Source organism: Setaria viridis, chromosome 4, assembly GCF_005286985.2.
Source record: "Setaria viridis chromosome 4, Setaria_viridis_v4.0, whole genome shotgun sequence".
Classification (NCBI taxonomy): domain Eukaryota; kingdom Viridiplantae; phylum Streptophyta; class Magnoliopsida; order Poales; family Poaceae; genus Setaria; species Setaria viridis.
The window spans coordinates 39071044-39192048 of NC_048266.2; the positions used below are offsets into that span (position 1 = coordinate 39071044).

The following is a 121005-nucleotide window of genomic DNA, read 5'->3' on the forward strand; positions in this document are numbered from 1 at the left end:
TTCAGCTCCACCAGAGAAACCATTTCATCAGAGGATCTAGTGTCGGAGCTGTTTTCAAAGGATCCGAAACCTTGCCAAACGAGCTGTGAAGGATCCGAGAAGAGAAACGGGAGCACATCAATCAGACGCGTCTCCTAAAATTAGGAAGGCGGTAATGACCCAATTAAGAAGCCAGCTTAGCGCATCTAACCACTCCCGGTACTGAAAAGGGGAAGTTTCTCGCTGTAGTATGTAATGAGGCCGAGGGGGCCGGTACAAGTGGACAAGGGAGGCGCCACCTGCCCCGCCGGCCGGCCACCCGCCGTGTTTCTCTGGGAGGTGGAGGAGCTCCTGCTCCAGGCCTCCGGCTCCCCCCCCCCCCCCCCCCCCCCCCCCCCCCTAGCCAAACCGAACCACCCCCACCAGCGCAGCACGGCCACCGAGGACGGGGTCGCCGGCCCACCCGCCCCGCGCCACGTCGCCGCGCTGGGCCCGCCTGTCAGCCACCGCGCGCATTTAGTTTCGCTCCCGCTGACGTCACGCGCGCCGGCTCCCGCGCGCGGCTGCCGTGTGGGGGTGGGTCGATGCCATGCGGGCCCGTGGGGACCACGGATCAGAAAGGCGTTTTTTTTCCGGGTGAGAAAGAAAAAAGGTAAAGGGATTTCGTCGTACGCGCAGAGAAGAGAAGCGAGGGGGAGAGAGATCTCGCTTTCTCTCTCTCTCTCCGGCTGTTTTTACACCCCGCCCCCCGGGGAGTGGGAGAATTCACGGTCGCCTCCCTGGGGTGAGACCCTTTCTCAGTTTCTCTCTCCTCCCAGCTGTGCTGTAACCGAGGGGGAGGAGAGAGAAATAACGAACGCCACCTCCCTTTCTCTCTCCTCTGTCTCGTCCTCCCTCCGCTTCTTCCCCCCTCTTCTTCCATTCCCAACGAGGCAGCGACCCGCCCGCCCGCCCACCCCGCCTCCTCCCGCAATCGCGGCCGCGCGGAGGCCCGAGCCCAAACCCTAACCCTAGCGGCCCGGGCTCCCCGCCTCCCCGGCCGGCCGCCCGCGATGGGGCAGTGCTACGGGAAGGCGGGCGCGTCGTCGCGGGCCGACCACGACGACATCGCCGGGGCGGTCGCGCCGCCGTCCCCGCTGCCGGCCAACGGCGCACCGCAGACGCCGCCGCAGCAGGCGCAGGCCACCGCGCCCGGCACGCCGAGGCGCCGCAAGTCCGGATCGACCACGCCGGTGCACCAGACGCCCGGGGTCGCCTGGCCGAGCCCGTACCCCGCGGGAGGGGCAAGCCCGCTCCCCGCGGGGGTGTCGCCGTCGCCGGCGAGGTCGACGCCCAGGAGGTTCTTCAAGCGGCCCTTCCCGCCGCCATCGCCGGCCAAGCACATAAAGGCCACCCTCGCCAAGCGACTCGGCGGGGGGAAGCCCAAGGAGGGGACCATACCGGAGGAGGGCGGCGTCGGGCCCGGTGGCGGCGGAGGAGGAGGCGGAGGTGCGGATGGGGCCGAGGCGGAGAGGCCATTGGACAAGACGTTTGGCTTCGGGAAGAACTTCGGGGCCAAGTACGAGCTGGGGAAGGAGGTGGGGAGGGGGCACTTCGGCCACACCTGCTCGGCCGTCGTCAAGAAGGGCGAGTACAAGGGGCACACCGTCGCCGTCAAGATCATCTCCAAAGCTAAGGTGAGGGCACGCTCCGGGATCATGCTTGTGCTATGCTGATGCCGAATTTCACTTTTGGAAATTTTGAAATTTCAAATATTAGCAGCTGCTGCTGAGGTAACCGCTATGTGTTCGCGCCAATTCCGCGGTAGTAACCGAAACTTAGGTGGTTAAATGGTCCAAATTTTACTTCAGGGATTTTCTTTTTCAAATTTGGAATTTTGCTCTTTAGGTTGTTTGGCATTGTCGCAGGAAGTAAGATAAGGGAATTTGAGGATTTGGCGATGGTAGCTGACTAGTTGTAATTTAGCGATGTGTTCGCTAGTGCAATATCTTGCCACCTTTTTTATTGTTCCAGTATTTTGACTTTGAGACGGCAAGATTTTACCATGAAAGAAATTTTACTGTTCCATTGTTCAATCTTGTTAAATTGTCAGCAGTTCTATACTCAGCTAGGTAGTTGGACTGGGCTGAGAATAAATTATCCCATTTTCTTGATCATGGTACTGATCACAACTTTTGACAGTTCCAGGCAGGTTTAGTTGATGCTGGAAATCATGCTAATCTTATGTTTTTTGTTTAATGGGAAGGGAATGTATGTAGAAACTTTAGGATGTTGAATAGTACAGTGACTGAAATTCTTGACGACGTACTCAATTCTTGTTAGTTAGACATAAACGACTGGACCTATGCTTCATCCCCACCTTTTGTTTTGTGAATTAAGGCCTGTGCATTTTGTAGTTGGATTCAGTGGCAACTTTAGGGAAACTTAATCTATTGTGCTGGTCCTGATAATCAGTTATTTGGCAGAGCTTATATCTGATACCCCCTTGATTATTAAGCTCCGATCGCAACTATGGAGGCATCATCTTTTGCAATATGTGTGTAACAACTTGAAACGGAGATAGATTCATTCAAGGATGCTACGTAGCCTAGATTTGATTTAGGAGGGCAAGCTCCAGAGGATAGCATTGCTTAAATGGGGCCATAAGAATGTCTTGCATGTCATTATTATTATTAGCAGACATTTCTTCATGGGGGAGGGATTGGTTGGCTAGATAAATTTAACAGCTCAGAATTTCAGTGATATAACTAATGTAGTTGCAGAAATTGGTTCTGAGACTTTTTTGTTTACCTATTTTTGTGAGGGTATGAAGTTCCCAGGATGCCACCATTAAATTCAATAGTCTCATTCAGATCTGCTTGGAAAAAGGAAATTGTTCATTCTTGGCAACAGTTGCTCTGACATTAGCCATTTACTAAGTAAATATCTGTTGCCTGGATCCTTATTTGGATATGCTTTGTGATGCTTTCTTCTCATTAAGTTCTGACCATGTAAATGTATATCACCTATATTTGCTTCTTTGTATGAATGGCGTAAACAACATTGCCTCTACTTCTGGTTGAAATGAAATATCATCTTCTGTTTTTGGTAGATGACGACGGCCATTTCCATCGAAGATGTTCGTAGGGAAGTCAAGATTTTGAAAGCTCTATCGGGGCACAATAATCTTGTCAAATTCTATGATGCATGTGAGGACGCCCTCAATGTCTACATTGTCATGGAGTATGTTTTTTTTTGTGACCTTTTATATGTGATTTTATCAACTTATATTCAGAAATACTATATTAGCTTTCTCTAGATACAACATTTGATCTCAGGAAGCTTCTTGCATGCTTTAAAAACAGCTCCGCCATACTTGCGCATGTCCTTAGATCTCCCTGCTAATCATATCATTTAATGTGTGTGCAGTATAGTAGTATCTAACATACTGCATAAATGCTCTTCACCTCAACTAATGTAATACCCATCAGGTGGTAATTTTCTCATATTGTATCTTTTGAACAGATTATGTGAAGGTGGGGAGTTGCTAGATAGAATTTTGGCCAGGTACTTTCTACAATTTATCCATCTCTAGTAGCCAAGTAGCAGTACCTCTTGTTAATGCTTACCAAGGGTGAAACTTGAACTATTGAAGAGGCGGGAGATACACAGAAGAAGATGCCAAAGCGATCGTTGTACAAATTTTGAGCGTGGTGGCCTTCTGTCATCTTCAGGGAGTAGTGCATCGCGATTTGAAGCCAGAGGTATGCTTGATCCACTTTGTGCATAGTTTGTATATACATGCAGTCCCGTAGGTGTTTGACTGGGTTACTTCTACCATTTTATTTACCTGCACTTGCTGTTATTTCTATTAAGTGACGGCAATAATGTTTGTTGAACACTAGGCTGTACTTTGTGACACATCTGCTATGTTTCATTTGCACAGAATTTTCTTTTCACAACGAGAGATGAAAGCGCTCCGATGAAGTTGATTGACTTTGGTCTTTCCGATTTCATTAGACCAGGTAATGCACGAATTGATTGATATTTATCTCTGTATGTGGCCTACGAGTTTCATTTATTTTTGCTCTTGTAATTAAATTGCAAAAATAGGCATTACCTTGTTCGAAGGTTCATTCTAATTTTCTAATATGCACTTAGATAAACAACATAGATTTCTCAGTAAGAACCTTAAATAAGAAAATTTGAAAAGGTGACAGAAATATTGATTGTTACTGTAACATAATTTTAACTGTTTAAGCAAACTTCTTACAATAGAAATCGGCTACAATGCTAGTTTCAGAATTTGTATCGTTTGCTCAGGGTCAAGGATTTCATCACGCAAGTTTGGACTGAATGTATATTATGTTACTGTTTTGTTTTTCCGTACCTTTCCTCATAGTGTAAGCCAGTTAGCTCGCTGAATAAATTTTGTCCTATGCTGCTTTTCTAAGAATGGCAAGCGCAAAGTAATTTGAAAAAAAGCTTAAAATATCTGAACAAAAGGAACAGTTTAATTGCATGGTGTTTTATTTATGCAGAAACAATTGTTTGTAGTCTTGTATAAATTGCTAGCTTGCGCTTACATGCTAGGATCATGCTGTGTCTATATTCTAGATAAACAGTGCCTACGTTCATATCTGACTGTTTATTTTTGCATGTTTCTTGACGTTGGAAGTTAGGATAAACTTTACGCTATCAATATTTACAGTTATTTTTTTCCGCACTCACTTCATTAACTCATCGGATACTTGGTTCTATGTTCTGTGCTACGTAATGCAGATGAAAGGCTCAATGATATTGTTGGAAGTGCATATTACGTCGCCCCAGAGGTTCTACACAGATCATACAGTATGGAAGCAGACATTTGGAGTATAGGTGTCATAACATACATTCTGCTCTGTGGCAGTCGGCCATTTTGGGCAAGGACAGAATCTGGGATCTTCCGATCTGTGTTGAGGGCTGATCCCAACTTTGACGATTCACCATGGCCTTCAGTATCGGCTGAAGCTAAGGATTTTGTGAAGAGATTTCTGAACAAAGATTACCGCAAAAGAATGACTGCTGTCCAGGCACTGAGTAAGTTACCACTTATGTGTATTTAGTGTTGCTCCATGATTGTGATATCACAGTACCACACTTTGATTTTTTATCATTTAAGCAGAGTTTATTACCATCTATTTTAGGTACTGCTAGTTAAAATAAAACCACAAATATGAAGATACTTTTCTTTACATATTTGCAGCTCACCCTTGGTTACGAGATGAACAAAGGCAAATTCCATTGGACATACTCATCTTCAGATTAGTTAAGCAATATCTTCGTGCCACACCTCTTAAACGCTTGGCATTAAAGGTACAGTGCAGACTTCCATGGCCTTTTGTATATCTGCAAGTGTTCTTTATTTTCTTCATCTATCTTTGTGGATATAGCAATATGCAATTGATAAATGTACATGTGCTGGATGTGTTAAAAAGGCCATGTAACTCCTCCCAACTTTAAAAGTATAGAAAATGGGTGCATGAGCATGTCTTTTCGTAGTCGTGATAGACTAACAGTACATACTTTTGCTAAGCTTTTTTTTAGGTATTTTTGTTTTATTTTACTTTGTGATCCTGTATCTTTTCAATTTGTTATGAGGGGCTGATGTTGGATGTTACTTTTATTGGTCATATAATGTCGCTCCAAAATTGTGGTTTTCCCATGAAGTCATTGGTACGAATTTGTTCAAAGTGACAGGTTGTGTACTTTGACAACCAGCAAAGTTTCACCCATTAAGGTACTATAGTAACAGTTATTTTTTTTACTTTCTTTGACACAGGCACTATCTAAGGCTTTAAGGGAGGATGAACTTTTGTATCTTAGATTGCAGTTTAAGCTGCTTGAACCTAGAGATGGATTTGTATCACTTGACAACTTTCGAACGGTAAGTTATGAAGACATGTCCACATTATGTTGCATGTTCTAACATGTAAACTCCCATGGTGTACCCAGGCTCTGACAAGATATTTAACTGATGCTATGAGGGAATCAAGGGTTCTTGAGTTTTTGCATGCGGTAAGGATTTATTACTATGCAAATGATTATACAGTGATGCTTATCATGTCTGTCTGTAGTGAGATCACTGGAAATTTTCCATCTGATTATCTTTAACTGTAATTTTGAGCTGTGGTCTTGATGCTTTAAACGTGTTGCTCTAATCCTTTCTTTTAGAACCCCTTTTGCATTTTTTGGCAGATTTTTTATCTGCTGATATTTATTATATTGATGGTTGAAGTTAACGATCTTTTTATTCAAAAAGAAAAAATGTTACTGATCTTGCTCATGTTTCTATCACAGTTGGAACCACTTGCGTACAGAAGGATGGACTTTGAAGAATTCTGTGCTGCAGCAATCAGCCCTTACCAGCTTGAGGCTTTGGAAAGGTGGGAAGAAATTGCAGGAACAGCTTTTCAGCACTTTGAACAAGAGGGCAACCGAGTTATATCGGTCGAGGAGTTGGCACAGGTATTTAGCAGATGTTCTTATCCTTTGGGTCAATATTTTCAGCATGTGCATTTCAGATCCATGTGATGATGACCACCTTATTTTCTTCATCCTATATCGTGAGTGTGTGGGTTGGGGGGGGGGGGGGGGGGTAATCGAGTACCCTGACATCTTCCTGTGTGTGTAGGAACTAAATCTCGCACCGACTCATTATTCTATCGTGCAAGACTGGATCAGAAAGTCAGACGGCAAGCTAAACTTTCTTGGGTTTACCAAATTTTTGCATGGTGTCACGATACGGGGCTCAAATACAAGACGACACTAAATGGATGCAAATTGTATTCGCTTCTAATTTAAAGCCTCTCATTATATGGCCCTGATTGTTGTGACCCCTGCCTGCTTGCCCTGCCCCTTCTTCTGGTCAATGATCATTCTTCATGTTTGCATTGTCGCTGGTTGTTGTCATCATAGCTTTTGTAGAGTACATGTAAAGATACTTGTAATGAAGGCGAAATCATATGGTTTGCTCAAGAATTAGTGTCATGTGTTCTTTTTTGCTCACCAGTTTTGAACCATTATCTGCGGACAGATTTGGATATCATTGCGGCACTGAAGTTGGTATCGCTGCTCAGCTTAATAACATTTCAAGCTCAATGTAACTCCCCACTGTACTGGACCGCTAAGAATGTCGGCTTGAGACTGTTCCTTAAGCTCAGACATTGTTGGTGTAAGTTTGTTGGTACAATATCAGCTTATGAACTGCGTTACAGAGGAATTTCAAATAATTCTGCTCCGTGTTGCTACATGTCACAGCAGGTGGTAACTTGTTGGATCCTTTTTTTCCTTTTTATAACGGAATTTTCTTTTTTATCAAGGCTCGTGACAACTGGCATCAGAGCTCGGTTGACCTTGTCCTCGCTGGAGATCGACCCTGCTGCCTCCTCTAAACACATATCTACCTAATTCGCCACCCTAATTCGCCACCAAATCAACGTACGAAGCACCAAGCTGATAAGAAAAGACAAGAATGTCAATTCGCCACCAAATCAACGTATGAAGCACCAAGCTGATAAGAAAAGACAAGAATGTCAGTTTGAAGTAGGAGATTGGGTTTACATCAAGTTGCAACCTTATGCATAGATGTCAGTAGCCAAAAGATCAAGTCAAAAGCTCAGTTACAAGTTCTTTAGGCCATATCTCATCACTCAACGCATTGGTGCAGTGGCATACAAACTTCAGTTACCAGAATCTAGCCATATATACCCAGTCCTCCATGTGTCTCAATTGAGCCTTGCCTCCAAACTCCACGGTGAGCTCAGATGATCACTTAAAACTGCATTTCCAAAACAACCTGTCATCCTGTGCAGGTCCTTCAATGTCGGCTCAAGAAAATAGGCAACAAGACAACACCATATGGACTTGTTCAGTGGCAGGAACTGTCGTAAGAATGGGCAACCTTGGAAAATCTCCAAGCTATCTAGATGAGTTTTCCATCCTTCAATTCCACTGTTAAAAGTGTGACATTCTGCTAATCTGATCAACTTGAGAACAAGTTGCTGCTTAAGGAGAGGGAAATGTCACACGCTACTATAATATGGGCCTGAGGCCATGTAATAGTGAGTAGTGGCCTGCGTACCAGAACGGGCCTTCAACCTTGTATCATTGCCGGCCCATGAGCCAAGCGTTATGCACTCCGACTCTGGAAGCGAAGAGGACAATGAATAAGAAACCTAAACTACTTTCCCTTTCCTTCCTCTTAAACCTGTTTGAGGCGGCGCCGCCGACCTCGCCGTCGCGCGTGACGCCAGTCACCACCTTCCCTTTATCAAGGCTTGTGACATGGTGATGCGAGATATGCGGCGCCAATCGGTGGTGGCGCGCCGGCGTGTTTCCATCGGCTGCCGTGTCGATTTTGTAGAGAGCCTCCTAATTTGGATCGGGAGTTTTATGAAAACATATTTTTCATAAAACCCCCTAATTTGTATCACGATCCAAACTGGGGGTTTTGTGAAAATTAATTTTCAAAATGCCCCCTGATTTGGACCCATATTTTGCTAACAAGCTCGGCGCCATGAGATCGCTGCTCCTCCCCTCCTCCGACCAACCGCGCCGGCGTCGACGGCCGCCGCACCTCCCGTCCGGTGCAAGCGCAAGGTCCGTACAACCATCCGGCTTCCCTCCTCAAACCCCAGCATCAGTTTTTGGCTCTTCTGGTCCGGTGCATATTAAGGAGATTCGCCGGCTCCGATGTACGGCTCCGTCGCCAACCCGCTCTCCCGGCGGGATGAGATGGAATTGCGTCGAGCTGGTGCCAAGGCAATTGGATGGCAAGCAGAAGAATGGAGACGGCCACGACATTTGCACCTGATAGGCGCCGCTGCCGTCGACGGTGCTCGAAGATCGTCAGCAATGGCCGGTGGGGGCTCTCCGGGTCTTTGTTAGAAATTTCACGGTTCAGTAGCTCCAAAGAAGAGGCAATAGCTCTGATCAAAAGAAGCAGCAGCAGCAGCATGTTCATAAAGAAGAAGAAGAAGAAGAAGAAGATCGCTAGAAATCTTGCTACTCCTGTATCCTGTCTAGTTAGAATTTAGAAGAGTTCACAATCTGAATTTCTGTAATACAAACTGTATTGCATCGGTGGTCATAGTCTCATAGAAGGGGAACCATCGAGATCGATCCATATGCATTGCCAAAGTTATGCGTGTGATTGAACTCAGACTTCAGAGTTGAGAATACTAGGGATTTTTCAGTGACATGACATTCTTGTGCTTCAGTTTCTACACTTCTACGCAGCACAAGGACAAAAGGATAAGGGTTACCAACGCATTGTCCAGGGCAAGAAAATATGAAATGATAACAGAGAGCGAGAGAGGCATAATTGCATGACATGAGCACCAAGCTCTTACACCTGCTGGTTGTGGCTGACAACTATCCAGTCTTACACAAGCAAGATGTGCCAAACAGTAATCTGATCTTTCTATATCAAAAGCATAGCTAAAGATACAGTAGCCGTGCCTTGCAATGAATCAGATGAACTCAGGATGGTCACTTCTGCCTCTTAGATTTCTTGGGGGGGTTCTTGACTAGTGCTTCACCCTCGTCATCAGATTCGCCTTCAGTGGACTCGTCAGGGACATCGTTTGGAGCATTGTGCTTGGTGATGTATTCCTTGAGAATCACCATGCTCTTCTCCTTCATCGTGGACAGCTGCTCAGATAGGATACCGGACTCAGAGCTGATGGCAAACGATTCTGCTCCAAGAACCAGGTTAGCCTTCACGCTTGGACCAAGACCCTGCACCGCGTCTTGGCCTTCCATCACTGCGGTTCTGCATGCAAAAATTGGACAGGAAAGAGGTAAAAAACAATTATAGCTATGGTGGATCAAAGGCGATGAACGATACATGACACGAGTGATCAGATCAAGCAGGAACAAAGCATAAAAAAAATATCATACTGCATGAAGTAGATGTCTTAACGAGTTAACAAGAACTATACACTAGGAGGTGAAATGGAATCACCGAGGCTGAATAGTGGTGCTTGGAGACTTCTCCTGGTGCAACGCGTAGATGTAACTGAACAACTATATATGCTTCCCTAATTGATAACTGAACACCGCTGATGCAAAAATAAAAATAAAAATGAGTAGCTTAAAACGTGGCCAATCTCTCATCTTTTGCAGCTAAAGCTGAATCTCCTCACTATCCGTTTAAAACTGTACTGAATCGTGAACCGCAGCACAATTCCAGCTATAAGTTTGATGCCATATTCATCGAAATTATGATACCGAATTCCCAGAATCCCCATCACCGTCCAGCAGACGGAGGATGGATACTAACTTACAAGGCAACTAGTCCTAACAGGTAAAGCTTTAGCACAGGCATCTTCCGGAGCTTCTGTATCCATCTACCCAAAATCCTAGCGAAAATCACACCATCCTAATCCGTTACTCGTGCAGAATCTCAACTAGCAGTCCTGCACGCTACTGCACGAAGGACCACTGTTCGGAGCAGGAGTTACAAACCGTGGGCGCCGCTGGGCGTTGCAGGAGGGCGATCAACGCAGGGTCAAGCCTCAGCCACAGGTGGGTCCACGACGGAGGCACGGGCCTAGCAGGCAGCGTGGGCAGGCGTCTCGGCGGGGGGAGCCGGGTGTTACTGGCGGCCGGCGGTGGGGAGGAGTCGAGCAGAGCAGGCAGGCAGCTGCGAGCGTGGTGGGGAGCAGGGTGGTTGGATGGGCCTTCCAATTATTTGGGCCGAGTGCTGTTAACAGGCCCACAGATACTGAATGGGTTGGCTCTTGGAGACGGTTGGGCCAAATCCAAATGCCATGTCGAGGCCTTGACAGGATCAACAGCCTCTCACACCCTCTCAACCCGACCGAGCGTAGCTCGGGTGGCTGCTTCGCCCAGACCGTCCGGGTTCGATCCTTGAGGTCGGACGAAGTGTTTCATCGGGATTTTTCCCCAGTTGTACTCAGATTAGTTCTGAATTCGCTAGGTACATACACATGCATATAAGTGATAGTACATGTCCCCGTACATTGGAAATCTAGGCCTCCCAGTATCTTCCATAAACGTATGTATGGACGCGCACGCGTGTATGTGTGTGTGGCGTGAGTGTGAAGTGCGTTGATTGTGTGCGTCCTTGTTGACCCTTAGAAAAATCAACTCGACCACACAACTGATGAGATAGGGAGGCTTTGTCCAAGTGCTCCCTAGACGGCCTACCGGTTTCAGACGCCATTCTCTTCTCACCTTCAATCGGAACAGGTTTTCAGTTTCGCCCTCGCTGTCAGAGTCAGACGGTCAGACCTGCTCGCCGCTGCAGTTTTCTAGGTTCCTGGGATGGAGCACAAAAACCAGCAGGTCCCCCGCCGGCGTCCTTATCACGGCGACATTCCCGCCCCCCAAGAAAAAGAAACCACTAGCCAGGCAGCCATTGTCATGGGTTCCAGAAATCGACCGGAACTCCATCGCCGTACCATTGATCAATCAATCCCGTCCTCCAGCTGGACGCCGTCGTCCTCTGAAACCCTTCGTCTCTTTCAGCTCGTCGATCAGGCCGAGTGCCCTGCGCGCCCAGCACCAGCAACAGACCGGGCGGCGGAGCCGGGAGCTCCACCCCCGCCGTTGCCGGCGAACCACGAGATCGACGACGTCGCTGTCGATCAGTGCCCGAGAATGGCAAGGGCATTGACGGGCGCACGCACAGCCGTGTGATGCTAGTAAATTAAAACAAATTCCCTCCCGTTAATGGCGGCTTGCTTGGTGGGTTCGCTTCAGTCCCCCGTTTCGCTTTCGGCGAAAAGGATATGGCATTTCGGATCGTGCTTTTCGGCCTGCGAGAGGAGACACGCACATGCAAGCTGCTCTCCTCTCTCTTGGGGCGTTTGGTTGGGCAGCCATTGCTGTCATCTCCTGGTCGCCGCATGACTTCTTCTGCTCCACCGTCGTCCCGGGCCTGCAACAGCCGTCAGCATATACATTTTAATTTGACCAAATTTTTTTTGTCAAAAATTATATTCATGTTAGCGAAGATGGTTGCAATTTATATGCGGTGGTAAAAAGTGCATTTGAGAAGAAAAAAGATAAGTAATGTTTTGTTTTTTCTAACAAATGTCAAAGTCTGAATGACCTCAGACACACATCGTATACAACACATTATTTGCATTTCTGCACCAATAAGGTGATCGATATGCATGTGGATAATGCCATGTTGTAGCTAGTAGAACGTATGCATCTGGGTGATACGGATATGCGAGTGCTAGCTGTCTCTGTTGTTATCTTGGCAGCCATCATGGAAGCAAGATTGAATCCAGGCGATGGGCCATCTGCATGTGAGCAGAGCTGGTCCTGGACAAGTACAGCACGGGACAGAGAGTACGTGCACCGCAAACATAATCTCTTTCCAAATGTACACAAGCAAAACGCCGTCCCAGAGACGCATTTCCGGCCAGGAATGTTTGAGGAGCAGAAGCGAGTGAGGCACACACGATTGCCAAGGAATATGTTCCTGAACTGAAATTCTGAAACGGGTTTGTTTTCATGGACAGAAAAACCAACACGAGAGTACGTGTTCAGATAAGCCAGCTAGCTGCTTCTTCCTCACCACTTGGACGGGAGGAATCGAATATTTCGTGGTCTTTTTCGGAGAGCGAGCGCCAAAGTCAGCACCAGAACAAGCATGCGACGGATCTGAAAAATGTCAAATTTGAAAGCGAAAATTGCCGGTTTCTTCGTCAGTTTCATTCTCAATTGTTCTCGAGATCAATTGAAGAATCATGTAGCAACTTGCGAGAGCTAGACTGAAGGCGCCAGTGTGTTGCGTGGTGTGAGCTCTTGGACCATTGTGCACAAGTCTTGGGCATGCATACGCTATGCACGATGCCAAACGGCGACCCTAGCTAGCAAGTTGCCTCCTAGCTCATCCAAGCGTCTGAAACTCTGAATATGTGTAACCTGATCCTACATATTGAGCGTAGATGTGGTCATACTTTTGTCCATGAAGAGGACACATGTGTTGCAAGTAGGCGGCGACCGTTGAAAGTCGACGATGCACGCGTGGCGGCAACCGGAATCCAACTTCAACTCTGCATCTGCTGAACTCTATCTTATGGAAACCCCTGTTCCATCAGCAGCTTTGCCTGCCGACATGAGCTTCTTCATGCCTGAGTGTGGTGTGGCTGCAAGAGATAGATAGCATCGTCAGTTTTGTAACTACTGCATCTGCAATCACTTTTTATTGGTATATTTACAGTACACAATATTAGACTATACTAGTATTGGAAAAGGAAAAGGACTATTATAAAAAACATCCAACGGTCATCCGACGGTCAAGATTAATTGTAAATCATTTGTCATTGAACTGCATATCCTCTAGAGAAGTATATATAGAAAAAAAATAGCACATACGAAAGGCTAAAACGGCTAGCTTTAATTTACATGTAGTACAATCCGTGCAGCTGGATTGTCCTTGAAGTGACCCCTGAGGTGTGTAAAAGAAAATCCATTCAGTCTTACGGTTGATAGACTCTGACTGACGGATGCATAAGAGACATAAATAAAGTTGCGTATAAGAAAAGAGCCTGATGTGGATCGAGTGAACCCAATCGTTGGACGAGAAGGAACGCAACCGATGACAGGATCATGCAAATCAAAGGCCATCCAGTCCTAATCACGCCCGCGTGGCAACGATGACAGGTGGTAGGCCTGTTGGGTATCCATAATTCATACTCAAATCCAGACCCACCTTAAATGGGGAGGGTATGGGTAGAAAATTATATACCCATTAAAAATGAGGAGGGTACAGTTTATCCATTGGATATACATAGTATCTGGTACAAAATTAATTATTCATCGGATATGGGTGAGAATGGAGAGGGCGATGATTAGATAATATATATTTAGATTTGGGTATGTACAAAAGTGGGTTTGTCGATACCCTTCGCAGTGGCGGGCCTAAGGGGGATTAGTTCGTCGTCGGTCAGTTTCAATTCTTTCCCTGTCCTCCTCCTACCGGCTGCTGACGGATGGATGCTCATAATGCCATCATGTGACAATTGACATCCCATTCATTCCCCAAGTTTATAAACATATAGCATGTTACTTTGCGCAACCGACTGACAGCGCCCTCACGCTTGCCATCCATCAGCCTGCTGTTTCCTCCATGCGTTTCTGATGAACATGATGAAAGGCTGAGAGATATTGCCATTGCCTGCTGGGTTCATGTCAGCATCTAGAAGGGAGAGGACAGAGGAGGAAGAAGATGATGCCATTGTCATGGCATGATGCCAAGGGCAGCTAGAGATAGAGAGAGAGAGAGAGGGAATAGAAGAGTCCAGAGTAGAGCCGCCCGTAGGTGTTAGCTGAGGAAAGAAACGAGAGTCACACATGTATACGTGAGATTGTCGTGCCTTTGTCTTGTTGCCCGGCCGGTGGAACGTTTGTAGCTACAGTGGATCCATCACCCATCGCAAAAGAAGAAGGAAAAAAAGATGTGGTCTCGGCCATGTCCATCTGCACGATATGATCTGCCCGTACGGAAAAGGACGCGATCCGTATGCCTGCAGCTCCCTTTCTCGATATGCATGCCGGGTGACGATTAGAGCCTAGCAAATGCTACCTATTCCTCAGCCCTTTCAGGCTTTCATCATCTAAAAAAATTCAGATTATTCACCATGTTCATCATGTGTGTTTTGGTTCGGTGCCTTTTTCGCAGAGACCGGATTCTTTTTTTTTCCAAAAAAAAAATGTGTGTTTTGGAACTAAAGTTAATCAAGGACACATTTTTGGTTGCTTTATATGAGTATTCTCAGGAGCTTAAAACAAAATGTGTGCTGCCTACTGCTTTAGCAGTTGATGAGCTAGCTCAAGCGCCACGTAGCGGCTTGAAGAATCTCACGTGTCTGCCCAACAACCCCTCTCCCTCTGTTCAGCTTCTGCCACATTGCGTATGCTTCATATGCTTTTCAAAGAGAACATTAATTGTTGCATATATGCTTTCATATATATGAACATGGGAAACCTGCAAGACTCTTACACGTCAAGAACACCTACCTGATATTTTGGATTCTATCATCAGTTCATCACACATGGATGAACTTTCATGGCCAAGGGTGATGATGGGAAGAAGTCATCATCTGCAGGGATCAATCAGTATACAGTGCACAATCAGAAAGAATTAACCACTGTGCTAGAAGGTTCATTGTTCTTGTTTCGAAAACAAAAGAAGGTTCTTTCTTCTAATATTGGATTTGCAAGTGTAAATTAAAATAGAGTACGTGCTACATGTCGAGCTCAAACATGTGTTTTCTATTCTCACCACACGTGAAACTTTTTACACTATTAGTATTATATAGCTTGGGGATGTAGAGGTGAAGAGGATGATTCACTTTTGTCATGTTCCACAGGGAGGCAGCATCGTTTTCATCCACTCGGAAGGTTATAACAAGAGCGATTCACCATGACAACCACTCCACTGATGAGTTGTGCTTAAGGACAAGAAGACACACACCTATTTAGTCTTACCGAGGAGATTAAAACTAACCCTATCTGATAACCTACATGCCAGATGCCCATTGCGTTCTTCTCCATTTGTCCGGCGAAACCAGTCTCTGTCTCGACCTTTTCTACAGCGGCGCCGCCCTATACACCTGACCAACCTGCACCAGATTCCTCCTCTCTCTAGTCTCTCTGACCTGAGCCAGGTCTCTCTAGCACTAGAACCATCTCTCTCTCTCTCTCTCTCTCTCTCTCTCTCTCTCTCTCTCTCTCTCTCTCTCTCTCTCTCTCATTCTTCTGACCTTCTGAAACAGTTGCAGTACCAGGTCTCGCTTCCCCATGCACACACATGTTCCTCGACTGAAGACGAATGTGAGCATGCATATGACGCCATTATTTTTCACAAGAACATTGTCGCCTTGCACTCTTTGCATATATGCCACTAGCTGGCTGTTGGACGGCAAGTATACAAATGCTAGCTACTACTCATTGATTAGCACTAGCTGTTCTCCTATGTTATCTACCAGCGAGTTCAAAAGAGAATCGTGATCAGCGGCGCTAATGCATCACTAAACACATGCTTGATTGGGAGAATAGAGGAGATGTGACAAAAGAAGGGAACACACGCTCAAAAAGAGCTTTTGCTATGCCCCCCCCTCTTTCTTTGTCAAGGGGCTCCTTTTCATGTAATCAGATGAGCCCAGTTAAGAACGAGCGCTGCAGGAATTAAATTGTTTCATACGAAATTTAACTCCTTGTAAATTTCTGATTTTTTTCGATATAGGAAAACTTTATTAAATTTTAAGAGCATTACATCGAGTAAATTTCTGATGATCGATCAATTTTATCCGCCTTCAAGTTCTAAATTTTGATGAGGATTGAAGGGCTATTTCTTTTCTTTCTGAAAGAGAATACTACCAACCGGAATCTGAGAAATTACACCGGAAAGATATACATGACAATATGCCAACAACTGGTAGTAGATAGCATTCACAAAAGAGAAAGAACGAGAGGAAAGGGAAAGGAAGATAGCATAAAGTCCAAGCACTGAAACCTGCACGATTCTTTGATTTCCTTTTCATCATCATCATCAGAAACCTAGAGAAAAACTCTAACGACGACCCATCGATCCATATGTCCAAACCTGCAGATCCACGATTACGCTAGCTCAAGCAACCAACCATGATCCTTCGATCATCCGCGGCCTGCATCTCTAAGTCCTAATAATCAAGAAAATTAAAAACCCTAAATAAAATAGGTGCTATTATTGTTCTTCGATCCATCCGCTCGAGATGGACGAGAACCACCTGCAGGCTGGAGCTGGCAGTCTGGCACGGCTGCAAGATCCATCCATCCATGGCCATGCACGGATCTCCCTTTCCCGCATCGATCAGGCGCGGAAGCACCCCGCGATGTGGAAGTGGTGGTGGTTGTTGTTGTGGTGGCCATGGTGTCCGCCGCCGGAGACGTGGTGCTTCTGGTGGTGGATGATGCCCTGGACGCGGCGGAAGTGGTCGACGCCGCAGGGGATGGTGATGGCGCCCTTCTGCTCGAAGCCGTACTCCTCCTCCGCCGCCTTGAGGAGCGCCACGAACAGCGGGTGCTTCAGGTACCCCACCGGCACCACGAACCTCTCCTCCTCCTCCCCGCCCTCGCCGCCGCCGCCGCCGGGCCCCACCACGCGCACCGCCATGCACCCCTTGGGCGGCATCGGCGGCGACGACGAACCCCCGCCGCTCGAGCCCCCCAGCGACGCCGACGAGTGCTGCTTCTTCAGCAGGTGAACCCCCATCGATCGATCTGCTCCGGAGTCCGGACGACGTGCTGCTTCTTCGACTTCAACAGGAGACGACCGACGACGAGACGACGACGACGGGCGGCGACGCACGTCAGTCAGAGCGACGACGACGGGCGGCGACGCACGTCAGTCAGAGCGACGACGCGGCCGGGGACGCGCTGCGGCACGGCGGCTGCTGCATGGCGGCGGCGCGGTTGCTTGGGGTGTTAGGGGAGGGCGAGGTGTGCTTGGCCCGGCGCGACACGGCCGGCTGGATTCTTTCTTCTTGGCTTTTGTTTGGGTTGAGGCGTGCGTGCGTCTCTGTGGGGAGGGAGGAGGCGAGTTTGCCCGTGTATAAGAGGCGTCTCCGAGTACGGGAACGAGGAACGGAGGGCTGCACCTGCGTTTGTTTGGGCCTGCGATTTCCTTCCCCAATTTTCTTGTCTATATCTAAATCGAATAAATGTCATTAGGGGGGAGAAGATTACGTCATAAATTTCGGTCATGAGGATCATTTCTTACTTTTTTTATTTTGCTTTCGAAACTTATTATATTAATCAAGGAGTACGTGTCTTTTGAGTGTGCGGAGAGGACGGACATCTAAAATCCACCCAGACTGGTACGTCGCGTGTCAAATGGCCATATAACCCTTTTGTGTGTGGATGGGTTTTTCTCGTCCGTCATCCACGATTTTGTGTTTCTCGTATGTTATAAAGTCTGATGAATAAAGAAAGTCATCTACGAACCATGTAGGATGGTAGGTGGGATCTAATTTATGATGCCTCACGTGTTGTGCCTAGGAGGACTCGGGTACGTGACGTTGTTGCTATATATCATTATATTAAACAAGAATGTTACCTCCGTCGAGAGGCAATACAAAATAACACACGGCATGAAGACTAGAGTGATTTCACTTCCCCTTTCGCATGCAATGGTAAGTCGTGAGGCATTCTAGAAAGGATCCAGCTAGGATGTACTCCCTCCTTCATTTTGTTTATTATGTAGGGTGCGTTAGGATTTAAAAAGATCGGCAACTATTGAAATTATATGCACGTTTAATAGCTAGAAATTCTACAAATATATTCATATTTCTTACTGTCTTAAATGTGAGCTGATTTTTTAACATATAATTAATCTATTCCAAGAGAAATGGTCAAAATTTGTTTCCCATGACCTTTTCAAATTGCTAAGAAAAAGAAGAGGGAGTAGGACGCCACCACTACCATCGTCTTATGTTCCCTCGCATTCAATACAATACAGTCGTTGGATACGGAATACGTACATAAAGCTAATCTCGCAGTAGCTAGTGATCATCAATATATGGACATATGGAATCTCGATTGTATAGGAAAAGAATACATGGATCGGAATCTATTCCAAGAGAAATGGTCAAAAATTGTTTCCGGTGACTTTTTCAAATTGCTAAGAAAAGAGAGTACAACCACACCACTACCATCGTCTTTTGTTCTCACGCAGTCAATACAATATGTTGTAGGGTATATACGAAATACGTACATAGAGCCTCATCTACTAGGTAGTGAATGATGCAAGGAAATATGGAATCTCGTATAGGAAAAGAATGCATGCATGGAATCTCTCATACGAAGAACAAGAAAGGATATGCATGCATTCATTGTATATACTATTTGGTGCCTTTTGTGTGTTGCGCTTGCTTGCGCCAAGAGTCAATATACGAAATGAATGTAGTCGAGAGGACTCAAGAATCCACGTAGATTCCCATCGCGCCTATGTGTCTTATTGTGCCATGGATCGGAGGAGGAAGCTTCTGCTGCAGTGTCCTGCTGCAAACGGAGGACGATGTTGTGGGATGACGCTTGTTTGTCTGTGTTCCTCCTCACAGTCAGCAACATGCCAACGAAGTTTTCGTTAAAATGCTAGAATGCTTCAGCCTTAAGAGATTACGTCTTGCCGATTAAGGGGGTATTTGGTTCTTTAGGAGATCCTAAAATTCCTGTCACATCGAATATTTAGATACTAATCAGGAGTATTAAATATAGACTAATTACAAAATCAATTGCACAGATGGAGACTAATTTGCAAGACGAATCTATAAAGTCTAATTAGTCCATGATTTGACAATGTGATGCTACAGTAACCATTTGCTAATGATTGATTAACTAAGCTTAATAGATTCGTCTCGTAAATTAGCCTCTATCTGTGTAATTAGTTTTATAATTAACTCATGTTTAGTCCTTATAATTAGCATTCGAATATTCGATGTGACACAAACTAGACTTTAGTCCATGGAACCAAACACCCCCTAAGAGGATGGAGATGGATCAACAACCTGCTGCGGCGGCGCAATATGTGTAGGTATGTCATTGGGGTCGCACATCAGATGCCTGACATAATTACCCACATTGGAGTTTGATTATTTTCTTTAATATGATTCTTATGTGCCGCACACCTAATATTTGGCACCATTCTCAGCAACAACTTGCTCGGGCATGCTTCATGTGGGAGAAACAAAGCGTTGCTTATTTTCTGGAGGTCACCTCAAGTGTTGATAGGAGCGGAATAAATTCCAGAACACCACTTCATGCTGGTGCTTCCAGAGACCCCAACATTTTACTAGCTGTTCTTTTGATTTGTCCACGTAGAGGGCACCGCTAGATTTTGCCTGCTAGCTAAACTGATTTGGCAGCAGTGTGGGTATTCAACTTCATTATACAAAACAATTTAATTCAAGCAAGGTTCTGTTGAACTCACTTGGCCCATCCTTTTATTTTCTTTGTCTATCTAGGTTCTACAGAGGTTGGATGGAAGAAAAAAATGTAGAATCTTTATCGTCTGGGTGCTCTTCCAGATTTGGTTTACTATAAACATGCATATTTAAAAATTATTTTCCTAATTAATGTACGTTATTTGGGATGATGGTGATTAGGGGGTGAGATTTGGGAGGTTTGTCGAGTAATACTACACCTTACTCGGGGGTTCATATGCTTGGGTGAAATCTCCTGACAAGGTTGATTTATGAGTGCTGGTCATTTGTTGGCGCCAAGGTTGGCTCATTTGTTGATAGGCAAGGAGACCATGTTGAGATGGGTATGCATGTGTTGTTTGGGTGTTACAGCAATCTGATCCACCTCACGAAGAAGGTACATGCCTCTGTTCCTTCAGCTCGCTGGACACATACCTCTGTTCCTTGAAAACAGTTTAATTTTATTTTGGGAATTCTCCATTCTTGATTTCACTAACCTATCTTGGTGCTTCTCCCACTATGATTATGAGATGTTGCGATCAAATAAGTGGAGGTTGTTAAATTCCAAGTCTTACATCAGTAGTCAAACACAACTAAATATGTCATTGCTATGTTGATATTGTGTAGACAAAAACCCTGTAATTGATTACTTCGCCAGTTTTAGACCCTGGCTCTGAACATTTTCTTCTCAATGCCTGAGTGAACATATGCCTGGTATCCATTACAGCCATGCCATGAGTAGCCAGCTTGATTTTCCTACTCAAGTCTTTTGGCAGCTGTCTGTTTCTCTGCAAAATAGATTGCGTTTGTGTTGAGTGTCATGACCATGATAGTTCCAGGGATATCAATGCTCAAGTCTTTCTTGCATTTTCGTACCTCTAATAATGTCTATTACGTCCATTGTGCGTTCATCTGTATTTCATGATTGATCTATTGTGAACTCTAATGGCTATTACGTTGTAGTGCTTGCAGATTTTCAGGGACACCAAGGGGCTGCCCTTCGCTATCGATTTTTATGAGCAGCTGTTGATCTACATCCCCTTCATCCAGGTGGTAAACTGCATTCCGCTCTATTAAAAGGCCCTAAGGAAGAGGGTGAGGTTTGCAACTACCTACTAGATTTCTGTGCATTGAAGCTAGATTTGTGCCCAATTGATAGTTTATGTTCAAAGTAGGTAAGATGCAGTAGTGATAGCACCCTTGCTACAAAGCTCAGTTATTGCAGTTCATATCTGTTGAATTATGTTTCTCTGTATTTTCAAGAGGCTTGCCTGATTTTTGTTCTGCAAAATCAGATATGTCAACATCATGTCTTTGAACCATGGGAACTAAACTAACAAGCTCATTATCCAAACTATAATGCACAACAAGAAAGATAGCATGCTTACAAGCCATAGGCACAAAGATAGCAATCACTCACTATTTCTTAATTCTTTTTGTAGAAAGTTGCACAATTCCTCCTGATATGTGATATATATTATATAAAACGGTAAGTTCAAGGTTTTGTACTGTCTGTCTTGTTAAGACTTTTATGATTGTGAATGGCTACAACTCTGCCCGTTTCCTGGTTCCTTGAGAGCCATATGTGCAATACTTCTCCTACTTATGACTGTATAAATGCTTTGATGTAGGTATGCATAATCACACCTGACATAGTATGGTCATTGAGTTTCGCTTGTTGATACCGTGTTATTTCTGCTGCTTTGTTTAGAGAAAACAAATATGCTTAGTGTTCTATGACTATGCCAACACTGTGTTTCTTACATTTTGTTTCATGGTACATTGGCATGCTGTACACCCAAATTGTAGGGGAGGGGCAGGGCTGGTGATTGGTGGCTCCATTGATATTTCTGATGAAGAAAGTAGAGGAAGATTATGTGTTCCTTGAGTTTGCTGTCTACGTGAAATCATGTGATGTGGTCATTAGCATGTTGTACATCCAAATTGTCGGTTGGAGTAATCGCCTTTTTTCGCAATAATCTGATAATGTTATATTTTTGTCTATTACACGTGCAATTACACATGAATTTTAATTTTGTTTCATTCTATGCTTGGTATGCCCAATGGCAATTTCGTGTCATGTGATGGGATTCTACATTTGTTTTTGTTTTGCACGTAGGGATAATTTGAATACAAAAACTCGTCAGTGATCCGTTCTTTAGTGGGGCCGGCCGGAAAGATAAAAAGCTAAATAAGGATTTTGGAAGCAATGGAAGAAGCTCTGGGCTTTGATTATTGGCACGAGGAAGAAAGGACAAGAAAGGTTCGTTTGCAGTACGTGTCCCGACAATGCGCGAGACAGATTTTTTTTGGTTTTTCTTTACTTGGTCCGCGCACCACCAACCCATACGTCTCCATGACTTGTGAACCACCTGCGTGCGTGCCTAAACATTTCTTCCATAGCTTTAGACCGTTGCATTTGGTGGTGGTAGAGAGAGGTAGAAAGAGGAGGCACTGCTTTTTTATAATGAAGTTGATGCAATTATATTCACTTTTGGCAATCAATACAACTTGTCGCAGTAGAATGTTCTGCTGTACTAAACACATTAACCAACCACTCTGGACTGGATGGATGAACATGAACCAAAACTAGTGCCAAGATTACACATGCAGGGAGGGTCAACGTTAAACTGAAAAGGGAGGGTCTGCTGCACACAAGAAAATCGAAGTAATTCATACCCGACAGTAACATGTCTCCATCACAAATCAGAAAAAAAAAAGTTGTGGAGGACAACATCAAAAGAATTTCGAAATTTTGCACGAAATGATTTTTAATCGACTTAAGAAAGGGAACTGCAGGAGTGTACCATGAAGGACGATGTCCACAACCACCCGGTGCTCAAAAAAGGAGAAATTCCAATGATTCCTAGGCTCACTCCACTGCCGGGCAAAGTGTGTGGGGGTGGGTTCACGCGCAATCCATCCATTCCCTTTGCTTTGCTTCCAATAATTCTGCCAAAGTGATGATATGTCGAAAGGGTTTCTTTGGTTGGTGTGGGTGGCGGTCAAACGTCGAACCCCTAGCCCTAGCTCCTCCTCCATTATTGTAAAGCTCCGGCTCCACAGCACAAGTTATTCCCCCATGGATGGGGACTTTGGAGCTGTAGCATGTGCGGCCATGGCCTTTGCGAGGGAAAGTGCAGCTAGCGACTGAATGCGTCGATGTGGATCCATCGATCTCGATCGATCGAGAGCTTGCTTTCACGTTCCTTTTTTCGATCATCCGTTCGATTATTTCATCTTGGCCGGGGTGAGACCGTTGCACTGGTGGTGGGCTACTAAAAGCGAATGATTGGAGCACTTTGGGCGATCATAGGTTTAGCAGGACCTGTCTGCACTGCACTGCACTGTACAGGTACTAAGCAAGTGTCAACTGTCAAGTCAGACAGTACACGTGTTTTCAGTGTGCAATTCAGCTAGGTTTCGCAGGACAAGTCTGCACCGTACAGGCACTAAGCAAGTGTCAACTGTCAAGTCAGACAGTACACATGTGTTTTCAGTGTGCAATTCAGCTGGTTCAGAAACCTGTAACCTGAACCCAGCAAAAGGATCGCAGATGAGAGGCTCCGGCTGTGCCGGGCAGCGTGAGGCCGGGGGAGGGGTTATCGGAGACGAGTGATCGCCATTATTGGGTTCTTTCGGGGCGTGAGATCTTTGGTGCAGTGCAGTAAAGCCGAATGATTCGAGCACTTCAGAAGAGTGATCGGGGGATTCTTGCCGAGGAACTGAACATTATATTGGAAGGAGCTATGAGTCCGATGATTCTGTTTCGAGCCAAGGACCGAGTCCGGCGACAGGCATGGAGCTATAGCTCGGCGGCCGGGGGAATGGCGGCGAGGAGGTATCCGCTGCCGACTGCGCCGTCCGATCGTGGCCGTGGGCAGGGCACGTCGTCTCCGCTTGACGCTGACGGGTGGACCCTCTGAGAGCAACGACGCTACATGGCAGTGTCCTGGTCGGTCGTTTGTTTGTTTGTAGGCCCAATTTGTGCGGCCCATGTAGAGCAGAGGACTTCGAGCTGCTGCAAACTGGCTTGTTGGGCCAAAAGTTTACAGTTGGCTGCTTTGTCATCAAGCAGCGACAACAGACAATGCTCCATTTTTTCAGTGTTTCTTTAAGCATTTTTTTCAGTGTTATATTCGTTAGTTTCTGAACCAACGATGCCTTGAATTTCTTTCAGCCATGCCCACATGTCACCACGGCTGCTCGCGCGATCGCATTCCGTCTGCTATCCAGTGCCGTGCGAAAACATGCAGCATTGGAAGCAGAAGCTGCAAGCACTTTGTTTTGCGCTCGTAAGTTTTTTTTTAAGAAAAAAACTTTGTTTTGCGCTGGGATTCCTTCTATGCCTGCCCGTACCGTACGTTTAGTCGATTCATCAGCATGCAGGAAAAAAAAACGATGAAAACACAAAGGCAGAAGCGTAGGCGACTGTACTGTTCTCTTCTTCTGTGACGTGAAAGCAGAATCGAATTCGTATCGGCATGGCTGGAGATATGGAAGAAGCTGCTGCTACCTCCCTGGCAGGAGTGGCGTTCCTGCATCTGTGTCGTCTCTGCATGAGCCCTCACGTCAAGAGACGAGAGAGAAGCTGCCAGGACAGGAAAGATGCTGACCGGACTGCTACCCGTGTGGTCACTGCTCATGGGCCCGGCCTCATGCACAGGCATGTCTCAGGTATAGTACACGGATACGTACGTGATGCGTGTAGAAAGGTCTCAGTATGTCCGTGGGCTGACGTAAACATATGAAATGCAGCGTAGGAGCACAGTGCTATACGCTTCCAAGGGCGTGATTGGTAGCAGGAGGAGACCATACTAGGGACCATCCGGCGTTTCGTGCACTTGGATTCCCCTATCTGCACCACCATAAACCTGCACCGCCTCGTTCACTTGCCCCTTCCAGCTGGGATGGCTTGGTGCACACACACACGGTTTATGGATTCATGTGTAATATGTTAGTTAGCTAGAACTTCACGACACTTCCATGCATCCAAACAAAAGCTCATCTCATACAGAATCAACAGCAAAAACAACCAATAATCATGACTACCTGCACGAACGCATCCTAGCTGCTTTGAGCCTGCACCGTCCCGCCATCCTGCCTCGAGGCGCGCACTACAACCAATCACGCCCCAAGTGCACAGCAAGCTTCAGTCTGTGTTGCAAGCGTGTACCCAGCAGCAGCTGCCTGTGTCATCGTACGTGTACTTTGACAGTGTCACTGGTTAATTGTATATGGATGTGGAATGTGGAATATAATGTGGAGGTACATCGTCCATGATCATGTGGAATATAATGGCAGTTTGGTTTAGTTATGTGAAAGAGAAATTACTGAATGATGATTGTGATGTCTCATGCTTTCTGCGTTCTTGTTTCAGTTGCAGCTAGTAGTGCTACTATTGTGCGTTGATTAGTCGCTAGTAGGAAGTTCCTGTTTATTCTAATGTATTTTTGGCATACATATATTTTACCATATATGGCACACATAATTGACACATGCAGTAGATGTTGACTGACCATTTATTCTAGACTATAGGGCATGCACGCCATTTTTAAATTCAAACTTCATAAACTGACAGTTAAGTTTTTTAGATAATGAAAAAAATCCAGCTTCCGCAAAGATTACAACGGTAGAGCTACGCCATCGTCAGGAGGTCGAGCACATGTCCCAGGGAACATGTAGCCCACCATATTGCACCAACTCATCATCGCCGATGACCCGATGTACAAAGGAAATACTAATAAGAACATAAAGAGAAGAGAGAAAATTAAAAAAAATAATATCCAAATACTAGCTTGAGTTGTCATCCTTGGAGGCTTTATATGATACAATTTAGTGCCACATTGATTTATAGTCATGAGCTATATCACATAATAGATACCGATGTCCAAAATGTAATATTGTAGGCTGCACCGAATTAAACCACACATTATTTCACTCTGAAATGGAAGGAGTACGAGAAAGCATCCTTTGAAAAAAATGATATTATGGAGACAAAAAACTTCAAGGTCTGACAAGCAAGTGACCATGTCATGCTCATGCAGCGAAGACATCCATTTTCTGAAGAAGCGGATCGGAGCAAAACTACAAAAAGAGATGGAATCCTAACAAGACAATGTGTTCGACATAGCAAGAGAATATTTAGGGATTTGGATGCATTGGAAACACCATGCCGCTAGCTCTAGCAAGCATTAACATATAGCTAACTCTCCAAAGGTGTAAGCATCTCGACACAAAAAATAATAGGCAAGGTACAACATGAATATGGGGAATGAAGCTAACTTGCTAGAGTTCATCAAAGGCTTCAAACAGGAAGCAGGTCAGAGCTAGCTAATTGAATAGCAACAAGATTACACAAACATCAATGCATCGATGTCAATGACTGAACAATATAACTTATATATCCCACTCTTGACTCTTTAGGGTTCTGACATACAAATATTAAAAGATCTCAAAGAAATCAGCCTGCTTAAAGTACTAGATTATACTATACAACACTTCATGTTTCCAAGGAGTGGACAAGATCTGCAAGCATCTCTGACTATTACGTTCTGGAGGAGTAACATCTCCATAATTAGCTATTATTGTTTCGTAAAAATACAAGGTAGGAAATTATACATGCATGACGATGTTCATTTGTTTCCTAGTGGTTCGATGCATGGTTATTTGGTACTAAAAGTTCCATTGCTCTACAGATAGAACACAATAGAGAAATGGTTCCAAATAATTAAACTACAAGGACACAAAATAAAACCTATTGATATGTTCTTATTCATTTAAGCTAAAGCCACATACATAAACTAGAAAAACATGGTAATGTATATATAGAGCAGAAGGAAGTTCTAGAGTATACTGGAAGTAAACAATTAAAGTTCTAAATAAAAAGAAAAGAAATGAAACAGTTGGGTAAACATTTCAGAATATATGTATGAATAAAAAGAGAGATGAGAACTGAAGAAAAGAATTTAAACCTGAATACACGCCTCCAACCATCAGATTTAGAGGAAGGATTTGCATGCATGGGATGGGAGGGATCGATTTATTAGGGAAGAAGATGTATATATGGCCATTAATCAGCAAGTGATGATGGCAACTTTTCCCTCACCTCCTCTCTCCCAGCAGTCATCACCGGCTAATTATTGGCAGGGAAAGAGAGGGAGAGAAGATCCCCCACATGAGCTAGCCATGGGTATGTGTGCAACAGGCCACTGGTCAGTCATGCAGTCATGCCCACCCATCATTACACCAATCTGCATCTCATGCAGCCTTTCACCATGCCTCACCCAGCCACAAGATCCAAATTTCTTTCTACCCATACGCCCAAGAGAACTGCAGAGAGGGGAAAAACAAGTGCAATATATTTTCAGCAGATTAGCTAGCTTACTCGGTTCAGATTTGCCCAAGAAAACTTGGGACACGAGCTCTGAAGGAGGCAGAGAGCATGGGGAGCCCTTCCTTTTGGGGGGAATGAAGCCTGGTCCGAGATCTACACCCATCTCCTCTCACTCCTGCCCATCGATCGACCTCCAGGAGAGAGGAAGAGCGAGATGGATCGGAGGAGAAAGGAGCAGGTCAGAGAAAGAGCGGCGCCCCCGAGCCAGACAACATTCCCCTCAAAGACGAAAAGGCTCCCTGATCTCTCTCTCTAGGTAGCCCACTTTTCCTTGATCTTAATCTCTCACGGCTTCTTGATCCTACCTGTACTCTCTCTCTCACACACTCTCACATCTCCTCTCACTACTACTCCCTTTTCTCTCATCTTTTCTGGCCTTTTTGGGTATGAGCAAGATGAAGGGAGAAGAGAAGGAAAGGGAGGGTATGCATATATGGAGGAGAGTGATTCCAACGGGGAGCTGTCCCGGCAGTAGTACTGCGCTGTGCTGGACTGCGGGGGAGAGGGAGAGAGAGAAGACGAAGAGGTCTTGATTTGGGACTGAGAGTTATGGTGGACCTCTGCCCACAAGAATTGCTACCTTCACCTACCCACCCCGGCCTACTCTCCCAGCTTTTCTTCATCTGCAGTGTGACAACCTAGATGTGCCAAACTTATTGTACTAGCAACACCACTCCAATTTTGCTTTGGTTCTAGTAGTTTAAGACCTGGATATTTATATATAAAAATGCTGTTCATCTCCATTTGTAAATGTATACATCTTTAAAAAAATATAGAACAGGCAAAAGGTCTACCGTACAACATTCGATATATTGATAGAGAAGGGGAGATTTCTAGAGATAGCATTGGCAACCATAGTAAACTATGATGATATTTATGTAATTTTATCATGCTTTGCAAAAAAGAGAGAGAAGATTTGCATGTGTACCAATTAATAATATCATCCAGTATTTTTCTCTCCCTCAAAAACTCTTGTAACGAGAATTTGGAATAGATGCAATAGTGAACATGTTCAGTTCATTATATATCACTCTGATATCTTCTCCATTGCATAAAAGGACCTTTAATCTGGAGGTTAGAGCACCTAAGTAGCACCCAGTAGACCTGGGTTTGACTCCTCATGGGAGCGAATTAAACAGATCTGAAAAAAAATATAAAAAAAATAGATAGGGGCTTCCCCCGCTGACTTCGGTCAAAAAAATATTTTCTCCATTGCTAATCTACAAATGTGTGTTTGTCTTTTTATATTTTTTTAAACAATGGTCCTAAGGAGCACAAAACAAAAAATTTGAGAGAGCAACAAATCTGAGTAAATGGAGTAATTATTTAGCACAAAGTCGCTAGCATTGTTTTCCTTTACTTATCAATCAGATTTATGTCCGTTGAATTCTTTAGATTCCTTTTTTTTAGTCGAAAGGAGCACAATTATATAATAGACTCTTTAAGTCATATACTCCTTAGTTTGAGGTTTTTTTGTTTCCTCAAAGGACTCAGTGCAACTATTCAATCCTTTTAAATTCCATTCATTTTGAAACTAAAGTTACACCCACATCTTGCCCTAAATCCAAGTCATTGTCTAGGCGATCAAATAGACTTACACCGCCATAGCTAGTCAAGATTCAAAAAGCCATTCTTTTTATAAAATAAGATGAGATTCAAAAAGTGCACCTATGTGCACCTTTTCTCAGCCTAGAAAAAGGCCTCCGGTTGCTACTACTGCATGCATTTTTTTTTCCTCAACACCCATGTTGCATGCCCCACATGTCAGGCTCAAAGCGAGAAATTGTAAAGCAGGGGAAGAACGAACATGCACCCACGACACCCGAAACGCCTTTCCCCTTCCTCCTTTTCACCATCCTCTTCCTGTTGAGACACAAGTTTAAATGCAGAGTTTATGATGAAGGGCATGATTGAGATCGAGAGAGAGACAGACGACAGAGAGAGAATGGCCGGATGGTCAGTCGCGTGGGGGCCTGGCCGGCGCCCTGCTGGTCCTCTGCCTGGTTGGCAAGAAGACAGTAAAAGACATGACGGATCAGAGATTCAGAGCAGGATGGTGGACGCCATACGCTCCTCTCTCTAGCTCCTCGCTAGTCGCTCCTTGGTGTGTGTGGAATGATTGATGGATCGAGAGCTGGAGAAGACACGTAAAGTGGAATCCACGGAGCTTGAACTGCTCCAGTGTTCCCTCATTTTCGCAGTCAGATGCAGAGCGCGCGGCGCCATGAATAAACAGCATCCGGCTCAGGCTCAGTCCTCTGGGCGACCGATGTGACCACGACGTAGTCCTCGTCCATGCCCTGGCTCCGGGCAGTCTTCTTCTTCCTACGCAAGCCCGCACGCATACGCCTCCACTGACGCGCGTATCCCTCACCTATGTTAGAATGGCGTGGAATATTACGTGCTAATTGGTTACGTTTGAACTTAAAGTTGTATTAGCGGTAGGGTGTAGAATATATGTCGAACTCTTGTAACTCGAGCTCCTTATAAATACGAGAGAGGACCGCTATTGTAACTATGACAACATAGTGACAGGCTCCCAAGGGGAGGCAGCGTGTTGCCAGGACCCCGGAGCGACCCGTGCTGCGGTTGGGGAGGAGCGTACGTAGTCATGCCCCGAGATGTAGACTTCAGCTGAACCTCGTCAACAAATATCGTGCCTCCGATGTCGTCTGTGATCTCGCATACATTCTCTCGATAGATCAATCGTTGCTTCCACGCGCTATTATTCTAACAAGTGGTATCAGATCTATGGTTAGATTGGATCTAAAGATGGTATGGAGATCACCGTGGAGACGCGAGGATCATGCTCAACAAGCGTTGCGGAAGTGCTCGATGCGGCGCAAGGTGGAGCATGGCAGCGATCGGCGATTTAATCGGTGGTGTCGAACACTTCAAGCAAGAGGCTTGGACCATTCGATGGGATGCAGTTGGTGAGGATCGACTAGGCGTGGTGATTGGACCAACACAGTGGCCGTTGAAGATGACGTGAAAAGGGCGGCGACTTCGGCTCGGGATCAGACCGGTGACCAGACGCAGGTGATGGCCGGATAGATTGGAGCGTGGGAGCATCACGATAACGGTGATGTAACCATTGTATAAAGGCGGTATTGTGGCATGACGAGCAGATTGTGTCGACGATAGGGTGGTACGGCATGTTCATGCACAGGTGGTGCATGAGGGCGTGGCTGCAACAGCTAGGTCTGCATACAGAGAGCGCAAGGCGGAGCTCACGGCAGAGCGTATACGATGATGTTGGCGGACGTATAGTGTCATGGGTGACAAGTACACAGGAAGAGGTCATGGTGAAACCGTGGAAGACCTGGACTGTCGCGACTTGCAAGGCGAGCTGTAGTGAGATGGAGTTTGGAACGTGCCCAGGTGCCTCGAGTAAAGGACTTGGGGTCTTATTTTTCTTGTTTGTTTGCGCATAATGCAGGGTACGTGCATGTTGGAGACAATATGGGACCCTGGTTGTGTTGTTACAAGGATTTAATTGGAAGGCTTAGTATCGACCGTGACTATTTAGTTTCTAGAGGCAGTTCAACAAGGATTTCAAGGCAGATTTCTTTTTTCAGTTTTGTCGGGAGGGCCTGCTGGAACGAGAATATTGCTCGGATGGTACGTGACATAGGCGGTTCCGGTTTGGAAAGGAGTGCAGGGCTAGGAATCGAACTGCTGTGTTGCAAGTAGAGTCGGATCGGGTTGGGTCACGCGTGGATATAAAACCTGAGGACGCGGTGTTGCTTGGCAGAAAGTCAAGCAAGGCGAGCAGAAAGGTGCAAGGCAACGTAGAAATCGCAAAGAGATTCTCTACAATTTGCGCAGGAGTTGTTTGGAGGTGCTTGATTGTGGGCCAAGGAGTCTCATGTGCAGCTATTCGCAAGTGAAGCTTCTCATCGGTAGCAAGTCTGATGGGGTCAGATAGCGGAGAGGTAGTACCAGACGTTATTGAACCAACCGACAAGTTAGACGGATTGGGCAGTATTACCGGCAACAAAGGATCGATCAAACCGCATGTCAGCAGGATGTTGACAGTAGGCAGATTTGAGGTGGTGAAGTTTGATGGCTCTGGCAACTTTGGATTATGGCAGATAAGGGTCAAGGATCAGTTGACGCAACAGGGGAACTTGACGGGCCTGAAGGAGAAGAAGCCAGAGAAGATGGAGGAGGATGACTGGGAGGAGAAGCAGACGCTAGCGGCAGGGCAAGGTCGGAGTAGTAGGCAAATACAATTTCTTTTGTTGCATGCGGACCCGCTTGCGAGACTGAAGAAATTGAAGCTAAATGACTCGTTATCAGTGGGATCCGGGATACTTTCCGCAATAAATATATCGCTTCTTGCTCTAAGCAGAAAGCGGCTACAACCATACGGCTATGTCTGTCATACCAAGTCATGCACCATGTTATAGGACTAAAGATATCTGGGACAAGCTGGAAACTCAATTCATGTCAAAAACAGTGATGATCAAGCTGTATCTAAAGCAGAAGTTGTACAAGCTGAAGATGCTGGAAGGGTTGGATCTTGCAGGGCACATCAATGTTTTCAGTTAGATGGTCACGAACCTAGAGCAACTGGGTGTGATGGTTGATAATGAAGACAAGGCAATTATTCTTCTGTCTTCACTTCCGTCATGTTATGAGCACGTGATCGCGACTTTGATGTACGGCAAGGAAATCATCAAAGTTGAGGATATTACTACAACGTTATTGGCTCGGGAACAAAGGAGAAAGAACAATGCAGTGGATGGACCTCTTGGTGATGCGTTGCTGGTCAAAGGTGAGCGTAGCTAGGAGAAGGTGAAGGAAAAGAAGAAGAAGAAAGTGTGGTGCTTTGATTGCGATGAGTTAGGACATGTGAGGAGGGATTGTCCAGAATTGAATACGAAGGCAAGTGCTAATGTTGCAATTTCTAAGAGTGACTCGAACAGCGATGGTGATGTTCTCTCGGTATCAGATAGCGTGCAGTCAACTGAAGCGTGGGTGTTAGATTCAGCTAGCTCTTTTCATGCAACACACAAGAAGGAGTGGTTCACTTTTTACAAGTCTAGTGATTTTAGCTTAGCCTATTTGGATGATGACACGGTTTACCGTGCTATTGGAGTAGACGACATCAAGATCAAGACCCAAGATGGAGTTGAGCAGGTGCATCGGGGTGTTAGGCATGTGCTGGGGCTACGTAGGAATCTAATTTTGCTTGGAGCTCTACATGATGATGGTATGTTATTCCGAGCTGAGCTGGATGGGAAGACCATGAAGATCATGAAGGGAGACAAGGCTGTGATTATAGGAGAGAGAACGGCGTTGCATCTGTACAAGGGTGCACAGTTGCAAGTGGAGTCATGTAAGATGGAGTTGCAGGGATAGCGGTGTCTTCTGAAGGTGTCGGGTCTGAGGCTAGGTCAGACTCGTCGGGTGGCTCCTCTTGAGCTACAAAGTCAACAACCCAAGTTCGGTGTACACGGAGGTTCACGCATGACGGCTTCAAGATGGTGAATATTTGGCAAGGTGGAGTTTGTTAGAATTGTGTCGAATATTGTGTACTAGTTGGTTATGTTTGGACTTGGAATTGTATTAGCGGTAGGGTGTAGAATATGTGTCGAACTCTTGTAACCTGGGCTCCTCATCAATATGAGAGAGGACCGCTGTTGTAACCATGATGACATAGTGACAAGCTCGTAGGGGGAGGCGGCGTATTGTTGAGACGCCGAAGCGACCGGTGTTGCAGTTTGGGGAGGAGCGCACGTAGTCATGCCCCAGGTGTAGGCTTCGGCGGAACCTCGTCAACAAATATCGTGCCTCCAGTGTCATCTATGATCTCGTATACATTATCTTAGTAGATTAATCGTTGCTTCCGCGGGCTATTATTCTAACAAACTCCCCGTCGCCGGCTCACCCTGAAGCTCTGACGCGCCACGCGCTAGGGCTGTCTGCTCTTAGACTGATGGGGCATGGACGAATGCTTTGTTTGAGTTCGCCAAATATTGATGGCGAGCTGATAGCCTGAGCGTGCATGCTACGTGACCCTGCCGGCCTGCAGCTGCAGGTCATCAACATCATAGCACTGCTTGTGGTTGTGGCTGCCGATGAGTTTTTTTTTTTTTTTGATAATGGCTGCCGATGAGTTGACGAGTCCTTCCGGTTACCTTGTTGACGACAGCCAATGTTTCTGACTCCGGAAAAAACAGAAAAAGCAGAGGATGCAAAAGCAACAAGCAACATTAATTCAGCAAAGGACCCACCCAATTCATGAACATTTGTTGCAGTTAATATGATGTGTGCATGTAGCTTAAGAAAGTTAAAGCTTGTAGGTTAATTGTACGAGACAATGAAACTGACATGATCAGGATACAGCACATATATTCAGGATATAATGAGAGCTGCTGTGATAATATAGACATGCTTTAATAGAATATCTGCACATGCTGTTAGTGTTTGGCTTCAGAAGATAGGCTAGCTAGAAGACTTGGCAGCATAGGCCCATACCGGAGGAGGACTAATTGTCATGTGGCCGCATCAAGATCTGTCTTGTCTAACGTCAGTACGTCGCTCACGAGCCTGACAACCAAAGGTGTTCCAAATTACGGCATTTCAATTTTCGTAAAGAGTTCAAACAATTTTATATTTGATCAAAATTATAAAGAGGATCATAAAGATTTATGGCACCGAATAAATATACTATGAAAATATATTTCATGAAGAAACTAATGATACTTATTTAATATCATAAATGTTAACACTTTATTGTATAAATTTGATTTAACTTGAGATGCTTTGACTTTTAAAAAAAGTTGAAATAACTTATAATTTAGAACGAAGGAACTACGTAGCACCCAGCCTAATGGTTTCTTTCGGTGCTTAGTGTTGTTGCACATGCATGTTATCAAAACTACGTCCTTTTGAGAGCGTCGTGGGGTCATGCTGTCGCATTGCTGCCCATTTGTATATCCTCTCTCACTTTTTTTTGGAGAAGTTCAATTCGATTTCTCAATGTGTATATCCAATGATGACCATTGTTTTCCTCTCAATAAGTTAGGCTGCGTTTTTGTTCCTTCTGTCCAACAAGTGCATAGTTGAGCATCTACCACCTAGTTCAACGACCAAGAAGGTATCACGTGATAAAAATAAATATTTGCATAAAGCCCCATATGTATTAATCTGATTCGAGTTCCCCTATAAGTGATTTTATTGTAAAAGCCAACATGCTATTTCGATGCGCTTTGGTTTTCACCTTTTTTGTTCTTGTCATATACTTAACGAGATGTCTCACTTCTACATGACATGCTGGTTGCATTGGATGATTAACCATTAATAATAAATATTAATAATTACTTCCAGGTAGGTCCAAGCTATGATTGATTATGAGTTTAAAGATGCAGATCAAGAATGCAAGACAATGCTGATAACATAACGTGAATATAAAGAATGTCTGTCTGTCTGTTTGACTCTCCACCTTAGTTGGTATTCTAAATGAGCTTATACATAAAGTACAAACCATACCATGTAAGTGAAAACCAAGTTGATGTTCGTTTTAAAAAAAACAAGTTGATGTGGTATGGTTTGGTTTTCTATCCTTCGACTTGTGATGAGTTTGTTTTTTTTCCTTCTCTCTCTCTTATTAGTTACATGGCATAATCCGCACGAGCAAATCCTGTAGGCGACACGGTGAAATTAAACCAAACAGATAGAGGCAAAAAAAACATTTTGTTAGGAAACCGCATACAGAGGCAAAAATAAATATCTAGTGGGGTAGGTCGATCTTTATTTGCAATAAAACCTCATGTAAGAAGAGAAATCAACTTGGTCAGTGCAATTTCTTGGGGATTTTTTGCAATTTTTATGTGAGAACGTCAATAAACGCACCTAATAATGAAGCAATTAGTGGGACTCACTCAAACCGTGTGCTAGTTGACCACGATACACGGATTTCATACTGTTTGCTATAGCCATGGCCAGTTGGCAACTTGGACCTAGCTACATGTTTCTATCCATGAGAAGACAGACATGGATTTCCATATCACCATGTGTGTTCTTTTTTTTTTAACGAACCGAGCTGCGGATTGTATTAATAAAGAAGATGAAGTTCAGACTGGATGGAAAAAAAAGAAAAAATGATGCAAACACCGACAGGTTGGATTGGATCCTCAACGCATGTCGCACCATGCCCTCACACGCAACTCAACTCTACAACACATCGGCCAGTTGGATTGGGACATCAACCGTTGCCGAACTCCACTCCTCTCAACACCTCGGCGATATAACCGAAGCCTGACCGCAGCCCGTACCACCAAACACACGGTCAAGAAGTCACTGAAACCTCCCAGCGTAACCTAGTGTCGATGTTGAACAGAGAAGCAAACTGCACCGCACCGATAAGACCACCGCCACGAAGGACCTTCCGTCGTAATGCCGCTGCAACATCACTCTCCACCTGACAGGGTGATAGCACCGGATCCGGACCTCTCGCAAAGCTGCCTCGTAGTCGCCGCCATGATAACACAACGCGCGGGGGCCTCGCCACGCCCACCGTAGTACTCCATATCGCAGTTCTGTTTCTTTTGTTGCTGTCAGAGTGTTGAGCGATATTGCCCCGCTCCCCAAGATCTCCATTGATCAGCCAAGCTACCGTAGTGTGTCGACCTCGTCTCGTTGCTTCACCCACATACATAGCCTTCTCCGCCGTGTCAGCAAGCTAGAGAAGTCGCTTGCGCCCTCTTCCGAAGATATACTGCACCGGATAGCCCAGCAAAGTTGAGCAACCCGCCACGGTCCGCTGCAAGCCTAGTCGTCCCACGCTGCCGATGCCGCAAGCGCCGTCCTCCAACGCAATCCCACATCGCATTGACTGCTGCCAAGCAACATCAGCCGCCGCGGTCCGCTGCAAGCAGTCAAAACCGACAACCATGCAACAACCCCTGGTCGCCACCATAACTTCGATCGCCTGCACATGGGCTCGGCAACACCCATTCAGCTCACCGCGCGACAGAGTTGCCACCCTCGGCTATGGCCTCCCATGACAATGGTTTAGCAATGCCACGAACCAAGTTGGGTTTCTAGAGACGATGTCTCCAAGGAGGGCACGACGCCAATGGCGCCACCATCGCTTGTCCAGGATCTGGACAGGGTTTTCACCCAGAGAATCCCATGCAGCAGGGTCGTAATTCCAACATAACGCCTCCAACGGGGAAGACAACATCCTAGGACGCCGCCATCATGCCCACTAGCATGAAGGCCGGTGAGGGCTTTCGCCCAGAGCAATACAATCCCTCGTTGCACGTACATGGCTCGGCACTTTTGGACCACTGCCACGGCAAACCATCCGAGGCAACGCTGCCGCCGTGCCTCCACTTGCCATGCCACCTTACCTCCACCTCCGTTTGTGTCGCCACCCTCCATCGTTGCCCACGCGCAGCGCCCTCCACTGCCTGCACCTCCCTGCCGACGCCGTGCGCTTCTTCCAGCTGCCGCACTCCTCCTCGCAACCGTGCGCTCCTCTTGGCCGCGTGCTCTGCCCGGCCGCACTCCTCCCAGCGGCGGCGCGCCTCCCGGTGTCTCACGACTTGCCGCCGAGCATCGCTTGCAGCAGCTTCTCGCTCCCCGTCACCTCCGTGACGTCTGCGCTAGAAGGATGGCCCAGCACATCACGCATCACCACCATGGTGCCATGAGCGTACCCTGCACCCTCCGGCCCCACCACCACGGCAGTATCACAACATTGTAGACCTACGTCGCCGACGAGGAGAAAAGAAAGGTAGCGCCGAGGTGGTGTCAGGCACTCCGGCCAGCTTGCCTCCGCTCCCACCACCAGCTGTCCCGGCGCCGACCCGCACGCAGCCACGCCTCCCGTCCGCCGTGTGCTCCTCCCAGCATTGCTCCTCCTGGCCGCGGCGCGCCTCCCGGTGCACGTCTCCCGGCCACCGCGCGCTCCATCTAGCCGCTCTCTCCTCCCGGTCGCCGCGCGCTCCACCCGGCCGCCACGCTCCTCCCGGCCTACATCCACGTTGGTGCCGTAACCGCGTCGCTCTCATTCACGGGTCGCCGTCGGCCGCGCTACGCTGCAGCTCGGCGCCGCCCCGCAACCGCAGCCCGGCGCCACACCGCATCTCCATCCCGACACCATCCTCATCTACTCGCCTAGGACCGCCGCCATCCCGGCTCCGCACGGGTCTGCCGTCGCCGGATCCGGCCTCCCGAGCTGCCGCCGTCGCCCTGGTCGGCGCGCTACACCACATCTCCATCTCGACGCCATCCTCGTCTGCTCGCCCGGGACTGCCGCCGTCACTGCTCCGCGCGGGTTCGCCATCGTCGGATCCAGCCTCCACAACGCCGGATCCGGCTTCCTGAGCCGCCGCCGTCACCCTGGTCGGCGATTCCGCCACGGCCGCCATTTTCTCGCCCGTGGCTGGACCGAGGCAGTAAGGCCCCGCCGCCGCCGTCTTGGAGGTGGCTTCTGGCCGACCCCTCCGGTGGCGGCGAGGGGAGGGATGGGTGGCGGCGGTGGGGTGGACGGTCGCCGCCTGAGCGGCCGTTAGTGTAACTAGATTTCCATACCATGTGTGTTCTGGCATGAACTTGAAAATTTTGACCTTCTTTCAGAGCCTATTCCATTATCTGCCACGTGCTCCATGTATCGAAGGCCAGCAAGTTGGGCCAAGCGATAGGAACAGGAGCTTCTCTTACTTCTGTTCAGAAAGTGGCTTTGCATTGCATTTGTCTTGCACGCCTCCTTTTCCCCCACGCACACTGCTTGTTGCTGACAGAGATTGGACTCCTGGAGATAGAACGATGGAATGATGGGCACAGCAGCAACGCTGAAAAAAGGGTGCAGCTTGCATCATCTGCCAGCAGCCAATGCAAATAAAGCTGCTTCGTGTGTCTACATGCAGTAGTCAAACTAGCTAGGTGTGTTTCAGGTAACGACGTTACCAACACTTTTGATCGTGTACCTTTTTTTTTGACACGAAAGCAGTGGGGTCAAGGCATTCGTCCACCGATCAACTCTGGCACGACATTTTCGCGACTGCGTGCTGCCGACACACCGTACACCAAAACATCGTCTCTGACTGGAGGGGAAACTGGTGTGTGTCCAATTAGAGAGTTGGTGTACGTGAAGCACCAAGAGATTCATCACCGGCCGTAGAAAGATCACGCGACCGGCTTTCTTCTGGGAATTGAGTGTGGAAATAGTGTCAGCTCGATCGACATGGACCATGAAAAGGGAATATGATCTTACAGACCCTGTTATATTGGAAGCACCGAGAAGCTCCGTGTCTTGCTACTGACAGTGCCACGAAGCTTTTGATGCCTCGGATCGCCAAAAGGTTGTGAAAGAGTTTCAGAAATCATGCTACTACGAGATGCGAATTCTTGGCTGATGTAATATCCCTCAAAATTAAGTGATATTAATTGTGTTAGTCTTCACGAAAATTTAAAATTTTTTGGTTGAATTGTGTGTGCTCTTTTAAAAATGGATGTCAAATTCTACTCTTTCCTAGAAATTCCCTAATAAATAATCTCCAAATTTGATTTCAAGCTTGCGTGCTAGTTTGAGTTGATTCTTATTGGATTTTATTTGACTTTCAAAGTTGAGTGTGTTTGAATTTTAAATTCAATTCAAAATTCAAACTAAATACAAAAGGAACTGAACCACTGGCCAGCCAAACCGCCACAGCCCTCTCCCTCTCTTTCCCTCACCGCCAGGTGGGACCCGCACGTCAGCCGCACTGTGCCCCGTCTTCTTCCTTCGGCCGTACATATCACGCGCGTGCGCGCCCGATGGGATGGGCTCGCCAGCCTCGTCCGCGCTACGCGCACTACTGTGGGCACGTGCGCCTGTGACCCAGCTCCCGCGCCCCTCGCTTTTGCGCTGGAGGCTGCGGATAGCCACCATGCCACCCTGCCGAGCCGCCGCATCCTGGCTGCCCGCTCGCCGGCGCTACACCCTTGGAAACCCTAGCCCTAGCCGCCTCGCCGCGCCTAGCCTCCCCCATCCATCTGGGGTTACCCTAAGCCGCCACCACCTGTTCGAGGGATGAGTAGGGAAGTGGAGGAAGGAAGAGAAGAGGAGAAGAGAAGGAGAAGGGAGGGGAAGGAGGAGGCCGCCTGGAGCCGCCCATCGCTGGAGCGCCGCGGAGGAGCCAGAGCTGTAGCCGCCGCCGTGCGCGCCAGGGAGAACCGTGAGCGCCACCATCTTCGTCGAGCCAGCCACGCCTTCACCGTCGACCCGCCGTGAGCACCGCTGTTTACCCTCTCCCTCTTTTGGCACCCTGTCCGACCATCGTGCCGCCGCTCTTAGACGTTGCCCGGCTGTCGAGCCGCCGTCACCTGAAGCCTTCACCGCTGGCCGTCGCTGTTGTGTGACCAGCCTTCGAGCTGCAACTCTTCTGCGGGAGCACTGCCGCCGCTACCGCTTGCCACAGCCGCCTGTTGCCGTGGACTAGGACGTCGGTGTCCGCGTGCTGCAGCGGCCGTGTCACGGCCGGGGACTTCCTCGTGACCACACACACGCCACCATGCCACATCGAGTTGCGCGCACCCTCTAGCGCTAGGCCAAGGCCCGACCTTTGGATAGTCTACTGCCGCCGTAGCCTCTCCGCCAGCCCCACACCGTAGCCTTGCTCGCTGCGTTGCCGCTCTCGCCACGCTGCGGCGTCGCGCCGTGCCGCGACATCATGGCACGGTCACTGTGACGTCGCACATGCGGCCGCTTCGCCCGTAGCCAACCAACGCGCGCTGCACGCTCGGCCACACGAGCGTGGCGCACCGGATCCCGAAATAACCCTGTGCGGCCACGTGTGTGCCACGTGGCAATGACACGTAGGTAGGTTGGCCATGTGGCGCTGATGTGTCAAAAGGCCGGACCCACTAACTGACTAATGGGGCCCACTAACTGGCTAATGGGGCCTGCTGAGCAGTGGGGCCCACCGGCTGAGCGGTGGGGCTCAGTTGACCGGTTAACGTTGACCAAGTCAACGTTGACCGTTGATCGGGTTAACGCTAACGTCAGCCAACACGTGCCACCCTCCCGTGCTGCCACGTAGCGCGTCCAGAAGCTGACATGTGTCACCCTAATTAATAAATTTCTGAAATTAATTAAATAAATCATTAATCTTTAAAAATTCATAACTAATTCATTTGAACTCAGAAAAATACGAAACTAGTTGCATTAAATTCATAAAATCGAGCCCATGCTCTTTGTAGCTAGTTTGTAGTTGTTTAGATCTCTAAATTTAGCTTTCTTGGAGCTTTTTCTTAGATGAGTTGCCGATAAATTTATATTGCATTGTATCTCATTCTGTTCAGACCCGAGCTACGACCCAGAGGACTCTCAAGACCCTGACTATACCGAGGAGCTCCTTTGTGCTGCCACTCTCGGCGGCTGCTCGCTCCCCACGCCCGGCGGTCGCTTATCCTCGATCTGGAGGTCTGGCAGCCACTCGTTGGTCGTCGCCTGCGCCCAGGCTCGACGACCCTCCCTCGTCCCTTTCCGTTGTTCGTCCTCCGCTTGGTTCAGCAGATTTCATCCTTCTCCACTGCCTGCCCGCTTCCGTGGTGCCCCTCGTCCGCCATGGAGGTCCGCTGTCGGAGGCGGGACACTCAAGATCGCGTGGAGGGAGCTCGCATGACCGAGTCTCAAACTCTTGGTTCGGCCCGTGTGGTGTTGTGCTTGCGCAGGGGAGGAGGCAAGGAGGGGAAGAAGAAAGCCTTGGCATGTGGAGCCCACCACCACATGACATGTGGGGTTCAAGCCACGTCGCGCAGAATCACTCTCAAAACAGTCTGAAAACAAACGGGTTTTAAAGTTGAGGGATGATTGGTAACCGATTTTGCACATGAGGGATGAAACTGAGATTATGACAATACACAAGGGAGGACTTTTTCCTTCTCTCCGCCATATTATTTTTTTTGCGAGGGGCTGAATGTTAATCTCCTCTGTTATTAAGGGGGAAAAAATCTTTGATTTGGGATTCGTTTCGCTCCCAGAAGAATACGATAATAACCTCGTTCAAATTCACAGACGGTTCGTGGTGTGCGCTTTGTACCAACTCTACTAGAAGAAATAATGCTAGCAGTATTTTCTCCCCAGAAAAATCTGTCCAAATCAGGTACAAACATAAAACAGAGTATTCAGAATCCGCTCAACACGAAATCAGCGACAGAAACAATCCTAGTCAAACCTCTCCAATCTCCCGTGAGTGAGAGTCACAGGCCCCCAATCTCTAATGCTCCTCCGCCTGGCCTCTCTCAGCAACGGCCAGAAGCATCCACCATCCAAAAAGGCCGGGGAACCCAACCCAACCCAAACCCCTCCTCCAAGCACAAGCAGCAATCGCGTCGCGCCGCCCCCTTCCCTAATCCATCCATCCAGCCAGCCAGCCAGCGCCTCTCCCCCCACGCTTTCCCCTCCGCGAATCGATCCCCCACCCTCTCAGCCTCGCGAATCCTTCCTTCCCGCCGCAAGCCGATTGGGTTCCTCGGCCGCCGCCCGGCGAGCAGCGGGGCGATGAAGTCGTCGGAGTCGTCGTCGCGGTTCGTGCAGGAGCTCGTGCTCTACGCGGCCAGCGCCGCCTTCAGCTGCCTCGTCCTCTTCGCCGGCCTCCGCCACCTCGACCCCAACCGCGCCGCCTCCCAGAAGGCCGCGCAGCAGAAGAAGGAGATCGCCAGGCGCCTCGGCCGGCCGCTCGTCTCCACCACGCCCTACGAGGTTCGTTCCCCTTGCCTTTTCTTTTTGCTACCTCCGATCCGAACCCGCTCCGTCCTCTAGGGTTACCTCGCTCGCTGCTCCAACCCAATCTGACGGAGCCGCCCCCCGAATCGAGCGCAGGATGTGATTGCGTGCGACGTCATCAACCCCGACAGCATCGACGTCGAGTTCGACTCCATCGGCGGCCTCGACCACGTCAAGCAGGCGCTCTACGAGCTCGTCATACTGCCCCTGCGCCGCCCGGAGCTCTTCACCTTCGGCAAGCTCCTCAGCCCCCAGAAGGGCGTGCTCCTATATGGCCCACCCGGCACCGGGAAGACCATGCTCGCCAAGGCCATCGCCAGGGAGTCCGGAGCCGTCTTCATCAATGTCAGGATCTCCAATCTCATGAGCAAGTGGTTTGGGGATGCGCAGAAGCTTGGTATGGCGACGGTTTTTATGTTAACTAACCCCAATTGTTGTTTGTTTTAACTGTCCACTGGAAACTTACTACTAGCTTAGAACCAATGCTAATTTTAGTGTGTTTTATTTTTTGGTGGGTATGTGATGTGCTGACTTCGGTGGTATTTTATTGCTGTGGCAGTGGCGGCTGTGTTTAGTCTTGCCCACAAGCTCCAGCCTGCTATTATCTTCATCGACGAGGTTGATAGTTTCTTGGGGCAGCGACGGACAACAGACCATGAAGCCATGACTAATATGAAGACGGAGTTCATGTCCCTCTGGGACGGCTTCACCACTGATCGTGAGTGCTCTTATTCACTGCCTTGCTCCCATGAAAGCATTGCATAGAATAAATGTGCCTACAGCATTACATTAAATCTAGGGGCAGACTTAAATTATGTTGAGCGGGGGCAAATGCCCCCATCTTTTAAGTTTTAGAATAACTGTGCTTGTAAGATTACATGCGCTGCCACCTAATGTCGTCCTGATTGGTCGACGTCAAAGATGAAGATGAGCTGTGGTGTATGTCAGGATCTAAGGAGTTGAGCAGCATATGTCCTTAGTCAATTTCCTCATGGTGCTCGGGGCCTATGTCTTGAACATGAGTTCTGGTTTTGTTTCAGTGTTAGTAGGCCTTTGTACTATATACTGAAAAACTTTGTCCAAATCCGCTCTCAATGATGGAACCAGTAGCGGGATTGGCAGGGCCGCAGGGGCCATGCCCCCCCCCCCTCCCCCCTCAAGATGCTAGTTTTTTTTTCTATTGAAGCTCTTAAGAATTTCAATGCATGATATAGTGTTTGATCTTTGAATTAGCTTAGCTGGCTGCTGCACCCTCCCCTATTCATCATTACCTAGCTCCGTCACTGTCCGCCCTTCATTGAATCCAGTACGTTTGAAAACAAATAGCAGCAATGTTTCAAAAAAGGATAGGCGGTCAGGCTCCGCCTAGCGTCTAGGCATCCCCAGGTGATTTTATTTTTTTTTCTTGATGCCTCTAGTAGTGTCATGATGAATAGTGGAATTTGGCATGTTAAAACAAAGGATTTGACATTATAAGCCATCCATGAGTTCTGTTACCATAATTCATCATCCTCCATCTTTAATTCTCCCCCTTTAACATATATAAATCAAGCCTTAAAATGCTCTAGGTGGAAAAAAAAAGCCTAGGTTCTAGGCAAAGCATTGGTGCTATGCCTAGCAGCGGTGCCGCCTAGGTGGAGTTAGGTATCACCTTTTTAAATAGAAGTTTAGCAGCCAATAGCAATGACTCACAATGGCACACCGGTTACTGTGTAAATATGTTCTTATGCAAGTTTGGCTTATTCTGTTCTGTTTATCTGAATGAAACTCTTTTAGCTTTTGACTTTCATCATATAATATATCTTGTTAAAATTATATATACCAAAAGAGGCTTTGTGGTTTTTTTGGAAATCAACGATAGAAGTTGCATAACCATGGGATGACTTTGCGAAGAATTAAGGAGAATGTAGTGCGATAGTAATATAGATTTGTAAGAGCTGATTCCAGGGAAAATGGTAGCCTATGTCATCTTTTTTATTATTTTGGCATTTCGTTTCCTGTAACAAGCTATGATGTTCGATTGCAAGTTTATTCCTGCTTAAGCAACATGGTTTACTTAATGTATGTGATACCTATGCGGCTATGACCTTGCTCTAGGACTCATGTTGATGGTCATTGTGGCTGGTCATATGGGATGCTTTCAATTTACAGGGAGCAACTAACTTATCATCAATGAGCTAGCTTACATGAGAACATGCACATAATTTGCTCCCTTTTCACTCATGAATATTTAGGAACTCTATTGGTGAAATTAGTATTATTATTGATATTGTGATTTCCTTATGTCACACATGCATGTGATACTAATCATAAGTCATAACCAATGCCGGTGTCATAGTAAGTGTGTTTTCAAAAGTTCAATGCTAAAAGGATGTTAGTACTTTCAGTAACATGATAGCCTTTGCCATACTTTCTATGTTTTACTTCTACATGAACTTATGGCATGCCTGAGGGAGACATCAGAACACTTTACAGCTACACTTATTTGCCATGATGTAATTTTCCTTGCAAGCTGATGCTATTTTGGAGAAGGATTGTTACTGCATATGGATACTGAAACATTTACTGTAAAAATTTACTTCCATAGATATTACTGATCAATATTTAATTATAAATATATGCTTTTGCAGAGAATGCTCGTGTGATGGTCCTTGCTGCTACGAACAGGCCTTCTGAGTTAGATGAGGCCATCCTCAGGCGCTTTACTCAGATATTTGAAATTGGAATTCCTGTTCAGAGTGAAAGGAGCAAGATACTTCAGGTTGTATTGAAGGGTGAAAATGTTGAACCTAATATTGATTATGATCGCATTGCAAGATTGTGTGAGGGCTTTACTGGGTCAGATATCCTAGAACTGTGCAAGCAGGCAGCATTCTACCCTATCAGGGAGCTTTTGGATAATGAGAAAAATGGGAGGACATTAGATGTGAGTATTTCTTCTATTTTCATTCAGCATACAAGATTTCATGCTGTTGCTATTAATTCATTTCCACTTTTGATAATTCAATAAGTTAGCAACCTTAGTGCTAAAACATATCACACATTGACTTCTGATAAGTCAATAGTATTTGCTACAATCAGTTTAGCATATCTTCTTTAGCATTTTTCTTGAGCTCTTACTACTAACATTACCTGAAAAAGGTTGTTGATTGTTACGTTTTGCGACTTCAAAATATGTTGATGGAGTATGTTGAATTCATAGATAAAATTCAGATAGTATGGCTATTTGGACTTATCATTTTCTGCTTCGGTAATTAGAACCTTGCTGTTTATTTCTCTGAATACTGGTGAAGTTGATTTAGAGTTAACTAGTACGGCTTCAACCATCTCGCATTGGTTTTGATTCTTGACTTCTACTTCTGTTTCAGAAACCTAGACCCTTGAGGCAATCAGACCTGGAGAGAGCCCTATCAACATCTAGAAAGGGCAAGAAGGCTGCTAGCTCAGGGCTGCAGTCACCCTTGTGGGTTCGGCCATCGGATTCAGAAGATGATCAGGTACAGAGCGCGATCTTTGAGATATCTAAGCTGATGTCTCGAATAGTTCAGAACAGTCAGTCAGAACCGCAAGAGCCTTCTTCACCTTAATCATTACCTTTTGCTAGATCTCGTGAAAATCTGCAGTGGAGTAGACGCAAGCATTACCCTCGATTTCGTTAGGTTTTCTTGTGCAGCTTGCGAAGGTTCAGCACATGTATTAGAGTTCCATTTTGCGTGGCGAGGCTGCACCTGTTTTTGAAGCTAATTGCAGCTGGCAAAATGGCAAGCTTGCACTGATGTTTAAGTTGATTCGAAGTTCTCTGTGTCGCCAAAAGTTACCAGCACTCCATGGTTGTCTGGCTGAATTACTGTTTCGCTTGCCTTGTACTTTTAAACGATTTTAGGGTAGACAATATACATAATGAAGAAGGGGCTGTTCCATTCCAGGTTGACAGATGTACTTCAATTTTTTTTTCTGGCTGCTAACGAACTTCCATTCGGAGCACAAACTGTTGACACATGAAACCAGTCAGTACTCGGTACCATGACGAAGCACGCCTGCGTTGTGTGTTCACTCGAGAAATCGTTGGATCTTCTGATCTGATGATCCATTCTATCGCACAAGCAGATTGCTTACGAGCACGAGCAGCTGCTTGTCCTCCTCAAGGCGCTCGTCTCCATGATGGACCTCTCTTCAGCCAGCGACAGCCTAGCGCCCTTGAGCATCAGCACGCCGGCGTCGCCATGCCCACGGCCGTTGATGACGCCGGCCTCCTCGTACGCCGCCGCCGCCTCCAGCGCGGGCCTCCTGGACACGTTGGCGTGGATCTCCTCGAGCAGCCTGAGGAAGGCGCGCTCGACGTTCTCCCCGCTGAGCGCGGAGGCCTCGGAGAAGAAGAGCCCCTGCTCCTCGGCGAAGGCGGCGGCCTCGTCCGCCGCCACCGCGCGGCCGGCGGCGAGGTCGGCCTTGTTGCCGACGAGCATGACGACGATGGACTTGTCGGCGTGGGCGCGGAGCTCGTCGACCCAGCGCGCGGCGTGGTCGAAGGTGCGGCGCCTGGTGACGTCGTAGACGAGCACGGCGCCGAGCGCGCCACGGTAGTAGGCGGTGGTGACCGCCCTGTACCTCTCCTGGCCGGCGGTGTCCCAAATCTGGGCCTTGACGCGGCGGCGGGCGATGTCGACGGTGCGCGTCTGGAACTCGATGCCGATGGTGGACTTGGAGTCGAGGAAGAACTCGTCGCGCGTGAAGCGCCCCAGCAGCTGCGTCTTCCCCACCGCCGAGTCGCCGATCACCACGATCTTGAACACGTAGTCCTCCTCCATTGCTAAACCTCAAGCTCTCCAGACAGAACTGCAGCCTGCAGCAATGGCTAGCTTCTCCAAAGCTGTGTGTCTCTTGTTAAGTACAAGCTCACGTACGTGTCTCATACGACATTGTGTGTGCATAAATATTTGTGCTGGTGACATAAGGAGCTAGCAGAGTGGTTGAGAGGGCGATGAGGAGAGGTTGCTGCTCTCGCGCTCCTGCTATTGGAGGTGCTCATCAGCATCTTTCATAATGGGGGACTGATGCTAGCTGACAGAGATTAAAGGGGCTCTTGGTGCTGTTAACCTGTTGCTAATTACTGCTTCCACTGTGCTGCTGTGTCCGTTTGCACTAGTCGTACAGCGAGTTTGGTATGGTACCTATGGCACTTTTCTCTTTCGGCATTCATTCATCGTAGTAGCTACAAATTGTAGCCAGCCTAGGGTAAAATGGGCACGTGCTTCTTTTCCAAGATCTTTTTGGCTAGTCCCAGTGCAAGGTTTCATTGCACTGTTTCCAAGGATGCCACATCATCTCATAAGGTGTATTCTTATGAATGAAACAGGGAGTCCCAGTGCACAGTTTCATTTCACGATTTCATAGGATGCCTATGACATTTAATTGTGAGGCATGTGATTGGATATGGTTAGATGAAATGAAACTCTATAGCCCCCAATGCAAGTTTCAATAGGTTTCATAGTCTTGGAAACAGTGTATACACAGTTTCATCCTGATGAAACCCCTTCCCTCTCTCACTTCATAACTACTATGCCATATCAGCACATATGCTGATGTGTCACCGTATTTAATGTGCATGAAACCTCTATGAAACTCCCACTGGGATTAGCCTTATTTCTGATGCATTATTCCAATGTTAACAGCGTTCATTAAGTTTATTGGGAAAAAAAAAACCCTCATGCTGTCCATCGAAATATAATACAAAATTCAATTTTAACGTCGTGTGAACCACTCACTCACTCACTCACCCTATCTCCATACAATTCAATTTTCCAGAGATATAAATGACGGAGGAAGATAATACAAATGAAATTCTAAAAAAAAGAAGATAATACAAATCAATAGAGATAGAACGGAAGGATATTTCTCTAGTCATATACAAACGCAAGAATCCGACGAGAACCAGGGATTGTTATCCTAATCGCTAGTGTGACGCTAGCCTAGCGCCCGGTACGTGGTTAGGTTTGCAACAAGTGGACCAGAAGGATAAAGCTGATTTGTCGAGAGAAGGATTAAGTGCGCATTAGTAACGTCGATAGAGATGAGCAATCCTCAACTGCTACTTTCAAGACATTATAGTACCAGGCTGATGACTTTCAAGTATTGTATTCAGCTTCTGTGTCACTATGCATAATGTGGCTAGCTTATCACAGGCATCAGTATCTCTTTGTTGGTTGCAGGCAATTGATCTCACCTCATTTAGAAACTCCGGGCCGGGGTATGATTCGACTGCTTTCTTCTTTTCAGAGCTTCAGCAGCCAAGGCAACCAACCTAGCTTCAGTGTTTGCTACTAATGCTACTGCTGATGAACAATTTGATGTTCAGATGTGTCGATGCTCGTAGCAGTTTTGCAGGTGATCCATCTTGTGGCGCCATTAATAGAAATGCTACAATATATTGTTCTAGGAAGCAAGAATTTCCATACAATAATCAATATCAATTATACAAAACCGTAGCGTGAACTCTGAAGAACACGCGTGCTGTTCATATTGTACAAATGTTGAGTCGACGAGATACTACAGCAGTAGCCAGTAGAGTAGGTGCAGACACGAGTGGACTAACTAGTAGGCGTGGCGTGGTTGCGCCGGCGGCGGCCGCGGCAGCAGGTGGTCGCAGATGGCGGCGAACTCGGCCAGGACCTCGGGCACCATCCCGGCCTTTCCCTTGCCGACGAGCATCCTCACCAGCGCCACCACCCGCGCGTCCAGCTCCTCCTCCTCCTCGGACCGGCGCCGGCGAACGAGGAGCGCGCGCGCGTGGCGTGCGGCCCGGCGCAGCGTGCCGGCGCGGGCGCACGCGTCGGCCAGCGCGGCCGCGTACCCGGTGGCGGCGCGGCTGGAGCTGCCGGAGGACCGGGGGGCCGCGGCGGGGTGGGCGAGGGCGGGGGGCGACGCGGAGCGCGCGGGCGACCGGGGCCGGGCGGCGAGGGTCAGGAGCGGCGCGGGGGGCGCCTTGGGTGCCGCAGCGGCGGAGGAGAAGGGGTGGCGCCTGAGCGGGAGCGCGCAGGGGTGGTGGTGGGGCGGCGGGAGGGTGGCGGGGAGCGGGAGCGCCCCCGGCGCCCCGTGGTGGTGGTGCAGGGAAAGCGAGACGGCCGCGTCCATTGCTGCGCCGAGGAGGTGACGAGAGGAACGAGTGGGTGGCCACACTTATTTTGTTTGGTATTTTATTTCGGTTGCCGCTCGCCGCTCGTGCTCCCCGGGAGGATAGGGGCGGTGCGGTGGACGAGGCGGACACGCACACGGCGCCCCCGCCCCGCGAACGGCCATGGCGCGGTGTGGTGGACTGGACGGGACGTGGACGACGGCTGGGGCGCCTCATCAGCGGTGGGCCGCATCTGAGAGAGCCGTGCGTGTTTGAAACCGCAATGCGGTGGGCTGGTTTTCATGGGCCTTCGAGAGAGGTTGGAAAGCGCGCGCGCGCCCTCGGGGAGAGGATAGCCCACCGGAACTCTCTCTCTCTCTGCCGACCCCGGTTGATCCCTCCCTGATCCTGATCAAGCTCAGGACTGAGGAGATGCCTCTGGCAGGTCAATTACAAGCTGTGCCCATGCCGCCGACTTCCTTCCCTGCCGCTATTATTGTACCATAAAAAAAGCTGCAGGGCCCAGAACGGCAGCAGCAGATCCAGTCAGGCACGGCTCACCCGTTTTGCTGTGCCACTATGCTACCGTTTAACCTCTGCATGTTCATGGAAAGTTTCCAAAGACAAGCAGCTAGAGCCTACTAGAGCTTTAGCTGCAAATGGCTGGGGGCAAGCCATGGCCAGACTGACACAGAGACAGTATACTAACAACGAAATTGTTCTATCAAGCTCATCAATTGTTATTCGCCTGACTCATCTCTTGATGCTTCCCAAAGGATGGATCGTTTGATTGATTACGAATAATCCGGGTATTTTATTTTCTGTCAGGCATTATCGATCAACTTGCCTCTTAGATTAATCCCCCCATGCACACGCCGCCAACAGGTTCCGTGACACAGCCCATGCTCCCCTACCCCTACCACCCATGGTTTTGCGACACGGACCTCCCCGTCCTACTCAAACCAGCATGGCAGACCAGCAGGGGGCGCGCGTGCAGACAAGCCGGGCACGTCGCACACGTATAAAACCTCCTCCAGGGGCAGCTCCGTCTACCAAACCAACAAGAGGTGCCTCTGCTCACATCACATCGGGAAGAGCAGCACGCTTCTGGGCATGGTGGAGAGGGCAGTGTAACGACGAGCAAGTCATCACATCAAGATTCAAGGCCACGGTCGCCACGACGGCGGCGGTGATGCCGGTGCCGGAGACGATGGAGGAGGAGCGGTACGTGCAGGTCGCGTCGAGGTTCTTCCGGGTGAAGCCGGGCGGCGGCGGTGGCGACGGCTGCACGGCCAGTCTCCACTACCTCGGGTCGTGCTTCCTCTGCAAGGAGAGCATCGCCTGCAACCGCGACGTCTTCATGTACAAGTACGCGCATGCATAGCAATAGCATCATCTTGCCCAACATCTCCCTTCCATTCCATCAACACAACCATGGTGTTGACGGTTGACCTGCATGCGTGCGCATGGCACGGTGGTCCTGCTGCAGGGGGGACGCCGCGTTCTGCAGCGACGACTGCAGGCAGGAGCAGATGGCCATGGACGAGGCGCTGGACGCGGTGGCGCGGCGCCACCGCCTCCTGCGCGCGCCGCCGCCGCCGTCGTCCTCGCCGGCAGGTGAGGCGCCGTCATCGTCAAGGCCGCTGGTGATGCGCCGCCGCCCGACCATCGCCAACCTCGCGGCGCGCAACCACCCCGTGGCCGCCAGCTAGGTAGCTGCTACTGCTAGTGTCAGTCAGCAATTGATGGCCGTACGTGCAGCCCAGCCGCCGCACGCATCGATCAGGCCGTGGTGTTCGTCGCAGGATCAGTAGGTGATTGTTGTTTTCTGCGGCGGATCGTCGATGAGTTGCAGTCAACAAGCAGGATTAGTACAGGTTGATGATTAGCCTTGTAGGCATGTGTAATTGTTCTTCTCTGGGGATCCTGCAACACTGAGTTCATACATGGATGAGTGACTTCCTCTGTATGATATCTTGTGTAGAGGAGAGAATCTAATGAGCAGTTCAACACAGTAGGTAGAGATCCACGAGAGCAGGAGGGAATAACCAAGCTATGGACATCACTCTTCGTGATGACCTATCTACATGTACTGATGTACAAATTAAAATATTGATACTAGAACAAGATTGCTGCCGTGTGCACACAATGTTCATTCTTCTTCTTCTTCGTTCTTGAGCTTCCTCACTTCATTTCCTCGTTGTCGTTCCTGCACTTTTTTTTTTCCGTGAGATGTGACTTCAGAAATGGACAGGTGAGAAAAATTCAGAACAGGATTGAGGTGCCACGGCATGCACACTTGTCCTTCAATTAGTAGTCTGCAGGGAAATCCTAACCTTTATCCTAAATCACTTGTACTACTTTTTCCAGGGCTTAGGCTGCAAGATTTCAGACAACGCCTGACCTTTTCAGCCTTCACTTATGTCTTCTGATGGTGCTCTGTGTATCTTTATTTTCAGATGACTGACTCATCGTAGAAGCCGTTTGTTTCTGTGATCAAGAGCCTCAAACAATTCCCCTTTTGCCTGCTCAAGTGGCTGCAATACAAAAGCTGTGTATATGCTCATCATGTTCCTTTGGTTTGCAGCAATGACAGGCGCACGAAAGATTCTAGCCAGTCATTTTTGTCCTTGGATAAGAAAAGCAACAGTTCACAGGGACAATCAAGGACCTTGGGAGAACAAGTGTAAATGTTTCACCAGTTGCACAATTTTTCTTTCCTCTCTCCAGTGAACATTAGAGTTGCCAAAGTTTCAGATGTTACAGTCTACGAATGAAGTTAATGAACTAATGCACTTTTGACCAGGATGATCCACATGTTGAATATCGTGAGCAAATGAGCAGACATACATGAGCAAGTGGGAGTAGCTATCATAGACGACACCCAAAGCACACCCATTGGCAAAACTTTTCCGGGGCCTAAATTTACAAATAAGTCGCAGGAAATCCAAAATTCAGTCACTATACCCCAAAGATATACTCTAGTGACTCATTAGTGGAGCCAATGAATAATCAACACAAGTACAGAGAAAAACCAAAACAATAACTACAATAGGCCTTCAATTCAAGTGGATGCAACGTACGAGAATCCGTCGTGTTCGATCATGGATGCTTCAGGCCTAGACTAGGAATTCAATGTGACGTTAACAACTTAATATGCAAATAATGCGATTATATGATGCCACTGGAGATATTCAAGAGCTGCTGGACCGTGACAGAAAGAAAAGGGTGAGTCATGGGGCCTTTTTGCTTCCTGACATTGCTCACCACCATGAGAACGACAAGAGGGCCTATCAAGCTTGGGACAAGTGCTTACAAATTAAGGGGAGGAGTGAAGAGTGCACATCACGAGATGGAGAGGAAGACAGATGGAAAAGGCTAGGGATTCTCTACATGATAGCAATCTGCCCTTTTTCTAACCTTCTGCAATAAACATGTGTTAACTTTTGGTTGGTTTTGCTCCATTACCACCTCAAGAGAGGGACATACTTTTAAGAGAGAGCTCTCAGATCTGGTACCAGTCCCATTCTGAAATTCTACTGGTGCTCTATGGAGGAACTGCAGGTTTTATATACTACTCATTATCCCTTCTCTACAGCAGAAAATTCATTGAGGAACTGTAGAAAATTATAGTTTCTCAAACCTCTAGCTACATGGCTCATAAGTCATAACTCTTCGCAGAGTACTCGACAAAAGAAGCACGAGGGGATACTCACATTATCTGCAAGATTTTCCAAGTTATGAGTTACTAATTAATATGTTGAAAACGATCGAACAAAAACATATATTCATAACAGAGGAAGGAAAGAAGATCCAGAAAAAGAACAGATGAATTTGGAGCAGTTTGATAATATCAATTGTAATGGTACATGCAACTCTACACCCAAGTAGGATCAGGATAGAACATGCCAGAAACAAAAGGATAAAAGTAAGAAAAAAAGGAAGACAGATCGCTATACTCCGTAGCAATCTGATCCTATTCTGACCAAATTTTTAGTCCTGTCCAACCCTAAAGTGAAAGATGGCAAATGAGCACAGAGTGGTAGCTTTCAGGCAAGTCAAAGTTGTCTGATTTTGTTCAAAAGGGCATCTGATCAATTACTGAATTATCCAAGAAACACAAAGCAGGCTGGGCTTCTCTAGTCAGGATAACTCAAAATGGCCCCCTTTTCATTGAAATGTTGATACGAGTCACTATTAAAGCACCTCCATGATAGCACTCATATTTTTCTTCCTATTTCTAGCACATTATATATGTATATGCAAATACTTTAATTGGGAGACATAATTTTGCAAGGACTAGGCTTATATTCCCAGAAAGTTAATCAGGAATTGTCGTTTTCCTGATGGGCCTGGGAGATTTCATTGGAGAACAGCAAAAATAAACTAAAAAACCCATCCATGTTTAAGCACGCAAGCACAAGGCAACTCATCATAAAAGATGCCAAAAGACGAATAAGCATCAAAACAAAACTTCCAAGCTCAGCCAGGTGACATTCCTGGAGCCACGACCCAAATAAGCAAGGTGAGCTAACATTGGAACTCTAGTTGAGAATATTGAGCAGCCTCTAACAAGATATAACAAATGTATATATGACCAATTATACGGATGAAAATGAGATTGAGATGTATGAAGCGGAGTCACTGAGGTATTAGTAGTGATAGAGATGCCGAGGAGGATGGTTGGGGAAGGTGAAACGGCTTGGTGAAATTTAAGGAGGTTGGTGGAAAATAAACAGGTGAGTATCGAGAGGTAGCCACCAGGAGCATCAATGCATGCTTTAATTTCGGTTCCTTGATGGGCAAATAAAAGACTCCCGGCACTCCATCCAACCCACAAACAGGAGATGGATGAGAAATTCCCTGCCAAATCCAGTCTAGTACAAAAAAATTTAAAAAAAAAATCAGTGAGGAATTGTCCTTCCTAGATATGTATGCCACCGTATTTATAATGCGACACTTAGGCGATCATGACATCTCCTGCTAGAGAACAGGCCACGCATTACTACCTTCTGATGATAGTAGGCACACCATAACAAACAGGAGATGCACCAATCAGATGTGGAAGCCTGCGAGCACTCCTGGGTTTACTTAGATTTGAAGCTAACTCGCCTCTGCCTGCAGCTGCACCGCTTGGTATCAACATCTCTCCTGTCATTTCCCTCAACCCCAATATTTATGGATTCAGACTCTTGTGTCAGTTGGGAACATTGCGAGCAATTGCTGTCATCTGCAGAATCTTCTCGCAGCCATGAATGGAGCAAAGCTTTACTAAACCGATCAATATCCTTATCTGAAACATCCCAGAGATTTGCAACTACAGCAGGTGAACCACCGGATAAATAGGACAGCGGGGCCCCATGAGGTGCATAGCTCCCTTTGCAATGCAGTTCTCCACTGCTGCACCCCATAAGAACAGCAGATGCACAGTCATTTAGCTTGTCAATTTCCTTCAAGTTCACGTGCTTAGTTCCTGCATCGTTTTTCCAAACTAGTTAGATTCATTCAACCAAGGAACCAACGACTGTTGTTCTTAGCACTCATATAACAGGTACCGAACAATAGCCATGGAAAAAGAAAGAGAGGATATGAACAATAGTCAACACATGCTAGTTCACAATTGTTAACAGTAATATCATCAACTGATTGTCGATGACATTAGGCACTTCAAAACTTTCTGGTTCCAGTACCACAAGCCAATTAGTCCCCACTGATGTCTACTATGCCACTGTGCTAATACGTCTGAGAAGTCATATTGCCTAAATTCACACCATTTAGTGTAGTTCACAATAACAAAAGATTTAGATAAAAAGCAAGCTGATTGTATTTAAAAAGAACTACACCGGTTGGTATGCCAATACTACATTTTTTTAAAAAAAAATTATAGTATATATTAAAGCACTACAAGGGCACCTTCTGTGGAAGGAAATTAGCATGCACAATTGACCAAGACGGAACACCGAAACCTTCAGTCAAAACACAGGCATCAAGACAGAGCTAGGCCAGCACTGGTGAGAGTCTTCTCCACAACTGGAATGCCGGTTGGGAGTCATTGACTTCTAACAATAGTGATTCTTCACTGGATTACTAAAAAACGTCAGGTTGAGCTCATCCTTTGACCCCGACAAACAGCCAAAGCTCCACCCTTGACATGCATGCAAAACAGCAAGTGCCCCTGCTTTGGAGCGACATCAGGAACAGACTGGCTGGTGAGTGGAGTGCAGCAAGGAGAAAAGGCCTTCCTTGCTTCATTGGAACCGGAGGTTGAGTTGGGAGAGGAAGCCATGGCGGAGCTTGGTCTGCAATGCCCATCGCCCATCGCCGACAGTGAGGTCGCAAGAGACAGGAGGAGGAGGGCCGATCTCGATATGCTCAGGAGCTGGATACGGGCGCTGGGGGAGAAGCGTTCTGCCAGTCTGACAGGTTTCTCCTTCCTTGTATAGGACCTACCTATCAGAAGTAGAGCACTGTACTGCCAGCTCTTCTCTACTATAAAAAGAGACGTATACGGTATACGGTATACAGTAATTTAGCTTGGGTTACCACACAGTTAAAAGGAACTTAGCTGCCACGCATCAGGCTCACAGTAGGGATGGGTTTCTTAATTATAAACTAATTAGTATGAACCATCAGATACGACTACAGTAGGCTAAAGGAACAGAACTTCAAATAATTGCGACACTGATAAAAACATTCAACAAAAATGGACCGGGAAAAACATTAAACTTTTGGGCGTACCACTTCCAAGCCCAAAGTACAGGAAAAGATCATAATTTTCCAAAGCCATGACCAGCTCTTCACTGGTTGGATTATGCCCAGCCTTTCCCTGCACATCATAATTGATTGCACTATTCAGTTTCATTATGATGCAACATGAATACTTTTGACATTCCAATGTTGGATTGCAAGCTAGACAATCATAGTGGTCCTTCACTCAATTACCTATGACAAGAGGCTAAGGCTTTTTATAGTAGTTGCAACATCTACATGCAATATGTTCTTCCAATCTTTATGCATTTTCATAGCACACCATGCGCACAGACCAAGGAAATACAAGTTTCAAAGAAAAAATCAATGTGACCATGAATACCCTATTTATAATGTAATAATACAACTTACAACCACTTCCCTTCTATCGAAGCATTCAATTAGGGGTAGGGAGTGGAAAAACTACAATAACTACATTCTTGAATCTTGATATCCTCAGTGGAAAGGTATTATAGAACGTTTTCTCTCGAGGCCATGGACAAGTATTGCGGAATGGAGGGGGGAGTACCTTCCAACACCATAGAGAAAACTCTATATATGCCATTGAATATCTTTATTTCTGTATTAATTAAGTGCTTATTATTACTCTCATGATATTAATTTGCAAAAATTATGACCCATATGCCAATTGACATCCCTTCAGCCCACCATCTACTCCAAGCCATCAAGTTCAGCTAACATGACAGTTTTTTGAAAAGAATGTCTGGAAAGCACATAACCTCAGAAGGAGGGGGTGAACCATGACCTTTCACTAAGTCAATGATGGCATGGAAGGAAAAAAGCAAGATCGTGCAAACCAAAGTTGTTCAGTGGCATATAATATATTTTTCCCAAACATTAATTCCATTCAGAAGCGGTGACAAATTGACAAGAAGACTGATCTGGAACTGATGACTAAAGCTGCCAGTGAAATGAACCACATTTTCAGTAAAACATTATTTCTAGAATGTAACAAAAAGATAAAACAAACCACTTATGTATGCCATGCACATATGTACTTGTGCAATCCATGCACTACATTTTAATGTTCCATTAGAATATTCAGTGAACCAATTTTGATCAGTGAGAAAAATGATGTTCAAACAAGGAGCTGATTTCTTATATCTACAAGGTCTGAAAACTCATTTACCTTCCACTTGTAGTTTCTGAAAAACTGTTCAAATTCTTTTTGTGTGCTGGTCAGGTCACCACTAGGATTCAATAGATAGAATGTGTTGAAAGGGTCAATAGCAGGGAAACGAGGGGCCATAACATTGCCTTCTTTGTAATGATTATTGTATCGAGTCAATGCTAAAAAGAAGTTTCCCATTGAAGGCATGCGATAAATTTCTTGATTCCTTAGTAGTACGGGTAAGTTCTTCCAAGGAAGCTTCTGCGGTTTATAATTAAGGCTAAGAAGTCATTAAAGATATATGAGGTATGCTTTGCATTGCTAGACACAACAACAATGACATAGCCTTTCAGTCCCAAGTAAGTTGGGGTAGGATAGAGTTGAAACCCAACAAGAGCCACAAATCAGGGTTCGAGCACATGAATAGCTGTTTTCCAAGCACTGAAGGCTCGGCAGCAAGGAAAAAGGTGCACCGACTCATTGCATTCAAAAGCAGGGTGAGATACTTCCTGCTGACGTTTTCAGGCAGAATCCTGCACAGAAACATAAACTCCTCGTAAGGCATAAGCCTGGCCTGCCCAGTATTTTGTTTACGGAATTCCGAAAGCAAAGTTGGCAATCAATCTCACGGAAGCCATGGCTGGAGCTGCTCGACAAGGCTGAGAACCCGCTCGTAAGGGGCGGCTTCCTTCACCTTGCGCTTGCTGGCACAATTAGCGAGGCAGACGGTGAGCTCCACCGCGAGTGTTGCGACATCAGGGTCCGTGCCAGCCTCCCCAGCGACGCCAGCAGGGTCCGGAAGAAGGATAATGGAGGCAGCACTTGCAGCGCCGCCGCCGCCGCGTCGTGATAGTGACTTGTTGCTCGCTGCGGGTGGAGAGAGCGCGGAGCGGAGGGCGTCGAGGGCGGCGACCGCCTCCTCCTCGGCGCGCCCGAGGCGGCCGCGCGACTCGAGGCAGCAGACGAAGCGGCCGCGCTGGAGCAGCACGGAGTAGGGCTTCCCCGCGAGGCAGGGCGAAATGGCCGCGAGGCAGTCCAGGAGGAGAGCGTAGATCTCGAAGAGCTCTTCGGCGCACCGGACGGCGCCGCCCGAGCTCGCGCGGACGAGAGGCGGGAGGAGCTGGAGCGCGCGGCTGAGGAACGGGAGGAAGCGCTTGGCGAGGGGGCGGAGGCAGGCGATCGCGCCGGGAGGAGGCGGGTTGAGGCTAGGGTTTGAGGCGGGAAGATGGGCGGTGAAGGGCCGGAGGCGGTAGGCGGCGAAGCGGCAGTGGATGCCGGCGTGGGAGGACGGGGACGAGAGGGCGGCGAGGAGGTCGGCGGCGGCGGCCTCCATGGCCGTTTGCGCATCAGCGGAGGAGACGAAGGACCTGTCTGTCCGTTAGCACGATTTGATTTTTGAATCTTACTGGGGATACTACCAGTGGGCTGACCACTTAAAATGGGCTACGAGGAGCACGAGTCGGCCCACATGTAGCGCTCCAAGCTGAAACTGAAAATTTGGATTCAGCCAGCAGCCATCAGGGATTTCTCTGCTTGGGCTTTGCTTCGTGAGGACGAGGATTAGACAGGACGTCAGAACATATTGTAGCAAATCAGTTTACAAATCCCAAGTTATGGATATTTCATTTTTTTTTCTTTCGATAAGCGAAATTTCATATATGTGAAATAAAATGCATGGTCTCTGCAACTGCAAACAGACATCATGATCGATCTCTCTTATTTTGAACAGACACCAGTACTAGTTTGCTATTAGTTGCTTGCTTTAATTCTGCACATGATCTGCTATTGTTGGTGCTGCCCACCGTATGACGATAGCTTGGTAAAGCATTTTCACTAATCACCAGTATACTCGGCCCACTTGTAGCAGCGCTCCATACCAATATCGTGCTCCAAGCTCAAAACTGAAAATTTGGATTCAGCCATTCAGGGATTTCTCTATAGGCAGGCAGATCGTAAAGCGATACACACACCTTAATTCCGTCTATGGATTCATTAATCCGTTGGTGCACTACCTAGATGTCTTGAAGAACGATAAAGCTGCGAAGTAGACCACAAGCCCCTGACGCCTCCCCTCTCCACCACCCTTGCCGGCCAACCAGGACTCCAGGAGCCATCCCCCGGCCATCTCTCTCCCCCTCCCTCCCTCTCTCTGTGGAATTTGTTTGAGTGAGAATTGAGAAAAGGAAGGGTATGTAGTAGGAGTATGGAAGAGAGAATGACAAGCCTTTTATATACGGGGTAAGAGCTCGGCCGTCCATCGACAGGGGCGAGGTGGCCACCTGCACAGGGCCCCCACGTGCAGTTAATTACTTTAGCTCATACTGTAGTTTTGTGCACGGGATTAGGAATAGTCACCCTTTTTAATTTGCAGCACTTACTGATCTCAAAATCACGATTCAGTTAGTCACATCTTTATAGTTTTGATGATGGGTATGACTCTCGGGTTCTAAATTATAGAATCTAGGAAAAAGTGTATTTTTCATCCCCTAAGGATCACAGAAGTGTAAGTTTCATCCCTCATATTTTATTTGGTGCAAATCAATCACTTAACTAATTAAACCGGTGCATTAATCATCCCCACCTCGGTTTAACAACGGTTTATACCATGTAATCATATAACTAAGCACCGCTAAGCCACATATGTTTACTAATCCTTGATGCCACACGGTGGTTAACCCTAGCGCGAGTGCTCGTGAAGACGTCGACAGTGGCAGCAAGCATCTACAGATGCAAAATTGCGTATCATGGTGAGTATATGAGATATGTAACATGTCACAATCATCGTGTTTTCCTTGAACTTGATAACATAAGGGCATAAATTTGCATCAAGGCCAATAGGCCACATGGCAGCTATGGCAAAGTCTGAATTCTTGAAGCCATGAGCTCCACCAATCCACAAACTAAAAACACTCCCATGGAACTCCGGTAAATGAATTGCTGCTACTCACATGTGACATCCTAAAAACACTAGAAAGTTGGGGCTAACACACGAATCACATGGAGCTACGGATTGCCTGTTGGTGAAGACCGAGCAAGCAGCCAAGGTAGAAGCTCCTGACACATAGCAGCAGCATGCACCACGCCTCGATGCAGCGGCAATGGAGCTTGATTCGGCGCTCGGCAGGGCTCGACGCGGCGGCCGGCGGGGCTCGATGCGGCAGCGGTGAAGCTCGATCCGGTGGGGATCAATTCGGCGGCCAGCGAGGCTCGACGCGGCAGCAGTGAAGCTCGATCCGAACGCAGCGGGGCTCGAGCCTGATTTCGTGGTGCTGGAGCTCGATCCAGCTGCAGTGGATGTCGATTTGCCGATGCAGAGCTCGATCTGATAGGCGCATGATTAATGGATGGCTTGCTGGTGTTGTTGGTCTGCTGGAGGCTGGAGTTATCTGTTTGGATGTATTGGTGGAGGACGTGTCCGATTAATAATTTGGACGGTGAAATATCATGTAATAGAAGCTAACGTGTCTAAGTATCTACGTGGCATAAACCAGTGTCAGATGCCACTAAACCGTTGTTGTTAAATCAGGGTGGGATGATTAGTGTACCAGTTTAGATAGTTGAGAGGTTGATTTGCACCAAATAAAACATAAGTGATGAAACTCACACTTTTGCAATACTTAGAGGATGAAAAATACACTTTTTCCTAGAATCTACATTCTGCAACTTGTATCTTTTAAAAGAGGGTTCTGTGATTGCAATCTTATACAAAGGCATCTACAAACTAAATGAAACATCCGAACTAAATGATCCATCAACAAAATACAAGCACGTTAACATACCAAATATTACAACAATAAACTACATTCATTGCACATATTACACAAAGCAACCTACACATACCATATATAGTACAGAATACATCACCAACTACACAAATCGATGCATGCAACTAGTTCTACACATCAAGCAGAAATTCAACTGTGTATGAACTAAGCATCCATTACTACATTACAAACTTGTAGTTCATCAAATTTTCAAAAACAAAAATTCTAAACCTAGGTCACCTAAACATTCTCCGATCTACCAAATGCAAAATTAAAAGATGGGGAAAAAGTAGAAAAATACATTCCAAGAACGCGGGGATTGATTCCCCCCATGATTTTGGGGGGTTTTGGGGAGTAGCGGGAGGCTGCTTGGTGTCGGGTCAGGATGGGAGAGGACAAAGAGACTAGGGAGAGAGGGGAAAGGGCTGGCGCAGCTGTCTAGGGAAGACATTGTCGCAGCCTTGTCGTGCCGGGCGGCCTAGCACAATGACTCGCCCAGTCAGTGCCTCGCTAGTCCGGCGCTGAAGTGCCACATGCACCGGCGCAACAGCGGCTACATGTTGTGCCATGGTGCACGGCACAACCAAAAGAGTCACGCTGTGCAAATATAATTGGAGAGGGGTTTTAAAAATAAATTTAAAAAAGGTTTAAAAATAAAAATTTCCCAGCGGCTGTCCTCGTATTTCATCCCTTTCGTAGAACTGGCTGTATTCTTCTCCTCGGCTTTTCCCTGTCTCGCAGGGTGCAAAACGCAGCAGGTCCTTCAATCACTGGTATAGCATCCTTCGGCCCTTACAAATGGCCAACTGGCTGTCTATTAGTTGACTATAGATGCTTAGATAATGAAGACTGCAGATCATACACGAGGGGGGGGAAAATAAGGGTAATTGGCTTTACAAATATCAGTTGCTCTTTTGGTGTTGCTCAATGGTGAACTCAATATTTGTGCTTCCTTCATCAGTTACACATACTGTCAATTTTTTCCTCTTTACTAAGTGCGATGTGGGAACCATTTATTGTTCCTACTTGAATTTGTAGCAAACATATTACTCTTATATTTTTTTAGAGTCACAGGATGATCTCCCCTATCCATATGCTATTATTGCAACTGGAGCAACCGGATCCACATTGTCTTTTACAGCATCCAAGTTCATCAGCAAGAAGCATCGCTCTATTTCAAAAGCATACACGTCCAGAACATATAAGCCATCTGCTACTACTACTAGATAGCACAAGGACTTCTTCCTCACACCAAACTCAAGGAACACACGCACATTCTAAACATCTCACTATACAGTCTATACTACAATCTCCCCAAAACAGGAAGTAAGAAATAAATGTGCTCAGCTTGATCATATCATGGACGTTAAATCCTACATGCAGGGTAGGATCAGGTGGCACCGTGGCACTGCTTAAGTTGCAGTAGTAGTCCATTCACTACTGCACCAGATCCACTGTCCTGCACCAACTCTTGTTGGTGGATTAGCTAATTAAGATCAATGTTGGTTGTACCTTATTTCTTAGGCTAATCCCAGTGGGGGTTTCATAGAGGTTTCATGCACATTAAATACGGTGACACATTAGCATATGTGATGACATGGCATGGTAGTTATGAAGTGAGAGAGGGAAGGAGTTTCATCAGGATGAAACTGTGTATACACTGTTTCCAAGACTACGAAACCTATTGAAACTTGCATTGTGGGCTATAGAGTTTCATTTCATCTAACCATATCCAATCACATGCCTCACAATTAAATGTTATGGGCATCCTATGAAATCGTGAAATGAAATTGTGCACTGGGACTCCCCGTTTCTTTCATGAGAATACACCTCATGGGATGATGTGGCATCTTTGGAAACAGTGCAATGAAACCTTGCACTGGGACTAGCCTTACTGATTAGGAAGGAGGGGGAGTGATGGTGTTACTAGTTGTCTGCCAAAATATTACAGCAACTTAAGATAGTGAGAGTTTTATTCATGATGACCAGGTGCCTACCTAACTCAGAAACATGGTGCCTACCTAGCTATAATTAGTTTGAGCTATAACTGAATGTGGGCTTTAAAAAAAGTATGCAAATTTCATCTCTCTCAGCCTTTCTCCTTTTATCTCAGGTTTTTTAATATATTCTACGGCTAATCTGCATGTCCAACTATAAGATCTACAAGCTGGATAATACCAAGATTCTTTTCGCTGTCACTACGCATGTTTATATTTTTTTTAGGGAATTGTGCATGTTTATATTGGTCCTTTGTGCATAGATGTATGACCAAATGTTAAGTTATTTTTTGTGGTACTAATATGCAATTAAACACATTCACTCTTCTACATTGTTTCTCCATTCAAATTCTAAAGCTTGTTAACCCCACAAAAATCCATCACTGTCAAGCTCAAACATGGAGCGGTGTTGCTGCGCCCAAGGTTTATTAACGAAATGAAATGATGTGGGTCTTCCCATCTTGCTTGCATACAGTTTTCTTGTAATATTCGTACATACATATGTCTACATCCACACACATTGTGTGTGTGTGTGTGGGGGGGGGGGGGGGGGGGGGGGGTAATGAGCCACACCCAACAGCAAGGCATCAATACCAATATCCCCCTAACCAAAAGACATTTTAACTCGTTTGTCGTTCTAAATAAGTAGATGTTCAAGCTGAATACAGTGATACACATTTTGGAGGGTGACAAAAACATCTCCAGGACTGGTTATTGCATCTAGCTTAGACAATCCAGATCCACCGAAACAAACTGACCACATTTAGAGGGCGAAAAATTAGCATACCGTACTATGGCTTGGAATTAGCATCGGGTTCAGAGGAAGCGGTTGTGGTGGACTTGCGGAGGTCGTCTATGATGCCACCAAGCTCACGCCGCGCGGACTCCCTTCCAAACATGAAGCCATACCTGCAGCACAAGAGGATCCACCATGCTCTGAGGTCTGAGCGAGAATTCGCAGGGGACACTGGATTACATCAGGGCAGGCTGTGTTACCAGCACGAGACGGCAGAGAAGACTCCCGCGGCAGCCACCGTCTGCAGCAGCGTCAGCTTCTTCGCCTGCATCGCCCGCCGGGATTTGGGGAGCCTGGCCAGCAGCTAATTGCGGTTCAGAAATCCCCAGAGCTCAACCCAGTGAAGTTGCATAGGAGATCCGAGATCAAACCAGACAAGGATGAGCGATCTCACCGCCGTTTGCTGTGCGAGGAGGGCCACAAGCGTCCACAGTGAGCTCTCCACGCACCACGCTGCCAACCCGACGCGCACGTGAAGCTCCGCCGCGAGCGCGAGGCGACCGGAGGCGGCGATGCTCGGAAAGTCTTCTTCGCCGGCACGGCAGATTTGGGGTAGCGGCCGCCGCCGACGAGGAGGGCTTTCTTGCGGTTCTAGCCAAGCCCACGGCCCATGGGATGGTAGATGCGACCAAGACGAATGGTTAGGGGCCTTTGGGCTTTTAACAGGCCTTTTTATGTGAGGAGTTGAGAACGATTTTTTTTTCTTTTTGCAACTTTCGAATTTCTGTCCACTGGATTTGAATCCAAGAAGAAAATGCGACACTCCAGTCTAGCAAAGGAGGATGGAAAAAAAAAAGGATGCAACACAACACTCGAGTCTAGCAGAACTTTTGCTGAATTTTGCATTTGCATGTTGAAATCATCAACCTTCACTTCACATATGTATAGCCTTTGTAATATAGAATTCGTCTGTGTTTAAACCTGAACTTGTTCTATTTTGTTGCGTTTATGGCCTCTCTATATACACACGAACTTGGAATACGCCCTCAGATGACATCGTCACCTCTTGGCCGATGGCGGCGTCCTGCCGTCCCCTCCCTTCTTGTCGGCGGGCGGCGGCGGGGGCTCCATCTGCAGCACCCGTTCGAGCTCCTCGACGACGTCCCTCATCGCCGGCCGCTCCTTGGGGTTCTTGCCGAGGCAGCGGTCGGCGAGCCTGGCCACGTCGCGCGCGGCGGCCAGCGGGTACCGGCCGCCCAGCCGCGGGTCCATGATGGCCCGGAAGCCGGCGCTGTCCGGCGGGTGGCGCCGCACCCAGGCCAGCAGCTTCTGCTCCTCCGCGGGGCGGCTCCGCTCCAGCGACCGCCGCCCCGTCAGGATCTCGTACAGCACCACCCCGAAGCTCCACACGTCGCTCTTCGCCGTCAGGTGCCCCGTCTCGATGTAGTCCGGCGCCGCGTACCCGTGCGTCCCAACCACCTGGGCCAATTGCCAGTCACAGTTCACATCATCAGATGCAAATGCAAGACACGTCATGGCACTGGCACGCAAGCTGCGAAATGCCGGCAAGATTCATGCCAGGGAATTTGACCACTCGCGTACTCACCGCGGTGGAGACGTGCGTTTTCCCTTCGGTTGGCCCCTCCCTTGCCAGGCCAAAATCCGACAGTTTTGGCTTGAATTCGGCGTCGAGAAGAATGTTGGATGCTTTAAAATCCCTGTAGATCACCTGTCACACCAAAAGGCCGTGGATCAGATACTGATCAATTACTAGTCTATGTGTTCTTAAAAATTTGAGCAGACAAATTCAGCAAGAAAAGCTGTGTGTGTTATTGCAGTGTTGAACATGGTTCGGTTCAGAGTTTCGGAGAATGTATTTATCCTGCAGACTACAGTTTAATTGGTTCAGTTCAGACATTCAGATAATGCATTTTTGGTTTTATACAGAAAGAACATTGCTTTCGGGGAAACCTGAACTTCCGGCACTCCTTCATGGAGATAATCCAGGCCCCATGCGGCACCTATCATGATCTGCAGCCTCAATCTCCACGAAAGGGGAGGATGAGATCGGTTGAACAGATGGTCATCCAAGCTCTTGTTGGGCATGAACTCGTAGACCAGCAGCCTGTGCTTGCCTGCTTCTGAATCCACTGCGCAGTAGCCGATCAGCTTTACGAGATTCGGGTGCTCTAGAACACCCAGGAATTGGACTTCAGCCAGCCACTGCTTGTGCCCCTGAAATCAGCATAAAAAGGCTTTTAAACTGCTATTCCTTTTTTTTTAAAAAAAAGGATAAATCCAATTGTTCAGGCACACAGTTCAACACTTGAAAATTTTCATGAAATTCATTTATGTACTACTAGGATCTAATTATTGTCAGGATCAGACTTGGGCGGTGTTTAAAGCGTGATGCTGATCTATATGATTTAATAGGTTGACTTGTGATGCCATCTTGACTAATTTTCACGTGGTTTGTTCTATGATTCCTACTGAAGTTGACATCACTGGATGTCCTTGTCCGGTTGGTTGGACCAATATTCTCTTTGAAGCTGTCCAGGCCAATATTTATGTGTTTAAGATTGTCACTAAGCTCAAATTATCTAATGGATTCACTGCAAACCAACAATCTTCCGAGTTTAGTTTAGGCCTTGATCCAAAGGAGGGCACCTAAAGTCTCCATGATGCTGTTACTTCTCGGCAGTTTGTGGACGCCAAAAAAATGATTTAATAAATTCTATGATGCCCATACACCAGAAATGACAAATCCACGGAGACGGCATCTCGTGGACTACAGGTCTTGAGAAATTTCAACCAGTCTACAGCTCTTGAAGAGTGAAAAGTCTGATGGCACGTGCACATCCTTTTTTTACAAGATATGAGGTGCAAATAACTGTAAATTTGTAGTGTAGGGACTCCATAAAAATGCTACACTGCTATTCTGCCTAAGTGTGATCAAATACTATGATTAATCGTCACAGAATTCAAGCTTTCTGATGAACAAACTCGATATGGCAATGACAAATCTAGGCCCAAAATGCAGCATGGCATGGATAATCTTGCAAAGGGGGAGGAGGTAAAAAAAAAACAGAGAGAAGAGAGGAGACGCGAGGAAGCAAGCAGACCTGCAGGCTGCGCTGGTTGAGGCGCTTGACGGCGAGGACGACGCGGCCGCCGCCGGCGGAGCGGAAGAAGGCGCGGTAGACGGAGCCGAAGCCGCCCTCGCCGACCTTGAGCGCGCGGCTGAAGCCGTTGGTGGCGCTGCCGAGCTCGTCGAGGTCGAACACTCGCAGCCGCTGCGCGCCCCGCTCCTCGGACAGCTCCTGGATGCTCCTGGTGGGCGTGGACGCCGACGCGGACGAGGCCTTGCTCCTCTTCCCGCCGCCGCCGCCTGAGGAGTCGGACGCCGGGGGCGACTTGGCCGGCGGCGGCGTCTTGGCTCCGGCGGCCGGCTGGCTCCTGGACCTGCCCTTGCCGCTCTTGAAGGCGAAGCACCCCATCTGGTGACAGATGAAGCCGGAGAAGAGAGCTTAGAATGGGTGGATCTTTGCAAATTTCATCAAGAGGAAGGAATCGCTGTACCAATGAGAAATAGTTGAAAAAAGGGGGGATAATCGCCTAGTTTTCAACAGACAGACCGTGAAGAGGAAAGATGAACAGCTGTGGAAAAAGAGAGGATTTTGGGAAGGAAGGGACAAATGTTATGGCTGCCCATGGGAGAGGACCAAGAACGTGGTGATTGAAGCCGACAGGGAGAGGGAGCTCTGTGGATTGAAGCTCATAGCAGAGGCAGAGGATGCTAGGAGAGACAAAGATGGAAAAGGAGGGACAGAATCAGGAGGTGGATGAGCTGCCTGAATACTTGAACAGGTGAAGGGGATTAGGGAAGGAAGCGGCGGCCCGGAGGATTGAACGGGACGAAACCAGCTTTGACGAAGGCAGCAGCCGGCAGGTGCAAGGAAATGAGCTCGCGCACACCACACCACAGTCCACACGTGGTGGTCGCCCCCAAGTCCCCCGCCGTAAAATATAGGGTGACGGAGACTCGAGTGGCGCGGATGGATCATGCGAGGACGGAATCATGCGGTTGGAACCTCCATGAACTACTAGTACCTTTTTACTTGCTGCTGCTCCTCGTTGAGAGGAGAGAGACGCGCGTGGATTTTCACGGGAATCAGAATCATACCTCGTTCGTGGATTGGGGATGGGGAGTACGGTGTGGGACGCGTTCCTCTTCCTCCTCCACGCTGGCGTGCGCCACGGCTAAGATATAAGCACGCACACCGCCACACGGCTGACGGTGACCCACTTGACCCGCTCCTGATCAGCAGCCTCGGCCCTCGCCTTCTGGCTGCTGCTGTGGCCGGATGTCCAAGGAAGAAGACTAGAAGAGGGTGGAGACGTGGAAAGGGCTGTGATTTCGTTTCTCTTCATGCAATTTCACACCTAGAGGCCGAAACTAGAGCAGTTTTGTTTTCCAATCTCAACTAAACAAATTGACCGCACTTCATGCGAAAGCTTTTTTTTTTTGGCTGCCAAAGACAAAGAAGGAAAAAATCTGTCTTCAGTGGGGGTGTGCGGTGTGGCAAGTATGTTTATCCCTGCTCCCTTCTTTATAAGGGGAAAAAAAAGTATCTTGTTTCACAAATTCAAAAGTTTGGCTGTTTGTGGATACTAGCACATCATTCTTCTGCTTCCCTTTTCCGCGGTGAATTGGAGCGGTCAAACCAAGTTGCTGCTGCTTCAAAAAGCAAAAGTGACCCATGGCAATGGCATGCCACCACCAGCAAATCGAATTTTCCCCAGAGAGATCGAATTTCGACAGATAGTACGTAAGAAAGTCAGCGTTCATGAGAATCTACAGTTCGAGTGTCGGTAAGAAAGCAAATCCTCTCAACAGTGCGGGACCGAAACCGGCGAACGCACGGCGCCCACAGCCGATGCCATGAGAGGAGAGTATGAGACCAAGGTCAACCGGCGTCACAACGGCCAGCGCCCAACCTCATCGCATTGCAGTTGCAGCTCACGTGTTGAAACGTGGCGCCTGTTCCATGCCGCCGTCCGAGTCCGAGATGCCTGCTGACCTGCTGTAGCTCGCCTCGTTCGGTGCCCCTTGCAGAGTTTCTTTTTTTAATCCTCAAGTGTTGCTGAATTCATCTGGGACACACAGTGCATCTACCTTCGTTCTTGGGCACAAACAACGCTTGCAACCTCGTCATCTTTGATGTCATGGTCATCGAGAGTAGTCGTGCCACGGGATTTCCAGTTTCCACGCTCGGAACCCTGCAAGTTATTGCTGCCAAGGTCCATGCCGTGGCGCCCCCAGTCTCCGGTGGCGAATTGATCGGTTCGACTTGGGGAGCCGAATCCAGTCATCCAGACACCCAATCACTTGATGAGGAGGTGACTTGGAGAAAGAACAAGACACGAGTCACATTCAGATGCTTTCCCCATCCTCACAGGCTCACAGCCAGGGTTACCATTTCGTTTCTTCATCAGACAGGTCACTGTCCACCCAAGACGACCTGCTCTTTTCCTTCCTGGTAAACAAATTCAGAGAAAGCGGTGGACCTGCTAGTTCGTTCATACCGGAAGGAGCAAGAGAACACATCATCTTTTCCCACTAAGTGCGTGAGAGGAGACTTGTTTAGTGGGAAGATTAGTGCTGGTGATGTGCGATTAGGAGTAGAAAAGTGGTCAAAGACGAAGAGGAGGAGGGCCCTGCCTTGTTTCAGAATGGCTATTGATTGCAGCAGACAGATGAGCCGACATGTTGACCTGACGCTGGAATCAAGTGAAGTGGGGCCACCAATTGAACAAGAAAGGGTTTGCAATGGAGTTTTGGAGATCGCGTGCAGCCGTGCACGGTGGATTCCAACGAGGACGACGACTGAGTGAGCTGAAGCTCCCCTTCACATGTTGGCACCTTCCTCCACGTCCTTCGCCTCGTTTCTCTCTTCCCTCTCCGGATGAACTGTGCAAATGATAGTTGTAGGCAAGTTCATCGATCATGCAGTATAGCTCCAGGTAGCTTCTAAAATACAGCTTACACAAGCAGGTACTGAAAGTCCAAAACTCTGCGTGAGCAAGAATTTTACCAGCTGCTGCCAACCAAATTTTGGGATCAGGCCACAACCCTAAAAGATTTTACATGCCTAGAAGCCTTTGACACGAGTGATTTAGAATGCTTTGAACATGGAAGGGCCACATGGTGGAAGAAGAGGGGCATGGAAAAAGGCACCTTAATGTGATCTCAAATTTAGGTAATGACACGTTCTAACCACCACCAAATTTATGACCCATCAACTCACATAGACGAATGCTCAACAAAACATAGCAGCATGAGACTACATTACAAGGATGTCACCAGTTGTTAACTTCATGAACATTCTAAGGGCTATGAACATGATATTCCACGTCAGGGTATTCCTTCATAATCCCGCACATCTTCTTCTGTCCATCTTCACTTGGTGAATCGGAAATTCTCATGGTCAATCTCCTAAGCACTGGTGCGGATCGGAGTATAAGTTCTAGGAAATCAACTTCATCGTCTTGTCCTTGCAAGCCATGAATTTCTACAACCTCAAGATTAGGCATAGAGATGTTTTCAATTCTTCAGTTGCTAGACTGTTCACAGGGGCAATTTACTGGGCACGGCACTCCTCCCTGAAAGGAAGTTGGGGTAAGATCAGTAGCCGCTCTTTCAAATTCAGCGCCCAATCACAAAACAAAACAAAATAGAACAGAACAGAACAAAAGGAATTTGTTGCGAACGTCAACACCATGACTAAATGATTACCTTGCCTCTTGCTAGGACTAACTTAAAGCTTTGGATAACTGGTTGAATACGAAGCATATGCAGCACTAGTGGTCCAAATGCATGTCCCCCTGTTTTGAGATCCAGCTCCATAACCGAAAAAACCGACACAGGAAGTTGAGCAATCATTTGCGCAAAGCTCCATGCTTCTTCCAACATATCAGGCTCATCCTGCATGTCGACAAATCAAATGTTCGAGTGTTATCAAAATAGGCAAATATCATCACACTAAAAAACCATTTTTCTGCATGTAAGAAAATGATTAGTAAATAAGTTTGGAGGACAAGCATAGCAGAGAGCATAGTAGCGGACGCACCAGAATATGTATGTCCAGTGATAAGCCATGCTGCTTGCACTCACGTATTTTGTAGAGTTTCCATAGCCCATTGAGCCCAACATCTAGGAAATCACATACACATACCCACTTGAGTATCGTCACCATTGGAGAAGGACAAACTGAAGTCTTTGTCAAGACAGACCTTCAATGTCAACTCCTTCAGCACCGGAGCCACAATGTAAATTCGGGTGAAGTCAGTATTTTTGGTTCCCAAGTTAAGCTCCTCAAGCGATGCTGAGTGAACCATCATTGTGCCAACCTCTACGAGGTGATACATGTTCAGGACCCGCAAGGATGGGCAGAGGGGGAGCAGGGCTCTGATGTCGATGCCACGGCAATCGCTCAGGGAAAGGCTCTTGAGTGCAGTGAACTCTCCAGACAGTGGAGGCAAAAGATGGAAACCCATCACTTCAAGAGCAAGGGAGGATGTGTGGTTGAAGCAAGGCAGCTCAATGGGATCGTCTTCCAAAGTGAGGTGGTTCCACACCAGAACATGAGTTTCTCCGGCACCAGCCGTGTGGCAGCACGGAGAAGCAATCAGACCTGGGCACCCCGTTTAACCTTCCACAGTGATGTTGAGGAGGTCAAGCCTGGGACGGGTGACCTTGGCAAGCACAGCTTCCAACATGCGGGGCTTGACAAACCCAAAAGTTAACTCAGGAAGCTCAGTCCAGAGGCCATGCCAGCTATGACAGACCGCTCCGACGCACGCAGCTCTTTCAGCATGCTTGAGACGGACGAGCACTTGGAGGAGCAGGTCCTTAGGGAGGCTGTTGATCCTGTCATCTGAGCCACGCAGGCGCTGGCGGTGATGGTGACCTCCCTGTGGCACCGTCAGTGGGGAGACTAAGTGACGGCCGGATCGAAGCCGCATGTCTCACTTCAGAAGCCTAGCTGCGAAGCAAACGAAGATGTGGAGGATGAGCTAATTGCAAAACAATTAGTAGAGGAAACACCGAAATGCATGCATTCAGAGAATAGGAAAAGGGTATTGTTTCTCAGTGGCAATTGGCAAATATGCGAGATTGTGGCTGCTAATAACAAAAGTTACATGCTATATCCTCTTACCAATATATATAACTTTCAGGAAAATGCGCCAGCTTCCAATGAGTGCAGCAGCCCACTCTCCTGCAATCGCCTTGAAGGAGATGCAGCACCACAATTAAAATGTTTGTTTGAGACAGGCAGATAGAAATAACAATGCTTACAAGAAGGATATTGGATTTAAATTAATATCATAATGTGTTGATCATAGTTACTTGAATCGATGAAACTAGAAAAGTTTCAGCAGCAAGACACATACCTATCAAGGCATGTGAACTGTCTCTCCCCTCCCTCCCTCCCTACCTATCAACCAGCTACCTTAATCAAACAACACAACACAAATTGGCCATAATCCCCAAATAAAAAAGCTAACAGTCCACAAATCAAACCCAGCAAGTAGACCACAAATCACAGGCAACAAGACCAACACGCCTAAAATTGAACCAAAGCAGACAATAAATCGAACCAATACGACCACATGCCATTCAATGTAGTAGGTATTTCCACTAAAAGCAGCAGCTAAAATACGTTCAGAACTTCACATTCTAATATGCCTACCATATGGCAACAAACTCAAATGCTCAGCATAAATATGCAACAAAAAAAAGAAGAGGAATTAACGGTCAGGTTATGGACATAAGAACAAAACACAAGCTGCTACAAGACATCATCTTATTTTCCCAGACTAACAGCCTCCTAAGGTTGCTTGCGCGTCCGAAATAATTCAATGCCATTGTATGGTGCCAGAGTGGAACTCCATGCTAACACATCCAGCACTTCAAGTTAAAGTAATAAAATATCCATTCTACTGACAGTTGATGTCGGCCCAGGCACTTAGCCTAAGAGAAGGTACAGGAGTTGAACCGAAACATGAATCAACCAGAGCATATCAAGAAGATCAACATATTGACTAGCACAGCTCTACAAAGTTCAATCCTGATAGGTCCCTGATGTTACAAAGCTACAATTGTATTATCAACACCAGCCCTAGCCCCTGACCTGTAGTGATTGGACCGGTGACTACATATTTGTTTTATACAGTAGAGGAAACATTAAACTATACAACTAACCAGTGACTGCATATTTCTTTTACAAATATTGAATTACTGAATGCATGCCAATATAATTGCTACCTAGACTTTTTTTCTATTCTATAGCTCTTACTAGCTACAAACTAGTTAGTAATTGGCAATTTTTGCTTACAGAGGAATTTATTGTACATTTCGATCCTATCATATATTTTATTAAAAATGAATGAACAATGTCCTTATCACTCTGTATGCCCCTTCTCTCGACTTTTGAAGCTTGAGCTGGAGGAATGTACTAATCTTGAAGCCTGATGCACTGAAATGTATGCCATGCCTTCAGTATGTGAAATAATTACTATTGTAATGCTATAATGCTTGGATACATTATATAAGCTGGATGTGTCGTCAATAAATGAATTTATTAGTACCAAACTGAAAAGAAGTGCCATTTTGTTTATCTGACTACTTCATAGATAGCTACAGGGGCATTTCTTGCTTGCCCTGAGCTCCCAACTACATTACAGGATCATCCCCACTATACAAGCTGGATGTGTCATCAGTATATTGACAATACTGGTATTGACTAAGCTCAAGGCAGCCAAAGGACAAAGGACTGAACTGACGCCTAACTTTCTTCTCCCCATGTACTACATATATGCATCAAAGTTTGCATATCTAACGAGAGTGACTAATCCACTTAGGCAATATGAAATTATACATGATTTCTGATGTGTTCTTCCGTTTAACCACATGATCATGAGCTTCACCCTATACCGCTGAAACCGGCAAGCAGTAGTACGGTCTCTCACACCAAATCAAGCTCCCCGAAACGGAGCCAGAGCTGAACCAAACAAAAGGAAAGCTAGCTGCAAACCAACACGTTTTTCCCCCGCGGTCTTTCATCGAACATATTGCGTGCACGGACTCGGAGGAGCTCACCTGAGCCTGGACGGGAGAGCCTGAGGAGGTCCGCTCGACGTCGGGGCACGCTGGCAGGCATCGGAGCTGAGGCAGTTGTCAAGAGTGCGCGGCGTCGAGAGGACGCGACGGAGGGAGCAGCCGGCGGTCCCCGCGGCGGGGGAGGCGCAGCGACGGGGCGGCGTCCGGAGCTGCGTGGTCCGGCGCGGCGGTGCGCGGCGGGCGGCTTCGGGGCCGGCGTGGATACGCGTCGGCGGGCGGACCCGCGGCGAAATGGGCGGGGAGGCACGTCGGCGAGTTAGGGTGGCGCGGCAGACGGCGGGCGAGTCTGGGCGGCACGGTGGGCGGGCGGGGCCCGAAAAAATTAGGAAAAAGTTGAAATTACTTTAAGTATAGCTGAACTATATATCTTGGTTCAACTTATCCTAAACTATGCTACTCGGTTCAATTTATCCCATAATTCAATTTGTTCTTTTTTTCCTCCGTACGTAAGTTGAATTTTAATTTGAAATTGCAGGGGACATCATAATCTATATTAAAAAATATTTTATGAATTTTTCATCATTATTTTTTATATAATTGTATGTCGAGGAAAAAATTATCACTAAATATCCTACCCTGTCAAATAACGATAAAAAAAATCATTATATATTTTTTTAACATGTCCTATGATGTCTGCTATCATTTTGCAAAATTTGAACTTAAGATTCCACTTGTGCATGGAGAAAAAAAGACAAATTATGTTAAGGGGTAAATTGAACCAAATAGCATAGTTTATGGGGTAAACTGAATCAAAAAATATTTAGAGGTTTATTCAAATTTTAGTTATACTTGAGGGGAGTAATTTGAATTTTTTCAAAAAATTTAAGAGAGATTTCAATATTCGGTGATGGAGGCCCTTATCGATGAGGCTATCAGAAGATAGATAGGAGAGATACCTATAAGCCCATTAGACCCATCTTTTTCCTCCTTTCTTCTTCCCCATCAGTTCACCACTCCCGCCACCTCCTCCACCAGCCCCGCCCAGCAGCTGTCGCGTCGCCCGCCTGCCGGCCACCACCACCACCCTCCACGCTGCCCTTCCTAGCCCGACACCGCTCATGACCCCCGCCGCCAACCACCACGCACCGGATATCTAGCCTCGCTCGGCCGGCAACGCTCTTAAGCCGCCTTGTCCCAGCCACCAGCCAAATCACCACCGCCACCGGACCTGCCGCCTCCGTCGCCCTCCTCCTCCTTCCTTAAGGCCGATGACCATTAGAGACCCCAAAATCCGGACCCCTAACACTAACCCTAAGTACCGCCGGCCTCGACCACCGCCCGCGGCCCGCCGACGAGCCGCCCCGCCCCTCCAGCGAGCTACCTCCTTCCCCAACCTTCTCTGGTAGCAGCGCGACGAGCGACGAGAGAGAGATGAGAGGAGGTGAAGGAAGGACAAAGATTCACGAATCTTAAAGATTGGAAGATTATACCTCTTCCTATCTTTTACCTTTCGGAAGATGGATAGGTTTTCCGCTCGTCGACGCCTCTCTCGGTGGATTGGGCCAGGCCTAAGAGGCCAGGTTGGGCTAGGGAGAGAGGTGGGCCAGATTGAGGCCTGCTAATAGAGACCAATAATTGGTCAAACCATGGTGTCTTTAGACACGTATCCATGCTGTGGCGAACTGATCAGTTTGACTTGGGAGAGTCTGTTCAACCTAGCCCAATCCAGTCATCTAGGCACCCAATCACTTATTTCGATAAAGAACAAGACACGAGTCGTCCTGACCTGACAGCCAAGATTTTTTTTTCCGAGAACATGTCTTGGCACACGTATTTCACTAGATGAAAGCAATTATTACATCGTCGTCTCACTGAGCAGCGCTGGCAGGCACAAAGCATGGTAAAGGGAAAATTACATAATAACTGCTTGGCGACCAACATTAGGGCAAGTATATTGCTACACGTCAGCGGTCTCATAGGTCGTCTCATGCAGTGCTACGTAGGATTTTTGATGATGTGAAGGAGAGAGAGCGAGGAGAGAGAAAGAGGTCGACGCTCATGAGCTAAATTGTAGGACTACGAGACAACTTAACAACCATTGTACGAGTTATTGTTGCCATGCAACTCATAATATTTTATTTTTCTTATGCACAAATTAAGGAATTATATACCACTACCGACAACTTATAGGACAACCCATTGTACAGGTTGCCTGTTAAATCGTCTCAAGATTACGTGTCAATGTATGAGACTGCCTATTAGACGACACCAATGTACTTACCCTTAGTTGTCTGTAGCAGGTCTGATATGTGCGCAGTGCAGTTTGAACTGAAGTAGAATTCAAATGATGAAAAACGCGTGCATTTCTTTCCTTCCAAACCGCCCATGAGATAAGGACAAGGAGTGTGTGGTCTTGGCAGCACTAGCAGTGATGTACTCCCTGCTAATCAAACGCTGTGGTGGGTGATTAGACGGGGAATCAAATGAAGTGGGCAGGAAGGGTGTGCCATGGAGATCGCGTGCACGGTGGGTTCCAACGAGGACAACGACTGAGCCCCTTCACATGTTGGCACCTTTCTCCACGTCCTTTCCCTTGTTTCTTTCTTCCCCCTCTGGATGAACTGTGCAAATGATAGTTGTAGGCAAAGTCCATCTGGACTTCGGATCATGCGGTGTAGCTCTAGGTAGCTTCTAACATACAGCTTACACAGTTACACAGGCAGGTCCTGAAAGTCCAACACTCTGTGTGAGCAAGAATTGCTAGCTGCTGCCAGCCAACCAAATTTTGAGGTCAGGCTACAATCCTAAAAGATTACATGTCTAAAGCCAAATTTGTATGTCAGGCCACGATCCTAAAAGATTGCATGTCTACTATTTGACAGGAAACTGATTTACAATGCTTTTCACATGGAAGGGCCAGCATGGAGGCGAAGAAGAGCATGGACGAGGTACCTTAGCTCTTGTTTAGTTCACCCCCAACTCCCAACTTTGACACTATAAAAAAGAAGATTCCTCATCACATCAAACTTACGGTACATGCATGAAGTACTAAATGTAGACAAAGTTAAAAACTAATTGCACAGTTTTATTGTACTTTGCGAGACGAATCTTTTGAGCCTAATTAGTTAATGTTTGGACAATAATTCACAAATACAAACGAAACACTACAGTGTGTTACAGTACTGTAACAGTAATTTGACACCTCCAAACTTTGGCAACTAAACAAGGCCTTAGTGTGATCTTTAGACTCTAGTGCAAGATCAAGCCATCATGATTCTTAGGCAACTCTTAAGCTCAAGCACATCACTAAATTACCCGGATATCACATCACAAGATAGTGTGTATACGTCAAGTAGGTAGGTATGCAACGTTTGCGTATGCGTAATCCATATGATCTCGGTCTTATAAGACTGGTAACTTGTGTACAGATGTGAAGGTTTACAGGGAACATGGTTCGGAGCTTGGTTCTTGCAAAACAGAAAGGCCAGCCAGAAGAATAAGAACATACACACATACTGTACCTGCCAGATTTGTATCCCATGAGATAGAATTACAACACTATGCCACATGACTGAAGCGGCGCCTCACAGACTGTAGATACAATGGACCTCCCAAGGAGCCTCATCAATTTTTACACAAGTATGGAATTATCACTTGTCTTCTATCTCAACAGCCTCCTGCTTACAGGTGGTGCAAGTCCTGGGATGTTGGGAATGTCCTTGTTGTGTGGGTTTACAATCTGCCAATGGAACAGTATGAACATCATTCAGCAACAGTCACTATAACCAAATTAGCCTGAAAATCATGTATGTATGTTTTGTTGTCATATCTGATGTTCTGTATTGGCTATTTGACTTATTTCTTAGCCGTTACATGGCGATACAATTCCTGTCAGACCCTGCTCCAAATCTCTTCATGGTCTCTAACATTCATTTTTCCTGTTTTGGGGGGATGGGTATCTAAGGTTTCTTAATTAGTCTACATGTGTATTATTTATTCACATAGAAGTAAGAAAGGTACTGGATGCAGTTTACACAATGAACAGGTAGTTTGGCGCACAGATGGTTGGATGGTCTGGTATTCTAGCTTTGTTATCTCCATATTTCTTAACTAGTGTGTTAGTATTCCAATCCCAGCAGAGCGATGACAATTATGACCTCTACTTGACCCACTTCCTTTCCCACAGGAACAAAGGGACCTTTGAGGACGAATTCATTTTCCACTGACTTCTGTAAACTTCACATCAAACCAAAAAGGCAAAAAGGATAATGTGATAAAATCATGTAAAAGAGGGCTCTAGCTGTAGAATTTCCAAGTCATTTTGGTCGAGTCATGTCACAATATCAGTTAGATCATTGATGTAATATGCCAAAGTAATACACAAACAGTTGAGTTTGCAAATCTCTGAAGAAGCTGAGCACTCACCTTAACAATAATTACTGCTATGACTCCAGCAACAATGAGAAAAAGCATGGCCATGATGCATCGGTCAGTTGCAACCTGTTTTAAAAGAAGTGAGATAGATGAGAATAGAGTTGACAAATAAAATAAAGAACTTGTGTTGTGAGATGAACTTACCTGTCTACCGATTTCTTTCACCAATTTAGATGCCTTTTTAATGGAGAAATGGATAGAGTCCAGCTCATTAACAACTCTGCTCATTTGCTCTGTCTGATGAAGATAAAATAACCAAAAGTGACTTTTCTTACCTTGATTGAACAGTATAACACGACAATTGGCTGCTTCTGAAAAATAAGAAAAGTGACTTGCCTGTGCTTTCAGAGCAGCTGAAGTTTCTGTGCCTACATTGATGGTCTCTTGGACAGTCTACAAAATAGACAGCAAAACAGCGTCAAGAAGCAATGAAGTGTGAAAAGGCCACTGCTATGAGGGCATTAGCACATCAATTTGTTGAAGACTTTGAGAGTCTACTACAATAAATTGTTCTGTGGAAGCTCAAATCATTGAGAAATTGATATATTGAGGACTTCAGCAGTAGACTCAATTCCAAACTTAGCACAAAGCATCAAGGCTTGAGAGAAAAAGGCTTATCTATATCTTTATAAATAACAGCTCATGTTTCCTCGCCTTCAACCAAAGAAAAAAGGAACGGTGAAGATGAAGAGGGGCAACAAAAACAGCAAAGCCAGCATCTTAGCATCACAACAAGAAACAAAGATGTTTGGTAGGATCATATGGGGATGCAAAAGTTATCTCTCTGGGAGCAGATTTCTCAACTATTTAACACAAGAGTGCAAGGTCAACAGGTGTTCCTAAGAGCATGATGGTAGAAGCTTAGATGTCGGTCATAAATAAAAAATAACCTGTTTAGATCGCGCGATAGCTTGATCAGTTTCATTCATTAGTTGATTGCCTTGATCCATTAACTGCTGGTTTGTCATATCTGAGATAAAAAAAAAACTGCTCAGTATATCCATGGCGCTGATGTCAGAGGCTTGTTTCTTTCAAAGTTTCAATTTGTAAAGATAACAACAAAAAGGAAATGGGTTTTTCTAATATGTCCTTAGTTTTTGAACCGAGATCATACTATGTACACGGTACGCCTATAGGGGCTTGTGATATTGTCACTTACTTGATGCCAACAGGACATTTTCTTCACCATAGCCATCTTCAACACTAGGACCATCAAAAAGATCAATTCGCTTATTTCCACTTGCATGTCTGCAATCCAAATGATCTTTGATGTAAGTATCATGAAATGTTACCAAAACTAGAGATGCATTCTTCAAAGTTTCTGAGAAAAATAATTATGATGTAGTGAGATAGGTCAAAACTCACTGTTTCTTAAGAGCAACATAAGAGTTTAATTCTTTGATCTGCAAAACAACACAAACTTCGGTTTAGTGAAAGTTAGAGAATCAGACCAAGGGGTAAAATTCACATTGACTGGAACAGTTTTCAGTAATAATACCATCGACTGCTTTCTGTCATGCAGCATTTTTGCAGTATCCGGATCAGTACGCCCTGCCTCGTCTTTGCTAACTCGCTCAAAGTCTTTGATAAGTCTAGAAAACCGCATAAAAGCAAACTGTCAGCTATCATGAAGCTACTAACATCAGAATTAAGAAATCAGATATCTGTTTTCCTGCTAACTATTGTTTGGCCCCCATTATTGTGATTCAAAATACAGAAATTGCAGGTAGTCGTGAGCAGCAGAAATACTGGAACCAGGCGTACACAGTGCAGTGTATTGGTTAAGAGATACAGAAATGATTGCTACGGAGAAAAATTAAATTGATGTGGGTGTGAGGTAAGCAGCGGCGGACTGCCACTTCTCTACTCATGCCAAGAATGGTATTTGTGTTTAGCCTTTCCATCTGCCATATTATATGAAGGGGAATGTTGCTAAAAGCTGCATAGAGGGGGGGGGGGGGGGGGGGGGTGTTGAAAGAGACTGACTAACCTTTTACAATCTCGCATCTTATCAGTAAGCTCTTCAAGCTGTCTACTGCGGCGGTTGGCATCCTTGATCTTGTCCAACTTCTGGAATCCATTCCTGCAGCCAAATTAAGCAACGCGTCAGTTCAACAACATCATGCTACCATTTCTACAGAGCGCAAGTAGTAGTCCCGCAGACATCAGGGGAAAAAACGATTTTTTCCCCCACTACAGACCAATAATTTGGTCTCCAAATTTGTCCTCCAGTCGCGAAATCGCAGCAAGCAAACTGAGATCTAACGACCATTCGCGGGCGACGCAAGCAAACTACAAACACCCCAAATCACAGCAAGCGGAATGGTTTGAGATTACTGCAATGCGCGGAGGATATCGCCGATCTGTCCGTCGATCTCGGCCAGCTCCTCGTTGACCGATGCTAAATCCATGTCCTCCTCCTCCTGGGCAACCACACCAGCAACCGAGCCCCACAGGGGAAAGCGAAATCCAAACAGAAAGCAGGATCAGGCCCCCCGTCCCCTCGAGGTCCCAGCCCTGCCCCACGAGAGCCGGATCGATGGGGCCGGCGGCGGCGCGCGGCGGGAGGGGGCCCAATGCTGGTGCGGCGGGGAGCCCGGTTGGATTCGCCGGGCGCAGATCGAGGAGGGTCGATCCCGCGCCCGGTGTGGGGGGAGGCGGAGGCCAAGGCGGTGGTGGACTCCGACAGCGCCGGTCGGAGGCACGCCGCTCCTGCTTGGCCTTTTTGTTTGGTTTTGCTTTCGCTTCACGGAGGATCTTCCTCGTTGGATTCACATCGTCCTTTTGATCACTAGGTTTTGTTTGCCATGTCCGTACGATCGTCATCCAATGCTCCGGATCAGCTCGTCGCTTCAAGCACCCCCATGGCAAAAAGGTTGTTGTAACTTTCCTAGAGATAGAGAAATGGTTATTTGAGCCATGCAAATTCAAGCATGTCAGCAGCACTGGAAATGAGGGAACTAGTGCTTGCTTGTGAAGGAAATAGTTTGAATTCGGTAGGATTCGCTATGAGATTCTTCTTATAAGAAAACTGGTGTACTGTTTATAATATGCAAAAAGGTGCACGTAAAAGATAGAAGTGGTTGTGGAAATTATCGGTGTGTTTGGTTTGACAGCTCATCTGGGTTAGTATTGCTCGAAATCATGATTTAGGACCCGTCCCACGATAAAATCCGAACACGCTATATATAAATAAGCATTATCTCTTTATAAGTTTTTGCAACGTTGATGAGAACATTACCTAAATTGTGAGAAAGTTTCTTGTGATCCATTAAGAGAAAAGAGAAATGATGGTTCTCACCTTCTTTTTTTTGTTAGTTTGGTGCCATTAACTTGTGATATTTGTTTTACAAGGATGAACATGGTTGTTGGTAGGTCCCAACTCCCAAACCAGCCTAGCATGAGCTTAGACCAAACACCCTGATATTCTGGGGTATCCCTTGACTATTGTAAAACTAGTCAGCATGAAATGATCTTTTATCCTGATCAATGCAATCATTCTCATAGCAGCTCTTACGTCGGTGTCCAGGATTTGGGTGAACTTAATACATAAATGCTGATATATCTAGATTTATTTGTGCATAACTTTACTTATCAATATTTTATCTATTTCAGTGAAAACCATGTTAAATTCGTCATTCCCGAACTCACGAGCCAGGACCGATTCAACAAGGGCCAGCACCTTCTTTATATCCGTCCGTAGCCACGAATCAATGACGTCTAAACTCTGAAGTGATTTAACTTGTTGCGTATAAAAGATCTAACTTTTACAAACCATTACTACTAAATAAAATATTTGAAATTGTTCAAACAAAATTTGTGTAGCCACCCACTTTTTAGTGTTCATGTGTCATTGACTCATTGCCTAGTATTCACTGAGGAATTTTAAGGTGCTTGAAAATAATGATAACTGTTGGTGAGGCCAGATTCAATGGTTAAATACTAAAAGTAAGTAATAGGAATTTGATTGTGGACCGGTACCTAGGCCAGGAACCCGTTTCGAAATTAATTGGAAGGGTAAATTTGGGAAGGCAATAACCATGATTTTTAAAGCGGTAAGGCGAGGCGAGGCGACACGCCACTGCTCGGACACCTAGGTACTTGTGGCGTGAGGCGAGGCGACACTTTACACACCCATATACACATACATCTACCTGTAAAAGAAAAAGAAAAACAAAGGACCAGTGGACCTAATGGAAACAAGGCCCATCAAATCAGCCTAACCCAAGTCAGCCCAACTGCCCTAGGCTCCCAGCCTCCCACCAGCCACCACCTTGCCCGCCCACCTCAGCCACCACCGCCCACCCCTGCCTCCTCTGCCGCCGTAGGCCGTCCGCACCACGGCCACGGGCTCTCTCCGTCTGGTCGAGGACTGCCACAGGCTGCCTCAATCACGCACCGCACGATGCAAGACCAAAGGAGGAGGAGGAAGGATAGGAGGAGGCGGCGCGGCTCCGTCCCCGGTGGCGCAGCACTGAATTCGGCGGTGAAGGTGACGGATTGTTAAGTGACGCCGACGCCCAGACTTTTTTACCGGCTGGACGCCGACGCCTTAATAACTCAATCTTCGTTGTCACAAAAGGATTCGTCGGGCCTTTGACACTGGCATCGCAGCTCCTGGCCAGGGCTCCTCACCACGACATCTATGGCTACTCAATTCTTAATTCCCAATCGCTGCCGCCGGTGCCCCATCGTGCAGATCGCGGAGCTCCAGCGGTCGGCATTGTAGGCAATATGGCCCTCGGGCGGCGCCATGGTGAACTAGTTGTTCACGAGGAGGAGATGGCCACCTACGATGAAGTCCTCGTCCGAGTGCCGCCTTGGAGATGGCGAGGGTGCTTGTTGTGGCCTCAGAATCGTCGATGCCTTCATTGCCGTTGCTTGCGGGCTCTTGTTACCCTAATGTACATATTAGCTGCTGCTACTGGAAAGTTGCCTTCATATCCCTCGATGATTGTTCATTGATTGCTTAAAAGTGATGATTGGTCTGGGTATTTGTGCAATGAAATGGCAACAACATATAATTGTTCATGTGAAAACAAAGCTTATGGGATTTGTAAAGAATACACTGAGTTTCAGATTTTAGCCTTCCATTCACGTAGTAAAGCAAATAAGGAAGTCTGCACTTGCATGCACTTCAACTCTCGATTGCCAAGGGTGCAATTGGTTCGCTGCACCCCCGCGTCCTGACTCCCCACATGCGACCTCCGTGCGATTGGTTTCCTGAGCTCGTTGCCGAACCTAGCCCGCGGCGTGCTAGCGTGCAAAAAGGCACCTGAAGCCTGGCTCCCGGGACGCGGCCCGACCCTTCGTTTCCTCGGAGCCAGCCTCCCGTGGTACGCGGTGGACCGCGTGGGTGCATGCACGGCGGTCAAAACTACTATGCGCGTGCTGCAATCAGAGCAACCAAACAGCGGCTCTGTCTGGCTATCTGGCCAGGATGCATGCTGCTATCCAATCAAAGCTCCCTCGCATCAACTCAGCCAGGCTAGCGGGAGCCTGGTTCCTGGAAACGAGCCAGGCTCGGCAGAAAAGGAAACCATCAGGCCCAAATGGTTTGGAGCGTTGGAGAAAATAGCTGCTATTTCCACTGCTCACATTCGCAGAATTTTTCCTCTTATTGTTCTTCGGAAACTGAGTTCAATTTTGTGCTTGTCCGCACGTTGCATGGATCGCTGGATTGCCACCGGTTCACTGCATGGTTGGATCACGTATTGGCTTGTGTACAGTACAATTCATTTGTGAAGTCTGCATATAGATGCCTACAAACTAGTTGGAAGGCTGCATCCTTTTGAAGTCCCGTCAGAACGAAGCCTTGGCCGGCGCCAGGAAACTCCGGTGCGCCGGCGTGGTGTGCTTTGATGCAGATGGGGAAAGGGCGCCTGGGAATCGGTGGATGGGCGGAAGGGGGGTGCAGCCCGCCAGCAGCGAGCGTGGATCGGCAGTCGGAGGCGAGGATTCCGGTTAAGGGGGCTGTTTGATACCAGTTCAGCACGTCACGTCGGATCGGATGCTAATTAGAAGGATTAAATATGAACTAATTTACAAAACTAATTGCATAAATGGAATCTAATTGGCGAGACGAATATATTAAACGTAATTAAACCATCATTAGCAAATGGTTACTGTAGCACCACATTGTCAAATTATGGACTAATTAGGTTTAATAGATTCGTCTCGCGAATTAGACTTCATCTGTATAATTAGTTCTTATATTTAATACTCCTAATTAGTATCAAACATCCGATATGATATGTGCTAAATTTTAACAGCCTGCATCCAAACATGCCCTAAGGACGGAGGAACCTCTGGTTCCCCTCAAGCACCTTAACAAACCTCCAAACCTTTCTTCTAAAATTCATAGGATCATGATTTAGGGAGTGTTTGGATACCCTGATTAAACTTTAGTCCCTATCACATCGGATGTTTGCACACTAATTATAAGTATTAAATATGATCTAATGATAAAACTAATTGCATAAACGAGGGCAGAATCTATTAAGCCTAATTAGTTCATGATTAGCTCATGTGATGCTACAGTAAACATGTGTTAATTATGGATTAATTAGATTTAATAGATTCATCTCGCGAATTAGCCCTCGTATATGCAGTGAATTTTATCATTAATTTATGTTTAATATTTCTAATTAGTGACAAACATGCCCCTTAAATTCTTTTAAACAAAGTTGATCCTGCCTCGAGCATGTACCATCAAAACAGGAAAACGAGACATCAATTTATTTTTCCATTTCTCTGTTCCATCCACAGTCCGCCGTCGGCCCGTCGCAGCCACTCAAACCCCATCAACAAAACGGCGCCAAACTCCAGGCACCTGACGACGACCATCTCCGCGGCTCCGCCATGAAGCACCTCCTCCTCCCCTCCCCTCTCCCGTTCCTCCTCCACCGCCCATCCAAGCCGCTTCTCCTCCACCCTCGCCGCCGCCTCGGCTTCATCGCCCCCGCCGCATCCGGCGGCAGCTCCGGCGAACCCGCCTCATCGGAGCCCGCCACGGACACCGTCACCCAGCCCTCTCCACCGGCCGCCGCTGCCCCCTCCAGCGCCAAGCCCACCGGCATCAAGAACCGCCTCAAGGCGAGGAACCAGGCCCGCCGGTTCCAGCTGGATGCCCCGCCGGAGGAGGTGACGCCGAAGAAGAAAGCTACGGTGGCGGCGCCGCGGAGGGAGAAGCAGCGGGAGCGGAAGGAGTGGGAGGAGATGAGCCTGCCCGAGAAGGCCGTGGAGCTGTACGTCGGGGAGAAGGGGCTCCTCTTCTGGCTCAACAAGTTCGCCTACGCCTCCATCTTCATCATGGTCGGCGCCTGGATCCTGTTCCGCTTCGTCGGCCCGTCCCTCGGCTTCTACCAGCTCGACGCCCCGCCGCTGCCGCCGACCGCCGTGTTCGGCGGCTCGCCGTGAGACGGGTGAGAGCGTCGGCTGGGTGTTCTTGCAGAGTGGAGCGCTATCTAGGTAGCTTAGCGTAGTGGATAAGATATATGGAAAAAGATTGAGGAAGAAGAGGATGCAAATAGCTTTTCAAAAAAAAGAGAGAGAAGAGGATGCAAATTTAAGAAAACGTGGCTTGATTGCTTCGACAATGTGTGCCTTGTTATCATAATCGGAGGATTGGATTGAATTGTGCAGTTTTTTAGTAGAAGTTTCGATCTTTCTTCCTGGCAGTTGATAATTGTGGATGCACAGAGCTTGTAGCTTCAAGGCACAGCACTTCCTAGTTCTTACCGCATCCTGAATTTCTGATTTATGTATGCAAAAGTAATTAATTCGGTTGCTTTGGGTACGATGCTTCAGGACGAGTTTGAGAAATTGAAATCACAAACTCATTCTGCTGTCATACTTAATTTCGGTATGCTTTGGGTACAATGCGTCATGATGAGTCTAAGAAATTGAGATCAAAAGGTCATTCTGCAGTCATTCTTCTCAGGAAAACACAGAAAAAAAACTTCTGAAATAATTTTGAAATCAAGATCCCATTATGGACAGCAAATGGACAGTGATTCCTACTGATTTCTATTGTCTTGTACAAATCTCTGAATGCTTCCATGCTAACACAACACTATATAACTCATTGATCAGTTTGACACCTGCACTTCAATAGCATCTACTAACTGATGATAATATAGTCAGAAGAATAAGGATACAGTCGAATCGTGTTAATTATCAAAAAAAAAACAGTTGAATAGTAACGGAATCTACATAGGTCAGTTAGAAAGAAATCGAGCGATCGATGGAATCATGACAGGGATTGTGCAACTGAGGAGGATGAGACGAGGCCGGAGAGCAAGCCGACGATGAGCGCGCTGTTGTACGTCGTCGCCTCGTTCTGCCTCACGTTCTCCCTGTCGTCGATGAACGAGTCGTTCTTGAACGGTCCGCCAACCAGCGCCCCCGTGGCGACGTTGGGGTTGGGCTTGGGCGACTTGAGCCACTCCTGGCCGTCGCAGCCGGTGTCGACGTCGGCGGGGATGGACGCGCCACGGTGGTGCACCCGCTGAGGGTAGCTCTCGCCGTAGCCGACGAGGTAGCTCAGCTTCATCGGATTGTCGCCAAGGACGTAATCAGCCTGCTCAAGATTGATGTGAGAAATTGTGAATAGGCACAAGCATTTCTATGAAGGTTGATCATTTTCATGTCTGAAGATAGCCATTTCTCTGAACAGTGCCTGTTTTTGTGACACTGTTGACTGTTGAGGGTTGGTGGCAAGTGACATTGGAGTGTTACCTGGGACTTGGCGAATTTGCGAAGGTCTGCAGCCGTGAAGCTCTTCCCGCTGCAGGTCAGCTCCGTCTTCCCCGACGTCGACATGTAGTCGCTGTAAACGGCGGCAAGGAATGCGGAGGCAACAGGGTGTTGGAGGGAGTTCCATTCAGCTACATACAGCAACCCCCCTGCACAATTCCACATCGCATCAGATATCAGTCTGACCATTTAGCAGTTGCAGTTGTAATTTAACACGATAACGCAGTGCAGCAGTTGCTTGTTTGATCAATGGCAATGTTACAGTGAGTGCAGATTCCATCAGTGAATAGTCTGTAACAGTTTTCTTTTCTGATGGTCTATGACGATCTCACAGATAGTAACTGATGTCAACCTTCTGTTCTGAAAGCAGCCGTGTCCGACTCCGGCAGGAGAATGCACATGACGGCGTCGGCAGTGTCCTTGTAGGACCCAAGGCCTTCATCTTGTCCAACGTCAGATCCATCTGATGCAAAGAAGCTTACTCTTGACAAGAGAACCTACGATCAAATCAAAGGAAATTGTTGCAAAAATTTGAAAAAATCTTGACAAGAGAACCTCATGTCTCGAAATTCAATGAGCTGTTGTGACACATTACCTCGGTGCCAGCACGCTTGTCGTCCCAGCTGAAGTACCTGGGGTTTCCCAGATCGGCGTACTCCTTGCCGTTCTTGCCGGTGGCGTAGCTCAGGTAGCTGTGGTTGCCGGTGGCGTGGTACAGCCAGCTCGCCGCCCACAGGAGCTCGTCCTGGTACGTCGTGGAGTTGTAGTAGGCGCTGAGCTCCGGGAATGTCCGCGTGTAGGAGCCCCGATACTTGTCGGCGAAGGCGAACAGCCGCTGGGCGTGGTCGAGGAGCGACGACGAGTACGTCCCGTTGATGGGCTTGTACACCAGCGAGGCCGCGGCCATGGCGGCTGCCGTCTCCGCCGCCACGTCGCTGCCGGGGGATTTCGTGGTGATCTTTGTCAGCGGCCTCTTCTCGGACATTGTCTCCGGACGTTCCCAGCACTTGTGGTCTGCTTTGGGGTCACCGACCTGATGATGGCCAGGACATCAAATCCATTTTCAGACTAGCAAAACTGGAAATCTTTCGTGACATGCACCGTTCTACATCTGAGTTTTGCTAGTCTCTTTTTTTTTAACAAATAAGGCAAATTATATTAAAAAGAAGATGAAGCTTATGCTGGACGAAAACAACAAATGAAAAAATAACACAAATGTTAGCAAGTTGGATTGGGTCACCAACACATACCGCACCACATCATTGCACTCAACTTAACTTAACAACACAACCAGTTGGATTGGGATATCAACACGCGCCGAACTCAATTCATTAAGCGGATTTTATTTCGCCTGACAACGGTAGCAGAATTGAAGCCTTACCGTGGTACCCACCAATATTCACGCTCATGTAGTCGCCGAAACCTCCAGGCGTGACCTTGCGTCAACAGGAAACCGATAGAAGCAGACCGCATCGCACCGAGAAGGCCACCGCCATGCAGGACCCTCCGTCGTAGAGTCGCCGCAACACCACACTCCACCTGATAGGGTGATACCACTGAATCCGAACTCTCGCAGGCTACCTCGCAGTCGCCACCACGATAACACAACACGCGGGAGCCTCGCCACATCCTCCGTTGGACTCCACCTCGCTCTCGTCGCCTTGAAAAAACACCCGCACGCGGGGGCCTCGCCACGCCCGCATAGTACTCCACGTCACGGATCCGTTTCTTTTGTTATCGTCACGGTGATGAGCAATGTTGCCCCATTCCCCAAGATCTCCATCAATCAGCCAAGCCGCCGCCACAGGTCGACTTCGCCTCGTTGCTTCACCCGCGCACATAACCTCCGTTGTCGTGCCAACAAGCCAAAGAAGTCGCTTGCGCCATCTTCCGACGATGTAACACACCGAATAGCCCAGCCAAGCTGAGCAACCTGCCGCGATCCGCTACAAGCCTAGTCGTCCCACAATGCCATAGCCGCAAGTGTCGTCCTCTGACGTAGTCCAACGCCGCATTGACCGTTGCTGAGCAACGCTAGCGCCGCGGTCCGCTGCAAGCAACCAAATCCAACAACCATGCGATAACCCCTTGCTGCCATCATAACTGCGATCGCCTCCATGTGGGCTCGGCAAACACCTGTCCAGCTTGCCACGCGGCGGAATTGCCACCACCGGCTGCGGGCGCCCATGACCAATGGACCAGCAATGCCACAACCCTAGTTGAGTCTCTAGAGATGACACCTCCAAGGAGGGCATGACGCCAATGGTGTCGCCGTCGCTCGTCTAGAATCTGGACAGGGTTTTCACCCAGAGAACCCCGTGCAACAAGGTTGTAGCTCCAACATGACGCTCCCAACGTGGAAAACAACGCCTTAGGGCGCCGCCGTCATCTCCACCAGCAAGAACGCCGACAAAGGCTTTCGCCCAGAGCATCCCAACCCCTCGTTGCACGCTCACGGCTCGCCACTCCCGGACCACAGCCACGACAGCCCATCCGGGGCGGCACCGTCGCTGCGCCTCCATGTGCCATGCAGTCGTACCTCCACCTCCTCTGCACTCGCCGCCAGATGCGCCCCCACTCGACCTCCTTTCCTCGCATGTGGCCACTGCCGCACCACCTCACCATCACGCGCATCGCCAAGGCATCTCCTCGGAGCATCGCAGTACCGCGCCGTCACACCATCATGCGTGTCGCCCGGGCTTCACCTCGAGGCGTTGCAGCCTGCTCCGTGGACCCCCCAGCCAAATGTGCCATCGCATCCACGCGGTCACCGCTTGCGCTGCCTAAGCTACCAGGCCGCCTCCTTGCCGGCCATGGCCCACCGCACATGACGTCCTCAATGATCGGCGCACACGGCCACCGGGCCACCTCCTCGCCGGCTGTGGCCCCCGCGTGCGACGTCCTCAACTGTCGCGCCACTCTGACGCCGGCCAACACACCGCCATGCACGTGCACAGGACGCACGCCACCCCCGCCGAGCCGCCGGAGCACCACCTTCATTGCCAAAGTTGCCGAGCCCCCCACACCTCACCGGCAGCCGCTCCGCGTAGATCTGGCCCCGAGGGCGCTGTATCTGGTCCTAGGATGCTGGATCTGCTGCCTCGGGTCACCGTCGTCGCCTCCATGACCAGCGCTGCCGCATCGTTGACCAGGGGCAGAAGCACCCCGGGTCGACGGTAGGAGCCCCCCGCAGCCTTCCTAGCAGGCACACGGGCTTCCGGTGTCCTGCTCTGGTGGCGGCGAGGTGGAGAGGGGGCCATGAGGGGGGTGGCAATGGCGGAGGGTGGGACACTGCTCGAGTCGCTCCTAGGGAGACAACGCGGGCCGAAATGTGGAGGAAATGGTGCTGAGGCAGCTTCTTGCTAGCCTCCTATCTATGTCAGTGGTAAATTTTGCGTGATTGGATGCAATGAGTTCTTCGATCTAGGATCTAGTCGAGTGCAAGAAATTAGAAATGGCATATGCATTAAGGATTCAAACGTCACCAAACTGGCAGACAATGAGCCAACCGCACTGGAGATTGAAGAATGTCAGAGGTGAAACGATCAGAATGCAAGGTCACCTGGATGTACAGGACATCGTCGGAGGGGTGCGCATTGACGAGGAAATCCATGATCCAGCCCAGCGCGTCCATGGCGGCGTCGCGCTGCCCGGCGGCGCGCATGGCGTCGCCGTACTCGAGGACGGACCACGACAGCATGGTGCCGGTGAACGCCAGCGTGAAGCCGAACTTCATGTGGTCGCCGGCGTCGTACATCCCCTTGGAGAGGTCCAGCTTGGCCTCCTCGCCGTCGTCCAGCGCCGAGTCCCCTCGCCACGGGATCTCGTTGCGCACCAGTTTCCCGGCTTCATCGATCAAGATCGACATGCATTTTTAGATGGCACGCAGTTGGCAAGGGTCGATTCGATCGAGGAGATGGCGTGTCAATGGCACCTACATTTCTGGACCTGGAAGAACTGGAGCGCGACGGCGAGGGCCTCGGCGTACTTGGGGTCCGGCACGCCGGGGAGGGGGAACACCTGGCCGCCGTTCCGGTAGCGGACGAAGACCACGGTGGCCGTGACCGCCAGCGCCACCAGCGTCAGCACCAGGAGCCAGCAGCAGCACCGCACGCTGCAGCCGCAGCACCGCGCCGCCATTGTTGATCGCTCTCTCGATCACGGAGCTCCCGCCGGAACCAGATTCAGAGGCGCGTCGCGGGAGTAACACGAACGGCGGCGGCCATCCGCGGCCGGCGATGACGATCCTTTCGTCGGTCGTCGCATCAACCGATCGAGAATTAAGCCTGGGAAAATTGCCCTGCGTCTCGAAGCGACCAACTAACTGCGCGGGCAGACGTGCCGCCGGCGATGGCGTCGTCGGTTGGTGTGCGGTGGTGGGGAGTTAGAGGCTGGCCATGACCGTCTCGCGCTCAGATCAGTTACGGTTGTTTTTTATGGGCACGCGAGAACGGCTTGCAGTTACGCCTGAAGTTTTGACACCTAGAAGAGTCAAGCACAAGTTTATCGACAAGGCACGCACGGTTAAGAATGAGTAAGATCCATCAAAGCGTATGCGTATCAAATTTGTGCCATGTATTCTACCATTTTCTTTCTTGTTAACACGTTTTTTTTTGTCACTAGAGAAACTCTTTTTTTTTTTGTCACTAGAGACACATCCATCGTCCACCTATGTCCACCTACCTCATGGTGGACCGACATATCTATCATCCACCTATGGAATAATTAGCTTGAAAGTACCTGAACTCAGTGTTTGCAATTTTGACAATTATTTTTCCAATGATGATATATTATTAAAATAGCCATCATCCGTTTTTTTTAAGTGCGCGTACGACATCTACATAAAGAAAAAGCTTACGCGGATAAATTTCTTTTTATATCTTCCTAACAATGTACTCCTTCCGTTCCAAATTGTAGGTTGTTTGACTTTTTTTCATAAATATTATTATGCATCTATATATACACTATATCTAGATGCATATTAATATCTATGGACCTAGAAAAGTTAAAACAACCTACAATTTGGAATGGAGGGACTGTATCAAGCATTGCTCATTTATAATCCACCCGTTTCAAATTGTAGGTCGTTTTTCTTTTATAGGTTAATAGATATTTATATGTATTTAGATATACACTGTATTTAGGTGCATAGAAAATCTATGCACCTAGAAAAATTAAAACGAATTACAATTTAGGATGAAGATAGTATTTGCTTTCGTGATGGCTATACAACCCAACCTGATTACATCCAGGTAGGTTGCCAGTGATCGACGAATACTGTCATCATGCAAATTTTGGCGTTTCTCATGGTGTTCCATTTTCGATTTGATGTGATAAACCACGTCTTTGGAACTATTTACAAGACCACGCAAAAGGAAAACCCACGCATGCCCCCAAGGAAAAAGTCTATTTTACACGTCATCATGAAGGAGAGCCAATGAAAACAAGATGAATTTTCCTTTCATCATCAATCAAGAAAAAAAAGAGGAAAGAGGAGAAAGAAGCAAGAAAAACCCAATCCAATCCAGGGATTTGGTGGGGAAGCGAAGAAAGGGGAAAGGCGATGGCGATGACAAGCAACTAGCCGTCGCCAAGCCGAACAACCACGGCGGGCGAAGAAAGCAAACGCCCACCGCAGCGGCGCCTCCCCCGATCCGCCGCCGCCGCCGGTCGCAAGGTACGGCATCCCGAACCCCCCCTCCATTCCTCGCTCAAATCCATCCGATCCTCCGCCCCCCCCCCCCCCCGCCCGGTCAATTTCGTCGCCGCGTAGATCCGTCTGCACTCGATTCGATTTCAAATGCGTTCGCGTTTGCTTTCCCCTCATTTTCTGTCAGGAATTTCATCTCGTTTTGCTCAGTTCTTGACATTTTCCAGGGGGGGGCTCCATGGAGGAGCGCGCCGGCCCCGATCGGTGCCACGCCCCGGCCGGGGAGTGCGAGTGGCGGGAGGAGCTGCGGCAGCAGCAGTCCCAGGTGGACGCGCTGCGGGAGCGGCTCGTGGAGGTGAAGGTCGGGATGCGGTGCTCCGAGGGGGACTCCCGGCGGGAGCTCGACCACCTGTGCCGCAGGGTGAAGACCATCGCCACGCTGCTGGCCTACCTCAAGTCCAAGGCCAGGATCATGGCCATACCGCACCTCGCGCACACCTCCTGCGGGATCAGGCTCCAGGAGGGGGTCGGGTACATCGACAGGCACGGCGTGCCGCTGGCGGATTGGCCCAAGGGCACCGGGCCCGGGTCCTGCAGGGGAGGTTCCGATGACAGGATGGCCGTGGAGGGTAGCGCTGCTGCTCCTGAGCACGGCGATGCCGCTGGGGGTGATGTGGATGTGGACGACATTCTCAAATCCATCCGTGTGGTGACGGATGTGATGGAGTCGCTTGTGAAGAGGGTGATTGTCGCGGAGTCGGAAGCTGCTAATGAGAAGGAGAAGGTGAGGGTGGGGTTGGAAGAGATCAGGAGGAAGACCTTGCAGGTCGAGACCATGTCGGCCAAGGTCGAGGAGATGGAGAAGTTTGCTGTGGGTACAAACGGGATGCTGAATGAGATGAGGCAGAGGGTTGAAGATATGGTGCTGGAGACCACTCGGCAGAGGCAGCGCGCTGCTGAAAATGAGCAGGAGCTTAGTCGGGTGAAGCAGGACTTCGAGTCGCTGAGAACTTATGTTAGCACTCTTGTTAGCGTCAGAGAAACTCTTCTCTCATCAGAGAAGCAATTCGAAACAATGGAGAAACTTTTTGACAGGTACTTTTCCACACTGTTGTGTGTTTTTAATTACTGTTCTTTTTGTTTGTGTATCATGAAGAATTCATTTTGCCTGGGACATCATCTGTATTCTGTTAAAAAGGGCTTGAAGAAATGGTCTAATGATGAAAAACATATTTTTTTAGATTTAATCTTCTAAATGTTAAGCACAAGAGCAGGACAACTCATTCATTACATATAATTCTTGCAACATATAATTTTAAGCACAAAGCACAGATGGCAGGGTATGCTTCTACACAGAATGCTTTTACTGTTTCCATCTTTCGATGCTTTAGTGACTCATAAGGCCTGGTGCAGTGCAGGAAAACCTACCAAATGTTTCTAAAAGTCAGATACCATCTTAACTCTTGCCCATGTGTCCATCTGATTTCCCTAGGGGCCAGGGCACATGGTTATTGCCCCTTTTATTTATTTTTAATGACACTGCATCAACATTACTTTCTTTCAAATGCACAATGCTAGTGATATCTAATTCTTACTATCTTGTAATGTGTTTGGGATGAGTTGTGGCTTTCTTCTGTTCTGTTATGAACCTCACCCTAACACCCTATCATTTGCTAAGTATGCTCTAACCCCAGCAGTGCCTACACTACAAGGCACTGAAATTATCTGTTCTGTTTTGAATTAAGCATTCAAATGCCATCTTCAGCAGAATTATCTATCACATATCCTCGCCATTTTCTTAACTATTGATAATTTCTGATGGTATTTTTTGAGAGATTCACCGAATATTCATGCTTGTATTGAAACCAGTTAATTGTCATGCATTTTTTGAATAAAATTGATACTCATTGGTCTGATATATACTGTTTTTAACATTCAGATAAAAATAATATATGTGGCTGGACATCCAATTCTTCTACCTGCTCCAATTTCTCTCTTAACTTAAGAAGATCTTGTTTTTCAAAATGTAATGGTTCCATATTCATGAAGATGCGCACCTAAATGGATACATAATTAAATGATTGAGTCTAACAGCCTGCTTTTACTGGTCTGCATCTGTACCAAAACTATTTCTTGCTTCTTTCTGAACCTGATAGGTCTTTCAGTTTCAGTCTGAAATTTAATAAGGTCCCTGCTGCTTGTATACTCTCAAAACTGGACATCTAGTTGAGAAAATGCCACAGGAGGTGAAAAACATAGTATAAGTCACATCTTAGGGAAGAATAAAAATATACTTATCCATTGTCTCCTGTCCATTTTCTTGTTCGTCCTTTTTTCCTAATTGATACAGGTATAGTCAGTTTGTTGCGGTCATAAAATTGTTCAGAGCAGTATGGTGAAATTCTCCTCCAGTCTCATGAAAGGAAGGTCCATTGCCATTGGTCTTGTTGCATGTGCATGGACAAATTTGTAGATATGATATGATGGAGAGAGCATGCATTGGTACCTCAGTATTCATACTGTTAGTCTTTACTACATACTGATAGTAGCTTTGGCAAACATTTAGGAGCTTGCCAGGAAAGTGTATTTTAGTATTTATATACTGTTTGTAGCATCCAAATCCTGATTCTTTACCCTTAACAAATCTGACGTTGAGTAACTTATGTTTGTGAGCAGGCTAGTTGCCAAGACTAATCAGCTTGAGACTGAGAAAGCTCAGAAAGAAGCTGAAGTCCAGAAAGTGATGGAGGAGAATGTGAGGCTACGCGCTATGCTGGACAAGAAGGAGGCGCAGCTCCAGGCGATGAGTGAGCAGTGCAAGTTCATGGCGCTGAACCACCACAACTAGCAGGCGATGGGCCTGAGGCGGCTGGGCTCGCCCTACTGATGTACCTTACAAACTACAATTACATTGTTGTGATAGAGAAAGAAGAAAGAAAGAACAGATGCCATTTGGGTGACTCACGCCGCTGTCTGAGTTCCATGGCTGTAATTCTTGATGCAAACAATTGTTCCCTGGCCTTAGGTGTGAGTAGTCTGCCGAATTGTAATCTGTAACTGACATTGTTTCATGATGAAGGTGTGTAGAATACTTGAAACGATCTGTCTAATTTCTCAAGCTCACTGCGACAGTGTTGTGCTTGCTGGAAACGACGACGCGAAGACGAGATGTTGCCGGCCATGCCATGCCGCCGTGAAGCTGAACATTTGCTGCAGTGTTTTTTTTACCTAAACTAATTTCCAGTAGACGGTAACTACAGTAAAATCGACAGTGTTTCCCCCCTGTGATACGACTACGAGTTTGACAGTTTAATTGACGCAAGTGCTTTATGGGCCCACCTGTCAGGGGATTTACACTTTACAGCACGGGTAACGATCTGTATTGAATGAGCCAAACAAACCCGAGGAGAAGGAAAAGCCAGCAGCTGCCTGCGACGGCTTCCTACTGCGTGGACCTCGTGCTCCTCACGCGGCGGCTACTACTAGTGCTCGTCCTACTACTTGTACCCGCGCGCCCGGCCCCCATCCATTCGCGCAGAGAGAGCCCGCACGCAAACACAGAGCCCCTCCGATCCGAGATCTGGGCCGGCCAGCCATGGCGATTAGGGTTTGGCTCCCCGCCCTCCTCCTCGCCTTCCTCCTCGCCGCCTCCCCCTTCACCCAAGGTAACATGCACCGCCGCGCCTCCCCCTCTCCTCTCGTGTCCTATCTCTCTCTCGCGCGCGCTTCCCGCCACTCAGATCCGCTCCGGGGACCTCCCGCTCTTTGTGAATTCCGCGCCGTGGCAGCTCTAGATCCGTGCGCGCCGCTCCTCCTTGGCGCGGAAATGGAGCTGATCGGGCTCCGTGGGGTTGTGCTGGAGCAGATTGGGACTTGCGGGGGCGAGTCCAGGTGGAGTAGATCGGTGGTTTTGGAGGGGTTTGGAGGCGTTGGTCCGATGTAGAAGTGGGGTCCTCGATGCGACGGGTCGCGGTCTTGGAGAGGGTTAGTTGGTATGCAGTAACTTCGTCTAGTGCATGCATCTGAGCCTGCATGCTGGGCTAGCTAATCATCTGAGGATTAACTGTTATCGAATCGGTTCGAAATTGTATGAGATTTCACACTGGCACACAAACGGTAATTTTTCAGCGGGTAACATTTTGGAAAACTGGAAATCCAGGAACAACTCCAACAAGTGGTTACAGAAATAGGAAGTATTAAGAGCTCCATCATTGTGTTCAATAGGCAATTACTATTGAGTAGCATGGCTTTTTTATTCCAAGTGTTCATACTAATGCAGCGCCCACATCTCATGTCTTTTAATCAGCTAGGATAATTTTTCAAAGTATCTTATCTCGTTGACCCACTTTCACAATGATACCCTATACTAGAAGCTCAAAATGGATTTTATTGCTAGTGTTAAAAGGTATTGTTATGGCTGTAAGGATACCTTATCCTGTTGCACGACCTAACATTGCTATCATGGTATTCTCTAGCTGAAATTTTTGGGACCTACCGAGTTTGGTTGGTAGAGTAGGTTTTATGCTGTGCATCTTGTCCAACTAATATTTCCTAGCCTCCATTGCTATAATCGATATTACTCTGTATGCACTCTCCTATCCTAGCTTGTCTGTTTGCACTGAATTGAGTTTTCCTTCCCTGCTTACAGTTGCTAGAGCTCAGTCGGAGGAAGATGCTGCTACAGCTGAGGTTGTTGAAGGGGCTGATTTAGGAATTGTGGGTGATGATACTCAGGTTTCCAGTGATGAACCTTTGAGTCCTGCTCCTGGTGTGGAGACAGTATGTGTATTCCCCAAAAATGCTGGCAAAAGTGAGTACATTTCAAAGCACTATCAATTTATCTTAATAGTTCACCAGGTGTATGTGTATTTCTCACTCACGATAAATTTTAAACCGAATCAATGCATTGTTTATCAGAAAGAATTACATGCATAACTGCATACTATATTTCATTCAGTAATCAGTAATACATCCTTTTTTTGCTTTGTTGCAGTTGTACCAGCGGGTGAAGAAACTGAATTACTGGTTGGCCTGCAAAACGAGGGTAACCATACCTCCCTTTACTTATCTCTCTCTCTCTAGCAAATCACTATTATGCCTACTTACATTTAATATAAGTTTTTCCTTTTTTTTGCTTGTGGCTCATGTTGAGTTTCATCTCTAGTAAATCAATGTTGAAGCTATGATTAGTAGTGGGCTTGGGCTACATCTATTTATGTAGATTTTATTAAATGAATGCTTCATGCTCATATGTTCTTGAATTCTTTGCTCTGCAAGTACTTGTTCAATTGGGTAGCATGCAGTTCTGAAATATTTTCAATTCAATGTTCTGTCCTGCTAGTTTGTGTATAAGCTTTGTGGAATCATCGTATTTTTTTATCACCACTGAAATAAATTTGGTATATGTTGGACAAAATGGAGAACACATGCTTGGCTCTCATTGGCAACACCAGTTTGAGTTTTTTTTTGGGCGATGGATGCTTGTGTAGGGTTCATCCCAAATTGAATTGGGTATTCATTTTAGATGCTTGGCATTATAGGTTTAATCCATTTTCATTTGTGGCTAGAAGGAAAGATAAGATCTGTGTTATTAAAATAGAGGCATGGTTATGCCAGTGTTCACAGTTCATGTTGCTGTATCTAAGCAACTTCCTCCCTTTTGGAGGCTATGTGGACTCACCTTTTTTATGCATTTAATATTTTTGTTGCATGCTAATTACTGTGGATGGTAGTCTTACACTGTTTGCTTATATTGTGTTTACAGGCGAATCAGCTTTGAATGTTGTTGCTGTTCATTCAACTCTCCATCTTCCTTATGATCATAAGATGTATGGCCAGAACCTTACTGTTCAGGTGAGGTTATAAGCTCCGTATTGTTTATCATCTTTTATTCTAGCTGAAGTAGCTCTAACTGGTGGATATATGCATCATCCAACCATCACCCCAGTCATATAGTTTTGATTGTTGAGGGATAAATTATATGCTGTGGTTACATTGAGATGTAATTGTGCGGATAATGGGGGAGGAAGGTCTCCTATGGTGTTATGTGAGTGGTGTGTGTTGTGCTGTACTTACAACAACTTTGCTTGTTAATAGAATGACACACAGCTCTCATGTGTGTTCGAGAAAATTAAAATGTCAGGGGTTTGCTATTGCTTTGTTGATTTTCCTTCAGTACTTGTTTTTTTGGATCGCATGCATATCTTGATCTACAAAATAGGGAAGACGGCATACACTGAATGGGTCTGATTTAGTGAGTCGGCGGTAGAGGGTGGTATGGTTTGTTTTGGGTGTCCAGAACTGGAGGTGTGAGATGTAGGGACAAAGGGTGTGTGTGTTGGGGGGGGGGTGTCAAAGCTAGTCGAACTATGTGAATCTTTCTAGGATCTGCTCATTCGCTAATATTAACTAAGTTGCATGGGAGGAATGGGGGTGCAGGAATCAGACTTAGAGAGGGTGCTTGAGTGAGGCGGAGAGGGCAGACAAGTTAGGCTCATAGTTTAGATAGCTTTTTTTTTTGAAAATGGTGTTAATAACATTGTTATTTCATGGCTTCTTTGTACAGAATTTCTTCAATGCATCAGTTCCTGTTTCTGTGCAAGCAACCTTCCCCTATACATTTGTTGTGAGCAAGTTCTTGCAGGTGTGTTATTTTTTCTCTTACCTTTGAAACAGTCAAAGTTCACGATATTTATGTTTCTTTTACCTTGAAATGACTAATGAATGATGATGCACACCTATACTGTGAAGACCTAATGCTTTATGCACTTGCAGCCTGGAGCCTATGATCTAGTTGGTTACATCGTGTATGAGATTGATCAGCACCCTTACCAGAATGTATTCTACAATGGCACAATCGAGGTCGTTGAGGCTGGAGGCTTACTCAGTGTTGAGTCTGTTTTCCTTATCACCCTTGGAATCGCACTTCTTGGTCTCTTCGGATTGTGGGCATATGGCCAGGTTCAGCAGCTCTCAAAGGTAATCCTGTTTTTTGTGCTTTTAAATTTCCTTTCCTTGGGGCAATTTGTTCCTTCTGTAATATGAGCTGTTCAGCATTCAATAAGCCAGAACCATGGTGAACCATTAATTTAGATGTTTCTTTGTGATTATCTGCATCACAGTAAATACTTGTGTTGCCATTAGTGGATGTTCATACTAGATGACTAGAAGTGGAGTAGAGTCATACACACACTCAGCACGCACACTAATTTTCTGTGGCGCGTAATGTGCTTTTAGTTTTCAGCTTACAATCATATATGCTTTTCTCATTAACTAGTTTCGGCGATGATTAATGCAAACTCAACTCATGATTTGTATTTGTCGCTTGTCTTGTAGTCAGTGTACCTTTTTTTCTTCTCACGAACTTGTTTCTTGCCTGTAGAAAACAAAGAAGGCCCCCAAGGTGGAGCTTGGAACTGGAACAACTGATGCCAACATGGATGAGTGGCTGGAGGTATGTTCTTGCTGATAAAACTTCCTTTTGGAAATGAGACCCATGTGTCCATGTCAAGGACTAACGTGCATTCCCTTTTAACCTTGCAGGGCACTTCCTTCGCACAGAGAAGCAAATCCAAGAAGAAGCAGACCTGAGTGAGGCTCACTAGTTTAATCATTTGAGGATCTAGAATGAGGAAATTGAGGGTAGCCCTTCACAATCACAAGTGACTTTTGCAGATGATAGATGAGAACAGAGGTTGAAAACTGTAGTTTCGTGGTCTGCACATCTTTGTTAACACCATTTTCGGCCTTGTGTACTTTACATGGAACCTTTCTTCAAACAAAATTTTGTTAAAAAAAGGTATATGCTATCGCTGCTGGGATTCCTGATCTTATTTGAACTGGGAGCTGCCAAATTAACATTTATATGTCATTCGCGCCCTAGAATTTTCTGAGCAATGATAGACAATTTGCGGATTCATCTACTGCCTTGTTCGTTGTCTGACAAAACTTGGATGGGAACCCAGGCAGTTGGGTCTAGTCGCTTATCTAGTTACGTATCTGTGTGGTTATGCAGTTGCAATATGCACGTCCCGTCCTCATGTTTACCCTATGGATCTATCTGTGTGGTTATTTGAGCGAAAATTAGACCTGATGGAACCGTTATTTGAGCGAAAATTAGACCTGATGGAACCGGCAAAAGCTAGTGCCAGGTGCTCTAGATGGGGTACCCATCTCCAAGTCGAATCGAAACTTCCTCCCTTTCGAAAAAAAATAAAAAAAAAGTCGAACCGAAACTTCACCTGCACACCCAACTCCTCCCTCGTCCTCGGCCGTGGTCTCTAGCAACTCCAAAACAAAAGCTCTTTTAAAATTGCTCCAAAATTTTATTTAAGGAAAAAATAAAAAAAACTTACCTTCAACAGCTCCCCCATCCTTCCCGTAAAAATACGCGAACGTTAAAAACACCTCCATCGCCCTGCATATATGCGGGGGACTGATCCTTCCCCAATCTCGGAATTTCATGCAGCTCACGGTCACGGGCGGCCACGCTCACAGCCACGCTCTCAACGTATGTGAGGAGCGCAGCGAGCACTATCATGACGAGCCCGGGCACGAGGCCGAGCACCTTCATGGTGACCGGTAACGCCATGATCACCGACGATGGTGGTGGAGAGGTTGAACACCGCGCCGGCGAAGGAGGCTCCACTGAACTCATGAAACGTGGAGGCGCCGGCTTCATCCTCGTCCCCTTCCAGCTTCGTTGGGAGCAGCAGGTCGCTGCGCTCTTTAGCGCCACCACCGCTCATGGTGAATCTTCGAGCAGGTCGCTGCGCTCTTTAGCGCCACCACCGCTCATGGTGAATCTTCGAGAAGCGGAGCAGCGGATTCTTGCACTCTAGTGAAAGAAATCGAACAGAAAAAAATAGCAAAATCTTTGGCAAGGCGTAGAAAGGGGATAAAATCTTTTGTATCAGCAGTCGGCGCCGGCGAGGGAGACGGCCACGGCGAGCAGGACCAGCAGGCAGGAGGAAGAAGAAAGAATGAGATGGGGGGAGAGCAGGGAGACATCGGGCTAGGTCCAATTACGATGATGTGGCCTGTTTTGAAATATTAGGGCTGTTTATTAGCGATCTGCTGTGGATTGATATGTTTTTGAGGGAAATTTTTTTAGAAGAGCCTCCAATACATAGTTTTGGGGAAAAACTTTTTGGAAAACTCTTGGTGTTGCTCTAAGTCCCAAGCCCCAACTCCCCAATCCCTAGCAATGGAGAGGGGGAGCGCAAGCCGCCGGAGATGCTTCCACCATTTGTGAGGCAACACGCCCCATCACCTTGCCCCTGCGCCTCCCTGTCCCCGTGACGTTTTGCTGAACCGCCGCCACGCGCCCCGTGGGTCCTCTTATCTCCTTGGGGGCCTCAAAACCCCAGCGAAGGAGCCATGGCGACGCAAAGGAACGCCTCCGTGTGGTCATGCCGGACCCATCGGTGTACCGCGGCATTGCCGTGTGACGCCCTCGCCGCCTCCTAGCCGTCGCGTCTCCAACCATCACGATGCCACCGCCTCCCTCCCCAAACCCCGAACCCTAACCACGGAGTGTGCAGGGGGAAGGGCCATGCGGAAGTCGGCGAGCTCCCTAGAGAGCTTCTCCTCTGCGTGGTTTGATGACCTCACCAAGTCGCCCCGACGGCTCCAATGGTACATTTTGGGATCCTACGCTTGTTTCGCACCATAGCTGTTCATATGATGCGATTTAGGCCTAGGAAGCTATGAGAGCCTACGAACGGCATGTCGGGGATGGGCGACTCGCGTGAAGCGGGCGACCCTGCCGGCGATCGGAACCCTCCAGTCACCGCCACCGCTGCACCTGCCGACGCCCGGACTCCACCGGCCGCCGCTCCCACACCCACGGTGAAACGGACCCAAATTCCCATTTTTGAGAATTCAAGCCTACGCACCTTCGTGATAGTCATAGGAAGGCTATCACGTGTAAATCCCTATCTCAGATGGTACAAATCCATACCTACACATAAATATAAAACAACAATAGAGTACAAATATCATAGATAACATAAGTAACGAGTACATCTCTTCGGCGCATGCCGGTACAAGTCCATCAGGACTGAATCAAGAAAGATCAAACATCTACGCAGCGTAAACATAAGCTATGGCGAACTCCATCTCCAGGGGCGATTTGAGCGATGGACCATTCCTAGTCTTCCCATCGGTCATTTTTGAAGTCGTAGTCAGGCTCCGACCCTGAAAAGCCACCATCTACCCGAGAAGCAGGTAGGCATGTCAACTCCCAAAAACAGCAAGCTAAGAAAACGGGGGAACATACTATATGTATGGATAAAACCTATATATGGCTGTAGGGATTTATGCAGCAACATCAACAGAAATTAAGGAAAAAGCAAAGCAACACCATCTCCGAGGTCAACACCTCAATCAAGGAAATCGGCACAAGTCGCCGGATCCTTTACCCAAGAATCCAACACCCAACATACTAGGCGATGTGAGATCTCCCTTCCCTCACATCTCAACGGCAAATGTTGTTCTATCTCAACAAAAGGGGGAGGTAGTAGAATAGTATAAGTCTAGCACAAAGTAGCGGTAGTCAACAACACTGTCCATAACTAATGGACACAGACTATAGCTATAGCTTTATACACTCTGCAGAGGTTGTACAACTGTACCCGCACGGATGTAGCTTGAACGGGGATCAGCTGTCCAAACCCCACCTAACAGCTGGAGCCCTAGTAGGTGGATAGTTCTCTCCTATTTCCTCGAGTCTGGAACCGTCCTCAGCTGTAGGGCACGCTGTCACCAGTGAGGACCTCAAAGCTATGAAACATATCCACACCGGGGTGCAGTCTGGTCAGAGCAGGCCAACGCTTCGAACTCCTTAAACGATCCTCTAATCCTCTACAGGTAGAGCACTATCCACCACTAGTCTCGGACCGAACCCCACCCATAACGTAAGCGAGCGGTAAGTATGAAAATAGTTGTTGTGACTGGTGGTAAACTGACTCGGTCCTTAAGCAGCTGAGAGCGAGCACTCTACTTCACAAGTATGTGCCGAAGCACCTGCAACGTACAAGTACGCCACCTGCTCCTTAGTAACAAACAAGGTACCCGCCACATGTATAGGGTATAGAGAGAGTCCAGAATGCTCTCTCCCGGCAAGGCACTCCTTAGTACTAACCATGGCTTGCTCCCACCAAAACACATCAAGGAGTCACACTCACCCAAAACACACGTGAGAATGTTTAAGGAATTCTATCACCAAAATCGTGGCAAATGCCTATCCATAACTCGAAAGCATGTATATGAATATATGAGCAGTGGACTAGCTAGGAGTCCGTAGCAAGTCCACAAATGTAGGTTAACAAGGAAAACATGATAAACAATTAACAAGGCATGGCTAAAAACATTGGCTATACAATCCATCGTCATCAAACAACATAATTAAAGCATTAGCAACTAAGCATGCATAGGATCTATATGATTGGGAGTGATATGACACCTTGTCCGTAGTCATTGGGATCCTCCTCAGTGTATTTGGGCTCTTGAGAGTTTTCGAGGTTGTAGCTTGGTTCTGAACAGAACAAGATACAATACAAAAATAAATTAATCAGCATTACATATAGCCAAAAACTCCAAGAAAGATAAACTTAGAAGATCCAAATAATACCAAACTAGCAACAAATAGCATGGTCTTGATTTTACGAATTTAATGAAACTGGTTTCATATTTTTCTGAGTTAAAATGAATTAGTTATGAATTTTTAAAGATTAAAAGATTTATTCAATTATTTAAATAATTTTAGAAAACCTTTATTACAAGGTGACACATGTCAGCATCTGATTAGGCCACGTGGCAGCACGAGGGTGCGACACGTGTCTACTGACGTTAGCGTTGACCCGGTCAATGGTCTACTGGGTCCACCGGTTAGCGATGGCCCCCCACATGTCAGTCAGTGAGTCCCACAAGTGGGCCCGACCCTTAGCCATGTCAGCACCACGTGGCTCCACGTGGCCAGCCTATTTCTACGTGGCACTGCCACGTGGCGCCGACATGGCTATTCAATGATTAGCCGGGATCCGGTATTCCGGCCAGATCCCGTGTACCACACGTGTGTGGTCGCGCATGTGGCACGCATGCGATTGGCAGCGACTGGAACGGCGAGTGCACGACGTCATGGCGTTGGTGCCCGGTGATCGCGCCCACGACATCGCGGTGGGGCTCGGCCTAGCGCGCGGCGAGGCGTGGCAGGCGCGCGTGGGCGCGGCAAGCGCGGCAGCGGCGCGAGTACGTGGGCACGGGAAAGCATCGGCCGTGGCACGGCTGCGGCGGTGTGCGGGGTCCCGGGCCCGTGGTGATTGGAGGCGAGGCGAACGGCGGCACTCCCTACAAGCGGCTCGAGGGGGGGGGGGGGAGAGGGCGGCGCGGCTTATCGGGGGGGGGGGGGGGGCGGAGGTGTAGTCATCGCCAGCGTGACGTAGGTGGCGGCGCGGCTCTTCTCTCCTGGCGACACGGATGGCTTCCTCCTCCTTCCAACGCGCGGCTGCTCCTCCGTGATGCACGGGCGGCTCTGGCGCACCTCCTCCTCTCCTTCTTCCCCTTCTCCTTCTGCTCCTCCCCTCCTTCCTTCTCTTCCCCTCTTTCCTCCTCTCGGCTGGTGACGGCGCTAGGGTGGAGCCCTGGGTGGATGGCGAGGCTAGGGGCTCGGCCCCTTTGCATAGGTGCGGCGGAGGCGGTGTGAGGGCATGGATGGCCGCAACCATCCATCCTCGGCGTCTGCGCCTGAGGGTGGTGTGGCGGCCATCCAGCGGCCCCGCGGCTAGGGTTATGGTGCGGGCTGACGGAGCTACAGGGGCAAGGTGGGGTTTTCCCCCTCCCAGAAGCCTCCGGAAGGGGGTCACGGGGGTGTCCATGGCGCCAGCAAGGTAGAGGGGAGCGAGGCTGTGCGCGGGCGAGAGAAAGAGCGCCGGGCGTGAGGAGGGGATAAAGCTGATAGGTGGGGTCCACCCGTTGGCAGGAGAGGTTGAGAGAAGGTGAGGCGCGGCGCTCTGGCGGCTGGCAGGCTGACTCGGCTAGGCCGAGCCTGCTGGGCCGTGGGGGGGGTTGTTAGTGGGCCAGACTGGCTGGTCTGGTGGATTAGATTAGTTTAGGTTAGTTTTAGGTTTTGTTTTTATTGAGATTTAGGTTTAGATTTAGATTCAAAATTCATACGCACATTCAAACATAAGATCCAAAGAAAATCTAAAAAGATCCAAATCAATCCATACAAGTTTTCAAAGATACGATGATTTAATTATTAGGAATTTAGAAGAGAAAAGAACTGTCTTCCATTTTTAAAACAAGCACAATTCAATTTTTTTTAATTTTTTTGAAATTTTCACTCAAATGAATATTGCCCGCGGCCTCCGAGACGCCCCCAGCTAACGCCGCCGCCGCCATGAAACAACACCAACAACACCGCCGCCCCACAGCTGGTGGTCGGAATCCCCCGACCTCCACCACCTCCGCCCCCTGTAACCTCCCTGCGCTGCTAGCTCGTCCCACGGCGAGCTCTCGGATCACCTCAGGGGCCGTCTTGCAGGAGCTCAGTGCCAGGCCCGGGATCGCCTTCGAGCACCTTCTTCCCAGCGACTTCTACACTACTGCTGTCCCAGGTTCCATCGCCCCTCCTCCCCACCCGCGTTCATTTGGGTCACTCCTCCTGCCATTTCCTCGCGCTACAACTCCGCGTTCATGTCCAACCTACTCATCTACGTTCTAACTGCGCCTCCGGCTAGGATTAGATCGTTTAAGGTCGCCCAGAGCGTTTTCCGTGCTACGATCGCGATCTGAATGTGGCAAAGTTCATCCTGGCTCGTGGTGCCTTGTTCTTCTGTGGCCGTGCTTTCAAACTCCATGGATCCAAGGAAAAAGCATGTCAGTTCGCCGCGACCATCCTGCCGGAGCCGGAAGAGACCGCAGTCAATGCGCACCAACCTGCCAACTGCCAAGAGGCGTGCGGCTCAAGACCAGAAAGAAATTCACTTTCCCAGCCTGGCAAGTGCTGCTGCCACTGCTGGGCGGATCCTTCCGGATTCGGGATGTGCTGCGCCCCACTCGCCCAACCTGCCCCCCCAAGCGGAAGCTGCCAGGTGTCCAAGCGAGGACGGCGAGCTCCTGCCTGCATCATCTCCCGATGGTCACGTCGCGTCCGCATTCACTCCCCACCAACGCCCCCCCTGCAAAACCCTACCTTGCAGCTGCGCTTACACCCCCCTCCGCCCCCCCTCCCCTATCACCTCCACTGCCGGCTGCTTCCGGTGCCTGGCCAGTGACCAACGCGTCAACCACTGCCGTGATCCGGTGCGCTGCCGCCGCTGCGTCCTGCCGCTGCGTCGCGCACGGCTTCTACCCTTCCTGCCTGCGCACGGCTTCTACCCTTCCTGACTGCTGCAGCAGCCAGAGAAGCCAGCCGAACACAGCCGCCACCCGCATCCCCATCCGACCCATCCCCTACACCGCCCGCGCCGCTACCCCACCGCCCACGCCGCTGCAGCTCCCACCTTTCACCACTGCTTTCGACCCCCTCAACATGCTCACTTCCTCCAGCTCCGCTCAACCAGCTTTCCAGCGCTCGCGCTCGTCCTCGCCAGAGTCTTTCCACCTCGACTCCCTGTTTCGCGAGCTCAGCCCCAGATAAAGATGGCAACGGGCAATTTGCCCAGCGTGCCTGCGGTCGCGGGGCTTCGGCGGGCAGGGTGGGCGGCGTGGAGCGTCTGGATGGCTGGCGGCGAGCACGGGCATGCCGCGGTGGCGGCTGGCAAGCCCGGGGCGCGCGCGGGTGTAGGGTGAGGTGGATAGGGTAGAGGAGGTAGGTTGCATCCGAGGCGATTGCTAGTACGAATTTTACGGTGGAAGTTGGATAGATTTTTTTTTTTTTTTTTTGCGGAAGCCATCTGTCGTCGTCCGAGTCCGAGCCAGGCTGGGCTCATCCGGTAACCAATCAGGCCCAAAATTTCCCCCCACTCGCGCGCTCCTCGGCTGATTGGCAATTAAACGGCAATGGCGGCCGCCGCCGCCGACCTCCTCGCCGCCCTCTCGTCCCCATCCTCCCACGCCGGCCTCCACTCCCGCTTCGCCGCCTACCTCCGGCCCTTCACCACCCATCTGCCCACCTCAAACCCTAGCCCGGGAGGCGCGATCGCCCTCCGCCCCCTCGCCAAGCGCTTCCTCCCGTTCCTCAGCCGCGCGCTCCAGCTCCTCCCGCCTCTCGTCCGCGCGAGCTCGGGCGACGCGGGTGGCTCCGTCCGGTGCGCCGACGAGCTCTTCGAGATCTACGCCCTCCTCCTGGACTGCCTCGAGGCCATTTCGCCCTGCCTCGCGGGGAAGCCCTACTCCGTGCTGCTCCAGCGCGGCCGCTTCGTCTGCTGCCTCGAGTCGCGCGGCCGCCTCTGCCGCGCCGAGGAGGAGGCGGTCGCCGCCCTCGACGCCCTCCGCTCCGCGCTCTCCCCACCCGCAGCGAGCACCAAGTCACGATCACGACGCGGCGGCGCTGCAAGTGCTGCCTCCATTATCCTTCTTCCGGACCCTGCTGGCGTCGCTGGGGAGGCTGCCACGGATCCTGATGTCGCAACCCTTGCGGTGGAGCTCACCGTCTGCCTCGCTAATTGTGCCAGCAAGGGCAAGGTGAAGGAAGCCGCCACTTACGAACGGGTTCTCAGCCTCGTCGAGCAGCTCCAGCCATGGCTTCCGTGAGATTGCCAACTTTGCATTCGGAATTCAGTAAACAAAATACTGGGCAGGCTTATGCCTTATGAGGAGTTTATGTTTCTGTGCAGGATTCTGGCTGAAAACGTCAGCAGGAAGTATCTCACCCTGCTTTTGAATGCAATGAGTCGGTGCACCTTTTTCCTTGCTGCCGAGCCTTCAGTTTTCGGTGCTGATGATGATCTGGTGCATAGATTCTGTGTTGCTACGTTAGAAGAATGTGTGAAGGTGCAGACAATTGACCGTTTGCTGGTGGTATGTGTCATGATGCAATCGATTTCCTTTTGCTATTAAAAAACCAAAGTGGAGTAATTACTATCTGGTTAATTCTTAATTGCGACAAATGTTTTTCCTGGTGGCAGGTTGCTCGCAAGATTTGCTCTTCTCTAGATTTGAGTTGGGAAGGGAGCACAAGGCTTTTACTTGATCTGTTGAAATGTACCACTGATTCTGTTGTATGTTTAAAGGTAAAAATCAAATACTTCATTTGCATTTCTGCAACTTAAAATCTTTTGTAACTTCTTACTATGTAGTTTACTGATACCTTGAAAGAGTATTCCTGGATGGGTTTGAGCCAACTTACTCTGGTGGAAAATATAAGTCCATTATTAGGATATCAATGCGGTTTCCAATGTAACACTTTGTTTAGCCTCTGGTGCCGACCCGATGGCTGTGAGTGCAGGCTGGGCAGCTGACACTATGGTCACAAAGTATTTCTTTTGCACCCTCAGCCGTAGCGACAGCCATCAGATCGGCACCGGAGGGCTGAGATTGAGCCACATCCATGTCACCTCAAGCTGTCTGATGACTGAGGTGCACCACGCCATAGGGTGGGCAGCTTCCCCTATGCTTTGTTGTAACATCATGCTGATTTTTTTTCAGGCTGACTTACCAAAAGCTGTAAATGATTTTCTGGTGTTTGTGGCATATGTTTCTCGGTGCTTTCTTTCTGTAAATAGGGATGGACGTGTTGGCGCTTCAGTACTACTCTTTAAAGCAGGCAGTTATTTCTCTGAGGTACATGCTGCATTGTCTTATAGGCATTGAATTCATTTAATAGCACCACAGTTGTTTCATTAACACAATTGTTTTGAATGTTTAGGTTTCTTCTCCTATTGCCTCAGTGCATCTTCTTTATGCCACTGGATTATACTTCAGTGCCCAGCAAATGGAAAGTGATGTGCACCTTTGTATATCTGAACATTTTCTCAACGATGAAAAGTACCTAGAAGCTTTAAACGAAGCACTTTGCACTCTGGCACAGTTTTTTTACATTATCAATGGCGGATCCATTCCACTAGATGGCTTTGGGATGGAAAGTTCATTGGCGCACCAGGGTCATTCGAAAAAGAAGCACAACGATTCTCAGTCACGTGATAATATATCTCTCATGGCATATTTGGATTCTTTGGAGTTTGTTTGCAAGGTTCTGTTGCAACATACAAACGCAGTTTGGAAGAACTTCTCTGAAGGAAAAGCAATATGTTATTCTGGAAACTTAACCTACGTCTTAACAGCACTGCACCAGTTCATTGATTCCAGCCTCATGGCTCATAGGTAGGTTCCTAGGGCCAGAAGTATTGGCACTGTTATAAGTGCATGCATGTGAGAAAGTTAGGGAATAATGCTTATTTCTTACTGACATATTATTGTTGGAACAGACAATTATCCGTTATTTCATACGCTGTTCTTTGTGCTGTAACAGCTGTGCAAAAATGTCATCAGGAGACAAGGAGAGACTACATGAACATCGTGGAACCTTACTGAATGCCCTTGTTTCAGCAATTAAAATTTCCTTTGCTACTAGCAAAGCTGTCGAGGTAGCATAGTTGCCTTTTTTATATTTATGTTTGAGCCTGATCAATTTATACTGACAGTCTATGAAATATTGCCTTTGCGGCTTGTCTAGTTAAAAAACGCTGGTTTCAGCCGAACTCTCTTTATTACATTTAGATATAGCGATGAGTAAAATTGCTTGAGTATAGTCCTATATGGATGCTATTTGTGGAAAATGGCTGTTAAACTACTTTCTGCTATTAACTTTATATGGTCATCCTTATTACCTATTAATGCCTTTTATTTTCATAATAATCCAGAAGAGTCTGTCCTCCACCAGTCATGCTATTTCAAGCTCATGTTTAATGTTTGAGGATATCAAAATTTTGATCTCTATACTTGGCAACATAGGCGTGACGCTTTACAACATTAGACAATTTGATGAGGTACGTTTCTGAGTTGATGATCTATTCTTTTTTATATGCTATTACTCTAGGTTGAATACCATTGTTACTGCTGCAGGCACCAAAGGTATTAGAGCTTTGCTGCCAAACAGTATGGGTGCACGTCAGACGATCTTACTGTAGACTATCAGAAATGGGAGAAGGGAATGGAATCTCTGAGGTTCTACCGAAGGATACATTGAAAGATATCATTGTGGATGCTTTTACGAGGATTGCGAAGATGGTCGATGTTCTTCATAGATGTGGCGCAAAAGTTACACGTGAGATTGTTGTGAAGAGCCTGTTGCTGTTGGTTGATGGTGACATGTCTGAGTATTTGAATAGTTCTTTGATACTGATCAAATTGTGGGTTAAGGTACTAAACTAAAAAAATTACTATTTGCAACACTTCGTTGATATTATTTCATATATTTTGTTTTTGAAACTATAGATTACATGCAAAGATTTTATGGATGATCAAGACGTGGCTCATGTTCGTTCACGAAAAAAAGACATGGCTCGTGCTCCACTTCTCTTTGACCTCCTTTTGGCCTACCCCTCTCCCTTGCCAATGAAGTTGTTAGGCTTAATTGTAGAGCAGGTACCATATTTTACTTCACTGGACTGTGGTGTATCTTAACTGTTCTGTTTTGAGGCTGAATGCTTTGGCAACATTGTTCTTTTCAGGAGGAGTTAGCATTTGGATCAACAGAACCTCGAGGCGCAATATTCTGTGCTCAAATGCAAACAAGGATCATAGATATTCTCTTGGATGAAATGTACAGTCCAGAAGAATACTTTTTGGAGAGATCAAGGGTTCTTGTTAGAAAGGCAGGTGTACTTCGTTCATCTGGTATGCAAAACATAAGCAGCTGCCTTGAGTCTTTATCAGAAGCCATATCTTTACTACTGGTGAGTTTGAATCCTCTTATGCATTTTATAATTTATACAGAAAAGAGTATTTAAGATTAATGTTTGTTCACCAAATTAGAAAAACACTGCACTGGATTTATCTCAAAGAAATCCAACTGTGATCAATCAATTGGCTACTGCACATTGCTTGCATGCACACTGTGCTCAGGAAGGCAATCTTGATGACGAGGTAACCACTGAAAATCCTAGCTGTGTTTACCAAGTATATAAACCTTACAAGGACACCTCACTTGTATATTTATAAAAATGTTGCAACATATGTGTTATGCCTTTTTTTATTATTATGGTTGTTATTGTGAATAGGTGGTGCTTGGTAGTGCTAGGAGTGCACTTGACTTGTGGTCAGAGGTGGGATCTTTTGTTCGTTCTTCTCCTGGTATGATCTCTCAACAGAAATCCAGAACTATTGTACCACTTCTTTGTTCTCTGATTGATTTGTTGGCAATTAAGGTAATTCCATCATATATTTTCGACTTATCAGGTTGAGTGAGATGCAATTACTTTCCTTTAGCAACATAATTATGCATATTTACTCTACCATCTCAGGGCTGTTTTGAGCTTCAACTTGGCTTTTGCAAGCAAACGATAGTGATATGGAAGCAAGAAAGCTTACCTGTTGAAAATATATTTTCCTTCTTGTTCACCAGTGGGCGCCTTAGTCATGCTTGCTGTCATCTTCCGATGGACCAGGAAATTATTTCTAATCTCACACTTCATTTTGGTATTGACTGCCATTGTACTGAATTTTGGAGGAACTGCTTCAAAGGAGACCATCCTTCTCTCTCAATGTTCCTTCAAAGGATGTTTCCTACTGACTTGGTCCTTTCTCAATCATACAAACATTCAAATGGAAAGAAATTCAGTTTTAGTTTGAGTGTTGATGAGGTCGATAAAGTTGCATCATCTCTGGTTTCTGAAGTAAGTTTATTAGTCGCAATGCACTAAATTAGTAACCATGGTCTCTTATTTATGTTTTCAATTATGAATTTTATTTCTATTTTTCATTTTCCAGGTTGCTTCAAGTGGCCAGCCAATCTTCATAGCTGCCTGTCTGTACTATGATTTGTCAGAAAAGCTTTTATCAGGAGGCCATCTTTCTCAGGTAATAACAATTTGGCCTTCTATATTTTGCCATGCGAGCATCAGTGCAGAATACTTAGTGGTCATGAATTAATTGTAGGTTGTGCAGGTTGTTAATAATTTAGCTTGCATGTAGTGGAATGACCAATGTTTTTTTGTTTTTACAGGCCTTTTCATATGGAAAAGAAGCCCTCAATCTGCGCAAAAAGCTCCTTAAAAAGGAATTCAAACTAAATCTGGGTAGGATTGGAAGCGGGGCAAGCCAGTGTTGCGGTGAGCAAGGCTTTGTGTGTCTCGAAGCATGTGGATCAACAGTAACTGAAATTTGGCCTGATTCCACCAGATCAACCAGCATGAAAGATTCTTTCCTTACTCCGTGGAATATACTTAGATGCTATCTTGAAAGCATTTTACAGGTATAGCCCAACCTACCGGAGTTGTATAGAGATCTGGCATTCTTGCACTAGCGCAACAATTTCCTTATGTATGGTTCTCACTACCTGATGTATTCAGGTTGCTTTGATGCATGAATTGACTGGTAATGACGCTGAAGCAGAAGTTCTTGTACGGACAGGAAAAGAGATATCACATTTCCATAAGTTACCAGTTTTCCGTATTGCTTTTACATCATTGCTAGGTATGATATCACATTTCATTGGCTTACCTATTTTCTGTGTTGTCCATTTAGTCTCACATTACCTGGATTTTTTTAGGTCAACTGTACCGTAAGCGGCAGCTATGGGATGAAGCTGAGGGTGAGCTTAAATATGCCAGAGATTTTCTTGCAGAAAATGATTCATTCATTTCATGCAAGCTGTGTAGATTGACTCTGAAGATATCACTTGACATGAAAGATGGTGATAAGAAACATTCTACAGGGAATTTTTCTGGTGCTTTAGTCAGGTACCAGGCTGCAATGGACAAATTGAACAGCACTGAATTTCTTGCTGGAACCTATGATGGCCATAAACCTGGTGGTGTTCTGTGCAACAAAGATTATATTGGCCAAACCAGGTGTGAAGCTTGTAAGCATGGTAAAGAACCGTTAGTTGCAAAGGATGACGTGTTACCTACATGCATTAGTTGCAAAGGAAAATCAAACTGCTATCTTAATGGTTCTGATTGCAGCAAAGATGACATATGTGATATGTTTGGATGTTGGAACTGTCTTTTGGTTAAATCACTCAATTCCGGTTCCATTCAGAATATTTTGCAGTTCAGATTTAACTGTGTTCTCCAACGCTACCTTTTGCCACTTCTGTTAAAAAAAGGTACTTATTTTGAACTATTTTTTTTGTTATGTTCTTGAAGATTGAGGTCTGCAATTGTGGGATTGTCATTAGCTACGAAGGCTAACAACTTGCAGGAATCACATTCATGAAAAACTTGCATGAATTCGAAGTATAAATCACAGCCTTGGAATTTTTTTTAACTTGTTCATTCATATAGTTGCTCAGTTCCTGGTTTTGCCTTCTGCAGCTAGAGCCATGGGAGCTCATAATGGAGAATATGGAGCTCATGAAATTTATAACATTTATTGGCAGTGCATATCACTGTTGTACTTCAGATCACTTCCACAGGGTTGTTATAGAACTTATGGGCCTCATCTAATTGCACTAATGGTGGAAGGGAATATAGGTGATTATCTTTCTTTAGAGCGTGCAGAAATACTACATAGTATGAGCCTTTTTTTGCTAAAAGGATTCCTTCCTGAACAATCAAGGTTATTCCATCAACTTCCTTTTATGTGTGACATTCTTGTTGTTGCAGTTCAAAACACTTTCTAAATCATCTTCATTATGTGACTGTCTGCAGGGATGTCTGCTGCACCTTCTCTAGTGTAGGAATGTCTTGTGTCGTTCCCTGGTTGTTGAAAGCTTTTGTTCTATCCAGAGAAAGCCCGTCACTTTTTCAGAAGGTATATAGTATCCTTTAATCTTGCAATCTTGTATTGTGGAACAGCTGTGAATGCCTAGTGTTTATGTATTTATTCTATTATTTTTTCCTGAGCTGCTGATAGTCAGTCTACCATTTTTTCAGTCTTCAGTTATCCACCTGCTTAGTGCTGGTGACTCTTGTGTTGAGATCCACATTTTCCTGTTGCAGGTTTGCAGGTTACTTGCATGTGTATTCTTACTATCAAAAGTAAATTCCTCAATCCAGTTGCCTTTATGGTTCCAAAAATCTACTCTATCTGTGGATGGTTGGGTTGCATACTTTCATCAGATTTCTATTGGAAGTCTCAGTTGCCATGACCTTGCTTCCTTACAAGTATTACTCAGAGAAATGGTTCGGAAGGTTGGCACCATATCAAGTTAACAGCCAGATTAAAATATCCTTATTTCCAATCTTATTTAATTGTTTTCCTTGCAAATTTTCAGGGGCCCCTTGCAGATTCCGGAGATGAGACGGATGAGTGTGTTTCAAAATTTCCGAGGTTAAAAAATTTATATAGCAGCTGAACTCTTGATTTTTATTTTATTTGTGGGCGCATAGTGAATTTAATTTTCTATACCAGGTTAGCAGGCATAGAACATATTGAGAAACATGTAAGTGACTTCTTCCATAAACTTCCGGATGTACCAACCGTGTGTATTAGCATGCTTGGAGATGATTATGTTGATGTTTTTGGGGAAAATCTTCTTGAAGATGATTGTGTGGATGTTCTTGGGGAAAATGTTGCTCCTTCCTTTTTTCCTGCTTGGATGTTGATTTCAAGGTTTCATTCAACAAATAAACCTACGGCAATGCTTCTGCCTGTGGGCACTATTTTAGAAGGTGTGTAGATTTTATATTGTGACAATATACATCATGTAAATAAATCTTATCTTTCGTGCTTTTATATGCATGTTGTTGCTCTACAGAAATGCAGTCTGAAGGCTCTTCTATCAAAGATTTGGGCAATCCTATGAGTGTTTCAGATAAGAAGTGGCAGTGCCCTTGGGGCTATGCTATTACAGACCATGTGGCCCCAACCTTTAGAAGTATACTTGAGGAGAATTTTATGTCCCTCTCTAGTGCAACTCTCACTATAAATGATGGACAAGCAAACTGTGTTAGGTGGTGGGCACATAGAATGAAGCTCAACAACTACCTTGATAAACTACTGAAGTAAGATTCTATATGTTAGTGTATAACTGTGAATTGATTCTGTAGTTGGAATATTATTGTCTCAGGATAGGATTGCGCCTTAATTTTCTTTGTTCTGTTTCCATTTTCGTTATTTGAACAGAGACATGGAAGAATTATGGTTGGGGCCCTGGAAATGCCTTCTCTTGGGCCACCAACCTTCTAATGAACACATTGAGGCAGCCTCATCAAGTATTGTCACTTGTCTCGAAGAATTCAAATTGGAAGTCAATCCAGAGCTCATCAAGGCTGTCCTTGGTGGTGCTGTGTCAGTAGATGAAGTGCACGAATGTCTTTATCAACTCATTTTGTATAAAGGTTACGTTGGAAGGGGACAGTGTTGTGAAAAAGATAGACTTAGGTCCTTTTCTTCCTGGCAGATTGATACTAAAGCTCTAGAGACACTCAAGTGTTTAATTGAAAATACAGTGGATGGACTGCTGGAGTCAGCTGATAGAGGTCCAGTGATTTTAATTCTGGATATCAATGTGCAGGTAAGCAACAAGATGGCTTTACCGGTAGCTGTTTCTCTCTTGTGATTTTAATTGATTTTTTTTTTTTTGGGGGGGGGGGGGGTGCTCCTTGTCTTCACTCTTTCACTGCAACTCTTGATTTTTTTTGCTTGATTCCTTAAATTCTGATAGTGTAGGGGTGAATTTGTGGATGCTGTTACCTATCATTTGTATCTAGCGCTGGTTAAATTCGATTTCCTTTTGTGATAAATAACAAAATGCTGGGAGAAAAGTAGAAGTTTTAGTAGCTACATCATGTGCCTGTAAATTTCCTAGTCTTCTTAGCATATATGCTGCTTGGCAACAGCTATGTATTTGGAAATGCTTCAAGTCATTGCATCCTTTACTACAGCCTAAAAGAGAAGATATTTTGCAATCCAGGCTTTATTGTGCTGTTTGTCTTGTAATGCAAAGCATAATTCCCTTCATATATCTTTACCGACCTCTCCAGCCTTAATTGTCAACCGCAGATGCTTCCTTGGGAGAACCTGCCAGTACTAAGGAATCAAGAAATTTATCGCATGCCTTCAATGGGAAACATCTTTTTAGCACTGACTCGATGCAATAATCATTACAAAGATGGCAATGTTGTGGCCCCTCGTTTCCCTGCTATTGACCCTTTCAACACATTTTATCTGTTGAATCCTAATGGTGACCTGAGCAGCACACAAAAAGAATTTGAGCAGTTTTTCAGAAACTACAAGTGGAAGGTAAATGAGTTTTCAGACCTTGTAGATATAAGAAATCAGCTCCTTGTTTGAACATCATTTTTCTCACTGATCAAAACCGGTTCATTGAATATTCTAATGGAACATTGTAATGTAGTGCATGGATTGCATAAGTATATATGTGCATGGCATACATAAGTGGTTTGTTTTACTCTTTCTTTTACATTCTAGAAATAATGTTATACTGAAAATGTGGTTCACTTCACTGGTAGCTTTAGGCATCACTTCCAGATCAGTCTTCTTGTCAATTTGTCACCGCATCTGAATGGAATTATTGTTTGGGAAAATATATTATATGCCACTGAACAACTTTGGTTTGCACAATCTAGTGTTTTTCCTTCCATGCCATCATTGACGTAGTGAAAGGTCACGGTTTACCATCCTCCTTCTGAAGTTATGGGCTTTCCAGATATTCCCTTGAAAAAATTGTTATGCGAACTGGACTAGATGGCTGGGTGTATATGGAGGGCTGAAGGTGATGGCATATGGATCATAATTTTGCAAATTAATATCATGAGAGTAATGATAAGCACTTAATTATTACAGAAAATCATGCTAGAATGATATTCAATGGTATATACAGAGTTTTCTTGTTGGAAGGTACTACCTCCATTCCGCAATACTTGTCCATGGCCTCGGGAGAAAACGTTCTACAATACTTTTCCATTGAGGATATCAAGATTCAAGAGTGTAGTTATTGCGGTGTAGAATACATTGATTTTTTTTCTTAAAACTTGTATTTCCTTGGCTTGTGCGCATGGTGTGCTATGGACAAGTATTGTAGAACAGGAGTACCAACTTTAATGAAAACACATAAAGATTGGAAGAAAATATTGCATGTAGATGTGGCAACTACTGCAAAAGCCGCAGCCTCTTGTCATGGGCAATTGAGTGATGAACCACTATGATTGTCTAGCTTGCAATCCAATATTGGAATGTTAAAAGTATTCATATTGCACCATAATGAAACTGAATAATGCAATTATGATGTGCAGGGAAACGCTGGGCATAATCCAACCAGTGAAGAGCTGGTCATGGCTTTGGCAAATTATGATCTTTTCCTGTACTTTGGACATGGAAGTGGTACGCCCAGAAGATTAACGTTTTTTTTTCCCGTCCATTTTTGTTGGATGTTTTTATCAGTGTCCAAATTATTTGAAGTTCTGTATCTTTACCCTACTGTAGTCGTATCTGATGGTTCATACTAGTTAGTTTATAATTATTAAACCCATCCGTACTGTGAACCTGATGCACGGCAACTAAGTTCCTTTTAACTGTGTGGTAACCCAAGCAAAATTACTCTATAGGTCTCTTTTTATAGTGGCCAAGAGCTGGCAGTACAGTGCTCTACTTCTGCTATACAACAAGGAAGGAGAAACCTGTCGGACTGGCAGAACGCTTCTCCCCCAGCGCCCGTATCCAGCTCCTGAGCATATCGAGATCGGCCCTCCTCCCTGTCTCTTGCGACCTCACTGTCGGCGATGGGCGAAGGGATCTAATCAAGATATTATCTATTTATAATAGGTTTGTGCCCAGATGGGCATTGCAGACCAAGCTCCGCCATGGCTTCCTCTCCCAACTCAACCTCCGGTTCCAATGAAGCAAGGAAGGCCTTTTCTCCTTGCTGGCACTCCACTCACCAGCCAGTCTGTTCCTGATGTCGCCCCAAAGCAGGGGCACTTGCTGCTTTGCATGCATGTCAAGGGTGGAGCTTTGGCTGTTTGTTGGGTCAAAGGATGCATGAGCTGACCCTGATGATTTTTAGTAATCCAGGTGCAGAATCACTAGAAATCAATGACTCCCAACCGGCATTCCTGTTATGGAGAAGACCCTAATCATCTGCTGGCTTAGCTCTGTCTTGATGCCTGTGTTTTGGCTGAAGGTTTCAGTGCTCACTGTCCTGGTCAATTTTGCGCTAATTTCCCTTCACATAAGGTGCCTTTGTAGTGCTTTAATATATATTATAAATGATAAAAAAAACTATGTAGTATTGGCATAACAACCAGTGTAGTTCTTTTTAAATACAATCAGCTTGCTTTTATCTAAATCTTTGTTATTGTGAACTACACTAAATGGTGTGAGTTTAGGCAATATGATTTCTCAGACGTATTAGCACAGTGGCATAGTAGACATCAGTGGGGACTACTTGGGTTGTGGTGCTGGAACCAGAAAGTTGATGATATTACTGTTAACAATTGTGAACTAGCATGGTTGACTATTGTTCATATCTCTTCCTTTTTTGGTGGCTATTGTTCGGTACCTGTTATATGATTGCTAAGAACAACAATCATTTGTTCCTTGGTTGAATCTATCTAACTAATTTGGAAAAACGATGCAGGAGCTAAGTACATTAACTTGAAGGAAATTGAGAAGCTAAATAACTGTGCATCTGCTGTTCTTATGGGGTGCAGCAGCGGAGCACTGCATTGCAAAGGGAGTTATGCACCTCATGGGGCCCCGCTGTCCTATTTATCCGGTGGTTCACCTGCTGTAGTTGCAAATCTCTGGGATGTTTCAGATAAGGATATTGATCGGTTTAGTAAAGCTTTGCTCCATTCATGGCTGCGAGAAGATTCTGCAGATGACAGCAATTGCTCGCAATGTTCCCAACTGACACAAGAGTTTGAATCCATAAATATTGGTGTTGAGGGAAATGACAGGAGAAATGTTGATACCAAGCGGTGCAGCTGCAGGCAGATTCGAGTAGCTTCAAATCTAAGTAAACCCAGGAGTGCTTGCAGGCTTCCACATCTGATTGGTGCATCTCCTGTTTGTTATGGTGTGCCTACTATCATCAGAAGGTAGTAATGCGTGGCTAGTTCTCTAGCAGGAGATGTCATGATCTCCAAAGTGTCGCATTATAAACATGGTGGCATACATATCTAGGATCGCTTATTCTTTCCACACTTCATTTAGGAAGGGCAATATTTTTGTCTTCTAAGTTTTTGACATGATTTATTTTAATTTTGTGTACTAGGCTGGATTATCAACACTAGAGACTGTCGCATTGTCAACACTAGAGACTGGCGCACCTCGGGTGCGTGCCAATGTTCGGTCCAGTGTGGAACGTAGAGCTGGGATAAATGCGTGGTGCATATTTTTTGTCACTAAATAAACTTACAAAAAATAGTTTAAAATAGTTTTAATAAAGGGAGGGAGGTCATAATGTTCACACTGTTGCTAGTACTCTATGTGGGTGAATTTAAACTTAAAAATATTGTGGGTTACCTACAAGACAAATAATAATAAATTGGTATGTAATGCTAAAAAAATGTTCTCAAGAGACAATTATCCCACACGCAATTTAAACTGAAATTTGAAAAATAGAAGTTCATCATGGACAATATATATAAATAAGCAAAAGGAAACAATGTCAGATATTAACAAATTACTGCTAAGATATCTGAATATGATAGGTACTGCCGTCCTATTATTCTTCTGCTCTCAACCCGGTATGGTATCTGGTAAGGAAGGACCCTGGAGGGTTGTCATTGGCTAAGTACCATTTCAGCACCTGGTTACCAAGCCGCCTCATGGTTTCCCAGAGACCGCCCTTCCTACCGATGTTACTCCTCTGCGGCTGGCTACTCTGGAAAGTGGAAACACCATCATGGAGTTGTTTTTCGCTCCAAGGCGCCGCCTGCTGCTTCCCCGCAAGTCCATATGTTGCCCTATATTCATATGGGTCATAGCTAAACTTAAAGTGAGGACTAAACTTTAGCTCATATATGTTTGTAGGCATAGCTAATGGATAGAGAAAGTCTGTAAAGTATCACTTTTATCCTTATTTCCTTCTTTTTTTTGCGAATGCTTATTTCCTTCGTTTCCTCCATAAAGTTGAGGGCATTTTGGTATTTTTCCAATGTACTAAATACTCACTAGCTCCTGTCTCTTAGGTAATACTTTTTCATCTTTTTGAGATGGGGCTAAAGTTTAGCCTATGCACTTCTGTTTGGATGAACGTGTGCTAAGCTTTAAGTAGCCAAATTGTAGCATTTAAATCTAAACATAATTTTAGTGATCAACTATATATTTAAGCTTCTATGATTTTTCAGACTAAAAGAAAATCGGACTAAGGGGGTGTTTGTTTCTTTAGCACCTCCTAAAATTCCTGTCACATCGAATGTTTAGATACTAATTAGGAGTATTAAACATAGACTAACTACAAAACTAATTGCACA

General features: G+C 46.9%; 14 protein-coding genes and 2 long non-coding RNA genes across 23 annotated transcripts; 7 read left to right on the forward strand and 9 right to left on the reverse strand.

Annotated features, from left to right (window-relative positions):
• The first annotated feature begins 928 nt into the window (after positions 1-928).
• On the forward strand, positions 929-7103 carry LOC117852866 (CDPK-related kinase 3). Its single transcript, XM_034735152.2, has 11 exons — positions 929-1655; positions 3071-3201; positions 3484-3525; positions 3614-3722; positions 3905-3983; positions 4741-5037; positions 5204-5313; positions 5780-5884; positions 5953-6015; positions 6298-6465; positions 6632-7103. Exons 1-11 carry the CDS (start codon positions 1032-1034, stop codon positions 6767-6769), a joined length of 1866 nt encoding a protein of 621 aa, XP_034591043.1. The 5' UTR covers positions 929-1031; the 3' UTR covers positions 6770-7103.
• A 9384-nt stretch (positions 7104-16487) lies between these two features.
• Positions 16488-17601, reverse strand: LOC117851544 (auxin-responsive protein SAUR32). The gene has a single exon (XM_034733368.2). The coding sequence runs from the start codon at positions 17234-17236 to the stop codon at positions 16835-16837; it is 402 nt and encodes a 133-aa protein (XP_034589259.1). The 5' UTR covers positions 17237-17601; the 3' UTR covers positions 16488-16834.
• Positions 17602-41579: 23978 nt separating this feature from the next.
• Positions 41580-45992, forward strand: LOC117853015 (uncharacterized). 2 transcript variants are annotated; one of them, XM_034735360.1, is made up of 6 exons: positions 41580-42043; positions 42164-42464; positions 42627-42785; positions 44698-44993; positions 45436-45564; positions 45672-45992. In XM_034735360.1, exons 1-6 carry the CDS (start codon positions 41843-41845, stop codon positions 45678-45680), a joined length of 1095 nt encoding a protein of 364 aa, XP_034591251.1. In that variant the 5' UTR covers positions 41580-41842; the 3' UTR covers positions 45681-45992. The 2 variants fall into 2 exon arrangements, with proteins under 2 accessions (XP_034591251.1, XP_034591249.1); XM_034735358.1 differs by having other exon boundaries at positions 41581-42043; positions 45436-45992.
• On the reverse strand, positions 45966-48324 carry LOC117853016 (ras-related protein RABA3). The gene has a single exon (XM_034735361.2). It carries the CDS (start codon positions 46870-46872, stop codon positions 46180-46182), a length of 693 nt encoding a protein of 230 aa, XP_034591252.1. The 5' UTR covers positions 46873-48324; the 3' UTR covers positions 45966-46179.
• A 145-nt stretch (positions 48325-48469) lies between these two features.
• LOC117851243 (uncharacterized) lies at positions 48470-49362 on the reverse strand. The gene has a single exon (XM_034733025.2). It carries the CDS (start codon positions 49193-49195, stop codon positions 48656-48658), a length of 540 nt encoding a protein of 179 aa, XP_034588916.1. The 5' UTR covers positions 49196-49362; the 3' UTR covers positions 48470-48655.
• Positions 49363-50068: 706 nt separating this feature from the next.
• LOC117851242 (uncharacterized) lies at positions 50069-51330 on the forward strand. The gene is made up of 2 exons (XM_034733024.2): positions 50069-50543; positions 50665-51330. The coding sequence occupies exons 1-2, from the start codon at positions 50101-50103 to the stop codon at positions 50885-50887; spliced, it is 666 nt and encodes a 221-aa protein (XP_034588915.1). The 5' UTR covers positions 50069-50100; the 3' UTR covers positions 50888-51330.
• Positions 51331-59824: 8494 nt separating this feature from the next.
• LOC117851899 (uncharacterized) lies at positions 59825-64284 on the reverse strand. Of its 3 annotated transcripts, XM_072293364.1 has the most exons (4): positions 64006-64284; positions 63812-63904; positions 63603-63724; positions 59825-60440 (listed from the first exon to the last, which is right to left on the reverse strand). In XM_072293364.1, exons 2-3 carry the CDS (start codon positions 63880-63882, stop codon positions 63607-63609), a joined length of 189 nt encoding a protein of 62 aa, XP_072149465.1. In that variant the 5' UTR covers positions 63883-63904; positions 64006-64284; the 3' UTR covers positions 59825-60440; positions 63603-63606. The 3 variants fall into 3 exon arrangements, with proteins under 3 accessions (XP_072149465.1, XP_034589704.2, XP_072149466.1); XM_034733813.2 differs by lacking the exon at positions 59825-60440 and having other exon boundaries at positions 63225-63724; XM_072293365.1 differs by lacking the exon at positions 59825-60440 and having other exon boundaries at positions 63225-63724; positions 63812-63915.
• A 146-nt stretch (positions 64285-64430) lies between these two features.
• LOC117851898 (probable serine/threonine-protein kinase PBL19) lies at positions 64431-68105 on the reverse strand. 2 transcript variants are annotated; one of them, XM_034733812.2, is made up of 5 exons: positions 67735-68105; positions 66674-67048; positions 65523-65786; positions 65158-65280; positions 64431-65030 (listed from the first exon to the last, which is right to left on the reverse strand). In XM_034733812.2, exons 2-5 carry the CDS (start codon positions 67046-67048, stop codon positions 64611-64613), a joined length of 1182 nt encoding a protein of 393 aa, XP_034589703.1. In that variant the 5' UTR covers positions 67735-68105; the 3' UTR covers positions 64431-64610. The 2 variants fall into 2 exon arrangements, with proteins under 2 accessions (XP_034589703.1, XP_034589702.1); XM_034733811.2 differs by lacking the exon at positions 67735-68105 and adding an exon at positions 67131-67726.
• A 1671-nt stretch (positions 68106-69776) lies between these two features.
• On the reverse strand, positions 69777-71258 carry LOC117851901 (uncharacterized). Its single transcript, XR_004639667.2, has 3 exons — positions 70682-71258; positions 70348-70536; positions 69777-70214 (listed from the first exon to the last, which is right to left on the reverse strand). It is a non-coding gene; the product is annotated as an uncharacterized lncRNA (long non-coding RNA).
• Positions 71259-71341: 83 nt separating this feature from the next.
• LOC140222533 (uncharacterized) lies at positions 71342-74062 on the reverse strand. The gene is made up of 3 exons (XR_011898100.1): positions 73714-74062; positions 71771-71840; positions 71342-71596 (listed from the first exon to the last, which is right to left on the reverse strand). It is a non-coding gene; the product is annotated as an uncharacterized lncRNA (long non-coding RNA).
• A 2988-nt stretch (positions 74063-77050) lies between these two features.
• On the reverse strand, positions 77051-80871 carry LOC117851900 (novel plant SNARE 11). Of its 3 annotated transcripts, none has more exons than XM_072293363.1 (10): positions 80446-80871; positions 80099-80191; positions 79607-79700; positions 79474-79511; positions 79268-79356; positions 78999-79078; positions 78441-78501; positions 78253-78341; positions 78100-78174; positions 77051-77413 (listed from the first exon to the last, which is right to left on the reverse strand). In XM_072293363.1, exons 1-10 carry the CDS (start codon positions 80517-80519, stop codon positions 77336-77338), a joined length of 771 nt encoding a protein of 256 aa, XP_072149464.1. In that variant the 5' UTR covers positions 80520-80871; the 3' UTR covers positions 77051-77335. The 3 variants fall into 3 exon arrangements, with proteins under 3 accessions (XP_072149464.1, XP_034589705.1, XP_034589706.1); XM_034733814.2 differs by having other exon boundaries at positions 78253-78345; positions 78445-78501; positions 80446-80869; XM_034733815.2 differs by having other exon boundaries at positions 78253-78345; positions 78445-78501; positions 80310-80448.
• A 3994-nt stretch (positions 80872-84865) lies between these two features.
• Positions 84866-85759, forward strand: LOC117851522 (uncharacterized). Its single transcript, XM_034733350.2, has one exon. It carries the CDS (start codon positions 84970-84972, stop codon positions 85525-85527), a length of 558 nt encoding a protein of 185 aa, XP_034589241.1. The 5' UTR covers positions 84866-84969; the 3' UTR covers positions 85528-85759.
• A 413-nt stretch (positions 85760-86172) lies between these two features.
• LOC117851521 (endoglucanase 18) lies at positions 86173-91367 on the reverse strand. The gene is made up of 6 exons (XM_034733349.2): positions 90804-91367; positions 90428-90711; positions 87461-87898; positions 87218-87362; positions 86848-87014; positions 86173-86689 (listed from the first exon to the last, which is right to left on the reverse strand). Exons 1-6 carry the CDS (start codon positions 91003-91005, stop codon positions 86360-86362), a joined length of 1566 nt encoding a protein of 521 aa, XP_034589240.1. The 5' UTR covers positions 91006-91367; the 3' UTR covers positions 86173-86359.
• Positions 91368-92298: 931 nt separating this feature from the next.
• Positions 92299-95618, forward strand: LOC117852249 (uncharacterized). Of its 2 annotated transcripts, none has more exons than XM_034734263.2 (3): positions 92299-92542; positions 92743-93610; positions 95192-95618. In XM_034734263.2, exons 1-3 carry the CDS (start codon positions 92314-92316, stop codon positions 95361-95363), a joined length of 1269 nt encoding a protein of 422 aa, XP_034590154.1. In that variant the 5' UTR covers positions 92299-92313; the 3' UTR covers positions 95364-95618. The 2 variants fall into 2 exon arrangements, with proteins under 2 accessions (XP_034590154.1, XP_034590155.1); XM_034734264.2 differs by having other exon boundaries at positions 92403-92542; positions 92726-93610.
• A 383-nt stretch (positions 95619-96001) lies between these two features.
• Positions 96002-100347, forward strand: LOC117852250 (translocon-associated protein subunit alpha). The gene is made up of 8 exons (XM_034734265.2): positions 96002-96180; positions 97164-97325; positions 97509-97559; positions 98280-98368; positions 99081-99158; positions 99290-99493; positions 99897-99968; positions 100058-100347. The coding sequence occupies exons 1-8, from the start codon at positions 96111-96113 to the stop codon at positions 100103-100105; spliced, it is 774 nt and encodes a 257-aa protein (XP_034590156.1). The 5' UTR covers positions 96002-96110; the 3' UTR covers positions 100106-100347.
• A 7031-nt stretch (positions 100348-107378) lies between these two features.
• On the forward strand, positions 107379-119996 carry LOC117852376 (separase). Its single transcript, XM_034734440.2, has 27 exons — positions 107379-108207; positions 108295-108478; positions 108586-108690; positions 109106-109240; positions 109326-109780; positions 109929-110043; positions 110320-110445; positions 110522-110818; positions 110894-111043; positions 111130-111354; positions 111434-111544; positions 111679-111825; positions 111922-112293; positions 112388-112477; positions 112623-112871; positions 112969-113092; positions 113169-113726; positions 113935-114178; positions 114271-114373; positions 114562-114753; positions 114837-114892; positions 114974-115233; positions 115320-115566; positions 115688-116078; positions 116567-116806; positions 117820-117907; positions 119163-119996. The coding sequence occupies exons 1-27, from the start codon at positions 107519-107521 to the stop codon at positions 119627-119629; spliced, it is 6420 nt and encodes a 2139-aa protein (XP_034590331.1). The 5' UTR covers positions 107379-107518; the 3' UTR covers positions 119630-119996.
• Positions 119997-121005: the final 1009 nt, after the last annotated feature.

Bases quoted from the DNA above. Each gene is read 5' to 3' on its own strand.
- LOC117852866 (XM_034735152.2), top strand. From the start codon at position 1,032: ATGGGGCAGTGCTACGGGAAGGCGGGCGCGTCGTCGCGGGCCGACCAC. The intron at 1,656-3,070 runs GTGAGGGCACGC...TGTTTTTGGTAG, and splicing joins AGATCATCTCCAAAGCTAAG to ATGACGACGGCCATTTCCAT. The intron at 5,314-5,779 runs GTACAGTGCAGA...TCTTTGACACAG, and splicing joins TTAAACGCTTGGCATTAAAG to GCACTATCTAAGGCTTTAAG.
- LOC117851544 (XM_034733368.2), bottom strand. From the start codon at position 17,236: ATGGGGGTTCACCTGCTGAAGAAGCAGCACTCGTCGGCGTCGCTGGGG.
- LOC117853015 (XM_034735358.1), top strand. From the start codon at position 41,843: ATGAAGTCGTCGGAGTCGTCGTCGCGGTTCGTGCAGGAGCTCGTGCTC. The intron at 42,044-42,163 runs GTTCGTTCCCCT...AATCGAGCGCAG, and splicing joins TCTCCACCACGCCCTACGAG to GATGTGATTGCGTGCGACGT. The intron at 44,994-45,435 runs GTGAGTATTTCT...CTTCTGTTTCAG, and splicing joins AAAATGGGAGGACATTAGAT to AAACCTAGACCCTTGAGGCA.
- LOC117853016 (XM_034735361.2), bottom strand. From the start codon at position 46,872: ATGGAGGAGGACTACGTGTTCAAGATCGTGGTGATCGGCGACTCGGCG.
- LOC117851243 (XM_034733025.2), bottom strand. From the start codon at position 49,195: ATGGACGCGGCCGTCTCGCTTTCCCTGCACCACCACCACGGGGCGCCG.
- LOC117851242 (XM_034733024.2), top strand. From the start codon at position 50,101: ATGGTTTTGCGACACGGACCTCCCCGTCCTACTCAAACCAGCATGGCA. The intron at 50,544-50,664 runs GTACGCGCATGC...GTCCTGCTGCAG, and splicing joins CGCGACGTCTTCATGTACAA to GGGGGACGCCGCGTTCTGCA.
- LOC117851899 (XM_072293364.1), bottom strand. From the start codon at position 63,882: ATGCAGGCGAAGAAGCTGACGCTGCTGCAGACGGTGGCTGCCGCGGGA. The intron at 63,725-63,811 runs GTAACACAGCCT...CTTGTGCTGCAG, and splicing joins TTCTCTGCCGTCTCGTGCTG to GTATGGCTTCATGTTTGGAA.
- LOC117851898 (XM_034733812.2), bottom strand. From the start codon at position 67,048: ATGGGGTGCTTCGCCTTCAAGAGCGGCAAGGGCAGGTCCAGGAGCCAG. The intron at 65,281-65,522 runs GTTTCCCCGAAA...TTGGTGTGACAG, and splicing joins AAGGAGTGCCGGAAGTTCAG to GTGATCTACAGGGATTTTAA. The intron at 65,031-65,157 runs GTGAGTACGCGA...CAATTGGCCCAG, and splicing joins AAACGCACGTCTCCACCGCG to GTGGTTGGGACGCACGGGTA.
- LOC117851900 (XM_072293363.1), bottom strand. From the start codon at position 80,519: ATGGATTTAGCATCGGTCAACGAGGAGCTGGCCGAGATCGACGGACAG. The intron at 79,357-79,473 runs GTGAGTTTTGAC...TTTGGATTGCAG, and splicing joins TATGTTGCTCTTAAGAAACA to ACATGCAAGTGGAAATAAGC. The intron at 78,342-78,440 runs GTCACTTTTCTT...TTCATCAGACAG, and splicing joins TGCTCTGAAAGCACAGGCAA to AGCAAATGAGCAGAGTTGTT.
- LOC117851522 (XM_034733350.2), top strand. From the start codon at position 84,970: ATGAAGCACCTCCTCCTCCCCTCCCCTCTCCCGTTCCTCCTCCACCGC.
- LOC117851521 (XM_034733349.2), bottom strand. From the start codon at position 91,005: ATGGCGGCGCGGTGCTGCGGCTGCAGCGTGCGGTGCTGCTGCTGGCTC. The intron at 87,015-87,217 runs GTTGACATCAGT...GGAATTGTGCAG, and splicing joins GGCTGCTTTCAGAACAGAAG to GGGGGTTGCTGTATGTAGCT. The intron at 86,690-86,847 runs GTAACACTCCAA...AATCTTGAGCAG, and splicing joins GCAAATTCGCCAAGTCCCAG to GCTGATTACGTCCTTGGCGA.
- LOC117852249 (XM_034734263.2), top strand. From the start codon at position 92,314: ATGAATTTTCCTTTCATCATCAATCAAGAAAAAAAAGAGGAAAGAGGA. The intron at 92,543-92,742 runs GTACGGCATCCC...GACATTTTCCAG, and splicing joins CCGCCGCCGCCGGTCGCAAG to GGGGGGGCTCCATGGAGGAG. The intron at 93,611-95,191 runs GTACTTTTCCAC...GTTTGTGAGCAG, and splicing joins ATGGAGAAACTTTTTGACAG to GCTAGTTGCCAAGACTAATC.
- LOC117852250 (XM_034734265.2), top strand. From the start codon at position 96,111: ATGGCGATTAGGGTTTGGCTCCCCGCCCTCCTCCTCGCCTTCCTCCTC. The intron at 99,159-99,289 runs GTGTGTTATTTT...ATGCACTTGCAG, and splicing joins TTGTGAGCAAGTTCTTGCAG to CCTGGAGCCTATGATCTAGT. The intron at 99,494-99,896 runs GTAATCCTGTTT...TCTTGCCTGTAG, and splicing joins AGGTTCAGCAGCTCTCAAAG to AAAACAAAGAAGGCCCCCAA.
- LOC117852376 (XM_034734440.2), top strand. From the start codon at position 107,519: ATGGCGGCCGCCGCCGCCGACCTCCTCGCCGCCCTCTCGTCCCCATCC. The intron at 109,781-109,928 runs GTAGGTTCCTAG...GTGCTGTAACAG, and splicing joins TCCAGCCTCATGGCTCATAG to CTGTGCAAAAATGTCATCAG. The intron at 111,545-111,678 runs GTAACCACTGAA...TATTGTGAATAG, and splicing joins AAGGCAATCTTGATGACGAG to GTGGTGCTTGGTAGTGCTAG.